Source organism: Haliotis asinina, chromosome 7 (assembly GCF_037392515.1).
Source record: "Haliotis asinina isolate JCU_RB_2024 chromosome 7, JCU_Hal_asi_v2, whole genome shotgun sequence".
NCBI lineage: Eukaryota > Metazoa > Mollusca > Gastropoda > Lepetellida > Haliotidae > Haliotis > Haliotis asinina.
The window spans coordinates 39,970,442-40,114,620 of NC_090286.1; the positions used below are offsets into that span (position 1 = coordinate 39,970,442).

General features: G+C 40.5%; 7 protein-coding genes across 10 annotated transcripts in view; 2 read left to right on the top strand and 5 right to left on the bottom strand.

Moving 5' to 3' along the window:
• Positions 1–2,107: 2,107 nt before the first annotated feature.
• LOC137291676 (transcription elongation factor 1 homolog) lies at positions 2,108–7,682 on the bottom strand. The gene is made up of 4 exons (XM_067823105.1): positions 7,637–7,682; positions 6,879–7,024; positions 6,180–6,250; positions 2,108–5,736 (listed from the first exon to the last, which is right to left on the bottom strand). The coding sequence occupies exons 2-4, from the start codon at positions 6,992–6,994 to the stop codon at positions 5,672–5,674; spliced, it is 252 nt and encodes an 83-aa protein (XP_067679206.1). The 5' UTR covers positions 6,995–7,024; positions 7,637–7,682; the 3' UTR covers positions 2,108–5,671.
• Positions 7,683–7,824: 142 nt separating this feature from the next.
• Positions 7,825–28,393, top strand: LOC137291751 (DNA repair endonuclease XPF-like). The gene is made up of 22 exons (XM_067823255.1): positions 7,825–8,313; positions 9,923–10,019; positions 10,448–10,530; positions 11,302–11,424; positions 12,779–12,836; positions 13,453–13,605; positions 14,856–14,969; positions 15,684–15,832; positions 16,221–16,274; positions 17,559–17,628; positions 19,396–19,480; positions 19,797–19,948; positions 20,070–20,159; positions 20,303–20,419; positions 22,392–22,586; positions 23,344–23,481; positions 24,055–24,183; positions 24,481–24,567; positions 24,829–25,002; positions 25,546–25,686; positions 26,470–26,565; positions 27,703–28,393. Exons 1-22 carry the CDS (start codon positions 8,240–8,242, stop codon positions 27,943–27,945), a joined length of 2,622 nt encoding a protein of 873 aa, XP_067679356.1. The 5' UTR covers positions 7,825–8,239; the 3' UTR covers positions 27,946–28,393.
• On the bottom strand, positions 28,248–37,250 carry LOC137291753 (ras-related protein Rab-1A-like). Of its 2 annotated transcripts, none has more exons than XM_067823259.1 (7): positions 37,074–37,250; positions 35,590–35,662; positions 32,637–32,684; positions 32,177–32,224; positions 31,369–31,464; positions 30,364–30,495; positions 28,248–29,659 (listed from the first exon to the last, which is right to left on the bottom strand). In XM_067823259.1, exons 1-7 carry the CDS (start codon positions 37,094–37,096, stop codon positions 29,462–29,464), a joined length of 618 nt encoding a protein of 205 aa, XP_067679360.1. In that variant the 5' UTR covers positions 37,097–37,250; the 3' UTR covers positions 28,248–29,461. The 2 variants fall into 2 exon arrangements, with proteins under 2 accessions (XP_067679360.1, XP_067679361.1); XM_067823260.1 differs by having other exon boundaries at positions 29,523–29,659; positions 30,347–30,495; positions 37,074–37,152.
• Positions 37,251–40,520: 3,270 nt separating this feature from the next.
• On the bottom strand, positions 40,521–75,100 carry LOC137291752 (cystathionine gamma-lyase-like). Of its 3 annotated transcripts, none has more exons than XM_067823257.1 (12): positions 74,662–75,100; positions 73,680–73,761; positions 70,545–70,640; positions 69,576–69,685; positions 53,098–53,232; positions 47,877–47,934; positions 45,173–45,250; positions 44,447–44,599; positions 43,804–43,925; positions 42,974–43,026; positions 41,853–41,991; positions 40,521–41,502 (listed from the first exon to the last, which is right to left on the bottom strand). In XM_067823257.1, exons 1-12 carry the CDS (start codon positions 74,812–74,814, stop codon positions 41,494–41,496), a joined length of 1,188 nt encoding a protein of 395 aa, XP_067679358.1. In that variant the 5' UTR covers positions 74,815–75,100; the 3' UTR covers positions 40,521–41,493. The 3 variants fall into 3 exon arrangements, with proteins under 3 accessions (XP_067679358.1, XP_067679359.1, XP_067679357.1); XM_067823258.1 differs by having other exon boundaries at positions 47,877–47,938; positions 53,102–53,232; positions 74,662–74,844; XM_067823256.1 differs by lacking the exon at positions 40,521–41,502 and having other exon boundaries at positions 41,838–41,991; positions 74,662–74,844.
• A 26,754-nt stretch (positions 75,101–101,854) lies between these two features.
• On the bottom strand, positions 101,855–104,029 carry LOC137292165 (baculoviral IAP repeat-containing protein 7-like). Its single transcript, XM_067823718.1, has 2 exons — positions 103,992–104,029; positions 101,855–102,765 (listed from the first exon to the last, which is right to left on the bottom strand). The coding sequence occupies exons 1-2, from the start codon at positions 103,996–103,998 to the stop codon at positions 101,855–101,857; spliced, it is 918 nt and encodes a 305-aa protein (XP_067679819.1). The 5' UTR covers positions 103,999–104,029.
• A 4,939-nt stretch (positions 104,030–108,968) lies between these two features.
• Positions 108,969–136,987, bottom strand: LOC137290747 (ankyrin repeat domain-containing protein 36A-like). Its single transcript, XM_067821864.1, has 16 exons — positions 136,901–136,987; positions 122,598–123,020; positions 122,217–122,318; positions 121,140–121,238; positions 120,491–120,589; positions 119,717–119,808; positions 118,803–119,160; positions 117,874–118,062; positions 116,980–117,272; positions 114,311–116,574; positions 113,390–113,529; positions 112,666–112,793; positions 112,400–112,482; positions 111,055–111,215; positions 110,471–110,595; positions 108,969–109,677 (listed from the first exon to the last, which is right to left on the bottom strand). The coding sequence occupies exons 2-16, from the start codon at positions 122,973–122,975 to the stop codon at positions 109,509–109,511; spliced, it is 4,680 nt and encodes a 1,559-aa protein (XP_067677965.1). The 5' UTR covers positions 122,976–123,020; positions 136,901–136,987; the 3' UTR covers positions 108,969–109,508.
• Positions 136,988–137,107: 120 nt separating this feature from the next.
• Positions 137,108–144,179, top strand: part of LOC137291619 (uncharacterized) — a 22,392-nt gene continuing 15,320 nt past the window's right edge. The window contains exons 1-4 of the mRNA XM_067823013.1: positions 137,108–137,256; positions 142,090–142,435; positions 143,178–143,361; positions 143,505–144,179. The exon at positions 143,505–144,179 is cut by the window's right edge and continues 997 nt beyond it. Of these exons, the coding sequence (XP_067679114.1) occupies positions 137,252–137,256; positions 142,090–142,435; positions 143,178–143,361; positions 143,505–144,179 (1,210 nt within the window). The 5' untranslated portion in view covers positions 137,108–137,251. The remainder of the gene's footprint in view (positions 137,257–142,089; positions 142,436–143,177; positions 143,362–143,504) is intronic.

Consider the following 144,179-nt stretch of genomic DNA (forward strand, 5'->3'; position numbering starts at 1 on the left):
TTTGTCTAAGTCAACTACACGGATTGCCGAGCATGCGCATCATCTAAGCCTGTCATATAGCTCATATTCTTGCAGGAATCCACACGGGGTAAACGGTGTGCAGATAAATGTATTATATGAATTTTAATTAAATTATATGATATATAAAAATGTAACATGCGAGAAAGGCATGTAAATATTGAGTGCGCATTTTCAGTCTGGATTAAATCGTGTTTGTCCGTCTATATTTCCTTTGTGTTTTTTCTAAAAAATAATAAGTTTACATTTTCCATTACACCCAGAGACGATATCAAAATTTCACTTCCAATTAATATAGCCGTTACTGTGAGACATTTACCATGTATCCTCTAGTAAAGGCTCAGATATGTATTTTGGCCCAAGCCTTTGACATGACGGTAGTGGAATTAAACATTATTCGTGTGATAGGGATCATTATTCTAACGAAATGATGGATCAAACTGGTGGCCGGCGTGTTGTGGATTTGCTAGTTCCAAGAGGGTAAATTATGTGTGTATTTGGTCCATGGATTTAAGTCATCGGGCTCTTTCAGCTCACCAATTTCTGAATCTCACCAATTTCTTAATCTCACCCATTTCTGAATCTCACCCATGAGATCTTCAGATCCGCAACCCAAGAAAATATACCATAGAATGCGGTCAGAAACGTTGTCGTTCACTGTTGTTTTACTCAAGAATATTTCAGCTGTGTCGGGATCTGTGAATAATCGAGTCTGGACAAGACAATCCAGTGATCAACAGTATGAGCATCACATCTACGCAAATGGGATACGATGACGTCTCCACCGAGTCAGCGAGCCTGACCACACCACGTTAGTCGCCAAATGCGATAAGCATGGGTTAAAAACTGAAGGCCAGTTCTAACACGTAGTTTCACGGGTCACGATCAGAAGGTAGACTGACACATATGGCAGCGTCGTCAGGTTGGATTTGAATGTCTTCAGCGAGAAAACGCATGTGTTCCCTTCATTTTCACAACCTGTTTACTAGCCTGTTGGCCTTTGTGGAAGGTAGAGGATCCATGACAAGCAGTATTCCACTTTTATTGATCCATGTCATACTGTCTAAAGCCAAACATTCCTCTTGTTGTAAGGGACATAAAAGCTTTCATGCGGAACAGATTTATGAAGAAAGATTTGTTCGCTGTTATTTGTAACGAAATGTGGTTATCATTAATACTGTGATACATCAAGGAGAATACGTACTGAAATGGGTGAGTGAGTTGAATTTTACATCCAGCTATATGACGGCGGTCTGTAAATAATCGAGTGTGGTCCAGACAATCCAGTGATCGATGACACGGGAGTGAGTGAGTGAGTTTAGTTTTACACCGCTCTCAGCAATATTCCAGCTATATGGCGGTCTGTAAGTAATTGAGTCTGGACCAGACAATCCAGTGATCAACAGCATGAGAACTGACATTGGGAGCCGATGACGTATCAACCAAGTCAGCGAGCCTGACCACCATCCCGTCGCCTCTTACAAGCATAGTTTCCTTTTATGGCAAGAATGGGTTCCTGAAGACCTGTTCTACCCTGGACCGTCACAGTCACCTACTGAAATGGATATGTTACACATGCTTTAGGACACAAGCAATAACAACTACAAAGTACTTAAAGCATGACAGAAATTGTTCATACCTTTCCATGATACACACAACTGACCGAGCAAGTTAGGGGGCTGACTACTGGCGATTTGGTGCCTGAATCTTAGGATGTGGGTTTGAATCTTGGATGATTCTCAACCCCAAAAAGTATTACAATTTGTACTTTACAGTGAAAGTGTAATCCCAAACACATGATAACGCACGAAACACACAAATAACACATAAACACACAATAGTTTCTCATAATGTCAAGTGTATACCCCAGTGGAGCCCAGTGGTTAACCTGTTTGCTCATCAGGCTTAGATTTGTGCTCAATTCCTCGCTACAATGTGTGTAGTCTATTTCTTATGTCAACAACCAAGAATTTGCTGGAATAATCCGAACATTGCTAAAAAGTAGTAAAACTGAACTCACTCACCCACACTCAAAGACTCCAACACTCTAGTCCTTCCTTTGTTTTGACAGACAAACAAAAACAAGAGCTGAGTTCTGTACAGATCATATTTATTGAACATATTTATCAAACATGACCATGTACATCAAAAATCATTGTGAGCACACATGGCCGAAACATGAACAGCACTGGTGCCTTGCCATCTGCCTAACCGTCATATCTTGCCCTTGTACATGAACTCTCATGAAGTCATAACCAGACCAGAAAATACTTGTGGAACTTGCGGCCTTGGCAGATGCTGAAGGACGCATTGTTTCTATATTGTGCAGCATCACAAGCACTTCAGTTGTTGGATGTAGAACACACTGCGACAGGAGCCGCCAATGAAGCTGTATCACTTGCTGGAGTCTTAATCCAAGACAATATTGACAGTAACCTCATTAGAACCTACATCTTTGCCACATAGCATACAAACAACTATGTAGGTGCAAGCTAGAATCTTACATTGAATCAGGCCTTCTAAGTGTGAGCAATCAAACAATGTTGACATTCATTCTCTGAAACTCTTGAGATGTGTATTATCTGTTGCACACGTTTCCTGCATTTTCTTCTGATGATCATCCCAGTATAATAACCATCAAAATTTCAAAAAGTTTTTCACACAATTGAAGCACTCATTTGAAGAGTGAGTGAGTTTAGTTTTACGCTGCACTCAGCAATATACCAGCTATATGGTGGCGGTCTGTAAATAATTGAGTCTGGACCAGACAATCCAGTGATCAACATGAGCATTGATCTGCTCAATTGGGAACCGATGACATGTGTCAATCAAGTCAGCGAGCCAGACCATCCAATCCCATTAGTCACCTCTTATGACAAGCATAGTCTCCTTTTATGGGTTGCCGAAGACCTATTCTATCCTGGGTCCCTTCACAGATCTCATTTGAAGAAGATACTTTGTAATATATAGATGATCCTCACCACTATATACTAGTATTAATTTTTTATCTGACTGTCAACAAACATCTGAATGTATTCATGGAGATATGCAACCTTAACCACATTCTTGAGAGAAAAAGTCAGGGCCACTCCCCTTTCAAAGAACCAGTGGCAATGCAGTGGAGAGTTCATGCAACAGTTATAAATGGTAACAAAGAAAAATACTAAATAGCATTATTCATGAAGTTAAAGCAAACTCTTGAAACAGTTATGAACTTTGAATCATGTCACTCAAACATGCAGACTGAAAACATCATGCCAAAAATGCCAAATTTTGTAAAATACAGTACTATAGGATGTAAGCAGACATTTGTAACTCTATGTTTTAGTGACATACATTTTCAAAAACCATATCTATAGTTCAGTCAATCAGTGGATGAAATGCTGTAATCAATGGATTCATAGATGTGCATTACTAATCCAACTGTTAATCATAACGTTTTCAGTTAGTGATAATACTGACAGGAATACTAGCATCATATTGGTCCTCACCATGGAATATGTCTCAACCTCACCCCCAATGACTTAAAATGACTTAAGGATGTTTGCTGGTCTGAATTCAGGGTATCTCTCCAATAATACCACAATGCAGAGTCTAATCTAAAAACCTCCATCATCTTGAACAGGTGGGGAAGGGAGAGATCACTGTATTGCACTATGTACCTTTCATTACATCAAGTTAGGGGGTCAGTTTATCTATGGGGTTGGCTTATACACAGTACATATAGTGACACAGCATTACTTCATTATACCAGTGTTCAAAATACCTGCATGTACGACTGCCAGGGACAGTTATTTTCAACATGGATTGCCAGATTCTAAAGTTCACCTGCCAAACAGGTTAAAATTTGGTCATGTATATTTATCATATTTTAGGGTAACAAATCAATACGAATTCAATTGCACAAATAAATTATGGATTCTAACTGGATAATAAACTTTTGCTTGTCAAACTTTCATTATTTGCAGGCAAGTAAGTTTTGGTCAGGGCTGGAGGTATTAACAGAACCGCAGTATTTGCCTTCGAAAGAATTCAGTATTTTCGTTTTTTGCATTGTCATTTTATCAACCCGATAAAACAGTCTCCAAAACATCTAGAAATCAATTAATTTTGTTAAAATCTATACATTTCTTAGGTATGCCATTAAACATAATTAGTGAAATTTTACATTTAAAAATATTTTGAGCAAATCCATTAATATGCTGCCATACACATCTGTTTCTCAAGCAAGCTTAGATGCAATATATATGACACCCATTTAATGTTGTTTATCATTAGCAATATATGCGAATTTAGATCAGTTGATCTTTGTAATAATGCTTAATTGTAGTAGAGAAACAGTGCACACTGAGTTGCAGTATATGTGGTGATATAATACATGACATATTCTTTGTCTCTAGCAACACAAGTTGATACATTTACAAAATACAACTCATTTCATGACATAACCCTCCAAGCATTTTTATGAACCAAATATCACAAAATGTAATCGGCATTTCAAAGCCACAACAAAAATATCTCCAGCTTGATTTTCATTTGGAACCTGCTCTGAAACATTCATATCAAAGTCAAGCTGTGTCCATAGGATTTGACAATGATATGACCTTGCTGTATTGTTTCATTCCTAATAGTCTGTTTAAGTCACTAGAAGAGTGCAGAGTGGGCATACCAGTAGATGGGGCAATAGCTTTTTCCTCCTTAATTTGTCTCATTTGAAGTCAATTCCAAAATGAAAGTGTAGTTTATATGCTAACACCCCCCACCCCCCACCCTCAAAAGTAGTTTCAGTCTCTTTTATAACAGAAAAGAAACTTGAAACCCTGATAAAGTTTGTTTCAGAGGTAACAGAGTTGGACAATTCTAAGTCAAATGATCAAATCTGGTACTTCCTGTATTTTGTGCTGCATTTATCAACAGAAGTCGTTTCCTAAACTATTAACAGTCAAACATACTATTGATGCATTAATAGTTTTTAGTTTCTTTCATTGATTATTTACTATCAAAGACTCAACAATTGCAATACATGTACATTAAAAGTTTGATGCATTGTTACAGCCCTACCAGCAGACACCCTTATGAAGACAAGAGTCAAGCTAATGAAAGAGATCGATGTGTAACATATAAGGAATATTACGACTGTATCAAGTCAATTCACACTCTTGGTTTCAACAGTTCAGTCAAAATTGGAACCCTGACATTTTAAACGACAGACATGTGGAATTGTCTTATCTGAAAATATGTTTCATTCCAAACATGAAAGTACAAAGTACAAATTTACCTATATTTAGCCCTCTTCTCCATGTTGGCATGTGACACCAATTCCACAAAATAGCTGTGTGTATATGACATACATAATACATACCTACCCAACAGAATACAAAGAGATCATTTACAAACTTTGAAATGAAGGTGACATTGTTACTGAAGATGCATATATTTATACATATGCATTTTACATGTTTCAAACACTAGAAAGTATCAGGAAATTATATCCTGATATACACCATTGCACTAGCTTCTTCATAATGGCAGCTTTTTTTAAGTATCTCAGTGAGCTTAACTGTCACTTGCAACATGTCCATTTCACAAGTTTGGTAAACTTGTCTGGAGAGCTCCGGTTCCTGATGACACGCAGTGTCACCAGAACACAATGTTATTGATTGGCTGCCTCGCAAGCATCTATCCAATCACTGTACACATCAATAGCTTCTGACAGATCTGAGGAAAAGTTAAGGTATATAACCTGCATTTATTGTAAGAATCTACATGCTCTCTTCCAAAATACAATATTACTCAGGTATTTCAATATCTACATATATAAACACTGACATAAAATAACAGAATAGTTGCTATGCATCATGAAAAGATTAAACAATGTCCCTATCTAAAGTGAAGCCGCGTATTATGCCACATGTCACATAACTGTACATTTGATTATGCATATGATAATGATACTAAAAAGGTCATAGCCGATTAATCCAAAAACATTATTAAACACCTGGTATACAGGGTCATGAATATATTTGGTGTTGTTGTTTAATGCGGCACTCAGCAATACTCTAACTATATGGTGGAGGTCATAATTATGGTCCTGGGCTCTGAACTACAAGAGGAAAGACCATCTGACATAAAGAGTCTGAATAAATTTCGGATAAGGATACAGTTGATAGTTGACTGGTAATCTTCTAGACATACACCACACTTGATCACACCAGTATTCCTCTGCCGATCACTGGAGCAAAGCATACGACTAAAGTTTAAAACAGGTACATATGTGATGCTTTGTGTTTGTTGAATCAAACAATGGATAAATTATTCATTGCTCGTGTTTCTGACATCATCTGTCTGACAGTGGGAATTGTAAGATGTGTAAGTAAATCTTCAAACATTTCGTTTCTTATCATTTTTTGTCATATCTTCTTGACTGTTAACTGTGACTTAGAAATAGATTCAAAACATTGAAAATGTGGAAATAAACTTACACAATAGAAAAATTACAACTTTACGGATAGCAACTCCTTGTTTATTGCATAGAGTGACATTTCAGTGTAGACTCTGACACTGTTAAAAGTTTTAGATATATTTATATTGATATCAAGCTGTCCCCTTTAGCCATGTTAATACTAATAGTATAAGAATCTATATTGAAATATTGCTCTCTGCAATAAACAAGAATTTGACATCAAATATAGTTACAATCTCTGGAATGAAGATGCAACAAAAAAAAATGCACACAATGTTTAGTTTCAATGAAACAAAATCTTGATTCAGTGTTCTGCAAAATATAGACAAAAGACTGATGTAAAACACATAACTTTCACTGACAAATAAATGCAAAGAAGTTTACTTCTGTCACTCACAGTTTCACTTCACATGATTTCTCGTGGTTACAAAATGGACAGTTGAAGAGGGTGTCTAGAGGCTGTATAGCCTTCTTCTTTGGTGGAGGTTTGGATGCCTTCTTTCTTCTACCCATTTTCACAATTTGAATAGTTTTACTTCTGTGCTGGAAATGAAAACATTATCACTAATATCAGCTAGTTTATTGCACAACATGGTGCCAAATATGTGTAGGTAATAATTATACAACTGCATCACATTTCTGACTGAGTCAAAATATCATATACTATCAATTTCACTTCTCAGTCTGTGAAAAGCAAACGAAGGAAATGAATCCAAAGAGTTCTAATTGTACGGGTACTTAGTATTTGTCGTATCTATACTGCACTCCCATTACTGATCCAGTAGAGGCAATTTATCATCGTACTGCTTTTGTCATTTCACTTACACTTGACACGATAAATGCATGTCAACATGAGAATAACAAAAATTGTCAACTCGTGACATAATGGACCCTCTAGTGTTTACATGGGAAAACGTTAATATTCGGAATTTCCGCCAAAATAATTGCGATGTGTAGATCTAGCCAGCTTGAACTGAGCCTTTGGCCCGAATTTTGTCCAGACTTCGTGTAAAACCCGTGGATACATTTGCCCAGTTTGCGTGGAAAATATTTAATTAACACTTAAGCATGATGTTGTGTGTGTTTTCTCAGCAAAAACACAATTTTTACAATTTAAATGTTTATTTCCAAGGAAATCCACGATGATAAACAAACCTATCTTCCGGAAGTTGTTTCTACTAAGGATTGTGGGAATGTATACAAGGCAATACAACTGATAAACATTGGTGTAATTCGAACTGTCATTTCTGTTATGGTTCGAATGGATGTGTTTTTCACCATGCCATTGAATTTATATGTGCAAGTATGTTATAATCTATAATGATATATATGGTTCTGTTTGTGAAAATTATTGTGTACGGTATTATCCTTTAGTTAGTACTAACAAAATGTCTGCGCCCATGAAACAACTTGTGTTTGGCTGATACAAGCACTTTTCCACTGAGGACAGTGACTATAATAGACTCTACTGTATGATCTCTGCTGCCGACAGCAGTGAAGATGTCACAGTAACTGGGTCCATGTCACAGTTTCATGTCAAACTAGTCACTCATTTATCGGGTTGACGAGTGCTGGAACTTCAAATTGGAAGTTGAAGTTCAGTAAATTGAGAAATATAAAAAATCTATAATCAACGTCCCAGTAACAGGACAACTACAAAATGCTGCTGACATGTCATCTGTAACTGAACTGTCAACCGTTGGATAACACAATAATATATTTGGTGGGGGAAATTGGAATATACAATAAATCCTGAAAATGGCTCTGTTGGAATATGAAAACCAGATGTTTCTGGATTCATTCCATGAAGACGGATTGACACTTCTAGCAAAGTATGTTGTTTTTCTATGAAAATTATACCTATCAGTACAGTAGTTTTTATTCTGCCATTGTAACTCTAGTCTGTTTCTGTTTCATGGGTCAGTCTTGTTTGGTATAGTGGTATGCTAAGGGACCGTTCATAATTTATAACAGGGTGTTGATGATGATTGTTATGGAGTTGCATGTACAATGTGAATGACAACCACCCCCAGAAATTAATGTACAAAATCAATGGCCCCCTTTAACATGTGTACAAAATTGATGACAGAACAAAATATGTGACCCCCTCTTAAAATCATCAGAGTTTATTGTGTTTTGTAGACCAGTATTTATGTAGTATATATATATATTCCATAAGCATGACCTTTCCAGTGCTATGATATCATATGAACATCACGCTGTCAATGTGACATATAATGCATCCACTCCCTTTGAACAAAAACAATTACACAGTTGCACAGTTAGCATGGTTAACATGGTTAATGTTCTCTAATAAATAGAGAGTGGTGTTTTCATGTTATTGTAAGTATTGATGCAAGCCGCTTACATCACAGTGTGGGATCATAGCTAGGACATGTTGTTAGGTTACGACAAGTTGCTAAATATTGCTTTCTCTCCTTATTGTGTTAAGAGCATGGTTTATTTCTGTGTATTGGAAGTTTTCAGTCAGTAATAAAACCTGCCTGAACAATCGGAAAACAGTAGACTTGGTCATTGCAAAAATAGTGACAGTAGGAATAATATTCATGATCAGTAGACTCAGTTTTGACAGTTTCTGTAGGAAGAAAACCTGCATATTTTATGTGCAGATTATATTCAGTCTAAGTAGACTTAATCTCAGTGTATTTCGTTACACTCCACCACTGAGTCTAACAAAACCTAGTAGAAGGTCGCGTCAGGTAACCTTTGAGCGACAAATGGCCGTCCAATCAAATGCGAGACAGTTAAATAGATTTAGCCAATAGGACAACAGCTACTATTTAGGGATCGGAGAGATTTTCAAAATATTCAAGTCGCTGACACTGATCTCTCCACAAACAAAAATCCGCACATAACACAGTTATTTCACCTGCAGTAAATACGCGTTGGGGTTTCTGTTGACATGGTTACCATTAGCTAATATTTCTGCAAGATAACATCCTTAAATATTGCCAAAAACACTATTTTCAGCGACTGTTTACTCACCGTTCTCATGGTTGCACGTACGCCATGTGCATCACCCAGAAGCAAGCGTACACTAAATATCATCCGGAATCGTTCGGATATCTTTCCAGATAAAAAGATTTAGGGTTTGAATTGGTACCCAGCAAACACTAAGTTGCAAGAGGCAAGAAAATGGACCCGGTGGTCTGTATCTGTGACATGATTGCATGTCACCCCCTGCACCATGGATTGATGCTCACACTATCAGCCCTAGACTGTCTTGTACAGATTTGATTATGTTCATGCAGTGCTCTTGCAGCTAGAATATTGCTCCATGAGGTGTGAAACAAACAAAATCATATTCAATGATAATTTTTTCTAGTAGTTTACAGTGGAAATTGTATGCCAGATATATTCATATATCCTTCTAATATGACAGTTCACATATATTTAAGGTGTTTGTTTATTTGTTTTTAGGGGCCTTGGTATTGACAGAATCTTTGTGAACTTCTTGAAAGTATATTCTGACCCAGGCAGTTTAGTTTTGGTGTTAAACACATCTACTACTGAAGAGGTAAGTGAACCAGACAAAGTAAATGACCATTATGAATAAAAGCTACATCACTGGAGGAATATCATACATCTTGAAACTGTTTATGTTGCCTATTCTGGAAAACCCATCATTCCATTGTTAAGTGGTGAAGCAGTATGGTGTGGCATTAGTACAATGGCGATATTTTGCGTTAGGTTTGGTATACCATGGTACCATCCATCAAATGGGTATTTTCATGTTTTGTACCGTCATTGTATTCACTTTTTCAAACCTTATCTAAAATGTCTAGAAACTGAGTCATTTAGTCAAAATCTCTACATTTCTTTCTTGTCTACATTATGACGATATCTCATATACCAAACCAAAGGCCTTATGCTGCATTACGTACCATACAATGGTAAGACTAAGAGTGCATTGTTTCACCCCTACCATCTTTTGAATATTTGCAGGAATACTTCATTGAGCAATTGGAGTCCCAAGGAGTGAAACCGCTTCCAAAGGCAATTACGAATGAATTCAGCGCCAGTGATAGGTAATGAGAGAACTAAAAACAGTTAAGGTTGTAAAGTTTTAATGCATCTGACGTAGAATCAGCAGCCTCAACACACATAACTTTCAGAATCAGTACAATTTGAGTTTGTGGACTGGTTGCCTTAACATAACGTTATATATTTGAGATTACTTTCTCTTGCCATGGGAGCTGTGCCAGTTATCACTGGGTACCCAGAGTATGTGATTTAGGCTACCATATTTTTGTGGAAGCCTTGGTTGGGTAGGCCACTATATTTGTGTGGTGGTGGTTCACTCTGGGAAGGTTGGTTCAGCCCAGCTGAGCAATAGATGTTGTATTTTATTGAGACAGGGTAATCTCCGATATAACATGTATTGCATCTTATCACTTTTCAAAAGACACTTAGTGGCCTAGTGGTTAAACTTTTCACTTGTCAGGCCAAGTGGAATATTGCTAAATGTGACATGAAACGTAACTCACCCCCAAATGCATTAGAGTTTGTCTGTTCACAAGTTACAGTAAAATGTGAAAAGAATATAGATACACAGCACTGAGTAAATGTATGATCATGATGATGGTCTTGTTTGTCCAAGACATGTTGTTGTGTGGGTTTTGTGGGGTAGGAGTGCCAAGTGGTTAAAGAATGTGCTTATCATACCAAAGGGTTTGCACATGGGTATATTGTGTGTAGCTTATTGTGGTGTTCCCTGCCGTGATATTGCTGAAATGTTGTCAGACCCCTCTCTCACATTCACTGGAGGAAGTTAGGATTCTACTGTGTTTTGATTTCAGGTTAAACACATATGTTGAGGGTGGTGTGTTGTTTATTACCTCTCGGATCCTGGTTGTTGATCTGCTGACTGACAGAGTGCCCATCGATCATGTGACTGGCATCCTGGTTTACAAGGCTCACAAGTAAGTGATTTGGGTAGGGTACCCAGGTTGAATGGGATGTTAGTACAGTGAGGATTAAAACAGTGTATGAAATAAGGCCTGTCCAAAATGCCTGAGAATGTTAGATTTCTGACAGAGGGTCTTGATTTACAGCTAACCAGTCCGATGACCTGGTAAAAAATATTAGATGTGCCATACATCTGAGGAAATTCACAATATCATGGTGTCTAGTCTGGTTAAATCCATTTCAGGATGGTAACATTTTAAAGTTACCATCCCTGATGTCTGGCTGGGTTTTTGGCTGATTGAGGTGGAGATCTGTGATGTATGTTATATCCCATTTTGCCTACAGTCCCAAGTTACCTACATCCCAGTTTGCCTTACTGTTGATAGTATTTGACTTTTGGCCTATAAAATAGTGGAACAACACATTTACCCATCACTGAAGTGTATGTTGTTGAGTTTGGAGAAAGGATAATTATATAATTTCACTTAAATTAAATGACATTGTGATACTGGTGATTAAGAATGGTAAGTTAAAGTTTCAAATCTGGTTGTTCCTTATAATGCAACAGAGATAAAGACATCTGCTCAGCTTATCAAATACAGTGGAATCTGTCACATCTGGACTCTCTGCTATCCGTTTTTCTTCACAATGCTGACTACTCTCTGAGTCTTGGTAAAATTGTTCTTTAATCATTAAACCTTGCTTTATGAACCAGAGTCTCTCAATTAAGGATTGTAATCTGGTCTTAGCTGACTAAAATAACAGTCAGTTGAATAAACATCTTCATTACTTCTGTTTGGGTCTAGATTGTGGCCAACTCACACAAAGTCATTTTGTGCCGTTTGCTCACATAAAGCAATATGTTGTTTTCTTGCCCTGAAAAAAAGTTTGATGAACATGTAACCTATAGATATGCTGACCAGTGTCTGTGGTAAAGGACAAATATTGTCTGTTCCTGACTGCTTTACAATCTGGACAAATGAGTCAGTCCCAGACAAGTCCATAATAGACAGATTCCACTGTAGACAAAACCCTTTTCCCATTCATATGAAATCTCGAGTCAGGTGTCCAGTTCTAATGAATAAAAATGCATTCAGAAAAAATAAGGATATCTTATACCTGGAAACACTATGTTGTTGTCATTTTCCCCATATTGCCTACAATATACTTTTTGTCAAGTCTATTTTGGTAATGATAGAACAGGTGAGCTTATTTATTTTACTTCCTGATCACTGGAAGATACCATGTTGTTTTAATGCAGATCTTTACGGGTGAACAAATGAACAAAATGTGTGAAACACAAGCAGTGGATGTAATCTTGAAAAGCACAAGTCCGAAAGTTTGGTTATATATGTTGTTTATTTACAGAATCATTGAGTCATGTCAAGAGGCCTTCATTTTGCGCCTATATAGGTCAAAGAACAAGGTAAGTCTTAAAACATGATGAAAGAAGAAATTGCTAAATGATATTGGCAGTAACACAATATCTTCATCTTAAACCATGAAATCACAGACATGCTATTTAATAATAAACAATAGTTTATGCCGAATTGTTCTTTTTATAATGACACGTGAAGATCAGGGGTAGAATAGGCCTTCAGCAACCTATGCTTGCCATAAAAGGCGACTATATGCTTGTCGTAAAAGGCGACTACGGGAACGGGTGGTCGTATTCGCTGACTTGGTTGACACCTGACATCAGTTCCCCATTGCATAGATTGATGCTCATGCTGTTGATCACTGGATTGTCTGGTCCAGACTTGATTATTTACAGACTGCCGCCATATGGCTGGAATATTGCTGAGTGCAGCGTAAAACTATACTCACTCACTTGCTCTTTTTGTAATACAAATTAGCATAAAAGTAGAATATAACTGATATAACTCATGTATAATTTCAACTGATACCAAATTTCTAAAATGTATGCTGATGAATGATAAATCTAACATGCTGATGATCATGCGTCAAGACAGTACAGATTAATTCTCATAAACAGTCTGTTTAAAGTATTCATACTGTTAAATAAACTTCAACTTTTGCAGACAGGATTCATCAAGGCTTTCTCTGCCAGCCCAGAGTCATTCACCTCAGGGTTCTGTCAGGTGGAGAGGGTAATGAAGAACTTGTTTGTCAAGAAGCTGTTCTTATGGCCCCGCTTCCATGCCAGTGTCGTGTCATGTATGGAGAAACACAAGGTCAGTCAACATAGTGAGGGCAGAATATCTCCTGGTACTTTAAGGTTACATGTGTCACTGGTGAATGACCGTTTTCATGGTGTGCTGGTTAGAGTGTCCTCCCAGAGAGTGGAAGGTTTTGGGTTGGATCTCCGGCCGCGTCATACCAAAAGACGTTTTAGTACTTGCTAGTCCCTGCATACGGCATTAATGGGTACAATGAGGATTTTTTGGCCTGGAATCAGTATGATGTGTCTGCATGAGGTATTCATGTTTAACTGCTGCATGGAATCTCTGTGAGCTAGCACTATTAAACCAGCTTAAGTCTGGGCTAGTTCAGCAGCCACACACATGCATATATGTCATCATATGAGTGACATATTTGTAAGAGTTACGTTGAACCCCATTTCAGCTCACCTCACTGTTGAGTCATTTAGACCATCAGACTCTGAGTCAAGGGATGCTTACGAATGTACTGCAAGTAAATCTCTTACACCTTACCAGAACTGTTATCATGATAAGTTGTGAATGTTGAAGAGACTTGTTCCAAATGTGGATAATATAGTGGCCATTTACATTAGGTTAGGTGATCAGGTCTTGTAGTAGTTTCTTCTCCATTTTCAAATCATATTTATCAGGGTTACAAAATGGTAGGTGAACTCTTTTGTTGATTTTGATCCTGATCTGAAGACTCAGAGAAGGCTGCCACGATATTACTGTCCATCATTATTGCTCAGTCACTCACGTCTGTGGTAGATCTCAAACATACCTTGTCATTTGCTGTTGGAATTCCATCCTGACTTCGTTGACACATCATCATATCCCAACTGCATAGATCAATGTTCATGATGGTCTCTGCATGGTCCAGACGGGCTTATTTACAGACTGTAACCATATGGCTTGAATATTAATATTCATTAATATCCACAAATGTGTCTCACCAACAGACAAATTTGCAGGCTGACCTGCATAGTATGACAGAACTGTTGATTTCTGTGGTATTAAACACCAAACTAGTGAGTGTGTGAGTTTACTTTTACACTCATCAATATCTCAGCTACTAGTATATGGCATCTGTCTTAAAATAATCAAGACTGGACCAGACAACCGAGTGATTAACAGCTTGAGCATCGATCTGCACAACTGGGAACCAATGACGTGTATCAACCAAGTCAGCCAGCCTGACCACTCAATCCTGTTAGTCACCTCTTACGACAAGCATGGGTTACTGAAGGCCAGTATTCTAACCTTTACTGGTGTGTTTGTTTCAGGTGGATGTGATTGAACTGCAGGTGCAGATGACGTCCACCATGACGGCTTGTCAGACAGCCCTGCTGGACCTCATCAATGCCTGTGTCAATGAGCTGAAGAGGTGCACACCCAGTGTAAGTATCCCACATCTTTTAGGTGTACTTACACTAGAAACAAGTGCTTACCTTTCTATGTAAAGTAAGTGTGAATGGCAGGTAAAGCACAACATACTTACCCATGAACACCTTGTGCCATCACTGGCTTTCAGCTATGACTCTCATAAGTCTACCGTGTATATGATGTGTTTGGTTCCAAATGAAATTTGGAGACTACCAATTCTGCATAACATTCATCTAATTTGCCAATACAGTACCCTTAGTATAGGAGGTACAACAGTCATAGTGCTATGATTGCTTTGTGACAGTGGGCCCCGTGTTTCTGTTTTATTGTGTGTTTGTGACTGATTATTCTGTGACTTTGACCTTGTCTTTGTGAATTGTGATTTTTGACTTCTTTGTGTGTCACATGTTTTAGTCGCCAATACACTTTCTCAATAGAGTACAGATTCTAGTACTTTTCTGTGATCTAGACTACCAGTTGTCCAACTTTCATGTTTGTTGAAGTACTGGTGACTGAGTGGATGGCTCACTTTGTGTACTGGCGATTACTGGTAGGTGCCTCTGAGTATGGGTTCAAATCCTGGATGGGACATAACCCAACAATAAATACTAGAGTCTGTACTTTGAGAAAGTGTTGCCTCAAATATGACATGTGCTGCATTTGAGTACTTTCTTAAAAGCACTGTAGAATCATTCTTTGTGCATATTTAATACTTTTGTACCTTTCAGATTGATACAGATGAAATCACAGTGGAGAATGCTTTAGCCAAATCTTTTGACCGGGCTATTCGACAACAGCTGGACCCAATATGGCACCAACTAGGTGCTAAAGCAAGACAGCTTGTCTCCGATCTGAAAACTCTCCGTCTCATTCTCAAGTTTGTAACACTCTCACATATTTCCCAGAATGATACATTATAATTAATAGTAAAGAATCTTACTGATTGGCCAATCAGCTGTGTGAAAACTCATGTGTTTGTGACATCACATCTGACCCTGTTTTCACTTTGAATTACAAATGATTACAGTTTACTGTGATAATTGGACAGGGGTGATAATTATAGTATTAATAATTTGGATGATAGTTATAGTATCCCACAGTTCATGAATTGGATACTGGTGAAATATGTGATCTCATCATTTGATAGGATGATTTGGTAGGAACACAAGGCTCGAGACGAAAATGATGGAATATGAGTCATTTTTAACACTCTCTTATTTTGAATACATCCTCTGAATATTTTACCCCATGTTTTCTCCTTTTAGACATCTTACCCAGTATGACTGTGTGACCTTCTACAGCCTGGTGCATTCAGTGAGGTGGGTTGATGGTGTTTGTATGTCCGTTCTTACTCACTTGTTAACGCAATATCTCATGAACTGTTTTACCCATTGTGTTAAGATTTGGTGGCAGCCTACATTTGGGGATTTTTTGGATTATGCAGACCCCACTTTTCAAACTCTTATTAACATGACAATTAAAGAACTGTTTTAACCAATGACTTTGGGTTTGGGTGACCTTTACCTTATCTTCAAGGTCATAATGACACATTGAACACATTGTAAATTTTTTTTTTTTTGATGCTATATCTCATGGACTTCAAATTTAGTGACAGCCTGTATTGGTGGATTACACAGACACCAGTTGATTTGGTTGACTGTGACCTTATTTTCAAGGTTGACATGAAACTTTGACTGTTTTTCAAACTTATGTTCACATGATATCTCATGAACTGTTGTACCCAATGTCTTCAAATTTGGTGACAGTTTACATTGGGGGATTATGCAGACACAAGTTGACTTGGATGACTTTGACCTTATCTTCAAGGTCACCACGACACTTTGACCACTTTCCAAATTTATGTAAATGCATACTTTCATAAAAAATGGTACCCAATGTCTTCAATATTTTGACAGTCTGCAGTGTGTGATTATGCAGGGACCAGTTCTTTCAGGCATCTTGTATGTGGTTGTATGTCACCAAAAAATAAAAAGTAGGAAATATGTTATAAATATTTCATTATTCTTTAGTAGCAAGGGACATTACCATATTAATGGCAAACACATGTTTGTATGTGGATGTCCTGGAAAGACATGTTAATAGCAAACACTTGTTTATAACTGGATGTCCTTTAAAAACATGGAGGTATTGGAAATTGACTCAGAGTGAAATATGATAAATAACATTGCAACAACAGCATTCACGGCACAATCTGACCTATACATCCAAAAATAATTCAGTTATAAGCCATAGAGGGACCCTGAAGAACCCACCCTACCATCTGCTTGTGTGATTGAGGAGAGAGTGAGGACGGGCAAGCAGAGGTTACGTGGGTGCATTTGGCGGGAAGTAAGGGAGGTAACTCGAGAGTGAGTGACTGTATGTTCGCTTCATGGGAATTGTAGGGATTGAAGTTTCCACTTAACCATTTGGAAGAGGGGAGAGAGAAACCAAATAGACATGTGTCAGGATAAGTATAGAATATCAAGTTTATGATAAAAATTGCACTCATGCCATTATTACTTACGACTTGTGGAAGACAACAATGGATGGTAGTTAATGTTGTGTAATTTCAAGAGTTGTGTTTGTTTTTGTCTTTGCAGGACAAACGAAAAGACGTTTGGTCAGAACACTGGTTGGTTGTTTCTTGATGCTGCTGACAGTCTGTTCGTGGTGAGTTTGATGGTCTGTCATTGACGGAGGGGAGAGTGAGTGGAAGTGATCCCTTGATCCCTCCATATCACACATTTTATGGATTGGCTTCTTTAACATAATAGATGCAATGTTTTGGTGTAGATGCTAACATTGTTATCAATAAGACCATTTACAGACTGCCACGATATAGCTGGAAAAATCTGAGTGCAGCTTAAAACTAAACTCACTCACTCACTCACTCTGAATGCCGCTTAGAAAAAAAATGGTCAGGTGAGTCCATTAATGGAGCAACTGACGAGCGATCAAAATGGAAGCGTGCAGTGATAAATGACTAACAGTGGGTGAAAACGGGGGTGAAAGTGGAGTCAGTTGGTAGTTAAGAATATATACTACCGACAGAAAATAAGGGAACCAAGAAATTGAATGTAGATGACTTTGACTGTGACAGGGTCCGTTATCGTGGCGTATCTCCCAATGACAATGGAATTTCGCATAATGCATGCCCAGCACGTGCTACACGTGCATACAGAAGTTAACTCCTGCAAATGTACTGTAGAAGTCGCAATCACTAATGCAATAGAGATTGACACTTACTGACAGAAATGCCTCCGAGGCAGTATCTTGGTGAAGCAACAAAATGGAGAATTGTGGGGATGATAGAGAGGGGGACATCATTATGTGAAGTTGTCCGGCAGATGGGTAAATCAAAAAGTGTAATTTCACGCCTGTGGGATAAGTACCATCAAACGGGTGGGGTTGCAACGAGACCTGGGCGTGGTAGACCAAAATCAACGACACCACGACAGGATCGTCTCATTACGTTGATTGCTCTACGCGATAGGTTTAAATCGGCCCCTGCCATCAATCGAGAATTCCGTACACTCACTGGAAGACGCTTTTCAATCTCAACCGTTAAAAACCGACACTATCAAGCTCGTCTGAAAGCAAGACAGCCTTTTAAGGGTGTCACCCTTTCAGCTCACCATAAGGGCCAAAGATTGGCATGGGCTAGGCAGCATCAGGGATGGGCTATGCACCACTGGCGTTACACCATGTTCTCTGATGAGTCAAGGTTTTGCCTATGATTCACAGATGGCAGAAAACGTTGTTGGCGTCGGAGCGGGGAGCGATATGCCAGAGCAGCAATTCTTGACCATGATCGATATGGAGGTAGTAGTGTCATGGTTTGGGGTGGGATTACACATGACAGACGATCAGATTTGGTCATCATTAACGGAGCCATGACTGGTCAGCGATACGTTGACCAAATATTGCGTCCTGTTGTGGCTCCATTGGCTAGAGTTATCGGCCGAAATTTTGTATTCCAAGATGATAATGCCAGACCACATGGGGCCGGAATTGTCTCCGTTTATCTCCGACAAGAAGGTATCCAGACATTGGACTGGCCCTATAAGTCCCCAGACCTGTCCCTAATTGAACATCTCTGGGACGTTCTTGGTCGAAGGGTGTACGCCAGGGACCCAGGACCCGCCAACCTGGCCCAGCTTGGTGCAGCTCTCCAAGAGGAATGGCGGGCAATACCACGGGCAACCATCCGGAAATTGATTAACAGCATGCCATCAAGGTGCCGTGAATGTGTTGAAAACATGGTGGACAGACCAGATATTGAACTTGACATCTAAAATGGATTTAGTGGATATTTAAAGTAGTTTCAAATTCGCTATTATTTCATTAGTTCCCTTATTTCTTGTCTGTAGTATAGTTGGCTTTATAGGAGACAGGACGTAGACAAACTCTCTTGACTTTGATGTGTTTATTCTCCAGCATGCTAAAGACAGAGTCTGGAAATCTGCACCGAAGAAGAAGAAAACTGGAACTGAAGATGACGACAAGGTGAAGGAGGAACCAAGTATGTCCTCAATCAGTTCTTGACAGATTATATATATGTGGCTCAGATTCACAAATGACAGATTCAGTGAAGAACAGATGGAGGCGTAGCAGTAAAGGTTCTTGCTTGTCACGTCAAAGACCTTGATTTATTTCCTCAGATGGATACAGCGTGCAAAACAATTTGATGGTGTTACCCACTTTGATATTGCTGAAATATTGCAAAAAGTGATGAAGTAAACATACTTGCCTGCATGCCCACCCGTTTGCACAAATCCCTGCCTTCCTCTTCTAGATTTAATGGATGGTCTATAATGTGAACTGTGTTCTCGCTGTAGTCCCTGTGCTGGAGGAGTGCCCCAAGTGGAAGGTGTTGAAGGAGGTGTTGCGAGAAATTGAAGAGGAAAACAAAAAGTGTGACTCTGACCTTGGCCCTGGTAGAGTCCTTATCTGTGCTGAGGATGACCGCACATGCAGCCAGTTGAAGGAGGTAAGACACAGATCTTCATAAAATATTCAGGCAAGTAACAAGTTCAAGCCAATGTCAAGGTCTTTGCAAACATAGCTACAAGTACATGTACCAGAGATCCTGCACTCTTCCTTTGTTTCAGTTCCTATGTGATGGTGGCAAGTCTATGTTAGCCCGACTGTACAACAAGTTCTTAGCTGTGAAAGGTGGCCATGTAGAAGGGGAGAAAGATGTAAGTGAAGGGAGGTTACACTATTTGTTTTTCAAAAGTTGAGTTAATTCATTTGATTCACTTCAACAGCATAGACAGATATTCAGTTCTCATTAAATTCACTTACCTTTAGGATAGTTACCATTGAGTCATTGTGCTTTCAGAGAAAACAGTTTTCAAGGAAAAGAAAGGGTCATGGCAAGGGTGAAAAGTCAGCCCCTGAAGTGTTGACCTTGACCCAGATGATTGATGCAAACAAAGAGTTAGCTGAAGGAGACCAGGTGACAAGATTCATTTCTAAATTACGTATAATTTACGTATTTTTTGCATGTTTAGGACTCTAACAACCTAGTTTGTTCTAAGTCTGCCTGAAGGTGAGACTAGAAAGCATATATCCCCTGAAACCACTGCATCACACAACAGACATTTCATCCGATTGATCACTGGATTGTCTTGTCCAGACTTACTTACAGACCGTCGAGATATAGCTGGAATATTGCTGAGTGGGATGTAAAACTAAACTCACTCACTCACTCACTCACTCACTCACTCCATAGCAGCTTGGTTGAGAACTCTGTATAAGACCTATTGTTTGCCACTAGACTTGTCAGTAGTGCTGCCATGTTGCAATTGGTTAAAGGTCACATGCAACCAAAAAATCAAACATAATTAAAACACATTTATCACTTATTCATGACATATAATATACATTGCTGCTTTTAAAAAAAACAATAAACAAAATTATAAGCGTACAATCGCGATTCAAAAGTGCAATATTTTGTGCTTGGGCTTACTTCCCCCGAAACGAAGCCCTAGGGAGACCGAACCCAGTCATAGCGGGTGGATATGCACTCAAGTGTAACGATGGCTTCCGATTGGCTGTTTCATTTGCTGATATGCTGAGGGTTCATTGTGTGTACAGAAAGATGATCTGTTTGATGGGCATTTTAGAAGTATAGCCAGTCACAAGAAAGTAAGATTCTTTATGGATAACAACTTACTTTTTGTGTACTTGATACGTCGTTTCAGTATGGATTCATATACTGTTGTCAAACAAAATCATATATACTAAAAGAAGTCGTTATCCATGAAGAATGTATGTAGAGATGTTGGGTTTGGAAAATACATGTTCTCTGAATTTGCCCTCGATCCAATCAAAAATCATGTCAGTAGAGATGGTAAACTAGTGCGTGGCTGGAATCTGTCATTCGTCCAAGTACAAAGCAGGACTTGAAACTGACAAGAGTTTGCACCAGTTTCCGTCAGATCCAGTCATCCGAAAAAAATGAATGTAGTTTGTTTGCAACCCACAGACATAAAACATGTCATGTGTATCACACGTGCCTAATTACATAATGTGGCAGACACGGGACTCGGGTGCACGAGTCATAAATCAACTTATTTTCTTTATGTCGTATAGTCTGATGGGTGTTAAGTTCAAATTGCACGTGGTCAGTGATTGAAGCTGTGTATTGCATGTTGTCTTTAGCAGACAGGCAGACAGACATATAGGTGTGAATAAATCAGGCACTGAGCTTTCCCTGTGACAGAGACTGCTTACCACAATCAACAAGTTGTTTTACGTAATGAGTAGATTATTTACTTGTTTGTGTACACAACCAAGATTAAACTACTGCTCACGATCTTAGACGCTGGGCATGCATACTGTTTCAAGCTCCGGGAGCCTATTCACTGCGCATGCGTTATGGAGGCAGCGCAGCACAGCTGTTGAAACCAGTTTTCCCCCCAGCGCTGGGGGGAATTTAGTGAAACGTTTGAACTCCGATTTCGCGGGCTTTTTTTTCATCGCGGTTTTTTTCAACTTTATAGGTTGAATTGGCATTTTTTATGATTCGTTTCGGCAAGTGCATACCTAAAGGTACCAGAATCTGCAAAGTTGTGTTTTACGTTGCATGTGACCTTTAACACTGTCTTTGTTCCCTAGGAACTGTCTTTGCTTATGCTGTCAACCACTGGGCTGCTTGGCCCTCATTGGATTGTTACACCCAGGCATGAAATCTTATTCTGATGTATGACATCTCTGTGAAGTGTTTACTGGAGGACTGGATACATTTGGTTTGATGTTTGTATTTGTTCTGACAGGTGTGATGTTTACCATCATACCTAACAGAACCACATGGAATCTGAATTCTGCACATGTTTTACCCAGGCTGTTGTCACATTTACTCATACTATTGGTCACTAGGTGACATTGTGTTGATTTCTTTTTTATTAAGAGCATTTTTTCTGCAGCATTCTGATACCTCTGACGACACCCCCCTGTCATCTCAAGATGCCTACTATGGTGTTCTCCCAGAGCCGTTGACCATTCTGCACCCCCTCCACGGCTGCACTGATCCTCATGGACTGACCCGCACCCTCAGGGAGGTGGAACCCAGATATGTCGTGTTGTACGATGCCGACATGCAGTTTGTACGACAAATAGAGGTGGGCATGCAGGACCTTTTTTGTAACCAAAATACACCTTAGCTCTTGGTAGATAAAACTATCAGTGTTGAATTTCTCAGTACCCAAGATGAAAACTTCCCTGTGGTATATGAAAATAATTGCTCTGTACCAATATTAATGAAATAGATCTACTTCTTATTTCATAAGTCTATTTTGATGCAACATTTTGATATACAGTCAGACTGCATTAGTTTCGGCCCTGATAAACCAATTCTCATTATATATGAACAGTAGCTAGCTAATTGATAAGTGAGGTGACCCTTATTAGTTGAAGATGTCGTTACTGCCATGACTGCCATTGGTGATTTCTTTGAACTCAAGGGCCTGTGAAGGTCTGGGGTAGAATAGACCTTCAGCAAACCATGCTTGCCATAAAAGGCAACTATTCTTGTTGTAAGAGGCGACTAATGGGATTGGGTGGTCAGACACGCTGACTTGGTTAACTCCCATCATCGGTTCCCAATTGCGCAGATTGATGCTCATGCTGTTGATCACTGGGTTGTCTGGTCCAGACACAATTATTTACAGACCACCGCCATATAGCTGGAATATTGCTGAGTGTGACGTAAAACTAAACTCACTCACACACTTGTTTCAGTAGTCTTCGGATTAACACAGCTTCACCATAAATCATTATACAGTGGCCAAGCAGGATGCTGTAGTATATATGTTGATGGCCCAGGTGCAACACGTGTCCAGTGCATACCTGGTAATATATTCAGGTAAAACTTGACAGGTGTATCGTGCCACACGTCCTGGCATCCCGCTGAGAGTGTACTTCCTGTTGTATGGCAGCTCAGTAGAAGAGCAGAGATATCTGACCACACTCAGACGGGAGAAGGATGCCTTTGAACATCTCATCAAACAAAAAGCTGTGAGTGTCAATAACAAGGGTGGAACCCTGCCATTTAAAACAGGGGTGGTAATTTATGATGGGTGTTTATTTTGGTAGTGTTACTGATCTCATTATTTCACTGAGCAGCCATTATAGCCAATAAGTTCATGGTCCCGAAATAATGCCACTGTTTTTTGTAACCACCATCGCCAGAGGGGCAGTTGGGTAGCCTAGTGGTTGAAGCGTTCACCCATCATGCCAAAGTCCTGGGTGCTATTCCCTACATGGGAACAATCTATGGAACCCATTTCTGGTGTCCCCTGCCATGACATTGCTGGAATATTGCATTAAAATAAATCTAACCAACTCACTCAAATGACAGGATTTCCAAAACTCATTAGCTTCTACTGAAACACAGGGTCCCTGTTTAATGTTTCCAAAAGGCTTTTATACCGAGGGCTTTCTCCTGTTGGACCTCACATGGGTACTATGTGTGAGGCCCATTTTCTGGTGTCCCCGGCCGTGATATAACTGGAATATTGCTAAAAGTGGCATAAAACCAAACTCACTCACTCACTCACTCACTCACTCACTCATGTTTCTTGAAAACAGACAATGGTGATCCCAGAGGAGAGGGATGGTAAACTGGATGACGACCCTAACCTAGCACGAGGGACCACTCCAGCAAATGAAACTGTCAGCTCTCGGAAAGGGGGCACAGTCAAGGAAGTTCAGCAGAGAGTAGGTTCAGATACGTGTTTAGATATAGATTTTTAGGATTTGAAATGGATGAAAATTTGTTATTGATGACAAGTGGTCAGTATCGCTGATTGTATATTGTTGGATAACTTGAAATATACAAATAAATTGCTTTGCAACTTCTTTGGCACATATTTGTACCTTGCTTTTCATAATGAATTCATTATTCAGTATAATTGTAAATGTGGTAATTTTGAAAAAATATAAAGTACTCTAATTGTCTGTTATTGGAATAGCTCTATGTTTTCTTCTGATCGTGGATGATAATTATGGTTCTAGGTGATAGTGGACATGAGGGAATTTCGCAGCGAATTACCGTCTCTTATTCATCGGAAAGGAATTGACATTGAACCAGTTACAATAGAGGTGAGTGGGATTGTTTAAGAAATCTTTTCTATTTAAGCTATTTAAAGCTAAATAATTGTCTTTATTATTGCCAAATAGGTCTACACTGATCTGAGGTCTGTTATGACTTTGCCATAGTAAGCTATGTTCAGATGTCTGAAGACCTTGAGGCAGGCAATTTTAGACTTTCCTTTCACACTGTTGACTGACAGACATGATCTCGCTTTTGCTGTATCATCAGTTGCCATAGTTACCTGGTTTGTTTTTCAATTTTATGCACAGGTGGGCGATTACATCTTGACCCCTGACATTTGTGTTGAGAGGAAGAGTGTGAGTGATCTGATTGGTTCACTCAACAATGGCCGACTCTACAACCAGTGTGTCTCCATGTGTAGATTTTACAAGAGGCCCGTGCTGTTGATTGAATTTGATGCCAACAAGTCCTTTGCTCTCCAGGTGGGTAAAACTGACATATTAGGCCTATGTTCATGACATTAGCTAATAAAAGTGTTGCTAATTGAGCTGTCAATAAGGGTGGTATTTAATTTTGTTTATTTAATCATTGTTAACAAGCTGGCAAAGGTGTCTGGTGTGTAGGAACTTCAGAGTTACATCCCTTTGTGTCAGGGGATCTGATGTTTTGGGTTCGAAACCCATGTTTGCCAAAGTTATAAGACTAGATCTTTGACCACTGTACACAGAGTCATGCCACATTGGAAGAGAGAACAATTTACAGCCTGCATCACTTTTGTCAGGGGATGATTGGGTAGTCCAGTGGTAAATCTTTCGCTCATCACACGAAAGACCGAGTTTGGCGCCATCATATTGCTTGAATATGTCTAAAAGCAGAATATAACTATATTCACTTGCTCACTTTAGCAGGCATGACATAACATGACTGAAATACTAAACTAAACAGAAGACGATATGTGCCATGACATACATTCTTTACATATGATAAATGTTGACAATGTGTTCAAATTATGTTGTTGCTTGTAGGGCAAGTATCCTATGTCAAATGATATTTCCATCCAAGATGTATCATCCAGACTGTCCATCTTGACCTTGCACTTCCCCAAACTGAGAATCTTGTGGTGCCAGAGTCCCTATGCAACTGCAGAATTGTTTGAGGAACTGAAGGTTAGTCTAACAATATACACACTTTGAACTGATGGAGAGACTCCATATTATTGATAGTACCACTCATAGCGTCTTATGTTTTAATAACTTGAAATAACTCTAATTAACTTAACATACAGTCTATGTTTAGGGAAAGGAAACATTGTTGATTTCTTTTCTTTTGAAATATTAAGTTTTTAATTAAGATTTGATGTATAACAGTTTGATACAAAATGAAACAAATACATGTCATGACAGGTCATCTTTTATGGAAGTAAATGCTGTTTTGCTGGGATGCTGAAGACGTTTAAAGATGTTTAATGTTTCATTAATAAACTCATGCTACTTCTGCACATTCCCATTACATCCCTTTTGATGGTGGAATACAGTTTCATCACTGTTGGTTTGGTCATGTAATGAGGTGAGGTTGTATGGTGCGTCAATAAAAAAGTCTTTGATTGAGCCCTAGGAGCACATGATCAAATCATAATATGAGAAGAGAACTGTTTCTCACTGATTATGAGTAATATCCTGTTCTGGACAACCTTTCACAAATCACGAAGATAATCAAAGTCACTGAGGTAACAATAGTGCAGTGTTAAAGAATACGAGTTAAAGTTACCCTTAGTTGAGGTTGGTTTGTGAAAGGAGCCCTTGGCCAATTTGAAATTCAAAGATTCTTTAAATCTTTTTCTTCTTGTGGGAACTTTGTTTACAGTGGTAATTTTTGGTTCAGTTTGTATGGACAGGATATATTGGCTTTGCCAGTTTTCAATATGTAGATGCACTGAACATATTTTACAGAAAGGGCGTCCTCAGCCTGATGCTGCGGCTGCAATGACTGTGACGACTGGGGAGGGAACAGTGGAGTGGACAGACAAGTACAACCACAGTCCTCAGGTGAGTTGCTACTGAAGATATTGTTGTAATACAGTATAATACAGAGATGTGAGTTGTTAGTGAAACCCTTTGTGACAGGTAGTGATGCAGTGTTGTACAGGGAGACTGAAGAAGTCACCTCATTGACACTGAAGACGTGTTGAGCTTCTTGCAAAATATCTGATGAGAGCAAACACTTTGAGTTACCTCCCTTTGCTTATCAGTGAAATTAGTTTCAGTAGTTCATATTTGCTGTGCCTTGAATTCTTGATAATTGTCTACTTCACTGCATTTGTTCCATAGTTCTCACTGTGATGCATGGAAATGACACAACTTCTTGATGCTGATCAACTTCTTTATTCTAGCAATAAGAATAATATAAGCGGTATAGGTGCTTATACCGTTTTCATGCATGTGACAATGGCGATGTTTCAGTACAGGTTCTTATACCGTTTTCAAGCATATAATAATGGTGACATTTAGCAATAGGTTCTTATATCGTTTTCAGGCATATGACGATGGTGACATTTCAATATTGGTTCTTATACCGTTTTCAGGCATATGACAAAGGTGACGTTTTGGTATAGGTTCTTATACCATTTTCAGGCATATGACAAAGGGGAGGTTTCGATATAGGTTCTTATATCGTTTTCAAGCGTATGACAATGGTGATGTTTCGATATAGGTTCTTGTTTTCAAGCATATCATGACAATGTGCCTTTCCAAAATTGGACAAGAATGTCCCCCTGTTTGCACAGTATTAACTAGAGCTGTGGTATCATAGTATCGATAATCATGATATTTTATCAGATGATAAATATATCGATACTTTTTTTCGTATTGTGATATGTATCATAGGTCTTAAAATTGTTAATTTTCACTAGAAATTGACTTTTATGTCAAAATTTACACTGTTACTTGATATGCTTACACTTATTTAAAGAGAATAACTAAAGATAGTATATCGTGATGTGGATCGAATCGTATCATGTCGTTCCAAGATATCGCAATATGTATTGTATCGTGACTCAGTCTGTGATTATGTATCATCTCTTTAGGTCTTTACAAGACTCTATTCACCTGGATCTAATAATCTGTAATTCACATAGTTTCTAGATTCTTCTATAAATATGCAACACCTTGTTTTATTGGTCACAGGACTTCCTGTTGAGAATGCCAGGAGTAAACTCCAAGAACTACCGCTATATCATGAACAAAGTACAAGACTTGGCCGAGCTGAGTACGCTGTCAGAGGAGGAACTCTCAAGCATTATGGGTAATGCCCAACAAGCCAATCAGCTCTATACTTTCCTTCACACAGAACAGAAACAGATGGAGGCTGCAGCCACCTCAAGCAAATCACGATTTGAAAATAAGAAAGCTTTTAAACGAAAGAGGTGATATCGATTTGAAACTAATTGTGGAAAATACTGAAAAATGTGTTCACTGATGATATTCAGGGATGATGTTCCTTTTCTAAAATGATGACACAAGCTTTTGCCAACTGACTGATATCCAAAGCATTAACTCTTGGAAATTTGACAAACAGATAAAGAACAACACATGGTGCATATTGAACAGGCTTTTTACAGACTGTGAACATGTAATTGTGTCATGGAAATGGTTAGAGTGTCACAAGAACTACTTGAAGAATTAAATGGAGAGGATGAATTTGTTGTGATGGATACTGGAACCTATAAAGACACTCACATTTAATCTGTTATCAAGAAACTTGCTTGAAGTGCTAGAACTGACCAAATGAGGTGCCATTCCCAAATTGACATGGGACAGAAAATATTGTATTTATTAATAAACTTATGTTTAAAAAATGAAATTTTGAAATGATGCATATGCTTGTCTTGTTTTCTGTTTTCCATAAAATGTGATAGCCTCCACTGTCATCAATTACAGAAGTTGCAGAAATACATATTTAATCAGGGAAACATCAACACTAGGTTTCAAAGAATAGACACACATCAACATATTCAATGTGTCTGTTATGGCTACATGTTTAGAATATATCAATCACAGAAACTTGCAGCATCTTTGCAAATCTAAAACACAACCCATCTTCACAGTTCATTTTACAGGAGGGATATACCACTCAATATTTGCTAAGGTAAACAGTCATCTTTATTACAAAAAGTGGTGCTTGGCAAATAATCAGTGTTACTAGTATCCACACATCAATGCCTCATGCTTGCCGTAAGAGGCGAGAGACAGGATCGGGTGGTCAGACTTGCTGACATTGTATCCCAATTGCGTAGATCAATGCTCGAGCTGTTGATCACTAGCCTGTCAGGTCCACACTTGATTATTTACACACTGCCGCCATATTGCTGGAATATTGCCGGGTGCAGAATAAAAATAACCTCACTGACTCTCACAAACATCAGCAATTTGAGTCTATATTTCTAAGTCTATATATGACTGACATATATATGATATACAAATATATAATATCAATAAATTATATGTTATATACACTTGTCGTTTTAAGCCATTCTAGGCAATATGATTCAAAAGAAGTGAAATAACAATATAGCCAGTCTGCCATGTCTGGTGAGTATTGAAATGCATGGCCTCTCAATTGTATAGGTGTTCATTGTTTTTTGAGTAGAATATTTTATAGCTTTCTCACAGTACTGATTTACAAACTGCAAATCAAAGACTAACCAATTATGATATCTTCGCCATCAATACTGATCGCAGCCACTTGGCCACATTTTTATCCAGGAACGATTATATACACACAACGGCAACTCAAGACTCCTTATCAATATTCAAAATATCTTGTCAGATCTAACACACACAATTTGTTCCAGACTTCTCCATCATACAGTCGAACACACTTACCGTACAGAATATTCACCGGTGGGGTTTCAACCCCCGCATTCATACACATTCACAAGTTCAATCAAACGCGACAACAAGGCTTCCGGACTGGGCCGTTAGCAGATAACGTTATGTTTGGGTCACATGTTTCATCTATGTCGGTGACCATGTCCCAGCTGTTGATGATGTCCTCGGCTAGGATACAAAAGACCTCGTCCACCTGACTATTTTCCTTCACGCTGGTTTCCAGGTACGGCATGCCGCGACATTCTGCAAACTCCTGAAATAAGTAAACGTGGACTTTAGGGCACTGTAGCTCACCTTTACTCTAACACTCTCAAGTAGTATTTTAGAATGAGTGAGTGAGTTTAGGTTTAACCCGCTTTTAGCAATATCCCAGCAATATCACAAGAAATGGGCTTCACACATCGTACCTATGTGGAGAATCAAACACGGGTCTTCAGTGTGACGAGCGAGCACTTTAACCGATAGGCGCCCCCTACCGCCTCAGTAACCGTCGTATCTTTGAAGTCAGAGGTGCATTTGAATATCTGTGTTTGTTCGATGTAAAGTTTTGGTACAGATAGTTGTACTCATGTACACGATACTGCAGTCTAAGTGAACTTAGTCTCAGTGTATTTCGTTACACTCCACCACTCAGATTTTCGATTTTCTAATCTCTCTTAGATAGTCGTAAGCGCCATACATTAAAATTAACTTAGCGCTAAGATAGCTTCGAAAATCTAGGCCCAGTATGCCAACCCCACTTAAGTCAACAGGACAGAACGTTTCATTTATATGTACGACCTCGTAAAAAGCAAAAAGTATCCCAATAAATAGTTTGTTTGTTTGTATTTGTTCCACAAAGTCTGTGCCCATACAGCCATTGTCGGCCATCTTTGGAGCATTTTCTTTGACTAGGAAATCAAGCATGATCAGAAATACAATGAGCTAATACAATGTGAACCTGTACAAATGCCTGACCTTGGCTGTGCACTCAGGAACAACCCTGCTTTTGTCCAGGTCTGTCTTGTTCCCTACGATCATCTTGTTGACCCCTTCTGTGGAGTATTGGTCACACTGATGAATCCACCTCTCAATGTTGTCGAATGATGTCTGTTACCATATACAGCAATACAATTACAAACATTCTTACTGTGTCCATACAGTGTCTTAGCTTTACGCCGCTTTTAGCAATATTCCAGCAACATCACGACGAGGGACACCAGATATGGGCTTCGCACAATGTGTCCATGTGGGGTGTCCAACCCAGGTTTTAAGCGTTACCATATACAGCAATACAATTACAAACATTCTTACTGTGTCCATACAGTGTCTTAGCTTTACGCCGCTTTTAGCAATATTCCAGCAACATCCCGACGAGGGACACCAGATATGGGCTTCGCACAATGTGTCCATGTGGGGTGTCCAACCCAGGTTTTAAGCGTTTCGAAAGAACGCTTTAACCACTAGGCTACACTACCGCCCCCAAACATGCATACAGAGCAAAATATGTCTAAACTGAACTATATTATTCTATTACACTCACACACACACACACACAGAGAGAGAGAGAGAGAGAGAGAGAGAGAGAGAGAGAGAGAGAGAGAGAGAGAGCGACAAGGTAGCCTAGTGTCGTATATATACATACACACACACACACACACACACACACATACATACATACATACATACATACATACATACACACATATACATACATACACACACATACATACATACACACACACATACATACATACATACATACATACATACATACATACATACATACATACATACATACACACATATACATACATACACACACACATACATACATACACACACACACTCACACACACATACATACATACATACATACAAACATACATACATGCATGATTACAGCGAGTGCTAAGGATAAGGTTTCGTAAAAATGGACACTAGAACACAAAGAAAGGAACGCCAAGCGTGCAGGTGCTATACCTGACTCGTGATGTCGTACATGATGATGATGCCCTGGATGTTCCTGTAGTAACTGGATGTAATTGCACGGAACCGTTCTTGTCCACTTGTATCCCACTGAAACAATAACATCCACCAAGATGTACACATCACTTTGTGAACTGATTAGCACTGAACAGTTAGAGTGAGTGAGTGGGTGAGTTTAGTTTTACGCCGCACTCAGTAATATTCCAGCTATATGGCGGCGGTTTGTTAATAATCGAGTCTGGACCAGACAACCCAGTGATCAACAACATGAGCTCGATCTGCGCAATTGGGAACCGATGACATGTGTCAACCAAGTCAGCGAGTCTGACCTCCCGATCCCGTTAGTCGCCTCTTACAACAAGCATAGTCCCCTTTTATGGCAAGCATGGGTTGCTGAAGGCCTAGAACAGTTACAGAATATAACATGTCATCTTATAACTAGTCTTGGTTATCTGATGAAACACATTCCAGTATGGATAAATGGTACAATACATTATATGAATGGATCACTGAATACCGGCGATGACACCCTGTCAGGATAAACTGACGCCCCAAAGAAACTTTACAACTTTAAAAATGAAACTGCAAAATTCTAAATTACACAAGTTCAAACTAAACCAGTGCAAGACACATCTTAGGTTGGTGGCGTTAAACAACTAATCAGCTGTACTAGATTGGCGTCGTTAAGTAACCAACCAACTATATTGTTTTAAATGTATGGTGACTTTTTTAAAGTATTCAGTTTACTTGCAGTCCGAGTGTCATTTCTATCAAACAGTGTATTCTGATATGCTATACTTACGATCTGAAGTTTGACCGCTTTGTCTTCCACAAATATCGTTCTGAATTTCTGTAAGAATATGTACATGGAGAGAAATGCATACCGGTATCTCAACGGTATTTCTTTGAAAATAACTGCAAGAATCCATCCTATCACTTTTTTAATCAAAGACATTTTCTTGTTTGTTTTGACTGCTTGTAATGTTAATAATTAACATCGTTTCGGTAGATACGACCCCATGTATAGATAACATTGACAATGACATACTAAAGTTATATCATGATGTATCGTAATTGTACTGGAACGGTGGGTTAGCCTAGTGCCTAAAGCGTTAGCTCATGCCGTGGCCTGTGTTCGATTCCCCTCTTCGGTACAATGTGTGGAGCCCATTTCAGATGCCCCTGCTGTGATATTGCTGGAATATTGCTAAAAGTAGCGTTGAGCCATACTCTCTCACAAAGGCAACTCTATTCATACTTACAAAATCCACTCCAATGGTGGTGTTGAATCTCTCTAGGTACGTGTTCTCCTGAAAAGTATCGAAGCAAGATTATTATGAATATTTGTCGTTGGATTAAACATGGACCCTAATTCTGTTACAGGAATTCGCAGACATCTTGCATCAATGTTCGGATCCGTTAAGATAATGCATAATTGTTTTTCAGCTACCCATGTTTTTTGTAGGAGGCGACTAACGGGGTCGGGTGGGCAGGTTCACTGACGTGGATTACGCACATCGTATCCCAGTTGCGTTGTTCGATGCTCATGATGTCAATCACGGGATTAGCTGGTCCAGACTCAATTTTCATAAACCCTGTGATACTGCCGGATTATAGCTGAGTGTGGCGTGCAGCCAGTAATACAGCTGGGTTGAGAATTGAAGATCCGTCTGAACCAGTTAGTAAAATCAACGGATCACTGATCTAAGCATGTGACAATGAACTGAGACCATCTGGATCCATTTAACATTAAAGTTTAACATATAGTGCATCGTATCTTAACATCTTCGTCATGCACTACCCTACTTAAGAAAAGCTAGTCCTTGTTTTGTTTAGGCTTTAGTCATTGTAGAAAGGCTTGGGAAAATAATGTGATTCGGGGACTGTGAGACAAACTTGGTCCAGGATGGTTATCATAACAGAACGGATATTTAACACCTAGGATAACTGAAATTCCTTTGGACCCACGAGGTCGTTATCTTCCAAATGACACGTGAGTGTCCCAACAAATGTTTGCGTGGGACGTTCAACCTAACATGCAGCAACAATCAACCACGCGCCAATATTTCACAACAGTTCCCGTCTTGAAACACTCTCATCGTGCATGCTCTTTGCACTTTAGCATTTGAACCCTGTTCCACTGAAGCCTGTGATTTCAATAACTGCGATCGCTTTCATTCTCTTTTCACACAGCCAAAGAAGGAAGTACAATGAATCACTTATTCATTAATGTTGTTAATGCTAGTAAGGGGAACATAACCTTTACATATGTTTCTAGATGCAGCTAATACTGCGTCACGTGGACCTGAGGCTATGAGTGAGTGAGTTTAGTTTTTATGCCGCACTCAGCAATATTCCAGCTATATGGCGGTGGTCTGTAAATAATCGAGTCTGAACCAGACAATCCAGTGAACAACAACATGACCATCGATCTGCTCAATTGGGAACCGATGACATGTGTCAACCATGTCAGCGAGCCTGACCACCCGATCGCGTTAGTCGCCTCTTACGACAAGCATAGTCACCTTTTATTGCAAGCATGGGTTGCTGAAGGCCTATTCTATACCGGGACCTTCACAGGTCCTGAGGCTATGAAAGATGATGTTGTAGCCTCAAGCCGCTCCCGTGATGTACACTACTAGAATACCCAGTTTATCTCTGATTCAAGACATTACCTCATCTTTGTTTTTAAAGACAAAAACTGAGACCAGCGACCATGTTACTCGCTTGTTTTATGAACTGACTCGGATATGCATGTATTTAAGTTACTCAACAGTTTACGATTTATCCAAAAAGCATTCGTACCTTTCATTCTTCATGATCCGTTAAATATGTCACTTGTCGTTGAGTTTTATTATACACATGTATACGTTTGGTTTAACGCCATGTTATTGATAGCCTTCGTCAACACTTGTTGTGTAGGTGTACCATTTCTGTGAAACCAACCAGAAGACGCTGACTGGTTAGAATTGATCTGCAGTAGCCCATGCTTGTTGTAAGAGCCGTCTAACGGGATCATATGGTCAGGCTTGCTGACTTGGTTGACCTACATGTCATCGAACCCCAAATGTATAGATTGATACTTATGATGTTGATCAATTCCTGGAATATTGCTAAATGTGACGTAAAACTAAACTAGCAACTACATATGGCGCTGACAGAAAAGGGCCCTGCATTTGTTGAATCCACGACCAATAAATCTATTCACATTATGGCTACTGCTGGCTCCATGTACCAGTGGCTGCAAAAGCTGACTGTAGATGAAACAAAATGTTTTACATGTTATGCAAATAATTTGCATTTTACTGTATACCTCCTTGAAGAACAAACTTAGTTTGTTATTTTTTCAAGTTGAATCATGTCCAATGCGACCATCACTTGATACGTAGAATATAGAAAGTCATTTTAAGCGCCATCATAGAGAGTGGGAACGTCATGCCAGACACGTTGGCCATCAGAACTGACCAGACTCTCCGACACTCTTACGTCAACAGATGACACGTTCTACAAGACCCGTGAAGGTCCCGGGGTAGAATAGGCCTTCAGCAAACAATGCTTGCAATAAAAGGTGACTAAGCTTGTCGTAAGAGGCGACTAACGGGATCGGGTGGTCAGTTTCGCTGACTTGGTTGACACATGTCATCGGTTCCCAATTGCGCAGATCGATGGTCATGTTGTTGATCACTGGATTGTCTGGTCTAGACTCGATTATTTACAGACCACCGCCATATAGCTGGAATATTGCTGAGTGCGGCATAAAACTAAACTCACTCACTCACGTTTTACAAGACACACCTTCTATTTCCAAAACCTGGGGAACACCTATAACGCTCGGACATACTTCTGAGTAGCCTTCAAACGATGTCCTCAAGGAGTCTGAACCCGAGCCATATATACTATCAGCAAGTTTCAAACGAGCAGACTCTGGTTGTTTGTATGTACCTTTGTATTACCTTGAAGGGCGGAGATTTCAGTCCGAAATCCGAGTTACATGAAGTCCGAATTAGTTAGCCTATATGTAATGATAACTTAGTTAACTTCTGCCGGAACCAACAATTCGGTCCGAATTATATAGAAATCCGAGTTACTTAGGGTCCGAGTAAGACAGCTTCCACTGTATGTACATTCATCTACAAAGGTCCAGAGACAACTACATGGGATAATGTGTTGTTAATACAGCCGTGACGGTTGGAAGCATATTGTACATTTACTTACCGTGAACCGGAGAAGAAGGGCCGACTTCCCAACCCCGGAGTCTCCTATAATAAGTATCTTGAAGGTATACTCTCTGGAAATAGAAAATAAAATATTTCCGGAGAAAAAATACAAGTGCAAGTAGTTTTCCATCGTGACCTTTATTTAAACTGGAAAAAGGCATAGATTGTTGGTCGAAATAGGCATACTAAACTGATGAGGTGGTGAACGGGTGAGCGAGATGTGGTCCAAGACGATTTGAGCCGTTTCCAGTTATATCTTGGCACGTGACATTGGTGTGGAAGGGAAGGTATACAAGCTCTGAAGGTCACCATTGCCACGAACGAGAGAGAGAGAGAGAGAGAGAGAGAGAGAGAGAGACAGCGAGAGAGACACACACAGAGAGAGAGAGGGTTTCCACTCACTCTTATGCTTTCTCTTCAATCGTGGCGATGGGGTAGTCTAGTGGGTAAAAAGCGTTTGCTCGTCACACCAGAGGGCCGGGTTCAGTTTCCATTTCTGGTGAACCTCGCCATGACGATGGTAAGATCATACTAAATGTGTAAACTAAACCCATCCTCCCTCATTATTGCAACACAGAAAGTTGTGAATGAATGACCATACCAAATACTAAATGAATACACTTGTCAAAGATTAATTAACACTCTTAATTAGCGGATTGATATGTCGACTCTTTACATGTTATCTTGCGGTTATGGCGGCATGTTTCCTTGCCTTGATATGACATACTAAGAGTCGACCTGTGTGGACGTGGTGTAAAGATAACTAGGTCACGCGTTTTGTCATGAGATAATCTTGTAAACAGAAACACAGAAATACTTTCCGCAGGGAAACATTCATCAATATATCACACATCTGTACGTCAATATTATCTCCCTCCACACAACAAACTCTTTGTAAACATAGGCTGCAATAAACTAGCGTAATAATAACTTTGGAATGTCGCTCTCTTTGTACATCGTGCATATATATTGACTAGGACAAGACCATTCACCCTACTGAGAGCTCACACCAGATAGCCGGTGTGCGTGTACTGCTGAGAGTAAAAAAAATACGCATGACGTGTGGAGACGATCGACAACTATGTCAAAATGATGGGAAATAACCAGACATTAACACAGCATGTTCACTATGAGGACTTGACTTGACATCTCCTGTGAAAAATTTTGAACGAGGTTATCGCTATATTCTTATTACCAGCATCAGAGCGGAATGTCACCTGACCCTCGGAGGAACGCAGTGATGATGTCGCACGCTTACCACCTTGATGGAAACGTCGAATTTCAAACAGGTGTCGACATGACAAGGACCGTTATCTAGGATTCGAACCCAAGACCCATCATACTACCACATGGTAACCTGTTTCACTACCCCCACCAGAACTATGAAAATACTCAAAACTGTATTGCAGAGTGATTTGGTTACATTCAAAGTGTTCATTCGTGATGGCATCATTCAGTTCCAAATACGGAAGACAGACTTACGGTTCCGGCAACTGAGAACTCATCCCAAGTTTCTTCCACCTTTGCTTCTTAGTGAGACACACACCACAGCGTAAATAAATTATCCTTCCATATAAAGTGACTTTGATAGCATCGACATGAGAGCGCTGTGTGCCTAACAGTAAACTTGTACAACTACAAGCTATGAATTCATCGGTCCTATTAATAGCTCCCTGTGACGACCGGCCCACTGAAATAGACTGCGGTTACTGATACACCTCTATATTGTGATTACACGAAGGTTAAAGGCCACGCATGATACTCCGTGATGACACTGTCCCACTTTCCCATTGTTTGAATGAACACATTCACTGCGAAGTTTTGTACGACTATCAGTTGTTGGGCTTAAAACGCCATGACTGGATACATGTGTCGTATTATGGGACTTGAGATATAGAAGATTCTTGCTAATGGTATCGATAGGTTGTAACAGGTGCGTCCCTCCATCCGAACTGTGTGGGTTAAGGCGTAAGGTGCGGGTTGTTGCTGTAAATAGATCAATCGCTGATCGAAAGATAGTGGAGTTTTATAGATATGTTGGAACATTTATAGTATGCCCATAGGCCTGGATGGGAAAGGAAGATGAAAATATGGGTGCCTTCTGGCGCCATGTGTCTTAAATTTTGTCGATAACGCGGTACAAACTGAGATGGGAAAGGGGAGATATTGACCAAAACAGGTATGAAAACAGCTCGTTCACCAAGTGAGATGAAAACCAGCATGGTTACAAAGTGAGCATGGTGTGTGACAACAGCATGTACGGTATGAAAACCAGCTTTGCTCACAGAGAGAGGTATAGAAAAATTTGTTCACAAATTCAGATGTGAAAACAGCTTGTTCACTAACTGAGATATGAAAACAGGTTGTTCCAAAGTGAAGTATGAAAAAGAGAGAGCTCTTTCACAGACTGATACATGATAAACAACTTGAAAAAATGAAGCCTGAAGAACAGCTCGTCCACAGAGTAAGCAGGGAAACCAGAACGACGTGTGAAAGTGTTTTTTCACAAAGTATGACATGAAAAGAGCTTGTTCACAAGGTGAGATATAAGAGAAAAAAACCCACTTGCTCATAAGGTGAGGTATGGAATCCAGAAAGTTCACAAAGCGAGGTGTCAAAAACTAGTTCACAGTGTCATGAAAACCAAAATGTTCACAAAGCCAGGTGCGAAAAACGAATTCACAGTGACATGAAAAGCAGCTTGTTCTTTCAGTAACGTGCAAGAAAAGGTTCATTAGAAAAGTGAGGTATTGAAACCACACAGATATTAACACACATAATATCATGAAAACTTTAAGACGACTAAATAGTTCTTTACTTAATGTATATTGTTACAGTTAGTGGGTTGGTGTGAGATTTCTTCACTAAGTTGGTAAGTAGGCGGGCGATTTTACTCCTAAATCACTATGCATATAATTAGACTGAGACGCACATTGCTTGGACGGCACGGCAACGACTACGTTTGCGACACATACCATAGAAACGTCTTTGTCTACATCTGCCTGATCTGTCGATCCCGATGGAAGCCGTTGTGCTGCAGAATATATTGACAACCATCAGTCATTGTCGCAAATTCTCATGTACATCTGGAGGAAGTTTAAACACACATCTTGTATTTGTTTAACGATTGAATGATTGACTGTTACTTGTCGCTCTCAACAATATTCCAACCATATGGCGGCAGTCTGTAAATACTCAATATAGACCAGGCAATCCAGTGATCAGCGGCATAAGCATCAATCTATCCAACTGGAATGCGATCATAAGTGTCAGCCAAGTCAGCGAGTCCGACCACCAGATCTCGTAAATAGCCTCTTCCAAGCACGGGTTGCTGAAGATCATTTGCTCGACAACGGTGTTAAAATCTACACCGAAACGCCGCCTCCACTGCAAGAAAGAAGTTGTCTAAAAAGTCTTCATCGTCATCACACTTCTAAAATGCCACTCAAGTTAAAACGGATCGTCAGGGTTCTTGTAAGAGTCAGAGTAAATATGTTTATAAATTAACATGGATTAAAGTACAAAAGGTGAAATCGATTATTCATTATTCATTAAGTTGCCCTTGGCATTAGGTAATTTGACGACCACTTAACCTGGAATGGGCTTTGTACATTCCATGTGGCGAATCGAAAACGATCCTGCGAAAAGAGTGAACGCTTTCACTACGAGGTTTCCACTGCGAACCAAGTTTCTCCGAGGCAACTGGCGGTAAAGAACAACATCGGAATATTAATATCTATTCTCAACATTTCACATCTTCCTATTTGCGGAACCGATGTTAGAACAGCGATTGGACGACTGTCTTTGTTCCTACTACATTGCGCTCTAGGTTTGTCACTGAAACTTAAAGTTGATATCATCATACAAGTGAAAAATTATATGATGGCCTATTCCATTAAGCACTTTCCACATACACTGGACAAGAATACTTATAGTTATATTCAAACTTTATAAATTTTGAATAATGATCTATCTATTCATTTGACACAATGCGATTGGTCGTTTCTGAACAACACGAGTTTGACAACACGTCAAACGTCAAACTTCACAACACCGAAAGTTTGATGGAAAGGTTGGTGAAAATAGAGACCGATCCTATTTCTAAACAACAATTTGACAACTCTGAAACTGGTGTTGGTGACGAGTTGTTGAAATGTTCACACTCTCAAAGTTTAGATTGTCGTGTAAAGGTCGCTTGATATGTCATAGGTAAAATAACCATTAAAAACTTTCCTCATGTTTATTAAATAATATGCAACTTGCACAAATTAGATTTTATCTGATTACACGGACTGCCTGTAAACTTAGTTTCATAAAAAGTGTGTTGCCTTGGAAACACTATAAATACCATTATGTGCTATCTATTGCCTGTGGAACAAATTTTTAAGCAGAGTGGTATCCACTGGATATATTTTCTTGTTTCATTTCATTTAGTTTCGAACCAGTTTTTCTTTGGATGTTGTCTTTTAATTACCAGTTTTTGGTTCTTGGAAACCCTTTGAAGTTCCTCCAGAGTTTAGTTCCCCGCATGGGTAGAGTGTGTGAAGTCCCTTTGCTGGGATATTGCTAATAGAGGTTTAAAACCATGCCCTCTCACTCACTCATTCATTCAAGAGTGTCGTGTTATGCAAAGGTAGGTCCACATTATGTGACAGAAATACTTAGATTCAGTTTATTATTTGTTGTCTGAAGGGCAATTGGAAGTGATGAGCAAAGCAAATGTGAACAATATATTGGGATTCTTTCTGAAGGAGTAAAAACTCCCTAACCGACAACCAACTACAGCTGATATACATATAACTTGTTGACTCAATATGTTATTATTGTTCATTACGATCCTAACAGAGCACATCGAAGTGACCACATAACACAGGTATACTGGCTGCTAATATACTGAGCATCTGAAAACATTAAAATGAATGGGAAAACAAGAATTCATAGGCTTTATTAGGATATATTGCACCCCTGGGATATAAACATTACAACAGCATTCAATCCATACATCAGCACCCCCATCACTATACAACATATTTCTGCATTATTAGTTTAATAAAAAGATAACAGTGATAACATAACATACATCAAAATATATGTGTACCTTACAGAGGTAATAATAAGATCAAGACATTTCCTGCTGACCCAGCTGATACTGCGAGTCTTCGAGATTCAAACCATGAAGTTTCATTAATTCAATAAAAGTATAGAAAAACTGCAGACAAAATACTTTAAGCACCTTCTGTATATATTATAATGGGCAGATATTTTCTTATCAACTAAAGAAAGTTACATAAAGATATTTTGTTGATTTATAAACTTCCAAAATAAAACATCATGACAACAAGGACTTTCAACAGATTGTAAAGGTTCATAAATTGGAACATAAACAATACAATTAACGAACAAACAGAAAAAAACTTAATAAAAAATCCTACCTAAATATAGGAATGGTTAGCGACCGCATTAATATGAAGTGAAACGTGATTCTGCCCTGGACTTGGAATGTTTCATGAGGTTGATTTAAGTTGTGCCCGATCAAAAAACTACAAGCTACTGCAATCATCTCGATTACCATCACCTCATCACCAGACTAAGTACTGGAAATAAACAGAAATCTAAGTAATAGCTCTGATATGTAAAATATTCGTTGTTAAGCACATAAGGATCACTCCCCACCAAAAGCTGCAAAATAGCTGATACACAGTTTAGCAATATTCACCTAATCTCCCAAAGGATCACAAATAATCATACCCTGTAATTTCCTATACACCTGTACAAATTGCTTTTCATCTTAAAATTATTTCTATGGTGCAATTAACCTGGTTAAACACGAAAATAAAATCTGAGGACTATTGCAGTTATGTGAAAACTTTAGGTGTGTCTGTCATCCCAATCACTCCTCTGTTCAAGGAACCTGCAAATAAAGACAAACAATGAAATACAGCGGTTCAGTCAGTGAGATGGATCACACACAGAGTATATGCACCTGTAGTGTGACAAGATGAACAAACCATTCAGGAGACACGTTTTAGTCTTGTTAACAAATGCTCTGGAAAACCCAGGTGAGTGAGTATAGTTTTACAATGTTTTTTGCAATATTCCAGCAATAACACAGCAGGGGATATCAGAAGTGGGCTTCACACATTGTATCCATGTGGGGAACTGGCCTTTCAGTCTGATCAGCAAATGCTTTAACCACTAGGCTACCCAATCGCCAATCTTAATGTTCCATATTCTGTCAGCCAACCATCACATTTTACTCACAGCAATCTTCAGAGCCTGGTCAATATCAGCTATGATATCCTCCAAGTCCTCTATACCAACAGAGAGTCTGATCAGGCTGTCTGAAATACCCAGCTCAACACGCTGTTCAGGTGGGACTGAGGCATGCGTTTGAAGAGATCTGGAACACAAATATTGACATTCAGACATTTTTTGTCAACAGTGCATATATGAACACAACAAACTGTAACAAAAGTAGAATCTTGTCACTGAATACTGCTGAGATACTCTAGTAAGTGATATATGATTTCATACCACTTTGAATAGTATGCAGGATATATCATGGTGTGTACGGCTGGCTCCAGATTAAAGCCCCAAATAATACAGGAGTTTGATGTTTATGACAATGGTGAAACAGACAAGCATTGTAAAACCTGGAACCATGTTTTGGGTGAATCTGAGCTTCAACCCCTATCATAGGTTTTTGACATGCAAAGGGACGTAAGTCTAGTTAGCAATTTGTAGTGCATAAGACAACTGGATAATGATATTTTTTAACAGCAACTGAGGCTTTTCATAACATTCTGTGTACTTTTCAAGGGACATAACTCTACTTTCTGGGACGTGTATGTGCAAATACTAGTGGAAAAACACTTTTCAAATCGTGAGTAAGTGAGTTTAGTTTTATGCCGCACTCAGCAATATTCCACTGTAAGGCATCAGTCTGTAAATAATCGAGTCTAGACCAGACAATCCAGTGGCGAATATCATGACCTCCGCAATTGGGAACCAATGCTGTGTGTCACCCAAATGAGAGTGCCTGACCACCAGATCCCGTTAGTTGCCTTTTACAACAAGAAGAGTCACCTTTTGTGGCATGCATGGGTTGCTGAAGACTTATTCTACCCCAGATTTTCACAGTTTTTTTTTTCAAAAGTGACAGGGAATTAGCTATAACTGTATTATATGATAGATTATATATTTTGTCACATTCTAATGATAGTGATAAAAGTCAGTAATATTCAGTTAATATGATAATATGTTTCCCTCTCAATATCGGAGATATTCTAAGAGTGAGCGAGTTTCGCTTTGCTTTTATTAGCAATATTCCAGCAATATCATACACCTGAAATGGGCTTCACTCATTTGAAAAGAACACTTACGGTAATTCACATAGACTTTCAAACCCTCCAAGACTCTCTGCCAGTGTAAAGATCTGTGAGAAAAAGGATCACACTTTCATAGATCATATGTCATATTGAACTCTACACGAATTCTTATTTCCTTAGCAATAAAAGCCGATGAAAGAAATCACAATGTAAAATTAGTAGAATTTTCTTGTTGATATCAACAGCCAAAGCTAACTAGCAGAAAAGATATACACACTAGGTTCAAAGCTTTAAACAGGAAAGCATTTTCTCAAAAACACTCTTAAAACATGACTACTCAATGCCATTTAGAAAGTGGTCAGTGTAACATATGTCATATTTGGGATTACACTTTCTTAGTAAAGCACAAATTCTAGTACTATTTTTTGGGGGGTTGAGTCTCATTTGGGATTCAAACCTGCACCCTCAGAGTCAGGCACCTAATCGCCAGCACACAAAGTCAGACGCCTAACCCTGCTCCACCATCGCGACTTCCACAAAAATGGTTTGAATCCTGGATGGGACTCAACCCTAAAAGTACTAAGTACTAGAATTTGTACTTTACTAAGAAAGTGTAATCCAGAACATGACATATGTTACATCTGACCACTTTCTAAATGGCATCGAGTAATCATAACTTTCTGCCGTGGGAACCATGCCAATTTCCACTTATCAGAGGTGCCTGACTCTGTGGGTGCGGGTTCGAATCCCGGACGGGAGTAAAAAAAGTACTAGAATTTGCACTTTACTAAGAAAGTGTAATCCCAAATATTAGTTAAACATAATATACAATTTTTTCATGAATAATGCATTCATAGTTATCATTACATCTAAATTCTCACTACCTTGAGACTTTGAAGAAATGTCCTTGATTGTTCCAGTCCTCCCTTGATGAAGAAAGTGACCATACCGCTGTATCCCTTCATCTGTCGCTTGCCCAGGTCAAACTGGGGATGTGATGGCAGACCTGGAACACCACCATGCACTACATTACCAACACACAACATTGCATACATATAAAGAGTCAGGGAGGGAGGGAGAGACAAGAAAAATCCCCATTTCTACAAACCTATAACTACAAGAATATGACAGGAGTAAGTGAGTTTATTTTACACTGCACTCAGCAATATTCCAGCTATATGACAGCGGTCTGGGCCAGACAATCCAGTGACCAACAGCATAAACTGCGCAATTGGGAACTGTTGACAAGTGCCAATCAAGTCAGCGAGTCCGACCCCCCGATCCTGTTAGTCGCCTAATATGACAAGCAGAGTCACCTTTTATGGCAAGCATGGGTTACTGAATGCCTATTCTACCCCAGACCTTCATGGGTCAGTATGATAGGAAGATACCCACTACAAGCAAAGGACAATGTATTTGGGAATCACGCTCACTTACAGAGACAGGAACATAAGCATAGCACGATAATATTTACAACAGGGCTTCATTGAATTGTAAATACACCATGAGGAAAGGGAGACAACTTACCTGGATGGTTAACTTTAACTACTCTTGGACTAGCTTCCAGGAACTTGGCTACTGCCAAACCATTCTTCATGTGTTCCTTCATGCGGACGTGCAATGTCTTCAGGCCTCGGTTCACCAAGTAGCAGTCAAATGGGGAGGGCACCGAACCAATGGCTGAATGAAGAGATACACAAGAAGGTCATGATGGATACTCAGCTCTGACCTCTTAGAGCATATACTCAGATAACAGTGACCATACAATTTCACATGTGCAACTCGCACTCCTGACTGATCTACCATCCAGTGGTCCCCCCTCATAAAAAATAGTGAAAGTGACAACAAAATAATAATCATTTCTTAACTGTTTTTATTCGGGCATCCAAAATTATGAGACAAATCATCAGAATTGGTCTGTCATGTGACTGCGCAAAATTATTGAAATAGTTAGATTTTGTGTTAGTGAGAAATTCATGAGTCTCAGATGGAATCAAATTGACTTGTAGGTGGGGAACATTTGTTGGGCATCTATCTTGCAATACATATCATTGTGACACTTGTCATTTTCAATTCTCAAAAGAGACACTGTGGTCAATGTTATTACAACAGTAACCTTTAAAGTTTGGGGGTCTCAAATTAGAATGAGAATACAAATACAATCTTAAATTCTTTTTGACATTTGTGACAGGATCAGGTAGGACGTAAATACAGAGCAAACATGCTTTCAACAGCTGCTCACTGTACACTCACCATTCTGTAAGAACCTCATTTTGTTTGCAAGTTCATCATCGCTGACAACAGCAGCGCCCATGATAACATCAGAGTGACCTGTCAACACATGATGAATCTGAAAATTGCGGACACAGACACCTTGTTGCCATAGAAACCTTGCATCACTGACAAGTACAGTCACGTGACAGTAATGAGATTTTCATACATGTGTAATGACACGCATGCAGGGGTGTGTGGATGTTTGAATGATGCTTGACCAATGCTGGTTTTATTGCACCAGCTTACTGAGATACCATACTACTGTTAAATGTCAATAGCCACCACCAACCCACTACAATGACTCATAGATGACTGGTCCTTGTTTTATTCATTTAATGCTGAATGAGTCAGTTTAGTTTTACACCGCTTTCAACGTCACAGAGAGGGGGGGAGGGGGGGGGAGCAACAGAAATGTGCTTCACACATTGTACTCATATGGGGAATAAAAACCTTTCCTTCAACATGACAAGTGAACACACTAAGCACTAGGATACCCTACCACCCTGAAAGCTGAGCATTAGGCAGGGCAAATGCAAGTACCAACACTAGACAGTCACAAAGTGAACTGCTCTCTAAGCAGAAATAGAAACAGACAACAGAGTCAGTTCCTGCTTTGGGAAAAATAATGTAAAACAAAAACAGACAATTACCCATACGTGTTTCTGTATCATAAATATCTAAAGGAAGAAACTTCAATGGGAGTTGCACTTTGTTTGCACAGAGGGAGAAAATAAGCATAATGCATGAGTCAGGATAATGAAAAAAAAAATTATTTCATGTAATCCTATAGCTAGCACAATATATAGATCTTATTTCCTAAATCTGATATTTGTAACATTTCTTACCACACATATTTAATTATTTTTGCTTAATGAAGTACCTGTAACTTTAGAAACTATTTATGAATACAGTCTACATCAGTGTACTGCCTGTTTGAGCAAAGAGTCACAGCCTATAACTGCAGCCTTGTTTTTCAGACATATCAGCATACCAATATCCAAACCACAGTAAATGTTAGAGCTGGGACGATATATCGTACTATCGATAGCTGTGATACTTTATTGGACGATACATATATTGATATCGTCAACTTAATTTTCACTAGAAATTGATGGTTATGTCCAAATTTACACTGTTATTTCATATCAATATATATGTTTGTAAAGAAAATAACTAAAGATAGCATATCATGATGTGCATCGAATCGTATCGTTCCAAGATATTGTGATATCTATCACATCGTGTATATTCTGCATCGTCACACCACTAGCAAATGCCAGTTGGTTGACTGGTTGGTTTTTGCTTAACAAGGCACTCAGCAATAGTCCAGTTATATGGTGGTGGCATGTGACTAGTCTAGACCAGACAATCCACTCATCAACAGCATGAGCATTGATCTGTGCAATTGGGAACTGATGTATCAACGATTCAGCGATTCTGACCACCTGATCCCATTACTCGCCTCTTATGACAAGCATGGGTTACTGAAGACCAACTCTAACCCAGATCTTCGCGGGCCAGGCAATATCAGATGACAACATGCTGATGATATACAGCATCCAACCATCAGAAACGACAATCAGGCACATATTTATTGCAGCATGATTTATTTGTGATACAAGTTAATTCATTTATCTCATAAAAAATACTGTTCATTATTCCCAAGGAAAGGACTCTATTGCATGCCATCAATTTATTAGTGAGTGAGTGAGTGAGCTTAGTTTTACGCCGCACTCAGCAATATTACAGCTATATGGTGGCGGTCTGTAAATAATCGAGTCTGGACCAGACAATCCAGTGATCAACAACATGAGCATCGATCTGCGCAATTGGGAACCGATGACATGCGTCAACCAAGTCAGCGAGCCTGACCACCCGATCCCGTTAGTCGCCTCTTACAACAAGCTGAGTTGCCTTTTATGGCAAGCCCATCAATTTATTACTCGCCCATGGAAGATACTGCAGTGTAATATTATAATGGCAATATAATGCATGACGACAAAATGCTTCACAGTTATGATGTCAAAATGGTACTGATGCTGTCGCAATGGTGCTAGACCTTGCTAGACTCGCAAAAGCTGGGAGTCTTCACCCTGTAGGCAATTTTGATGCACTTTGAATCAATTTATGTTGGCCAGTAATAAACAGAATACTTAACTCGCTTCTGTGAAATACCATTTTATTAAACTCGTGAAAGATTTAGTATCAAACACGCTTGTGCTCATTTGATACTAAGTCAGTAACTCGTTTAATAATAATGGTATTCACAGAACGTTGTTTAGTATCCTCTATATATTCATAGGCTTGTTCTCTATCTATTGCATAAATAAATTGAGTCTGATTTATATCTGGTTTTTTTTACTTATCGGCTTATATTCACATATAAAGAGTCCACGTTAATGACTGTACATAATAATTTACCATATGTTCCAAGACAATGCAGTTAAAACAAATCTTCTATCTATATTTTTCATACATACATACATACATACATACATACATACATACATACATACATACATACATACATACATACATACATACATACATACATACATACATACATACATACATACATACATACAATCTTAAAGACATTCCATTATGTTTATCAAGTTTAGCTGAACAGTTAATCAGTCAATATTGAATAGGAATGTTGATGTGGTTAATCAACTTCACCTACCATTCATATACTTGGAGAGGGAATGCATGGACATGTCCGCCCCTAGCTCCAGGGGTCTCTGAGAAGACAAACATAATTTGCATGATAAAATTAATATTTTATACTTTTCCTGACTCTTACTATATTCTGTGTAGAACATAGTTTTGAAATTGTCCAAGGACTGGCAGTCCAAAAACGTGACCTGTCCTGAAGAAACACAGCCAGTCCCCAAAACAAAGACTAAAAATCAAGTCACATAAAGCGGTTTTTGTGTGACTCCTCATGGCTGAGCAAAGTTTGACTGTTCTAGGGAACAAAAGGACTCATGTTTCCATATAAAGGGGAAAAGAGACAAGCAATATAGCAAGACTCAGGATAAGGACAAAATTATGAATTATAACTTTGTAACAGTAAAGGAAAGTATTGTTCAGCTGGTAACTGAAATAAAGCATCAAGAAAAGGAATCAGAAAAAAAGAATCAGTTTTTGCTAGGAAAAAAGAAACAGGAAAAAAAGAATCAGTTCACACATTTATTAGTGGAATAATGAACCAATATCAAACCAATGTAATCTATATATATATATATCATAATACGTGTATAATCATATATCATTTTGCATAATGTGTTCAAGGAATATTTGTAATAGCACATAGTTACTTTAGTCTACAAAGACTTATATTCTGTCAAACAGCAGTTAAAAAGTGTTCCATTGTAATGTCATTGTTTGCCAAATGGCAGCACAAGGTCTGGAGGCGTTGTTGACTGTGATGATCTTAGACTTGACCCGGCTGGGTTCCAATAGATAACTGGTTCACATACATGTAACAAAGGCTTAATCTTTCTGGAATCATTGTACAGCTTTCCACACAGATGGATGGTGGTGACCAGTTTGCAGATTTATTATTCCATGCTTCACTGCCATTGTGTGTACGCGCATCTCCATTGAGTGTATTCAAATGAATATTCATGGTGGCTAGTAGATAGTGGGGAGGGGAATATGGTAGTTGCAGTTGAAGGATGTCATTTCTCTTTTCTGGTCTCTGTTGATAGGTGCCAGTGATGTAATTTTCATCAAAATATATGAGAAGATCATGGGCTTCATTGGGTACAATGTCTTTCATATGTTCCATTTCAGCTGGAACATCTTCAAAAGGTATCTTTTTGCCACAGGTCTAAAATCATCATCTTCCATATACAACTGCGTTAATCAACTGAGTCAGCGACAACTGTCAAATATAAGAAATGGTTGTGAGTTTGGGCTTGTTGTGGTTTTAAACTCCTCTGGAATGGTCAAGTCTTTGATGTCAGATGGAATTGTTGGGCAACAGCGGTGGTATCATAGACTTCTTTTGGTGTTGTCAAGAATGGGCAATTGCATCTGGACCTCTCTCTCAGCATATGCCACAACAGTCTGAGAGGGTTTATCATGTGAAGAGGTGGCTGTTTTCTCACCTCCTGTCCTCAATTGGCATACTTGATCTTCGACTCTTTAGGTGCATGGTTGAGATCTTTCTAGAAAGTTGGAATTTCCATGCCCAGAGTGATGTGCTATGATGCACAGCAGTTAAGACTAGACTTCTTTGAGCACGTCCACCAGATCTCGTTCTTTCTTGTACAGTCTCTCATGTTCATGTAACCATTCAAACCATGTTTCTTGCAACCCTTGTTGGTCTCTATTAACTCCATAATGTCATATCTCAAACAGACATGCGTTACTCTTAGATAGATCTAATCAGTGCCACTACCAAAACTATGTAACCATATACCAATTATACATGATTGTAAGCCAGTTAATCCCTTAATAACATTTCTTTTGTTTTTTCAGGGGATGATACACAGACATTATCAAAACTAAAGTACGCTTATACCAATTATACATGATTGAAGATTCTGAGGTGTACATATTTTTCCCTCCAGACCCTGTGCAATCAGCTATTGCTCTCAAGGGTCTTGGTCAGTGTTGTGATGAGGTGAGGAAAATGGATGTTCAGCAATAAGTTAAAACTCAACAGTGCTAAAACCGAGTGTATTCTTGTTGAAAAAGCCAAACACAGAAGTCAGTGTGAGGTCAGTTCTTTCCAGTTTCATGGATCGTCTATCAGTTTCTCTGAGAAAGTCAGAGACCTTGGTGTCATCACAGATGCAGATTTGTCACTCAGTGATCACATCTCTCACACTGTGCAGACCTCCTTCACCTCTCCCAGGAACACTGGAAATATCAGCCAGGTAATCCCTTAACTGACTGTACGCTTTTGTATAAGCTGATTCTTATTTTCCTGATTCGTTTTTCCCTTTAATCACTCAGCTGCCTCATTCGTTTGTTTGCATGGGGTTTAATGCTACTTTGAACAGTACTGCTGCTGTATCAGTTTCAGATGGGAGAAAATTTTATTCATCTTGGATAAAAATTGTTTAAAAGATCATCATAGTTTCAAATCCTGTTACTGGTTTGCATTTCAAGGGGGTATGTAAAATAAACAAGTAGGTTTGGTCGAAGTTAACGCTCATCAAGCACCACTCGTTGATTGAAATCCTGCATCTGGATGGACAACTTAAGCACCAATTGCTTTGAGGACTGTAGCAACTCAATTCATGTATGCAACCTCAGCATCAAAAGCATTATCTGACAGCCGAAAAATTGAATTTTCTACACAGGCATGCATGTAACTGTGTAAATACGTCAGATTGTACAGGTCTTCAGTGCCAGCCTAAGTGTGATCAGCAGGGTATGGGATGGAATAGCTGCTTAGTGACAAACATGCATGTGGTCAACAGTGTTTGGACACACAGTGATAAAACGTTTCTCATGATCACCACAAGACATCAAAACGCCAGGAATGCCAGTGGTAGTAATGTTTCTACCAAGTGCTTAATATCTCTGTATGGCTGTATCAAGTCAGAGAGGCTGTGCACTCATATCTCAGTGTCTGACATCACAAGCAGGTATGTTTAGATTTGGATCATGATCAGGACTGGGTCCCTATTCTTGAAATGTTCATAGCCCTAAGAATTCTTAACTTTGATCATAGCCAGTGGGTTAAAAAAGGACTTAAAAAGTTCATACGGCCCCAAACATTTCAAGAATATCTGGCCAGGGTTCCACTGATGTATCAAGAAACTGTCTGAGTCAGATTGATTGTTGTGTAAAGGCTACAAGAAGACAGAGTCATCAATATCCCATGCAATGGCAAAATACTCTTTATGAATATGTAAAATGTTTTGATGTGTACAAGGTGGAAGGAGAGTATTGAACGGTTTTATGGTTCTGCTCTGGGAAAATAGCACAAACACTAATATCAGTCAAACTTCTTGCCATGGAAACACAAGAAAATACTTTACTCTGAAATCTAAAACAACCAACAGGCACCAGTACACCGCCCTAACTATCAATGTGCCAAAGTTTGGTGAGAAATATTGAGCGGTTTTAAAGTTCTGCTCCGGAATATATACTGAACATCATTGAAAACGCACCACCTGTAAATTTTGAAATAAGGCAATAGAATCTTTTGGAAATGGAAAATTAATGGTGGGAATTTTGATAATAACACACAAGATCGTAAATAACGCTCTACAGTAAAAAACGGATCGTTCGAACACATCATCGAACACATCACATGAAAACAACAAAATTCATGCACATCACACACGAAGGGCACAAATTGCATGCAGAAAGCATGCTGTTCAGGGGTATAAATGACCTTCGGCACAAAACCGTTCTCATTTTCGCAGTACTTTCGTAAGTAAAGTTTTTTCGAAATGCCAAGATTGTCACCAGAGGAACGAGAACAGGCCTTGGGTATGTTGCAGGTTGGCGCTTCAAGCAGAAACATTGCACGATGATTTGGGTGTCATCATTCGACCATTCTGAGGCTTGCTAACAGATACCAACAAACAGGAACCAGCAGGGACCAGCAACGCCCAGGTCAGGCACGTGTTACCACCCCTCGTGAGGATCGAGACATTGTACGGCGCCATATTCGGGATCGAACCTTGCCCGCTGCCAGAACCGCCAACGCTGTCCAGGGTCGACGTGGTTTGATCAGCGCTTCCACCGTCCGACACCGTCTCCGTGCGGCCGGGTTACGTTGTCGACGCCCTTACATTGGACCCATCCTGACTGACAGGCATCGCCGTGAACGCCAACAATGGGCTGAACAGCATCGTGTGTGGTTGTTACGACGTTGGCATGGTGTGGTGTTCTCCGATGAGTCGCGTTTTCACTTGCGAAATGCTGACGGGCGTCTACGGGTATGGCGTCGACGGGGTGAACGTTATCATCAGGATTGTGTTGTGCAAACCGATCGGTGGGGTGGAGGAAGCATTATGGTGTGGGGAGGGATAAGTTATCACCACAGAACCGCTCTGATTGTTTGTCGTGGCAGAGTGAATGCCGTTTACTACCGTGACAACATTCTTCAGAACAACGTCGTTCCCTTCTTTCACCAGCATCAAGATCTGCACACATTTCAACATGACAATGCACGAGCCCACACTGCACGTGTTTCGATACAGTATCTGGCTAACAACAACATTCCTCTACTTCATTGGCCTGCATTGTCACCAGATTTGTCACCCATCGAACACTTGTGGGATTACATCGGCCAACGCCTCGCACGTCGTCCGCAGATCAACAACCTTGGGGAACTCGACAATGCCTTGCAGCAAGAGTGGAATGCAGTGCCTCAGGACTTTATTCAGAGACTTATCCGTTCAATGAGGAGACGTTGCACAGCTTGTGTTGCTGCTAACGGGGGTCATACACGCTACTGACTTTCCATTTTGACCCCATCTTTATTTCATTGTCAGCTGCATTAAATCTTCACTGTTTTGCTTGATTGTTTTTTGCTTCTTTTCTTTATCAAACATTGGTCTACACAAATATGTAAAATTTACATAGATTGCTCACTTCTGCTCTTAGAAATCCACAATTTTAGGGGTGGTGCGTTTTCAATGATGTTCAGTATATGTATGTGCACTGATGGATGGCAGTGAAGATGGAGTCCATTTTAATGACCATAGCAAAAAGTGTTGGGGTGGATATAGTTATTAAGCATTAATGTGCGCCATGATGACTAGTGTCCATAACACTGATGACATTCTGGATGTGTACATAGATGAGTATGAAACTGAGATTGAATTAGTCCATGTCAACAGATGCACACAGTTTGAAGTATTGCCTTCTAAAACGGTGAAGCCTAGCATATTCTGATTAGTATGTTATGAATCTTCCAAACAACTTACTTGGAAGTAGGAAGACATGAATGTGTTGTCAACAACAACAATTATCTTGCTCTCGGCAGCCCTTGCTACCTTGACTACAGCTGCAATGTCCACTAGCTTCATGGTGGGGTTTGTAGGTGTCTCCAGCCATATCATCTGAAAGAGTTATAACTGAAGTGGTTGGTGTGCTTGGGCATTATGAAAGTTACAGCATGGCATCACCTTAATGTATGGGGTATACAACATGGGTCATACACATCATTCACAAGTGAGCATGAGCACTCGTGTGACAAAACATAGAACCATATAAGGATTGTTTGTAATAAGGGGGTAGGAGGGAAGAGGGCAGGTTGGTCAGACAGAATCAGACACGGGTTGTAAAAATATTACACATATTTGGGAAGGTTCGTGATATACAAGGAGATGGCAGGGAGTAGTATAGGGAATGGGGGTTCTGGCTCACTTTCAAGAAATGTCTCTACAAAGCCTTATTTACTAAATAAGGCTTTGGTTGGGTCATTAGCTCTTGCTACTATTACCCCTACTACAAAAAAGTTGGCGGTAATTACTGTGCCTTGGTAGGAGGTAACACTGTGCCGTACGGTACGATCAATAATTCTTCTCTTACAAACCCCCTACCCGGCCCATCCCTCAAGTAGTACAAGTTAGGTTCGTCGGCTTTCATATCCACTTTATCTATGTTGTAAGTTTTGACTGACCATATAGGATCGGTGGCTCGCTTACGGCTATCGCCCCTATGTCATGTTTATATCGATGAAACAGTTTAACGTGAACCGCCTACGATCTCTTTGGTGTTCATAATAAAGGCTTGCTGGGCTTTTTGTATTCCCTGTGCTATGTACTTTTTTTTCTCGTCCTCGCTGATAGCAGACTTACGAGACTTGGATCGAATATCTTGTTTCATTCCGTTATATTTTGTGAGTTCAGAGAGGATTGAACGAAACTCCTCTTCTGAGATCTTACTGTCAGAGAGTGCCGTGGAAATACGCTCACTCACTGTGTTGAGCTTTGCTTCGGCCAGAACCCTGATCTCGTCGTGTTTCAATGCCTTACGATGCAGTCTGCGTGATACTAACTTAAGCGCCAACCCTACCAACCCTGTCACCCCAGCTGTTATTTCAAAACCTAGCACTATAGGTGCAGCCACGATGGTAGCCAACAACCCAACGCCTGCTGCCCCTAGTCCCATGCTGGTTGCAATAAGGGTAGTGTCAGCCCCGTCCACGATATTGAAAGCTCTATTATACTTTTTACATAGTGCTTTCCGCGTGTCACGGTCTTGTTCTAGTTGACGTTTCACATCACATAACTGCCTCAAGCGGAATCCATCTACGGTTTCCAGCGTCTTCGCTACTTCCTCTACGACTGGGTACAGACCCATCCTATAATGTATATTTTGAAAAATATTTTAATTGGGTTTCAGTTAATATTTCACGAATGAATTTGAAGCCTACAAGGGATAGATTATAACTAATGCTAAGAGGTGAGAGGTCAATAGACTTTTCTGTTGTAATAAAAACCCCAGGGAGGCTTATTAAGCGGTTTATAGGACCCGTGGTATCCCGTTGTATAACAATACGGCAATATTGACCTACGTGTTCGTCAAACCAGTGTACTACCACCCCGGGTAAAATTTGTTGTCCTTTCGAGGAGTTTTCATTGTCAAAATACATAAAGAAGACTTCTATGATGATTGTGAAGGAGTAGGATGTTCTATCAAGAACACTCTGGATATAAAGATTACTGTTAAATGTTAATTTATGATCTGTTGTTCTAGTACTTAACAAAATTTTTTCTTCCCTAAAATCTATTATAGCTACTTTAGTCACGTTATTCTCCGTAATGAAATCCCCGGGCCAGATACCGTTATTCCTAATCTTAGAGATGTACCCCCACGTTTCGTCTTTTAATGTGATATAAGGTGAGGCGATTGTTAAGTTGAGCAGCCATTCAGGCTCTTTTAAATCTGATAACAACACCCGTCTGTACACGTTGTCTTTGAAGTGCAGGATGTATAATTCATCTTCCTCACCAGGCTGATCGAATCCCTCCGTATCTCCCAGGTCGTTAAGTGTAGTGTTGGGATGATGACTGGTCATTATTATATTATTACGATATAATTTCCAACTGGTTTTCTGATAATAATTCAGGGGTTAACTTCATACCCATGAAGTGTATGTTGTCAGGCAGGAAGATATTGATTAGTGATATCTTGTTTTCCACGATCACGTTGACCCCCTGTAGACTGGTGTTGGAGCCGACACCCACCCGCACGTAAACGTTGCAAACTTGAAACTGGTGTCGTTTCACCCACCCGAGTTTGATCCCCTTCACGATCTCGACATCATTCCCCGATGGTTCCCCTAGGTAGACTTTGATGAACAATGTTGAGTTTGCCGGTAGATCCTCTAGTATCTTGACCACACCTTCGAATTCAGACACCAACTGCAATTTCACGTTTTGCATGGCTGGTTTACTCGATAGCATGTGGGCTGCTATAGTGTTGACTGGGCTGACGACTATACTACGTCTCTGAGTTGGGACGTAAGCCACGAGCAGGGTTCCATTGTTCACGACTTTGTTTAGGTGGTTGTCTTTGTTATCCGTGAACACGTAAGGGGAGACGAGTTTAATATTGAGAAACCATTTGTTATCGGGTAACAACACCCACTTGTCATCTTCGGTGAAGACGAGCATATATGGTTTGTTTTTGACGACGGTAGTGCTCTCAACATCGTCTAAGTCGAACAGTTTACCACCGAACGATGGGTATATTACCCAATTATTATCACCGGTGTTGACAAGGGAGTACTTAGTGTTGACTGTTGCTCTTGTGGTATCTATCATATCACTTAGGGTTCCACCGGAGGGGATTTCAACGCGTTTGTAAATGTTGTTTTTCAGTTGCAAGGCATACGATTTACCATCTACTCCGGGAGCGTCGAAACCGCGTGTGTCTCCGAGGTCGGAGATCCCGATATTGACGCATTTTTTCACTCCGGGCCCTTGTGCGCTGGTCATGTTACGTGAAGCGTTAAGCTGAGGTATCCTATATTTACAGGATTATGATTTATATCTAACACCGATATTGTCAGCTCAGGTATGTTGCCCTGGGTTAATCTCTTATACTGCCGTGGTGAAAACGACTCGGTTCTACCGTCGTTGAATTTCTCAGTTTTCACCGGCACTGCTCTCAGTATAGTGGAAGGGTGACCTCCTTGAATGTTGTACGTTGTGCTCACCTGACTGAGATGAATGTACAGCTCTCGGTACGGTACTAGGTCGGGTAACTTCGTGCCTGTGACGGTTGTTGTTGGTTTTATCTCGTCAGGAGACATACCGAGCATCCTTGCTAATGGTCGGCCGAGCCTCAAAGGGTTTCTTCCATTGTTGATTAACACCACTGTACCGTTTGAGTCGTTCATCTTGAGTTCGGCTCCCAGGGGTTTGAAGACCTCGTCGTTTAGAGAGCACACGCTGTAGTAGCCGTCAGTTATCTGACTGCGAGTTCCACTGACGAACAGCTTATTGTTGCTGATATTGATGTTAGTCCATTGCGGTAGGTAGGTGATATCGCAGAGTGCGACTTCGAGTTGACCTGACGTGTTATCGATCGCGTGCGTCAGCTGAACGGCCTCACCGCTCGTTATTCCTGGAAGTGTTATGTACATATTATAATATATGAATTATATATTATAATATGGATTTAGCACACTTGAAAATCGTGGTGAATGCAGATGGTACGGGGTTTAAAACAACTTTTATTGATATCTTTGAAAAGTATGTCGTGTCCGTTAATAACGCGCAGGCGGTGGTAAACTGGAATCAAAACCCAATGCAGTTTTGGCAGAACCAACTCAACTTTGCTGTGTGGTGTGCGACGACAGGGTCGGGTGTGACACCAGACTACGGTATAGACGAACTGAGTAAGGCGGTTATTTTGTTTCATATTTATTATCAAACGAGACGAATATTGAAGGAAATAAGTGCTCCTCTTCCCCAAGATAAAGCGTGGAGTATGACGAATAACCCCTATGATAGACGCGCTTATGAACGTATTTGTGGGGAGTTTGAGATTCCAATGAATAAAGACTTTCGCCTTCCTGGTGTGAACCATGGTCTCGGTATAGTTCTCGTGTACTTCTACAGGTCCGGAACATATTATGCCGGTTCTAAAGATGGTTCATACAACCCAAACCGTCATACATTTACAGGCCCCACAACGAATGAAAAGATCCATGTCAGCTGTATAAAGCAAACCAGTCCTGATGCAGCCACAGCCTGGACTAAAATGATCTCAAAAACATCGAAAGAATTCACTCGTGCTGGTACAATACGCTTGAACGACTCGATTCGAACGTACGTGTGGGCGCTGTTGGGTGCGCAGTCGATGACGCGTTCCAACATCCTCGGTAAGGGAACTGCTTACGACGCTCAGACACAATTCGTTTCCAACGTTGAGGATGCTATCAATTCTCCAGTTGATCTCCCGAGGGCCATCGAACGCTACCAAAACGTGTTAGAATACGCCAGATCGAAAGTCAATTACGTATTCGGCGTGGGGTTGTACATGGCTCCGAGTGATATGCAACTGAGAATAAAAAAAGTGGTGGGTTATAACAACGAAATAGTCATAGCCACGAAGGATCAAAAGTTGGGTATCAACCCCGATATTAACACCCCACATATCCCACACACCCAACCACGTGAAACGGGTATAGTTGCGCCACCCCCGGAGTCTAAAGTTCATGTGCCCCCCACACACCCCCACATGTATATGGGGGTACCCCCCTATCAGCAGCATATTGATAATAAAACAGCCTTAGTGGTTGGTGGGGTAACTTTGGGACTTATTTGGTTAAAGATTTCTTAGCCGCTACGTACACCAGGCCCGCCACGGCGACGATGGCTGCCCACAGGTTTTGACTGAGCCACATGGCAGTTTTAGACAGAGCGCCCAACAACCACGAGACGATGCTACCCAGGATGCCGGGAAGGGCTTCGGCGGCTTTACCAGCCAGTTTAGCTAGGCCTTCCCCGAGTTTTTTGATCCAGTCTTTAACACCCCCACCGCCACTTGGAGTTCCGCCGCCTCCTGTAGACCCAACAGGGGTACCCCCTGTTAGTGACACCACCAGGGTTGATATAATGAAACCCAATGCAGTCAGAATGCTGGCGATGGTGATCCCTTGCTCCCGGAACAATATCCGAATCCTGTCTGCTAACGTGGTGTCTCGGTGGAGGACTTGATTGATGGTTTCCCGTATACGTCTGACCTGGGATCTAAGCTTTTCTTTGTAGCCGGACGCTGTCTCCAACCAGGTCTGCCTTTCATCTTCCAAATTACGTATTCGTTCCTCAATGGTGGCTTTCATAGACTCGTCCTCAGTTTCACCGAGTTTTTTCTTTTCATAGGCGATGTGGTCGTCTATCTCACTCATTTTGGCTGTGCTTTTCCAGAGCTGACCACGAATGGTTTGCATCAACAGGTCCAACCCCCTCAGTTCCCGAACGGTAAATTTGAGCCCCGGGAAGGGTTCGTTCTCGTAGTCGGCCAACATCTTTTTAATATCATAAGTCATGTTTTGATCTGATGTGGCGTCCCTGATGCCTTCCAGACCTTGAACTAACTTCGGAGGATACTGCTTAGGTCGCGCGCCACCGTAATCTATGAAACCTAGTTCATCTTGGACCAACTGACTTCCATGTTTACCGGCTAATGTTGATAAAGCAAGCGGTTCTCTAGTGCGTTTATTCATGAGATCGATCTCCGGGCGAGACTTCAAACGCAGCGTGCCATTGCTGAGGGTAAAATCGGAATAGTTCCTTCCCAACGGCTTGAGTTTGGATTTATTTTCAACTGTGTTGTAATAATCGTCGACGGCGCCTTTAAGGAGCTCGTCACCTTGCGAGAATGAGGTCTCCTGGTCATCATTGAATGCCTGGGCACTATCGTCCCACATATCATCCATAGGTATGTCTTTATCCATTAGTATTAAAAATATATTTCATTTATATAACAATGTACGGCAGAAAATTAGATCCTTTCAGAAGATTGAGAGAGCCATTAGGAGCCAGAGCCGTGCGACAGTCGGTGACTATCACCAACAATCCCAGCAAGATAGACCAGAATCAAACTCTGCTGGTTAGATTTCCAAACCTTGGTGAGAATGACCTCATTGTACCAGGCACTGTTCGACTGGCGTTCAATATCACGTTGACCTCCGTCAACGATAAACGCGAGCTAGTGCGGAACGTGGGGCGAGCTATCATCAAGAAAACGACCGTCAAGATCAGCGGTAACGAGGTGCTGAGCATCGACGACAGCGACGTGTTTCACTGCTACAAGGATCTCTGGAAAAGCGATGGAGAACGAGTCAATGATGTGTACCAGGGCATCAGCAAATCAACCCGGGCGCGCATAGGGTATGTCTTCACGCAAGACCAGCAAGACAAGCTATCGGCCGGTGAAAAGGCCATCGCTCTAGCATACGGGAATCGATTCTGCGTGCCGCTCGACTTCGAGTTGCTCACGGGACACGCGCCGTTTTACCAGGCCGCGCTGGGTGATAGGCTCGAATACGAGCTCACGTTTAACGACTATAGCAAAGTAGTGCGTACACCGAACGGTGATGAGGCCAGTTATGCCATAGACAACATCTCTCTGGAGTTCGACATGGTCACTAGCCCGGAGCTGGCCAGGCAGGTTCGAAGTCAGTACTCTGGGAAGATGGCTATCCTATACGATCGCGTACTGAGACATAGATCAGTCGTGCGAGATAAGAGCGACACTGTGTGGAATATCAACCTGAACGTGCCGGCGAGATCGATGAAAGGTATCCTGGTCGTCCCCGTGGAGGATTACGAGCCATTCCAGAGGGACAGCGAGAAGTTTTTCAACCCCGAGATTGAAAAGGTGGAAGTGACCATCGAGGGCGTGCCCAACCAGCTGTTCAGTCATGGTATGAGGCCACACCAGCAGTGGGATGAGATAAAAAAGCTACCAGTGGGGGATTACATAACAAAGGACCTGGACCTAAGCTCCGTGCAGATCGGTGAATACCTGACCACCAAGTACGCCCTATGGTTGGACATGCGATCCACGGATGATGATAAACTGCACGGTAGCGGGCGCCGTATAGATAACGGCAGCGAAGGGATAACCATCCAGATTACTAAGAAGGCTCAAACCGCTGGTAAGTTGAAATTATATCTGTACGTAATTATGGACGCGCAACTTAATATAGACAATGGGAGATTCGTGCAAGCCATCTACTAGTGGGGGAGACCCCCACACCCCCCAGGGGTACCCCCACCTCCCCACTGACCCACACTGCGCCATAGTGTGCGGGCAGACTGGCTGTGGGAAGACCGTTTTCGTGTTGGATATGTTGGAGGGTTACTACAAGGATGTGTTCGATAACATCGTTATCATATGCCCTACTCTGAGCATGAATAAATCGTACGCGCGACCTTGGGTGATGACGGACCCGGACGTACACAAAATCGACCCTGGAACACGCCTGCAGGACTGGTTGAAAGCTCTTCACGAGAAATTTAAAGGGGAACCGACGCTGTTCATACTGGACGACTGCAGCGCTAATCGCGAGATAACAAAAAAGAGAGACATGCTATCGTACCTGGCCTTCTCCGGCCGGCATGCAAATCACAGCGTCTGGGTGCTAACGCAGAAGTTCAACTCGGTGTTGAAAGACCTCAGGGAGCAGACGCGATGGGTGGCCTTATTTCACTGCAAGGACAGGGATTCGTTCGAGGAGTGTTTGAGAGAGAACGATGTGATGAGTAAATTAGAACGGGAACGGGTGAAGAAACAGCTCGCTGAAACTAAACACGCTAAGCTCGTACTAAAAACCGACCAACCCGTGGCTTATATAGTATGCTAAGCAAAGCTAAGCAAAGCTAAGCTAAAGCTAAGCAAAGCTAAGCTAAAGCTAAGCAAAGCTAAGCATATAGCTATGATATTCGAAGTGTTTGTCGTGTGCAACTTAACCTTCATTTCTCTGTGTTTTGTCTGTATCGGGTATTATATAGTTAAAACTAAATCTTACTTGTTATATTATAAGATGGAGTGTGAGGAATTGCTCGAACAATTGTCGCCCGCAGGCCCCACTGATGACAAGCGAGAGAAACTGGTGGCGTTGGCTGTTGGCGGCAAAGCCAAACATTACTTTGGAGACTACACTCCGGATAAAATTCACAAAATGTCAGCCGAAGAAATCGATAAGCTGTACGCTAGATACGAGTCCCGGCTCGGAGCAGAAATGACAAAGACAATAGGATCGGCTATGACCCAGATATACACCGGTATTGTGTCACATTTCCTTCCCATTCCACCAGAGCGCCGACTTTACCTGTGGGAGGACCTCGAGAAAGACCCTTTTATCGAACACGCCGTGAGCTCTATCAGCTGCGGGCTGTACCACAAATATGGTATGTTGTTGGCTCCAGTGACGGCGGCGATTATCACGGCAAAACATTGCCAATTTGAGAGAAAGAATAATAATAATAGTATAGATGGATGCTGCACAGGAAACCCCAGTGGAGGAGACCCCAGTGGTGGTACCCCCCACACCCCAAACAGTGAGTTCACAGGAACCAGTGACGGTGGAGACCACTGCAACAGTAACCAGGCAGAAGAATCCTAAGAGAGTAGCTGCCGGTAAAAAACGGTGGTGTAACCAACATAAAGTGACCAACCCAACCCGACTGTTGTTGGCTGTAGGTGTAACTGCTGCCTTGGCTATCTCGTGGTTATACGTGGGGGTACCCTCCCACAGTGAGCCACCACCCACCCACAACAGTGGGGGTATGGGGGTATCCCCCATGGTAGACCCGCATATCATGTTATAATTTTAATATTTTATATCATATACATAATGTCTGAGGGGAAAACGTTCGTCAACGACGCATACCACGCCACAGTGGTCGCTAGTCTAGCCGTAGGGTACGCTCGGTTGACTAAAATGGTGCTTAAACAACCAACTATCAAGCTAGATTTCAACCTGCAGGATATGGGTATGCTCATAATGAACCTTGGTATGGCGATGGCCACAAAAGACATCCTAGTAAAACAAGGAATAATACCTGATAATATAATGAAATAAATATAGGGATGGCCACGATAGCTATGATGGTCGGTGGGGCGTTAGTGAATGCCCTGGCATTTTCCGGGAGTAATTTCCTCTTCTCGAAACTACGAGATGATCACGCGGCTGAAATACAGGAAGAAAGGAAGCGACACGATCTCGCTACTGAGAAATTACAAAGGGCACAGGCTGACTACGCTAAAAAACGTCTCCAGAGGATCGATTTTATTAACGAACAACTCCAGCGTGAAAACCATGCCGTTCAAACATTCAACGATGTCGATGAAGCAATGAAAGAATACTATCTACTAACTGGTAAACAATTGGAACCGCTCAATAAACCCACACTCGCTCAGTACTACACACCATCCAAGGGACAAATGAATCGTGAACTGGGCTTCATAGTGTTGGGTATAGCAGCTACTGCGTTGGTTGCTAAGCAATTAAACTAAAATACCTATATAAGTAAACATGAGACCCGCTCCATACCGATGCGAATACATACTTATGGGGAAGACCGAGGCCTGTGGTAGGAAATGTAGGAATCAGGGGTTCTGTTGTTTCCATATGGGAAGTCCTAACTACACGTGTTCTGTGTGTGGTATCGGGGTTAAAGGGCACTACTGTTTATGTAAAGCTCACGGAGCGAACGTAGTCAGACATCAACTCATCTACGAGAATAAAAAAGGCTACATAAAAGAACGTAGGCGACTGCTCAAGATAGCCACTTAAGGGTTACCTCCCCTTACTGTGAACCAATTAGAGATTATACACACCTACGTATAGCTATGTCTGCGGAAAGTGTGATCGCATCTCTAGTTAAAAACATATTCAAATATGAACTGGCTTTATGGGGAAGCTTCAGATTTAAGATAATATTGGACGTGGTATGGATTAAAGAGGGTTTTAAGTATACTCACCCCTTCGAATGGGAGCGGGATATCGCGACTCAATACCATATAGAACGTTTTTCAAGTCTAAGTGAATACTATAACCAAGGCGAGTGCTGGATTGAAACAGCCACACTATATATTTTACCAGGTACGTGGGACGATTTGACAGAATTACTAGAATTGGACCCGGCTGCCCGAGTTTGGCCTCTTCTGGATTGAAATATTTTTTAATAAGGTTACTGTGAACCAATTAGACATTAGTTCTCTTAGGTGTAAACACGATGTCTACTGTAAGCGAGCTCAAGAGGGTCGCAAAACAGAGAGGTGTTATCGGGTATTCTAGAATGCGGAAGTCAGCATTGTTGAGATTACTAGGTTTAGAAGCCCCTCCTACGGTAAAACAATTAAAAGCTCAAGCAAAACAGCTTGGATACACGGGTTATTCAAACCTGGGGAGAGCCGGGTTAACCGCATTGTTATCACATGCCCCCGTAGCACGTCCCACTGTAAAACAACTGAAAGCCGAGGCACATGATTTGGGTTTAGGCGGGTATTCCCGTATGAGAAAACCACAGCTTATAGAATTATTACGACAGAATAGAGCTATTGACCTACAGTTCGTGAGCACTGAGCGCGCTGTAGGTAACTATTTGAGAGGTTGGCGCATGCACGTTGATAGAAACATAGACATTATAGATATCAAGCCTCTGATAGCTGATAAGGTCAACCAGGAACTAAATAACCTAGGAAGTATCAAGTTTCAGATCACAGTGAAAATGTCGCTCGATAAGCAGGTTGGGGGCCCCACAGGGGCCACTGAGTATGTTCAGCCTTACTTCCGAGGTCAACAAGAGGTCGTCACACATGCAGAGACCATTGACGCATCAATCGATACAAGTTTTCAGCAGATACGAGAATACCTAGAACGCTATACACACTTGGGGTTCGGGTGGGCTGTAGATAAAATCGATAATGTCTATCTAGACATAGCTAACTACGTGCCGTTCAGAGGCGGGTCATACCTAGCCTTGCCTCCCTACTATAGGAACAAACATGCCATAGTAAACGTTAAGAATAGAGGAAACGATTGCCTTAGGTTAGCTATCAGGTCAGCCTTATTTCCAGCTGGCAAGAATTCAGATAGGCTTTCTAGCTATCCCCAAGATGATGGGCTTAATTGGGATGGTATAGATGAACCCACCCCAATATCCCAGATCACTAAAGTAGAAAAACAGAATAATCTGGCTATAAATGTCTTTGGGCACGAAGGTAACACAACAATAGTACACAGGGTCAGCCCGGTGAAGGATCGTCAAGTTATCAATATATTCATGATCCAGCGAGGTGAAAAGTATCACTACACATGGATAAAACATCTCAGCCGGTTGTTGCACGACCAATCGGCACACAGAGAAAAGACCCACTTCTGTGAACGATGCCTACACGGTTTCAGTCGAGCTGATTTATTAGAATCCCACCGGGATGATTGTCAAGGTGTGGGGCAGACGGCCATACGAGTCGACATGCCTAAGGAAGGTGAAAATATCCTAAAATTCAGTAACCACAAGAACCAAATGTCTGTACCTTATATTATATACGCCGACTTCGAAGCCTTAGTTGTGGGTGGGGATTCCCCCACACCCCCTAGTGGGGGTAGCTTCACCCACAAGACACAAGAGCATAAAGCCTGTTCGTTTGGATACATTGTCGTCCGTTGTGACGGGGAAACGAAAGCTCCGGTAGTGTATAGGGGCCCTGACGCGGCTGAAAGGTTTCTAACGTGTTTGCAGGAGGAAGAAAAAATTATTAGGAATGCATTGTATAAAATCGCTCCCATGCGTATGACCCGAGCCGACAGGCTAGCTCACGCTAGTAGCACTAACTGTCACGTGTGCGACTCACCACTTAACGGTGATTCGGTGAGAGATCACTGTCACATAACTGGTAAGTATAGAGGCGCCGCTCACAACGCGTGCAACCTCAAGCTTAAAATCAACCCTAAGGCAATAAACATCCCCGTTGTCTTTCACAACTTGAGAGGGTACGACTCACACTTGATCATGCAGGCCATCGCGAAAATCGATGGTAATATAACGTGCATCCCCAACAACATGGAGAGATACATCTCCTTCAGCTTAAACGGACTTAGGTTCATTGACTCGTTTCAGTTCCTCCTGTCGTCACTCGACAGTCTGGTCAAGGCCAACAATACCTTCCCTATCACCGATCGATACACAGACGCCGAGACTCGACCCCTGCTTATGAGAAAGGGTGTGTACCCCTATGAGTACATAGATAGTTGGGCCAAGTTCACCGAGACCAGACTACCCCCTATTGACTGCTTTTATAGCAAGCTGAATGAGGCGTCCGTCTCACGAGATGATTACTCGCACGCGACTAACGTATGGAATAAACTGGGTTGTAAGAACCTGGGTGATTATCACGACCTATACTTGAGGACAGATGTACTGCTGTTAGCCGACGTGTTTGAAACGTTCAGGCGGACCTGTTTAAAGCAGTATAAACTCGACCCCGCATGGTATTACACCAGCCCAGGTCTGTCGTGGGACGCCTTGCTTAAAAAGACCGGAGTTAATTTGGAATTGCTCACAGATTACGACATGCACCTATTCATTGAGAAAGGCTTGCGAGGTGGGATTTCCATGGCATCCAAACGATACGCGAAAGCAAATAATCAATACGTGAAAGGTTACGATCCTAACAAACCAACCAATCACATTCTCTACCTCGACGCAAACAACCTGTACGGCTGGGCCATGAGTCAGTATCTACCTACAGGGGGATTCGAATGGGTACCCCACGTTGATGTTATAGAGGTTGCACCAGATTCGAACAAAGGGTATATCCTCGAAGTTGACTTAGAGTATCCCAAGGAATTACACACATCGCACAACAGCTATCCCCTTGCACCCGAACGTATGAGGGTTAACCCAGACTGGATGTCTGAGTACCAACATAACTTGTCAGGTGGGCGTGTGACAGACGTTGAAAAACTCGTGCCTAACTTAATGAATAAGACCAAGTACATCGTTCACTATCGCAACCTACAGCTGTACCTGTCGTTGGGTATGAGGCTGACCAAAATACACAGGGTGCTCATGTTCGACCAGAGTCCATGGATGGAGCCCTACATCAGAATGAACACAGACCTACGAAAAAAAGCCACCAGTGATTTTGAGAAAAATCTCTACAAGCTCATGAATAACTCGGTGTTTGGTAAGACTATGGAGAACCTGAGGAAACGCGTAACCGTGAAGCTGGTTAGATCTAGTGAGGAAGACAAGCTCAGGAAATTGATAGCCAGTCCGGCATTCAACCGTAGTAAGATATTCACAGACAACCTGGTTGCCCTACACATGAAGAAAAGCCACATAAAATTCAACCGGCCTGTTTACGTGGGGATGAGCATCCTCGATTTATCCAAACACCTGATGTACGACTTTTACTACAACAAGCTCAAGAAACAGTACGGCGACAGGTGTGAAGTGCTGTACACTGACACGGATTCCCTGCTGATGGAGATTCGAACCGAGGACGTGTACGAGGACATGAAAAAACACCTTGATTTATACGACACCAGCGATTACCCTAAGACCCATACCCTACACAGCACGGTAAATAAAAAGGTCCTAGGTAAGATGAAGGACGAGTGTGCTGGCACGCCCATAGCCGAGTACATAGGTTTGAGACCTAAGATGTACTCCATACTGAAAGCCGACAATAGTGAGATCCGGAAGGCTAAGGGGGTTAAGAAGTATGTGGTGAAACAACACATCAAACACGCCAGATTCAAGGAAGCCCTGTTCAAGACCCGTACCTTTAGACATAAAATGAACACACTTAGAAGTGATGGACATAAGATATACGGACTTACTATAAACAAGACGTCCCTATCGCCTATGGACACGAAACGTTGGATAGCTATTGATGGTATAAACACATACGCGTATGGACATGAAAAAATTTGAGGCTATTTACTACAGCCCGCGTGGGTACTGGAAAGGAGCTAGCGCAGTAGATAAGCTAGCTAAAATAGCGCGAGTACCCCCGGAGGAAGCCAAAGTGTGGCTTGAAAAACAAGCCCTGTGGCAGATCTATTTACCGGCACCACGCTACGTGCCTAGAAGGAGGTTCGGTATTAACATACCTAATAGCATTCACCAGGCAGACCTACTGTTCCTACCCCACGATAAGAGGTACAAGTATGCCTTAACCGTAGTGGACGTAGCCAGTCGTCACAAGGAAGCCGAACCCTTGACCACGAAAGATTCGGCCCAGGTAGCCAGAGGATTCGAACGCATATACAAACGCAGTCCGCTGACGTGGCCAACAGAGCTGCAAGTTGACCCCGGACGGGAGTTCATGGGTGCCGTGTCACAACTGCTAGCCAAACACGATACAAAGGTCAGGCGTGGCACGGCCGGAGCCCATCGCAGCCAAGCCATAGTTGAGAGATTTAATAGGACTTTGGCTGAGCGCTTGTTCGGCTATCAGTATGCTAGGGAGATGGCCACCCCTGGAAAACGATCGACTGAATGGGTCACGAGGTTACCCAAGGTGGTGTCGGCAATCAACCATGAAGTCACCCGTCTCACCGGTAAGAAACCGGCAGACGCTATCAAATTAAAATCAATAGTTGCAGAGTCGGCCGCTCCATTGCGTGGGAAGGAGAAACAAATACCAGATAGGGCCCTAGTGAGGTATCTATACCAGCCGGGGGAACTCGAGGGCGATAGCCGTAAGCGAGCCACCGATCCTATATGGTCAGTCAAAACTTACAACATAGATAAAGTGGATATGAAAGCCGACGAACCTAACTTGTACTACTTGAGGGATGGGCCGGGTAGGGGGTTTGTAAGAGAAGAATTATTGATCGTACCGTACGGCACAGTGTTACCTCCTACCAAGGCACAGTAATTACCGCCAACTTTTTTGTAGTAGGGGTAATAGTAGCAAGAGCTAATGACCCAACCAAAGCCTTATTTAGTAAATAAGGCTTTGTAGAGACATTTCTTGAAAGTGAGCCAGAACCCCCATTCCCTATACTACTCAGGGTCAGCCAGATCATGTACTATAATTATTTTCACTACATCAACGCTGTTGGCACATCCACTTTTGTATTAAATGACAGGTCCCCAATGGTGAAAATTCACACAGTGAGTGAGTGAGTGAGTGAGTGAGTGAGTGAGTGAGTGAGTGAGTGAGTGAGTGAGTGAGTGAGTGAGTGAGTGAGTGAGTGAGTGAGTGAGTGAGTGAGTGAGTGAGTGCGTGCGTGCGTGCGTGCTTAATGTCACATCAGCATTATTTCAGCCAGATTGTGATGAGTGGTAGAAATTGGCACTAGTCCAAAGTCCTTTGCCAAACTGTACATAAGATACTGCAAGAACAAGTAGAAATTTATTGTTACATGTTTTTGCTATATGTTATCATTGTATAAACTAGAAAATATAATAGAAGATATAATAATGCTCAGTTCATAATCATCATGGAGAGTCTGGTGTTTGACCTGGTAATAATGAAAGTTCAACGTGACATATAGTCTGTCTGGGTCCAAAGTGGACCGATGAATTGGAATGTGACTCAAGAATGAATACGCATAACATACTAAATGAAATACTGATCATAATCAAAACGTCACAACAACTCGGTGAAGTTTTTGCAGAATTTTTGTCCTAATGATAAGAATGTTGTTTAACAAACTATCATTAAAATATTTGCAGTTTATTACGAGGGAGGAGAGTAGATAAAGGCATGTGCACAAGTGCCGAGAAAGCTATTTATTCATTAACCTGTGCTGTGCAGTGTCCATGCTTTCTTGCACACCTGGCTGTCCCTTTCTCTGCACTCCTCCCTCGTAACAAATAGTGAACTGTGTCAATATTTTAATGATAGTTTGTAAAACAACTTTTTTTATCTTAAGGAAAGATATTCTGCAAAAACCTCACAGAGTTCGGATTATGATCAGCATTTCATTGACTATGTTATGTTTATTAGTTTTCGAGCTAGATTGCAATTCAGCGGTCCGCTTCTGAGCCAAACAAACAGTGTTGACATAACAGGTTCAAGAGTAAGATGACTTATGTATTCGTGAGTGAGTGAGTGAGTTTAGTTTTAGCACACAGCAATATTCCAGGTATATGGCGGCGGTCTGTAAATAATCGAGTCTGGACCAGACAATCCAGTGACCAACAACATGAGCATCGATCTGCGCAATTGGGAACAGATGACATGTGTCAACCAAGTCAGCGAGCCTGACCACCCAATCCCGTTAGTCGCCTCTTACGACAAGCATAGTCACCTTTTATGGCAAGCATGGGTTGCTGAAGGCCTATTCTACCCCGGGACCTTCACGGGTCTCTTATGTATTCAAACCATACGTGGGACAAAGGGATTAACTCTGTACAAGGGTCAGCCATAAGGCAACTGGGACAACTGTAAATATTTTGGTTAAACAGACCTTGGTCTTGGGTGTGACTGCTTTCTGGACACTGTCGATGTTGGTACAGTCAACAAAAGAGGTCTCAATGCCGAGCTTGCCTGCACACTTCCTGAAGTAACGGTTAGTTCCTGAAACAGATGTCAGCAGTGTAATACAGCATCTGGCAAAATATAGCAGTAACTATCGCCAAAACACATTTGAAACATGAACAATGCTCTCAATATTTTCTTGATAAAAAAATCAACAACTGTATGACTCTATGTTCCTCTGGTACCATTTTACAGAGCAACTTGATAAAATGTTCATGGATAAAATGTGAAAACATGTAAAGCATGTCATGTACAAATTCAGCATGTATACATTATTGATAATAACATATATCATATAGCCTGCATAATGAGACATACATACATAAATGCATGCATGCACACACTTTGGTTCTAAGATGGTATTGATATCACATAGAATTCAAATGCTTCAGTTAAGGCTAACTGACAAGTCTTTAAATTTGACTTACAAACAATTAAATCTGGTTGAGTACTGAGGTGAGATTGAAGATCACCTTTCACCATATGTTTTTGCCCTAGATGCAGGAAGTGTCATAAGATACTGGTTACTTGACAGGTGGGAATGTGCAGGAGTATAGCAGTGGAACAAACCACAGAGGTACTGAGGAGCTAGACCATGGATACTTTTGAAAACAAGGAGTTAAGTTTAATATTTTATGTAGTAATGCATTTCAAGTTGATTGAATTTCCTCACTACACCTGTGTTATTATACTGGGCGAAGTGTTACAGAATATGACTTCAATGGAGCATGATCGTCAGCAAGTTACCTGAGCTGAGTTAATATGATCTATGTTATTATATGTTTGGAAAGTAACTTATGAGTGTCTGCATATCAGTCAGTTAAATTACATGAAGGGTTATGACAGTAGTATTTATCAACTTTGTAAAGCTGTTTACAGAAGAAAAATGATTATTTACCCCCATAAAGATCATCCATGCTGATGATATGGTCCCCTGCAGTGAGGAGGCTGGTGATGGTGTTGGTGGCTGCCAGTCCAGATGAAAAACAGAAGCCTGCAACAACCAAAAATATAGTGTCATCACAACGAACATTTGGCATATATCAAATAGATAAGGACTAAAAGTGATCAAAATGAACCAAAGTGGCTGACTTCAACTTCTTCACTAAAATCATCCATACTGAGGATCACTAAAAATGTCGTCTGTTGGCAAGTAAACAAAGGGGGATAACTCTTCAGAAAACAATGAAAACGGATTAACAGAGTTGTCTCTCTTGAATGAAACTGTGCATATAATAGCTGCTCAAAGTTGTTTATACTAGAAATCTAATTAAAAATATTCCTAAAATTCTCTTTATTTTTTCTGGTCATACTATACATGTCTTTTAACATTCTGGGGGCAGCGGAGTAGCCTGGTGGTTAAAGCTTTAATCTGTCACACCAAAGACCCGGGTTCAATTCCCCACATGAGTTACAATGAGTGAAGCCCATTTCTGGTGTCCCCTGCCACAATATTGCTGGAATATTGACGACAAAAACAGCATAAACTAAACACACTTACTTTAACATGTTTAATAAACTACTGGCAGCTTTGTTTCATGTGGGTTGGTGCAGATGGTGCAAGATAAAATCAAATACCCAAGATTGAGCCATGGCCATGGAACCGTGAAGGTCTGGGGTGGAATATGCCTTTCAGCAACCCATGCTTGCCTTAAAAGGTGACTAGGCTTCTTGTAAGAGGCAACTAATGGGATCGGGAGTGAGGCTTGCCGATTTGGTTGACACATCATCAGTTCCAAATTACACAGATTTATGCTCATGCTGTTGATAACTTAAAAAACTGGCGTAAAACTAAACTCACTCACTCACTATGACAAACGACATATGCTCACTGACATTGCTGATTGTTTAATAACTGGTCCAGCACTAAACTAAGTCCACTTTCTCCATCCTCCTTATATAAAAACAATCCCCAGAAACAAGAAAGTTACATTAAACAGCCCCACATCTTTCACAATCTATCCAACATCGGGTGGCAACTGTGAAAACATGTTTGAACCTATATTAGATTTTCAAATGTTTAACACAGACAAAGACATGAATTAAGTCTTGATGTTGATGCATCACTGATTACCTCTAGCATCATAATTCAGTTTTAGACATCCATCCCAATGTTTTGTATACGGTTGGCATGTTGTTCACATCAGAAGTATTTGTAACCTCTTATTCACTACATGCATGTACACAGAAAAATATACCCATCCCACAAAGGTACTGCACAAACTAACTGGGTCAAGGTTGTACAAAAGCAAACACTGCTCATGTCTGATGCTGGCTTTCATATCACTCTCAAAATCAAGTTTTAAGACATGTCAGTTTATTGAATGTTTGTAACATTGTGCCAAAGTGACTGGTTCTCAGTTAAACATACATTTAATCTAAAATTTGACCATCTAACTTTCAAAGGCCAGGTTATTTTCCAACTGACAGATGACACCCAACATATCCTAAAGTTTTAAAACCTGATATGATATTTTATCTCATCCAAGGTTGACAAAATACATAGACATATCCTGAAACATTTTGTCTCTTACAAATGTCACCTCCAAATGGAGGAAAATACTACAGTCTTACTATATACATGTCATTGCAGGTCACATTGTACAAAGGGCTTCCAGATATTGCCTGAATACACACAGAAATAATGTTGTGTTTTGACAAGGCCACTGATTTTGTATGCATGACATAAATTACAGCTGTCAACATAATGAAGTAACACAAGTCAATAGAGCATCACATTTAATAATCTGCACTGCCACCTGAAATAACAAAGACAGGAAAGGCAAAATATTTGGGATGAAACTTCTACAAACATGTAGAATAATAAAATAATAACAGTAATAATAGAATAAAAACATAGCTGACTGCTGTAAAGCAAGAGTTCAAAATGTAGGTAAAATCCCGAAAAATATTCCTCTTTCAATGAATTTCCTTTGTTTAGTCCTCACTGCTAATGTTTATATATGTGATAACTGTAGTATAGTACTTAGCCAAATGTAGTACAATACCCGTAAAACTATAGCTTAATAATATACGAACTGAATACTGGATCAAATGTTTTGTCATACCAAGGCAACTATACCTTACGAATTTCAACAAAAATCTTTACCACCTGTATTAAAGGAGCAGTGTTTGCATTTACCAGCTGGCCATTTGGGCCTGCTGCTACATGCAGGCTTCAAAATCTACAGGCCCTGAATGAAATCTGCAGGCATTTGGTTAAAGTAAAAAAAAATACCCAAACAAAACATTACTACAATGTACACAGTTCCACAATGTTTCTACAAAATCAAGCAAAGCCTAAGGTGCATAGAGAAGTTAATATTTGTTTGACTAGTGTTGATATTCCAATGCCAAAGAGCTAAAATACCATGAAGTTAAACTGTAAGTTACTGCAACATGATGCATCGAGGATGATTCCCAAACATTAAAAAAGGAACAATTGGGAAACATTCCAGTTGAAAAATAATTGACAGATAACTTATTGACAGCCATAAGGGGACGCACATATTTGAAACTGCTTGCCCCATACAAAAACAACAAGCATTGGGCCTCTAGGCCCGCAGTTATTTCAAATGCTGTAAAGGAGCATAAGAACTGTACCATAACGCCATGCCAACGGTCATGAAACACCATGCCAACTGTCAGGTAATACCATGCCAACTGTAGTTTAATGCCATATCACTTTTGAAATAGTGAAATGATTATTGTAGCATAATGTCACGATTACTGTGGAATAATGCCAGGATTACTGTAGAATAATGCCATGTCTTTTGTGGTAAATTACATACAAGTTGTAGTGTAAGAACATACCAACGATGGCACAATATGATACTGCTGGTAGTAAAGTTCCGTAAAAACACCAGACCATCTGTGGTGTAATACCACAATAACTGGCATAATACAACAACTGTATACGTAGCATAATACAGTATCAGCTGTAGCATGACACCACAACTACTATACCACAAAACTTGCCATCTATGGTATAATACTACATAACCTGTATGTGATACGTAATACAACACTGTACCATGTTTTCCTCCCTCCAAGGCAGCTATACACTTCTCCAGACAATTCCTTGTTGGGTTGCCACTTCGTGAATATTCAAATCCCTGTGAAAAGAACATGTGTTAATGAAGTCAGTACCTCTGACCACCCAATCCCGTTACTTGCCTCTTATGACAACTATGGGTTGCTGAAGATGAATTCTTACCTTGATCTTTGCATGTGGAAATGAGAAACTGACTATCAATACTGAAAGGATATGTTTTCATAAATGGCTGCTGTCGAAAATGAACATGAATACAAAAATAGATTATTTTTACATTGGTGTTAATGATGTTCATGCAAATGTAAGTATAAAAAAACCCCACAAAATGTTTAATTAGACATAAAAAAAACCCCAACACAAATCAAAGTAATACACATTTAGATATTTTTTAACTGTCCCAAGTAATTGTGTTAGGTGTGTGAAACACTTGTTTGTGACCATGATGTCAGCAGATAATAATGTCTATGTAGGTCAAATAGTCCTATCAATAGTTTAGTGTGGACAAATATTTGGATCCTTTACTAAGGCTAAAAATGCAAAGTCATTGACCACATCTTAACAGCTGATGACCTAAATATCAATGTCTTAAAGGATATTCATCAATGGTGAAACTTATAGATACATGTTCCATATTTTGTACGGATATATCATACACAATCGATACAACTACAACTAGACCATGGCTTACGCATATTGTGTACATATAGCTAGATCTGACAAACGATACAGACTGGAGAAAGTTGATACCACAAATAATAAAAATATATCAAAATCGCACCAAGACACATAATACACATTCAAGTAATTCATATACTTATTATGCGATTTGGGGCTGCACGTTTAACAGGTTTCTTGTTTATCCATACGCTCAAGATGATGAAACTTCTGAACCTGATGAAGCAAGCGGAGTTGACAGAACTCAGAAAGGCCTCAGGTATGCTCTCTTGATTCTAACACTCACCGCGTGCTCGTTAGGTGCAAATTGCTTGTAGGTGGTGGCATTGGATATCGGAGGAATTACAGCCATGGACTTCCATTGTTCCGGCTCCTGGCCGACGTGAATGGCCTCAGTTGCGAAGTGGGGGAAAGTTGACTTGCTATCGTCGGCTGCCATGCTGGACAAGAAGGGTATGCTTGACCTTGCCCTTTGTCGGGTTAAGGTCACGCGGCACCGCACCTCCTCGTTAGTGTTATTTTGATTACTGGTGACTCTTTCCTTCAAAATACGCCGCCAGATCAATAGCTTATTTGTGTGGAATTACTTTCTCAAAGCTGACAGCCAAACAAACCAAACAAATATGGTGAATAACGAAATAGAACAGTTCATGGCGTTTGGAGGTGTGTCCTGCTGAATATTCACGAGAACCTTTCGCACACAAGTTCCGGTTAATCAATAGAGTCGTTCGCTGGTTACTGGGATAAACAAACAACATTGTGTATGTGTAAACATTTATCGTACTTATATCTGTACCATCACCTTACCACAGCCTTCACAGACAAGTATACCCATACCAGAACACTAGTCGAAAATACATAGCAATGCCAAGTGAAAGTATAGAGTGAGTGAGTTTAGTTTTATGCCATGCACATTCAGCAATATTCCAGCTGTTTGGCGGTAGTCTGTAAATAATTGAGCCCGGACCAGACTACATGTGGCAACCTTAGGTCAGCGAGCCTTAGCGCCCGATCCCATTAGTCGCCTCCTACGACAAGCATATACTTGTAATTATCTAGTCGCCTTTTGTGGCATGCATGGGTCACACTTTACGAATATGGTTGACTCAGTTTATTAAGAGTGAGTGAAGTTAGTTTTACACCGAACTCAGCAATATTCCAACTATGTGGCAGCGGTTTGTAAATAATCGTGTTGGGACCAAACAATCCAGTGATCAACAGCATGAGCGTTCTGTCAATCGAGTCAGCAAGTCTGACCACCCAATCCCGTCGGTTGCCTATTACGAAAAGCATTGGTTACTTAAGATCAATTCTAACATGGACTTCAAGGGTGTAGTTTAGCGAGTAAATACTGTTATGAATTAATATTTATATTGAAATGCAAAAAACTGAAGTCTATTATGTCTTTACCTGTCTTTGGCATATTTAAAAGGAATGAACTTCATACATTGTAGCAATGTGGGGAATCGAACGTGGATGGTTCTTCCGCGTGAGGAACGAACGATTCGAGTGACGATCCATCCCAGAGTAACAGTCATGCAATACCAACAGAGCGTATTAACATATATCCGAATTTACACGGTGTGGTTTAAGCGGTATATTTTTCCTGGCCAGTTAGAGCAAATATTGCTAGTGTTGTTTGCTGATGATCTTGCTTTGCTTGATGACTCGAAAAGAATGAGATTTTTTAAAAAAAACCCCAATTAGTGCTGCAAATGAAAATTTGGACTAGATAAATGTCTTGGTTTTTAGAAATGGCGGAAAAGGAATGGGACGGGTCCAGTTTTCCTACCCGGGTCCCTACCCTCTAATTACCTTACCTTACCTTACACGGATACCCGGTATGTTAATTCCTGTCATCAAATTTGTAAGTAATGGCAATATATTCTTCAGCTCGGAGACTGAACTTTCGTGTTTTTAAACATCTTAATCGTGTTTTATATTCAAAACAGGTGACTAAATAATGCCTGCCTGCATCAGACCCTGGGAACCAGGCTTGTTAGTCGTAAGCGGAACATCAAGCGCGTTCTTAAAAAACGTGTGGTTAATGCATACCGAGCGATTAAAAGTTGCCAAAAAGCCGTCAGTTTGAGTCTCGCAAGCCAACGAAACCACAGACAGCTTACTCTGTCGCCAGAGCCCTACAGTAACGTCATAGAAGGAATGATTTTCAGTTAGTTGTATTTCGTCATTTTGCTGATTTCTCGACGTCAACAAAGACATGCCGAATTGTTGTGTTGCCGTCAGTTGCTCTTGGGTCGGGTGATGGTTTCACTATGCATTTATTTCCACAGATCCCGTAGTTTGTTCTAAATGGGTTGTTTGTGTGTGCGAAGCGAGCGTTTTGGAAGCCTGCATGTGGTATATACCAATACTAAATCGGATCGTTCGCCCCCTATCTCGCTTCCAGGATAGAAAATGCTTTTGAGATTTGTTTTCATCGAGTTATAAAATCAAGACTACTTATTACAAATTGCTGATCAAAAGGATTTTGCACGAACATAACGATTTTTTTTCTCGGAAGCGAGGTTGCGGCAGAGGTGACAATATTATTGTAAGTAATATTAAATTGACTTAATGAGATTATGGTTTGTTTTCATCAAGTTAGAAAATGAAACCTACTTTCTGCTAGTACTTAAATGTGTATTGGAATCATGACCAAAAGAATTTTTCATGACACAACTTGTAACATAGCGACATCTTCCACGGAAGCGAGGTGGGGGTCGAAGTGAAAATACTTCGCGATAAATGTCTTCACTTGCTAATTTCACATGGTTTGTGAGTGTTCACATGTAGACACTTGTCAATGTACGTCTTTATATTTGGTATTATAATCCTAATTACTTTATAATCATACGTGTATGCATTTTGAAACTTAATAAGTATAACAGGAATGTAATATCATAGTTTGCCTATGTAAATCATTATTCGCACGCATGTCCTAATGTATGTTGTCTGTATCATTACACTTTACGACGAAAACAATGATTCTGTTGAATGCTACGACAACTTAGTAAAAGCAAAATGCAAATATTAAAATTAAAACAAAATTAAGGCAATATCAGGCTATTGCCCATCCTCGATACCTCCAGGGTATACGTTCCGAAAAGTCTCCACCATACCCTGGACGCATCTACGGGTCGGCCCGATTATTTTATTTTATTTTATTTTATTTTAATTTTATTTTCAAAGGGTATACAAGAACAAAGAACCAAAAACTAGTAATTAAAAAACAACACCCTAAGAAAAACTGGTTCCAAACTAAATGAACTGAAACAAGAAAATATATCCAGTGGATACCACTCTGCTTAAAAATTTGTCCCACAGACAATTGGTAACACACAATGGTATTTATAATGTTTCCAAGCCAACCCACTATTTATGAAACTAAGTTTACACACAGTCCGTGTAATCAGATAAAAATCCTATTTGTGCAAGTTGCATATTATTTAAATAACATGAAAAAGATCTGAGTGGATGTTTAACGGCTATTTTAACTCTTGCCAAAGTGAATTTATTCATTGACATATGAGACCATGTTAATCATTAAGGTTACCCATGTTATGGAGACCCGTGAAGGTCACAGGCTAGCATAGGCCTCTTTTAGTCTCTGAAAACGAGAATAAAGGTCACGATAAACTCGTTTTCTGCCATTCGGTTTACCACCATGATCCAGTTTCTGTCTGTTGATTTAATGTCCTTCAACTTGCTGATAAACTCGAAAATGTTTGGGTGGGACTTGCCAAGGGACCTGATCAATCTAGAGTGCCAGTCAGTGCCAGTGAGAGGACACCCAGCAACCCATGCTTGCCATAAAAGGGGACTATGCTTGTCGTATGAGGCGTCTAACGGGATCCGGTGGTCAGGCTCGCTGACTTGGTTGACACATGTCATCGGTGCCCAATTGCGCAGATCGATGCTCATATTGTTGATCACTGGATTGTCTGGTCCAGACTCGATTATTCACAGACAGCCGCCATATAGCTGGAATATTGCGACTTAAAACTAAATTCACTCACCCCCATGCTATGGCCAGTGAGAGGGGGGATATGGATCGACATTGAGGCTCCTGACTTGGTTGACGAAGAAGAATCGCTGGGTTATCTGGTTCAAACTCGATTACTTATAGAAAAGAGCAATACACATAAAGTATTGCTGGTCGCCACAATAAAATGTTCAACAAACCCACCAGATATCCAGGCTTGCGTAAATATATACTGGACAAAATATGTTTGGGATATTGGTGTTTATATGATTGATATGTATTATCATTGTGTCAGTGAATAGATAGATCATTATTCAAAATTATTTGATTTGAATATTACTATAAATATTTTTGTCCACTACAGGTGGACAGTACTTGATAGAATAGATCGTCATATAAATCTTCACTTGCATGATGATATCAACTATCGGTATCAGTGACAAACCTAGAGCGCACTGTAGTAGGAACAAAGACACTCGTTAATCGCTGTTCTAGCATCGGTTCCGCAAATAGGAAGATGTGAAATACTGAAACTAGATATTAATATTCCGATGTTGTTCTTTACTGCCAGTTAAGAAAAGCTGGGATCGCAAGGGAAGCCAGGTGGTGAAGGCGTTCACTCTTTACGCTGAAGGACCATTTTCGATTCCCCACATGGAATGTACAAAGCCCATTCCAGGTTAAGTGGTCGTCAAATTACCTAATGCCAAGGGCAAGTTAATGAATAATCGATGCCAGCTTTTGTACTTTAATTTAAATGTTAATTCATAAACATATTTACTCGTTAAATTACAACTCTTACGATCCAGCCGGTTTAAATTTGATCTTCAGCAACCAGTGCTTGTAAGAGACGACTAACGAGATCTGGTGGTCAGCCTCGCTGACTTGGCTGACACATATGATCGCATTCCAATTGGATGGATTGATGCTGACCACTGGATTGCCTGGTCCATACTTGATTATTTACAGACTGCCGCCATATGTTTGGAATATTGTTGAGTGCCGGAAGTAACAATCAATCATTTAAACTTCCTGCAGATGTACATGAGAATTTGCTACAATGTGTCAGTTTGTGTTTCAATACCTCACTTTCCTAATGAACCTTTTTTGCACGTTACTGAAAGAAGAAGCTGCGTTTCATGTCACTCTGCATCCTCGATATCTCCAGGGTCTACGTTCCGAAAAGTCTCCACTATACCCTGGATGCATCTACAGCTCATCCCGATAAATTTATTACCTCCCTTGGCTGGCTTTTTATCCAATCAGGTGTCTACGCTGGGAAGTTAAGCGAACCAATCACAACTCACTTTCGCTTTTTAAATTCTCTAACCGATTAAACTTGGCAAACAAACCATACGTAGGTTCTCTGAAAGTATTAGATGGATTTCTTGCATATGTTTTAAAAACGGGTTTCGGACCAATAAAGTTGCATGTATGATTTCCCCAAATTGTGAGCAAACCTTCGCAGTTGCAACTGCTACCTTTGTTGACACTGGCAAGTTCGGTTATAACGGCGACCACTCTGATTGGCTACTGTGAGAAAGCGGAATCAGCAAAGGGAGGGAATAAAATTATCGGGCCGACCCGTAGATGCGTCCAGGGTATAGTGGAGACTTTTCGGAACGTATACTCTGGAGACGGTCACTCTGTGAACAATCCGTTTTTCGCACATGGCTTTGTGAACGTTTTGGTTTTCATGACACTGTGAACTAGTTGTTTTTGACACCTCGCTTTGTGAACTTTCTGGATTCCATACCTCACCTTATAAGCAAGTTTTTTTTCTTCTTATATCTCACCTTGTGAACAAGCTCATGTCATACTTTGTGAAAAACCTCTTTCACACGTCGTTCTGGTTTCCCTGCTTACTCTGTGGACGAGCTGTTTTTCAGGCTTCATTCTTTTCAAGTTGTTTTTCATGTATGTGTGAAAGAGCTCTCTCTTTTTCATACTTCACTTTGGAACAACCTGTTTTCATATCTCAGTTAGTGAACAAGCTGTTTTCACATCTGAATTTGTGAACAAGTTGTTTTTATACCTCTCTTTATGGGCAAAGCTGGTTGTCATACCTCACCTGCCAAACATGCTGTTGTCATACTCCATGCTCACTTTTTAACCATGCTGGTTTTCATCTCACTTGGTGAACAGGCTGTTTTCATACCTCTTTTGGTCAACATGTTCCCTTTTCCCATCTCAGTTTGTACCGCGTTATCGACAAAGATTAAGGCACATGGCGCCAGAAGGCCCCCATATCTTCCTTTCCCATCCAGGCCTATAGGCATACTATAAATGTTCCAACATATCTATAAAACTCCACTATCTATTTACAGCAACAACTCGCTCCTTACGCCTTAACCCACACAGTTCGGATGGAGGGACGCACCTGTTACAAACTATCGATACCATTAGCAAGAATCTTCTATATCTCAAGTCCCATAATACGACACATGTATCCAGTCATGGCGTTTTAAGCCCAACAACTGATACAAGTCGTACAAAACTCCGCAGTAAATATGTTCATTCAAACAATGGGAAAGTGGGACAGTGTTTGTCATCACGGAGTATCATGCGTGGCCTTTAACCTTTGTGTATTCACAATATAGAGGTGTATCAGTAACCGCAGTCTATTTCAGTGGGCCGGTCGTCACAGGGAGCTATTAATAGGACCGATGAATTCATAGCTTGTAGTTGTACAAGTTTACTGTTAGGCACACAGCGCTCTCATGTCGATGCTATCAAAGTCACTTTATATGGAAGGATAATTTATTTACACTGTGGTGTGTGTCTCACTAAGAAGCAAAGGTGGAAGAAACTTGGGATGAGTTCTCAGTTGCCGGAACCGTAAGTCTGTCTTCTGTATATGGAACTGAATGATGCCATCACGAAATTAACCGAATCACTCTGCAATACAGTTTTGAGTATTTTCATAGTTCTTGTTGGGGTAGTGAAACATGTTACCATGTGGTTGTATGATGGGTCTTGGGTTCAAATCCCAGATAACGGTCCTTGTCATGTCGGCACCAGTTTGATGTTCGATGTTTCCGTCAAATTGGTAACGTGAGACATCGCCACCGCTTTCTTCCGAGGGTCAGGTGACATTCCGTTCTGTTGCTGGTGGTTAGAATATAGCGATAACCTCATTCAAAAATTTTCACAGAGATGCCAAGTCAGGTCCTCAGAGTGAACATGCAGCGTCAATGTCTGGTTAGCCCATCACAGGCAAACTGTAGCGCAAATGGGTTGCGCAGGATAGAGAAAATGACCAGTCTTCTGACATGCGTGCAAAGCGAGCAATGGTTGGCAACGTACTTTCCTCGTTTCGGTTCGAAAAATATTTTTCATGTCACAATAAAATATCGCCATCATCAAAGGTATATACCTAGTTCTTCATTGGGTTGTACTCTCACATTCCCAGTCCCACGTAGAACAATTACTCACGTTAAATATGATTTATTCAACATTTTAAGCTCAACTCGTGGTATATCAGACCGTACTTCGACTCCATTCCCCCTTCCAACTTCCGGTTCAACGGAGTGAAGGTTCCACTACACTATATCAATATCACATGCTGCCCGAGGTAGGCAACTGAACGGACAAAGGCCTGTGACAGCTGTGATTGGATGAAATAGTGCAAGATGTGTACGTGTTTTAAAAGCACATCCACTCTGTTATTAAAACTGACCACAATGTTAAGCATTTAGTGCTGTCATTTTTATCAGCATGGTTTATGCTTATGTGTGTACATATATTTTGAAGTAGGTGACATTCAGTACGGAGCTAGGGGTTGATGTGTTCCGCTTCCTGTGCCTTGCAAATGTGCCGTACAAGTTGGCCACAACTTGTGTTTTATTGTAGCTTAGAGGCCAGACTGTGCCCATGTGTAACCTGTAGGAACAGGAGGGTATTGTATTATTCCATCGTGGAATACTTACAGTTGCCTTCCCGGCTTCATTCGCCCATGACGCCAGAAGTGTTTTTGTGTAGAATAAATGTTACGAAAATTCTAACAAGAGTGACGACAGATAAGACAAATGAAGTACATCAGGTTAATGGAAAAATTAAGCACTGTGGTATTTCTCCTTAATTTATGCTTATTCTTGTTACGTCACTTCGTTCAACCGGAAGCTGGCAGGGGTAATGGAGGCGAAGAACCATCTGAGTACCACGAGCGCTTGAAATGTTATATAAAACATATTTCAGGTGAGTAATTATTAAACATGAAGCAGGAAATTTGAGAGCACAACCAAATGAGGAAATGGGAGTGTGCATTTGATGGTGTCGCTAATTTATTTTGACATGAAAAATATTTTTTGATCCGAAGCGTGGGAAGTACGTTGCCAACCTTTGTTCGCTTCGCTCGCATATAAGTAGACTTGTCATATTCTCTATGCTGAGCAACCCCATCGGCGCTACAGTTTGCCTGTGCGCTAAATAAGTGTGTTGATTGATCTTTGATAAGTGTATTCATTTAGTATTTGGTATGGTCATTCATTCATTCATTCTATCTTCCAATAATGAGAGAAGGAATGGGTTTAGTTTACACATTTAGTACTATTTCATCAACATCACCAGAAATGGCAATATCGATGTAATTTCTGTATGACTGTTCTGGCGTGCTATGGAGTGACTTCACATTTGATGTGTTGTTGACTTTACGCTCTGGAAGAAGCCACATTCAGAGTTGATATTCTATTACCTTTTCATTAAATGCATGCATTTCACACACGTCATCCTATTGTCCTGTATATGAAACTATTTTTGATTATTACTGATACTTGTTTCATTGACCGCTTTCAAAGTTTTGTTAGCAAAGGTATCAGAGAACGTAACACATTTTGTTGTGTGTGAGTTTAGGTTTAAGCCGCCTTTTAGCAATATTCCAGCAATATCACGAAATGAGACAAAAACAACAACAACAACAACAAAAAACAAACCAACAACAACAAAAAAAACCCAAACAAACCGGGCTTCACACGCTGTACCCATGGGGGGAATCAAAGTCAGGTCACTAGCGTGACGAGAGGACGCTTTAACCTCAGAGCTACCATCACAGCCCCCATCACATTTGTGAAACCTGGACTTTGAATGAACTTACACATGCTTGGAAGCAGTTTCTGGTACACTGCACTCTGTCTCATTCGGACCGGCTTGGGACAGACTAAAAATCCGAATTAGACAGCAGTCCGAGTTACAACTTTCCTGTATGGATTTGTATTGTGATTGATAAAAGAATACAACACTCTGGCATGACTAGTATAATTCTGTATTGTCTTTCACAGTCAATAACATCACATTAAAGCATGAGATCATTGCACACATAGGATCATTTTCACAACTGACAACAGTTCTCAAGTATACAATATGGCACAGAAGATATCTTGGATTGGACGACAAATAAATTTCAGTCATAATCATGAACCTGTGATCTCTCAGACCTAAAATCGTCAGAGAAAATGTTGTTTTCATTTACTTGGAAACACAAACCTGATAAAGTTAATACTTGATTCTGACATATGTGTGATACGAATATGAATACGTAAATAATTTGTTGCATGACAATTATGACTGAAAATATAACTGTTACTCCTCACGGGCATCCCAAAACAGACGGTTTTATAAAAGACTTAACATTCTTGGTAATAAAATGACCACATTAAAAATTAAACTATATCTATCATAAACATAAATGCAACCCAAATTTGTATGCAAAAATAACACTTTTATGACTTTCTTTGCACAATTATAATGCTTTATGTAAAATGATGTAACATGGAAATAAAGTGTTGGATAAAATACACTGCATCATAATAGTACCAGATCTTTTTATGTCACGTTTGACATTTTGCCGAAAAATTCTAAGTTGAAAGTCTCATCAGAGAAATCTCATTTTCAGGGGTTCATTTTTGTTTTGAAACGCCACTTGTCCTGACTAATTTTTCACTTGCCCTGATTTTTATTACATAGTCATGCGATTGTAATCATGAAAGAACAAATCAGCATGGTGCTTGATATTAATGTTTACTGACCTGTCTATCGAGAAGTGACAAATAGCAAAGAAAGATAACTCTACTTGGTTATCGTTGCGAAATTTGATAGCTGATATGAAATGAAATCCAAATTGAAGAAAATGAGTTTCCTTCCAAATCTGCTGTTGATTAGAAAAACAATGCCCACATATATTTTTAATATAAACACGGATATAACTGAGTTACTACGGTACCCAGACATGTTCAAACCAAAGAACATCATACACTTTACAAAACATAAATCATTTACTGATAACTACCAATCAATAATTAACAAGTGAAAAGAAAATGTAATTTCAGTTATCACGGATTATAATCCTATGAAATACACACAACAACAATATATTCTATTGTGTATTTAAATAGAAAATGGGAATAAAGAGGTGGATGGAATATTAGTACACTGTAACTTGACACTTAGCACCAGATTGTTTCTATTAGACATTTTGTCGAAGAATTCTAAGTTGAAATTCATATCAGTAGATATAAATTTCATTCTACAGCACAGACAATAGAAACTATGTCAAAACAATGGTAAAACAATGCGGTAATTAGCTAAAACAATAGCCCATGACCCACATCCCTCATCCCTCATCCCTCATTTCGTGCTCCAATTAGCAAAGACAATGAAACCAGTGACCGTAAATCCCCCATCCCTCATTTATCCCTCATCCCTCATCCCTCATCCCTCATTTGTCCCACATTTCATCCAAAAAATAGCTACACGTGACAGTCATTATCTAATCATATCAATTTCATTAAGCCTAGTGATACATAATATCACCATGATGAAAAGAAGTTAATGATGTTTAAGGAGAAATTATCAATGGATGTTTCACGCTATAGTTGATGGTTATTTGTTACAAAACGATTGGAATGCTGTCTATTCAAATAAGTTGTTTATACAGAACAGTCACGACAGGGTGGCATGACCGGTTGATACCCAGTGCACGGTGTACTCTATATATAGAATCAACAAACCAGGGGTAGCATGACTGGATGATGAAACTTAAACCTTTGAATAGTGCCATGTCATGATTAGTCATCCCTTTCACATTCTTTTTTTTAAAAAACACACGTTCCACTACGTCTATAAATCTACCAATGAGCGATGGTGATTATTGTGTGTTGTCCAATGACATACAGTAGTTTGAATTCACCAATAGATGTGCGCATGCTCGCATCCATCACTGCTTACAGCAATGTTATTCCAACTGAGTACAAGGAACAGACAATGTGTGTCTTTGCTGAACAGACATCATGGGAACAAGAGTTACAGATCGGTTCGTATTCTTTTATACAAAATCTTCACCATTTAGCCAGCACTATCCTGTTAGGATTGAAGTTGATGGTAAAATCTTCAACTGTGCTGAGCAGTATTATATGTACATGAAGGCAATGACGTTTGGCGATGTGGTTACAGCTGAACACATTTTAAGAGCCTCTTCTGCTGTTATGCAGAAGAGATTAAGAAGATGTGTGAAAAACTTTATTCAACACAAATGGGATGTTGTGAGTTACCATGTTGTGAAGAAAGTTACCCTGGCTAAGTTTACTCAGTCGTCCACTCTTCGACATGCATTAATGAACACCTCCACAAAAATATTAGCTGAAGCCAGTCCATATGATAGACGGTGGGGTGTTGGACTCTCTCTTCACGGTCCCAAGCTATTAAATCCATCTAACTGGAAGGGACAAAACTGGTTGGGGAAAGCTTTGATGGAGGTCAGACAAGAGCTTATGGACAAAGTTGTTGAGAGTGAAAAGTGTTAAATTCTTGTTTACAGTCAACTGAATGGTAAAGCAGCTTTCTATTCCTGGAAGCAAGTTCTACAATCATCACACACCTTGCACGAAACAGTTGTCATGCAATCTAACGAATGGTTTCAAGATCGCAGTGAATCTGTCAAGGATGCTAAGAGAAAGTTTCAAGATGATTCTAGGTCAACGAAAAGAATCATCATCAAGAAGACAAGAAAACTGTTCTTGTGTGTCGACGAAGTTGATAGTGGAAATCACATAAAGCATGCGGAAAATCTTCTCACTTTGTGTTACACTTTGGAACTGGCTAAGATTCTTAGACGGTTATCCTGTGATTTGTGTTTTGGATGTATGTTTGAACCTGAAGGAGAACTGGTGCACACGTGTAAGCACATGCTAGAACAGGATCACGTTGATGGTCTTTTCATGACGGCCATGAGTGAAATAAATGATGAACACGTGATTGATAAATGGTTGGAAGTATTTAGTGATGACACATCTCTGAATTACGTGAACATACTTTCATACCGCTGCAAAGACTTTCGGGACACTCATTTTAAAACATCAGAGTGGCTTCATGATCTGAAGCAACGTGTGGTTAAGATGCTGTTGTTAGAAAATCGCTTTCAATAATTGTGAATGTATACATGAATGAATTCTATTAATTAAAGCATATGTTCCTTCCTATTCGTACCTTCATGTTATATATTGCCTGTTACAACTGGTTTCATTCAGTACGTGTGTGAGTTCACAAAAGATGAACAGGGTATTGTTAGAGAGGCACGAAAAAGCATTAGAAAAGTATTATTATGACCCTCACAATCCAGGAGCCTACTATGGTCCGTCCAAACTCCGACGGGTATTGAAGACAACACCTCAACCTGATGTTAAGCTCAGGAAGGTGAAATGGTTTGTCAACAACCAAGATCCTTACAGTTTACACAAACCAGTCAAGCATAGATTTAAAAGGATGAAAGTCAGAGTGAATTCCATGGACGAAATGTGGGATGTGGACCTTGCTGATCTTTCACGCTACAGCAAAGAAAATGAGGGTATCCGGTATTTGCTTGTCGTGATTGACATACTGAGTAGGTTTACTTTTGTCCTTCCTTTGGAAAATAAAAGGCCAGAGTCCGTGTTGAAAGCCTTTAAAAAAATACTTCAAGAAAGAAAACCAAGAAAAGTACGCGTAGATGGTGGTAGTGAGTTTAAGGGAGTGTTCAAATCTTTTTTGGAAAAACAAAATATTACCATTACTATTGCACGCAACGAAAACATTAAAAGTAATTATGTGGAACGCTTCAATAGAACACTGAAGTCGTTGATCACACGTTACATGACACGTAAGAACAGGAAGCATTATCTCAGTGTTCTACCTGATTTGGTGTACAACTACAATAACACCCCACATTCGTCTTTACCCCTTCTATCACCTGCTCAAGTCAATAAAAGCAATGAATAGAAAGTTTGGCAACACTTGTATGTCAAACCCTTGTTGAAGTCAAAGGAAAAAAAAGGTCAAGTGATAAAGAAATACAGATATAAAGTTGGTGATCTTGTTCGCATCCCATACCTGAGGAAACCGTTCAGCAAAGAACTTGATCTGAAGTGGACGGAAGAACTTTTCAAAGTAACAGAACGTTTCAAGAAACAAGACATACCTCTGTACAGAATTAAAGATTTTCATGGTGAACTTATTAAAGGGAGTTTTTACACTGCCGAACTGCAAAAGGTTAACAAAGGAGACGATATTGAGTGGCAAGTGGAAAAGATCTTAAAGAAGAAACGCATGAGAGGAAAAACGTATGTTTTGGTTCGTTGGTTAGGTTGGCCTAGTTCTCTTGATTCATATGTGGAAGAAAGTCAACTGAAAAACCTATGATGGAGAAATATGTGTTTCTCAAGAGTTCTGACACAAAAAATTCTTATTTCAAGGATAACAGCCCTTATCATTTTCGCATTAAGCTCAATCAAAGACTGCTGTTTGATGGATTTTGGGTCGTGTCTTTACCCGAGTTAAACTTTGGAAAGATAGACCTCACTCATGTGAACGATCCTTATGTAGATATACTGTGTAACCTGTGCGATAGTTCACTGGTGGGTAATACCCAGTTACCACTGTTAAGACGCATTTATCGGAGGAATGGACCCAACTTTTCCTTTGCTAATGAATACAATATCCATGTGATGGTCAAAGAGTCACCTGACATTGAAATCTGTATAAAAGCGAGCAGTGGAACACCACTGTCATTCTTGAAAGAGCAGACTTATGCAACACTTCACTTGAGACGTTATCCCTTTGCTGACTGAACATGGATTCCCTCCCTCTGTATATCCCAGATTATAGCAAATGGCAGAAATACTTCAAGAAACAAATGACAAGTACTTCTCGTGTTGTGAATGGAAAAGCTCCCCCTAAAGTTACTCCATCTCACCGATCTGTTTCTCAACCGGAAGAACCTAAAATCGAACTGCAGATGACTTCAGAACAACAAAGTGTTGTGGAGAGAGCGGATGCTAAAGAAAAGCGTCATAGGTCTTTAAAAAGAGCTGCAGGTGAACAGATTGCCACAACCAAGAAGATACGTCAGACAAGTAACATCGCCTCCAAGACAGCTAAAGTGCTCAAGTGTACTCCTGTGAAAGAAAACGACATCTTCAGTTGAGCATCATGTCTTTATTGAATAGCAAAACTTTTGAAGAGTTGGTACCGGATTCGCTCAACCTATTTACCTTACCTCCATATCAGACCAGTATCCAGCAACACTATTTTGTAGATGTACGCCCACTCAGTCAAATTAATGACTCTTCTCCACTGGAATTTCACATATCCAATTCGGGTAGTGATTACATTGATTTGAAGCGAACAAAACTGCATGTAAAACTCAAAGTCACCCATGCGGATGGATCGGTATTGGATGCAGACGAACACGTGGCACCTGTCAATTTGCTTTTGCAGGCACTGTTTTCTCAAATTTCAGTGTATATGCAGAACCAGTTGGTGTCTTCGACCAACAATCATTATGCTTACAAGAGCATGATGAAGACCTTGCTAAACTATGGAGCTGATGCGAAAAGCTCTCAAATGACATCGCAGCTGTTTTACAAAGATGAGGGTGAAGATAATGATGCCATTGAAACAACTGATTGTGTCACTGGAACCAATTACGGTTTGATTGCACGTGGTACCTACATCAAGAAGAGCAATGAACTGACCATGTCTGGACCTTTGTATGAAGATGTGTTTAGCATGAAAAGACATTTAATCAATGGAGTAGATTTGACTTTGAAATTGTACAGATCATCACCTACTTTCTGTTTGATGAGCGGTAAAGCCAACCAAGAGTATACCATTGAGCTACTCGATGCTTATCTTCAAGTATGCAAACTCAAAGTCAACCCGGCGCTGATTCTAGCTCACAACACCCTGTTCGAAAATAACTCCAATGCACTCTACCCTTTCACCAAGTCTGAGGTCAAGGTCAACAGCATCCCTGTTTCTCAACTGACGCATACCATTGATAATGTGTCCAACCCCATTGCTAATCGTTACATCATCGCCTTTGTGGAAAGCAAGAGTTTGAATGGGTCATATGACAAGAATCTTTTCAACTTTCAATCCAGCATGCTCAAAACTGTCAGTCTCTATGTGAATGGTGTCAGTGTACCTGGACGTCCAACTCGAGCTGATGATGTGAACAGCTACGTAAACATGTTTGATGGCATGGGGTTTTGGAGAGAAAATCGAGGAAATTTCATATCCAGGGAAGAAGTTTTGTTAGGAAATGCACTGTTTGTCTTTGAACTGGAAGAGTTGTGTGGAGAATCCGAGTACCTCAATCTGGTGAAGACTGGAAATGTGCGGTTGGAAATCGAGTTCAAAGCTGCACTAACCAAAACGCTGAGCTGCATCATTCTCAGTGAAAGAAACTCCATCATCGAAATCGATCAAGCGCGAAACGTCTTCATCAAGTAAATACAGAGATGAAAGCTTCACAGTTGATGTGCGCCCTTCAGTGTGATTCAACCTTACAGACTCACGTCTTGGGGGTGTATGCCAGAGATACGCTTCCTATAATCGCACCTTTCATGCAAAGACAAGGTGTAGGATGTATTGTGAATACTGAGTCCAGTCAGAACAGTGGTCGCCACTGGGTTGCTATGTACTTTAAAAACAATACAGCAGAATTCTTCGATAGTTTAGCAGATCCTGTTGATGTTACATTTGATCGCTATTTAAAGACTTATGCTGGTTCTTACTTACGCAGTAATCACCGGTTACAATCTGTGAATTCAAATGTGTGTGGGTTCTATTGTTTGTACTATGTATTATGTAAATTTAAAGCATGCCAGAGTCTAAACCATATACTTCATCAGTTTGATGTACACAACTTCATGTGGAATGACGCCTTTGTATCTGAATATGTTTGTAATTATTTCAAATACTGCTCTGCTTCTTGTCTAGATTGTAACTGATGTTATATCTATGTATGAAAAAAAATATCAATAAAATTAGTGTAGATGAGATTAGGTTTGTGTTGTGTATAAATACCACGGTATCAAGCCTAGTATTGCAGTTCTGTGCTAAAGAGCGATCTGAATACATCATGGGAGAATGTGTGTTACCATTTCAAACTCCTACTACAATATCGGTTGTGGGAGGATCTTCAAGTGGGAAAACCTTTTGGGTTGCACAGCTCTTAAAACAAGCTAGCTGCATGTTCGATCCACCACCCAACCTGATTGTGTATTGCTATGCCGTGTGGCAGGATGCCTACAGCGAACTTGAGAGGACGATTCCCAACATTCGATTTAAAGATGCACTACCTACAGAAGAGGAGTTAAAATCATATTCTTCGGAATCCGATAAACGGTGTGTACTGGTAGTAGATGACTTCATGCAAGACATTTGTAAGAACCCTCTGTTTTTACATCTTTATACCACACTATCTCATCATCTGGGAATTACTGTCATTAACATTCAACAGTCAGCCTTTCCTAAAGGCGAATGTAACAGAACCATGTCTCTAAACACCCATTACTTTGTTCTGTTGTCTAACCCGCGTTCAGCACATGAATACAGAATTTTGGCATCGCAAATATTTCGCAAATTAAATATTTTATGGAATCCTTCCAAGATGCAGTTGGGAGAAAACAATATGGGTATCTTGTTTTGGATGCTTCACCCCATGCTGATGAACGCTATGGACGTTTACGCACAAACATATTTCCTGATGATGAAGTATGTACAGTCTACTTACAACAGTCCCAGAAGTAGGACTGAAATGATATATTCGTCTCTCTACAAGTGTTTTCATCATTTCACACTCACCGCTGAAGTTGAACAGAACCATGGATGTGTGCGGACGGTTCAATGATGTGCTCGCAGACTGTGTTGAAGCAGAGCGTTACACTGAGGAGTATGGCTATAAGTTTAGTGACAGATTGAAGTCGTTCAACAACTGGCCTGTTCAAATGAAACAGTCGCCAAAAGCCATGGCTGAAGCAGGATTTATTTACACAGGACAGTCTGATAAAGTCTACTGCTTCAAATGTAGGCTTCGTGTACATCAATGGATACCCGATGATGATCCCATGACTGAACACTTCAGACTGTCTCCACACTGTAACTATATACACATGGTGTCTGAACCCATGGATACCAAGAAAGGTTAGACGTGAGCAACTTTGAATAAATATTAATCACCGTAGTTTTTCAAACTGACAACCTTCCATATAACAACCAATTCACGTCACTTCAGCCATAGTACAGTCAGCCCTCGGTCAGAATGTATGCAGTGAAAGAAAGGAATTGTCTGATCAACATTATCGAAAAACACAGAAAGGATGATGCAACATTGAAAGAAACAGCTTCTCGAATGTTGTTTACAGTGTCAGTGTGGGGAGACGATTAAGCTGCTTTACAAACAGAACATCACTATGACTCATGGACTGAAGTCATTAAAGACTTCTTGTGGAATAACAGACTGTGTCCCAACATATTACATGAAGACATATGGATAGATGGAAGGGTAGACTACGAATGTTTCTGTAGTGAAAACGAGCGAGTGGTTGCTAATAATATTTTTCGAAAGGCTATGTCTTTACAAGATTACGAAGACTCAAAACACAGTACCACTGTGTCTGTTAAGGGTGAAGATTTGTTGGAAAGTTGGCAAAGAGATCCTCCTCATGATTGTAGTCAGTGCAAAGACGATGACAACAAAGAAGATGCGATTTTGGGTTTCTAGATAAATAACACTAACCAAAGATGTGTGTCTTCATTTGAGAGTGGAACAGCTACCCTACAGCATCAACATGAGTGGTCTGCTCCAAAAACATTCAGCTTTTCTTATGATGTTGGAACAAGCTAGTGTCAGGCAAAGAAAGGCTTTGTTAATACATGTCTCACGTGAACAGCTTATGTCAGTGATTACTCTTATATTTAACATTTTGAGAGGAATCATACCCTTACCACACAGTGATAAAATGCGTCTCTCACGCTACAAGAAGTGCATTCGATCTTTAGCCAGCAAGACAGTTAGTAGTCGCGAGAAACGTGAGCTGATTCTGACACATCATTCGGTTCTACCCATTTGCATAAAATCCTTTCAAGTATACCTCTCATCGATTCACAATGAGCAAGCCTATGGTTCTTCTGACAAGAGAGACCTACCAGAGGTTGATGAACAATCAAGAAGAACAGATTCTTCCTCAGACAGCGAATCAGATACTGAATCAGAATCCTCTGACGAGACAAGATCTGAAGATGATGAATCATAATAAGGGTTCTAGTGATGAAACGGTTGCATCTGTCATGGAACATAACATGGACTTTATGCTTCGTGTCCCCGAGCAGATCATTCGAGGGGTTTCGTCTACAAAGACCATTGGGAAGTTAATGAGCTTGTGGATATTTGTGAAAGAAAATATTCTGAATGGTCAAATAGGACTAACAGGAGATCTAAGACTTGTGTTACCTAATGGTGAGGTATTACATGGTTCAAATATAGTGGCCTTGCTCCGCTTTCTCATCATGAAAGCAGGTGCTGAGAGTCACCGACCAGTGGGATATAGAGAGTTTTATAAACTTTTGAGACATTTACACGTTCCTAAACATCTCATGAAAAGCAGGCAAAATAAAGACAAAAAGAAGAAGACTGTAAATACTTTATATATAAAACGCAAAGCGTCTCATGGTGTGCCTGGTGTGACAAACGTAAGGAAAACAATCGAACCATTTTAATGTACATCCATTCTTCTATACATATTGTGTACAAGGAAGTAAAAAAATGGATTACTAAATGACTAGTTGGTCTTGTTGTTTATCGTAAATGCATGTTGAGTTTGGTCAGCATCAGCAGTTTCTCTTTTCCTGTGTTGGAAAGCAAACCAGCGTTCAAACTGTTAATGTTGTCATACCAGTCGGTGTATCTATCATGGAAGTTTAGTCTGAGTTGTGTACGTTGATGACGTGCACTTTCTAACATGTTTTGATGAGATATTCCACTCAGAGCTTCTTCAAAATAGCGCTCCACCTTTTCATCACTATTCAGCATCACACACTGGTGATTGATTTGAAACGGATGACCAATTTCACATCCATAGCAATCGTCTTCACACAATTTGGTGATTTTTGTCTGGAGTTCATTCAGGTAGAGCGTTTTGAGAATAGACTCGAACATTTGACGATGGTGTCTCAAGTCACATGCACGCTCAAGAGACCGCCTTGTGGTGTTAATTTCACGCACTTCCACAGGATATACAGTGTTAGCAGGGATCACACCCTGTTCCATGAGCCGCTGCAGAACCCTCTGTGCTGCTTGATAAGCAGCCATTCGTGTTCTTCTTAAGGTTTGTCCTTCACGCAGCGTTTCACCATTGGCACCGATCAGTCTGTACACATATCTCTGAACATTCATTTTGACGCTGAAAATAAATTAATGATTAGATAAATAGTTAGATAAAAGGAGCAATATATATATAATTAGATAAATTATATATAATGAATGAGTAAAGGAAGCAATATATGGTGAATGAGTAAAGGACTCCATACATGGCAAATGCGTAAAGGAAGCACATACCTGTTGAGCACTGTTTTCTTGTGGAAAGATGTCTTCACATACATAGTGAATGTATACAATTTTTTTTAGATTGGTGAATATCCATATGGAACGCTGTGAACAGCATCATCTAACAGATACCTCTTGTCGTCAACAGGTGTCAATGCCACTTTGTTTTGTCTCTCAGTGTACAAAGTGTTATTGTATGATCGAATCAAGTGAAAGGAACAACTGAACCTCTTCTGTTCAAATAATGATTGTTTATACATATCATGTCTGAGAAATTTCTTGATGACAGATTTCTTAATGCCTTTAGCTGTCTTTTTTTCGATGACGTTTTTAGATTTTTGCATCAGAAAAGAGTACATTTTGCTTTTTAGTCCCACAAACTCTAATATGATGCTCCCGCCTGCTTCATCCTTCATTTTACCAGTTACCTTGCGATTTTCATCCGAGTATAACCCTTTTGGATCATCAGGTGCATAGTTGGAAGTGTCAAACAAATGTTGATTGTATTTCATGAACACATAAGGATCCAAAAGGGGTTCATGTGAAGGTGCATGTACATGCATAAACAAACTGTCCGTGTCCGTCATCAAAAGGTCAAGTCTTTCTGGCCCATACTGCATTTGCATGACATCATAATAGAAAGTGTAAATTTCATATTTGGCTAAATCCAAGATGGTGAAGCCAACAGCAATGGGTTGATCTAAATGTACAGATAATTTCTCCAACTCTACTGCAGTCACGTCTTCTGAAAAAATTTTGACCTGTTTGAAGTTACTTTTAGCTGCACATTTTCGAAGTTTAGATCTCTGTGTTACCAACTGAACTGTTTTATGCTTTCGTTTATTCATGCAGAACCGTCCAAACACACAGTTGTTCATGAGTTTATAACGATCTTTATCACAGTCATCCTTGGCATTTTTGCGGTTACTCAAATTAAGATCGATGTAAGGTTTCAACCATGCTCATTGTCTAAAAGTTAACACTCTGTGTATTTTTGTACATATCAATCCATGTCTCAGGTACAGCTGTAACGTTTTGAAGTGAACCACGTAGTGGGAACGATCTTTTAGAGTAGTGAACAGTTTTTTACCGGATGATTTCTTTGAACCTTTACGCAACGATTTTTTGAGTGGGTTGAAATGAGTTAACAGTTTCTGGTGAGCAGGTGAAAACTCATCATAGGGAATGTCATCATGTGTAGGAGCCATGGGAAAAGCAGCATGAGCTTTGTGTAAGTGTTTGGGATACAACAAATCGACTTCAAGGATGTAACCTGTATCTCCTTCTGTATCGACAGTTGTCCAGTCAATGCTGTCATACTCTTCAGAACTGATGAAGCGATAGTTTCCAATGGGGAGCGGTTGTAGCATGACTGTTGCATATAGAGAGTTAACATCAAAGTAGAGAAGAAAGGAGGTGTCTTTCAGTGGATCAAAACCCGATAGGTGATAATTGTTAGCAACTGCATATTTCTTACTAATCATAGACACCCCACCACGAATGGAATTTTCAATGAAATTGTAAGTGTCGACATCAGTGAACAGATCAAGTTTGGCATCTGTGATTTTCATAGCAGCATCCAGACAAAAACCTGGCATGGAGTAATAATGACAAATGTCAAGACCATAGTCAGTCAAACACCCTGTTCTGAAGGTCTCTGTGATGTCGGTTAATAGCAGCACATCAACACTCACATACAACCGGACAAAGTCGCTCATGGTTTCACAGTCAAACTCCTTCCATAATTCATGAACAAATGTATAGTCTTCCTGACTAATATTTTCATCAGACAAAGAACTGAAAAAGGATGCTTGAGAAGGTAAACAGGTCTCATTCAGTTTTCCCCAGTCATCCATGTATTCATAAGGAAAGGGAACTTTCCTTGTTAACATTTTTCCATGATAGGGGAAGTGTTCTTTCAAATAGACAAATGAATCCACGCCTTTGTTCAGTTGGTTTTGTGTCAGTGCATCTAAGGAACTTTGCAGAAATTTGTAACTATCCAAAAAGACCAAATTGTTATCCACTGTAAACGATAGAAACTGTTCTGAGTTGTGAGGGATGACTGTAATGTCTCTGTCACCAAAGTGTTGTGCTACTTCCAGTATCAAGTGAGAATCATAACGTTCAGAGTTATGAAGCATGACAACCACTTTCTTGCGTAACTGAAAATTCAGGTTACATCGATTATGCAAAACTTGTCGAAAACGTCCTGTCAGGTGATCGTGGTCTAACACTCGATCAGTACCTAACAGTTCACTATACAAACCACAATGAGTAGCATTGGCGATGGTTATCTTATCTTGGACAGTGAGCTGCATGGGTTTGATAGAATCCAACAATGTCTGGATGCTGTCATATTCCCTTAAAATACTTTCAATAAAATGCTCAGCTGCCTGTTCTCCTACATAGGTTTGTACAGGTTTCGAATACCGTTCCTCCGTGCACACCACTTTGTAAGCATAAGCACAAGGTACATGTTTATTCAGTCGTGAACTACCCGGGTTGCTTTCTGGAATGTGCAAGGACTCAAAATCAGCCACGATAACAAACTTGGCTCGTTCTGTTTTGCTTTGAGAACGTAATCTAAACTGATACACCGCATCCTCTGGACTAGGCATAACGACTCTTTGTGCTTTGTCATAACAGTAGTCTTTATGCTTATCCAGACATTGTTGTGATGTATAACACCAAAGACATTTGCGACAGATGAACTGAGTGCGGTTATTACGTTGCTTGTTTCTGACTAACCCACTTAAACTGGTAATGAGACAGTAATGTGTATTTGGTTTAACGTCTACGTCCATGCGTTCATGTTCTTCTAACCCTAGGATGCCTTCAAAATCATCCGACTCACTTTCTTGTGCAAGCAACAACAAATCAATCTTCCTGTTTTCATCTGCATCCAGCCTATTACTGATGTACATGGGATACAAAGTATTATCTTCAAACCCATACACGTTGATACTCAACTCATTGGCTTCTTCAAATCGAGGAATTTGTTTTAAAGTCATGGGAAAGGTGAATCCTTCTAAATTCAAACGGTTTAAATAAGGACGATAATTTCCCTCGCGTTCTTTGTTATGAGAAGCCGGAAACAGTTGTGCTAAAATGCTGTAAGCAAAACAAAGATTATCGCCATTTTTTATGTTGATAATACTTTTGGATTTCTTGACAAGAGTTTGTGGTAGTGGAATATAACTACCACCTTTGAAAGGTTCAAACTTTACCACAGTGAGTTTCAAAAGTACAACGGCGGAGATATTCAAACCAGAATGAACCCCCTCATAATCATCCAGCGTCTGAAGCATCTTGTGTACGGCTTCAAGATACTGTTCATTTAAGTCACTACCCTCTGTAGCTATAGTCATGACACTTCTGAAATAAGCCTCATGGTAACTTGTGCTCTCATCTTCCCGACTAGGTTTGGCCATTCTAATATGGAGACACAACCCCCATTTTACGGCTTTTTTCTCACGAATTTCATCCTCAATTGTATCAATAACCTGACTTTGTTCACTAATCATGAAATTCAGTGGGTCCGTGCTATTCCGTCCGTCAAAGTCATAGTCTCTAACATCTCCCTGTAGGGAGTGGCTTGAACATGGACGTGAGGCGATATTGGTGGCGGGAGGGGCGTTAGGTGGGGGAGGAGGAGGGACAGATAGCGTAGCCGTTTTAGCCTGGATGCTGTCATACGTTTTATGTGTGTGCATTCTTAATGCTTTAGAGGTTGGGAAAGATTGATGATACGTTTGACAAATATGTTCATCAGGAGCAGATGTTTTACAGTTACATGAATGTCGTTGATAACCGAATTTGCTGTTAAACCTTTCAAAGCAATGTGGACATTGACGACAATAAACAACATTTTCGGAACAACTTTTGACATGACGTTTTAAATTGTCTTCCCGATTAAACGATCGATGGCAATGGTTGCAGGTAAACAATATGCCCACTCGTTCACAATGTCTCTGATGTCTTAACAAATGACATTTCTGTTTGAAACAATGTCTGCAAATTTCACATTGGAAGACAGGACATGTAGTTTGCTCAGACATTTTGTTATTTGTTGTTATTCACCTACTATAAAATTTGAATACGATTCACTATTGCATGCTTTTTTCTGCGCCAACTTCTTTGTTTATCTGAAATAATTAAAGTTATGATAAAACGTTTCGAACAATGTTTTAAAAAATGATGCACAAAAAAGGCCGAAGACTAAGTATTCTGATTGTTACTCACTTCTCTGTTGCTTGTACGTTCGCTTGAAGAAGTCGAGTCTTGACTGTCTCTAGTCTTTGACGGACTGTTGAAGTGTGTTTCCGGTCGTGCATAACCTTATCCTTTTTATACCGTGTAAGTGCGCTATGATGCTTGCTATTTCTCATGTCTTGTATCGGAAGAGGGATGCGACTGGGGTCGCCACGTTTTGAAAAAGTGTCACGATTACTTCGCTTCTGTTTTTCAACAGTACAACGTGGTTGCTCGGTACATGCAGGGACGTTGATACAACGTGTTTTGGAAATGATAGAGGGGTGTGTCGCTCATATATACTGCTCACCATCACTCATGATGTTGTCTTGACTGATATTCTTGTATATGCGCGGATTCACATGGACACTCACGCGCGCACACACACACACACACACACAGACACACACACACAGACACACACACACACACACACACACACACACACACAAGCCATCGAACCACATGCGCGCACACAGAGTGAGAAGTCGACACTGCTAGACTATGGGTGAAAGTCCAACAAAGAATAAGAACAAGACTTTTCAAAGTAATTATTCGTTTTATTTAATTAATAATTCCTTTTCATTCCTGACGACCAAACCTCACCCCGCGTTCAGTGTGGTACGTGTCTTATTACAAGGACGTTGTTTGCTGGTGTTGTGGGGAAAGCGTAGGGGACCCGTGCCTGACACTGTGTCACTGCATCAAGAGGATCCCTTGATACCTTCTGACAGCAACAGGAAATGTAGACTAACGCTTAGTTTCTGAATACATATCATTTTGATAGTAACACACAAACACATTCAAATTCAAAAGGAGCATCAGGGAGACCAGAGCTTATAGGGCTTGAGCGCTGCAGCTAGGGCTATGGTGTTTGGGAAATAATATGGTTCGGGGGCTGTGAGACAGACTACAAGGGATCTTATCATCTCGGATGGTACGGATCAAGACAGCCACATCGATTGCGAATACACTCAGCACAATCATACATTCAGCACAATCAGCGACAACGTGGTTGTGCAGACTCGTACCACTTCTGAAATAATAAAATTTGTAAGAAGAACTCATGTGTGTAACGGTTTTTAACAGAATTAATGTTAAGTAACTTTACGGTAGGAGTACTACATCATTACATGAGAAGGGGCGTGATTGGACGAGTGGTAGTGACGTCGCACTGTATGTATATCAGTGTGTTCTAAATCGGATTTGCAAATAATTTGAAAAAAAAACCCTTCTTGCTATAATTAGACTTTACACACACAATTATATGAACTGTTTAAGACAAAAAATGTGACTTACTCAAGACAGTAATCTATATAAATTTATTAGACACCGCATTGTGAGAAGCTGGTTTTGGTGAACATATGAGTAAATTCATTCATAACTAACGAAGCCGGAGGAACGTTTCAGATCACTATCACCAGCTCGCCGCTTTAACCGGAATGAACCCGGTTGTCGAGCGAACAATATGATTAAAGTCAGGCCATAGCTACAGGTTTAACCTAACCTATCACCCGTCGTCTACCTTCACCGCTTTTCATTCAAGACGATATGCTTACTAGAATGAACTCGCCTCACGCATATATTCAAGACTAACTAAACAAACTCAGTGAGCGGGTAAGCACGTGTTCCCGTTGGTGAGAAACATTGTGCAAGCACCGCCATTCATGTGTCCATTTAGATTGCCTCGCAGAATATCTACCACCCATCATGATACTAACAGCGCAGTGATAATAACGTATTTTAAAACTTGTACTTCTCACATCTTAGTAATAATTTATCCAACACTATGATGTAGGTAAGAACACTTTTTGTGAATTTCTGGTTCTCATAAAATTCGTAGTCGCCTACAATAGGATACAAGGTCATTATCAGTACACCTATCAACATGTATCATTTTGTGAATACCGTCTTTAATCAAGGCGATCGCACGAACAGAATTATAAACCACTTATCAATCAGATAAAGTAATCACATGACAGTTAATACGTGATTGTGGTAACATAGATGATGATCAAAGTTACAAAGTACCTGCGCGTTAGGTTCTGCAACTTTTCAACAGAACACTAATCACATGGTTTAACATGTAATGTTTGCATCACAATCTCTCCCACTTTGCTAGTGAATTCACTCTCACGTTTGTGTAAAGTCGAGGTACGTTCTAACGATTCTATCTAACGATCTATCACTTGTTACAGCATGATTATCATAACGAATTTCATTAAGAGTGGAAACATTGAGGATACACATCACATAACAGACATTTTAGATTCGGTAAAGTGTTACAAAGTAATTGAATCAGAAGCGTTAGTACTCTTTATAATTTTAAGTTCGTACTCTGTTCTTTGAGCATTAAATGAAACGCGAACAGGCATTACGTGAAATATTCCAACTAAAGCTGTTGCGAGCGGTGGTGCGTTTTAAGACGTAAACGAATTAGCAGACTCTTAAATGTGGAAAACGAGCTGTCTGCTGCTAACAATTTTCTTTTCATCACTAATTCTACTGAATTTGAAAACATAGCAGGGAGGGTCTTGCACATCTCAGTTAAATAAACAGTAATTTAAAGCAAACCCATCTTGACCTACAGATCAAACCATCTTGACCTACAAATCAAACCTACTTGTCAGCACTTTTTTACACAATGGGCAATGGCGGAAAAAGTGGTGCATGAGCATGACACAGCGTTTCTCTTGCTGCTGATTAAGTTTCATTACAACGCATGAAATGGGATCGCGATGGGTTAGGGTTTGTATGTGACTTGATTAAAAAACGCTAGATCATAAAGACACTGCCGAGACGTCGCCAAGATAACCAGTCACATGACACCTTTCATGGTTGTTCTATATTACAGAGTACACCGTGCACTGGGTATCAACCGGTCATTCCACCCTGTCGTGACGGTTCTGTATAAACAACTTATTTGAATAGACAGCATTCCAATCGTTTTGTAACAAATAACCATCAACTATAGCGTGAAACATCCATTGATAATTTCTCCATAAACGTCATTAACTTCTTTTCACCATGGTGATATTATGTATCACTAGGCTTAATGAAATTGATATGTTTAGATAATGACTGTCACGTGTAGCTATTTTTGGGATGAAATGTGGGCCAAATGAGGGATGAGGGATGAGGGATGAGGGATAAATGAGGGATGGGGGATTTACGGTCACTGGTTTCATTGTCTTTGCTAATTGGAGCACGAAATGAGGGATGAGGGATGAGGGATGAGGGATGTGGGTCATGGGCTATTGTTTTAGCTAATTACCGCATTGTTTTACCATTGTTTTGACATAGTTTCTATTGTCTGTGCTGTAGAATGAAATTTATATCTACTCATATCGGAGAAGACTCACTGATTTGAATAACATTAACAGCTTATGACAGATATGTTTTCACAGTGCCGAGAATGCTCCGTCCACACACTACGCAGTCATGCACAGTGTCTGCACATCCGGGACACGTGGCAAGATGCCCACAAGGTAGGAACAAGATGGTGGCATCCTTGGTTCTGCACACCCTGCACATGCGCATTTCTTTCAGACGCTTGTTCTCCGCCAGAAGTGGATGAAGTTCAGACGTGTTAGGTGTTCCTTGAGCTGTAGTGACGACTTGGTCCGACATTACAGTCTTCGTAGCAGATGTACCTGAGACAGGATCTGTGTTCCTTCCTCCTGTAGGAAGAGGACGATTACCACAGGAGTGGCCATTTATGGTCAGATTGTTTAACGGAGCCTCGGCACTGTTGACTACGATTACACTTCTTTTAACGTCGGTGAGCATGGTTGATGCCACTGATTGCGTATTGCCAGTGCTGAAACATTCGAAGCTCCCAGTATTGCTTTGTCTTACAGCAGACCTTTCCACGCCGCCAACAGTCACTGAAGCACCCAATGGTAAATGGCCGCTCACCGTGTTCCTTTCAGAAACCCCGAGATTTGGCATATGTGTTCTGTTGATGAACTCACATTCGGCAGAATAACGCCTGTGTTCTTCGACAGGGTTGTGGTCTGCTTCCCAGTCTCGCAGAGTTATCCCGCACTGGAAGCACGTGACCCTGTCAGCTGACCCGATATAGAAAAACCCGGCTGTTGCAAGCTCTTCCGGAGTTTTGGGGACGTACTTGATGGGCCAGGCGACGAAAGATCCTAGGCGGTCGAGGTATTCCTTGTACTTGACATGTTTTGGGGGTCTCCCTCTGTGTGCCATGTTCCCCTGTTTGGGACTGCTTTTCACCGTGCTTCTTGACATGGAACTGTGAAGAAGATTCGTAATTGGTTGCTGGATATCTGTAAAGAAAAAATAACAGAAGTATTTTAGTGTTCAAAATCTACTGTCATAAAGGATACTAAAAGACCTTCCGTGTATTGCCAATTATATTAAACGAGTTAATGATTTGTTATTTAAACGAGCGAAAGCTTTCGATTCACTTAAGCGAGAGAAGTATTCTTTTTATAACTCTAAAAACATTAATTGATAGAAACTGCCAACAGTGTGAGGACTCTCTTATTCAACTTTCCTCGAATCAAGCAAGTTTTAATACCACTGCGACAGAGGTATTAACATTATGACGTCATAACTTTAACCATTATGACGTCACATGTCTAGCGCTATTACATTAATGTAATCTTGCCGTAAAATATTACACTTTAGTATCTTCTACTTGGGAGTAATAAATAACGATCTCTTAGGAGATATCGTATGATTTCACACAAGCAATATCTCCTATAGGTGTGGATGATAATATGGATTCTGCGCTTATTTAACCCAGAGTCCTACTTACTGAAATCAGGTGGCATTTTAAATATACAAACAAGGCAAATATCAAGTGTTATCATGCCTAATGTGTACTGCAAGTTTCTGGACGTAATATTGTAAAGTCTGTGAGCTACCTCAGCTAAGTACAATGTGTAAAAATCAAAATGACACAGGCCACCTGTATAGATCATAACGCGTATGCTGCAGTATAGCCTGTATAACCCTATATTGTTATGTGATGTGATATCCTGCATGGATCAAACAGTACTGCCGACGTTAAACGTACGTTAATTGTAACCACGACAAATTTGTGAATACAAATTGGTTATGAAACAAGGAACTGGAATTCAGTGTAACCACGGTTGTTGGACGAGTCTCTTTTCACTTTCACACGAGAAAATTCGGATCATGGGCTGAAAAGTTGATTATTGTGTTTGCCTCAGATTGAAAATAAGACAAAATAGAAACAATCTAAAAACAACAATAACACACAAAACATGCCACAAAAATAAATTAAAAAAGGGAAAATACAGCAAACAAGCAATAACCCTGAAATGTAAAACGAGAACACACACACAACACAATAAAAGTATGATATCAACAAAATGATTATAGTGAGAAATACGTCTTGTAACATAAAATCGTAATTCGTATGCAAAAGAAGTGCTTTATGAAACTAGTAATATTTCTATACAGAGGTACATCTTCATATATTGACAATGAAGTAGAAATATGAAATAACACCTATCGTATTTACCTGTCATTGTCAGTCGACGCAAGACCTGTCGCTGATTTCTCTCTTGTTACCAGAAATGGCACATACAGACGTCAGGGTACATTTATTACTTGTCAGCGGGCATTACACGTAATGACGCAATGCGTAAATAGATATGTCATTGTAAACACCACCTACGAATCCCATATGATTACGTACAACAGCTAAATTTGACTGGGAATCGTCATGTCTATTTTGGGAATGGGGAAATCCCACAGTCAACTCAACTACAACTCACTAAACATATAGTTATACCTTAGGAAATTTGTAAAATGACGACAGTAGTTTTCTACAGAACTCCCCGAATTTGGTTAAGTGACGTGGTTTACCGATAACAATAGTGTAGCACAGCGGTATAAACACGTGTCCTAAGAATAGTATAAGTATTTATAGCCGAGGCGAACAGGGCTTGGCTGGACACTCGATAATACAGCATTAAACATGTGGCTTGCACATATTTACAGAATTATCGCTGATATTTTGTTAATCAACTTTTTTTCTGTGATGCATGATAAATGCATATTCTAATAGATGAAAAGCTGTTTCGGTATAGGTTATTCATGCATATCTAACCCTGTAATATTTATTCCCTACATTTCGAAAGTGATATATTTAGCAATTCATGGGGGCAGTTTCTAGTCCAACAGAATGTACGTTGGACGATTCAAATCCACACACGCTCGTTTGTCGTTTCTAATGACAATTGCATATTTTCTTTGTCGATCTATTTGGCTTTCCAGATATATTTCAGTCTTATATCCGTTTTGATAATACGAATTGATAAATATACCAAATCTAGTTCCAAATCATAAATATTCGTAATACATTTATTTCACTTTAAATCTTACTCTAACATCACACTTCAATAGAGATATTATAGACGTTTTATATTCAATTCTAATTTACAAACTGATCATTACGAGCCGAAGATGCATATACAAACTTTCGACAGACAACTTATGAACTCAATTGTATCATAGTGTTAACATCAAGAGCTATACATTGTCATCAAGAGCTAATATATTAAAGCACTAGTAATTCCATATTGTTTCTATTTCGTTACATATGTACAGTGGATGCTGTTATAACCGAACGTTGTCTAAACCGGAATTAAGAAATACAGTTCGTTATACCACCATGTATAGTGTAATAAAGCACACTTTCGCCCTGAACTATTGCAGTTAAATTACGAGGACGCTCGCGTCCGAGACCTGAATGGCGCAGCGACGTCAACACATTGTGATGTAATGCAAAAGTGCACATTATCGTCTGATAAAGTATTGTCGGCGCCTTTGATCTTTCACCGAAGCATCTTAGAATGTTTCTTCCGTCAGGACGAGTGCCGGTTTAAACTGCTTCCACTGTCCACTGCTGCTCTCGGCTTGAAAAGAAAATCCCATAAGACCCTGAGAATTCTTATTCTAATTTTGTACCACTACATGTAGCTCTGCTAATTTCGATATAACAATTACTGCTGGCAACATTTGTTAATGGAAAACAAATGCAATACATCTTAAAAGACACACATTTATTCTAATATTGACACATGTATATCCGCAAACTATTATCAAAACCGTAACTTTTCACCAAAAAAACCTGTTCTTTTTAAACTTTAGAACCATATTTATAAATATACATTTGGAAATAACACATGATCAGTTGTAAACAAATACGCTAAAACATGTTTTAGACAAATTTGTCTCCCCCTTCTTATTATTAACGATAATATTCTATCAAAGAGGTTCAATTCTGTTCAAAGCTGACGTTATTCAGCTTAACACAGAATAACAGAGTGGGTCATAGATGATGTGCTTAAAGATCCTGTCACAGTAGTTGGTTGAGCTTGAACCTCACTCCATACCGTTACTGATCCACCCACCCATGAGGATCCTACACCGCCAATGCAGATCACAGTGGGCACGATCTGTACGTCGGAAGCACCTGACGTAACTGATATAGAGTACTTTTTACAGATAAAAGTCGATTCAGAAACGATGACAGAATTTGAGTTTTCGACTTAAACGAGAACGACTGGCGCCCAACTGAATTCAAGAAACTCATCCGTTCGATGGCGGAGACGTTATGGTATTGGGTGGCATTTGTTCTCAGCTAACAAGACTGGTTATCAACTGAGGTAATTTGAAATTCCAGCCATACTGGGATGAAGTGGTGAGACCTTTGTGGTGCAAGAGAGTCATTTTGTAGCAAGGCCTCCACTAGAACTGCTGGAGAACACCTACGCAACGTGAAAGGTCACATGCAACAAAAAAGCAAACATAATTAAAACACAATTATCACTTATTCATGACATATAATACACAAAACTGCTTGTAAAAAAAAAATAAACAAAATTTATAAGCGCACAATCGCGATTCAAAGGTGCAATATTTTGCACTTGGGCTTATTTCCCTCGAGATAGGGGCCCTAGGGAGACCGAACCAAGTCATAGCGGGTGGATGTGCACTCAAGTGTAACGACGGCTTCCTGTTACCTGGTTCATTTGCTGAAACGAGGGCTAATTATGTGTACAGGAAGATGGTCTGTTTTATGGACATTTTAGAAGTATGGCGAGTCTCAAGAAAGTAACATTCTTTATGGATAACAACTTCTTTTATTATACTTGCTGCGTCGTTTCAGTATGGATTCATATACCGTTGTCAAACAAAATCATAGAATTTACACTAGAAGAAGTTGTTATCCATAATGTATGTATATAGAGATGTTGGGTTTTGTAAATACATGTCGATCAACTAAAAAATCATCTTAGCAGAGATGGTGAACTACTGCGTGGCAGGAAACTGTCATTCGTCCAAGTACAAAGCAGGACTTGAAACTGACAAGAGTTTGCACCAGTTTCCGTCAAATCCAGTCATCCAAGAAAAATGGATGTAGTTTGTTTGCAACCCACGGACATAAAACATGTCATGTGTACAAGTATCACACCTGACTAATTACATGTGGTGGTGTGCGTGCGTGCGTGCGTGCGTGCGTGCGTGCGTGCGTGTGTTTCATCGCGTGTTTTTCAACTTTATTGGTTGAATTGTCATTTTTGATGATTTGTTTCGGTAAGTGCATACCGAAAGGTATCAGAATGTGCAAAGTTGTGTTTTACGTTGGATGTGGCCTTTACGTCAACGTATTTCTCCTACTCGCCCACATTCGCATCTACATGAAACACAACAAACATACACTTGAACAATGAGAACAGACGTACGTCCACCGACCCAGAATAGCAGAGAAGGTTAACGGCTCTGGGATACAGAGACTTTCATTCTCCTTTCAATGCTGTCTTTGATGCAGCCATCACTAGTAATTTCACGCACGTGGCGTTTAAACATATTGTATGGAATACTGTTATTTGCAGCTGCCGAAGCACCGCCACCGTGCAGACCATAGCTTTTGATATTAACCACGAAAGGTGCCAGAGCCTTCAAAGAAGTCTCGCATAAGATAACGGAAAATTAATTTTTCTTAATTTACAACCATTAGAAGTCTTAATCAAACTTCTGTATTCTTGAAACTCTTGACGAATCTCCGCTGCTTGCAGGTATCTGTCGAGACATTCCACTGGACACAACTTTGAATGGGTCCCACCTACAATAAGCCATGTACCATCTCCATATACATCTGTCTTCGGTTTCTCTATAAAAACACGCACATGAGAATGAAAAATGACAATATCTGATCTTGTTATATTTAAAAGTTCTGATATACATTCCAAGCCACTCTGACAACTGAGAGAGATTTTTCCACCTTAGGAACAAAACCTGAACTGATAAATCTAGCTTTACTGGTGATCCAAAATTGAACTGAATGTTATTACCTTCACGTCGTCAAGTGTATTTTTTTCTGGTTTTAGTCTGTTAATGACTCTAGATGTCTGAGCAATTTTTTCCCCTCAAAACTCCAATTCGCTGGCCTAGGGCCGATTCAAACATGGCTTTATGTGTCTCTACTTGTGACAAAACGTCGTACAAGTTTTCGTAAGAATTCACGTTAAATGCAGAAAAGCCCCGAGTGCACTAACCGAGAATACCAAATTCAATATCTACACCCTAATGTACCCCTATAACACACCACCTACTGGACAGATAACCAATGTACGCGCTACATACTGCTAAGTCTTTGAAGGGCATTTAGAAGTGAAATGCATAAGAATGAAGATTTTATGGATATCAACTTCTTTATATGAGAACACAACGTTTCGGAGTTAATGCTGATGAAGGAGTAAGCATTAACTCCGAAACGTTGTGTTCTCATATAAAGAAGTTGATATCCATAATATCTTCATTCTTATACATACCACTAGGAGAAAATATTTCCTGTAATTCATACCTCAAACGATCGAAATAATATTGCCTTGGCCAGCGCGTTCTCCAGACATGAGCCTCATTCACCATCTCTGAGATCGCCCTGAACCATCAGCTGAGACATCGTGTTCCACCTCCAGCGAACCGACGGGAACTTTTCCCTCTTGGCCTTATGGAACAGGATCCCTGCTGACGTCAATGAGGTGTCGTGTGTTGGCGTGCATGGATGCCCAGGGTGGTGACACTCGCTACTGATGACTCGTGTCTCACTATATTTATGCATTTTTAAAATAATTTTCAATTTTGACCCCTGACTAATCCAACACAAGCATTAAAATGTATTTTCAGTCAAATTATTGGAAAATCCCTTCTGTTTGTAAAATAAAATACCATAAATATGTTTCTATTTTTTTTGTCAAGTGAAGTCGGTGATGAATGTCTTTGCCCGGTAGTTTATATCTTGCATCCATACTACTGTAAACCGACCCCTACCCCACCCTCCCCCAACTCACACATTATCAAATAGTCTCTCCTGAAGACGGATCTGGTGCTTCACGTCTCCAATAAGTTACATTTCCTAGAGATGTCCTTAAAGTAAGACGTGTATAGCGGCAGCGCAGATGCATCGTAAAATAAAGTAAGTACTAACTTTTTGATAATATGTCTTTATTGTATCAAGAAATCTTCATGAAGAAACATATGCATACAGATATTTATATTATGAATTAAAACTGGAATAGCCGACACGATATATTTAACACCTACGATGTACTACACATACAGATCCAACACACTGAAACTCGTTAATCCGGCCGCATCGACTTTACGTTATTTCGTATATATTTACTATTCTGGATATGAGCTACGGTGGACAGCTTCACTCTATCCAGATCGTAAGTACATATTTGTCAGCATAGAGAATGTAATATACAGTAGCACCCTGTACGTGTATGAGAGGTGACTCTGCACAACGACTTGCAGGGCCTCAGATGTTTAGTACAGCATTGCTCCGATAAGGTGTTATACATCTACATGGATAGTGCAAACAGAGCGAATGGACCAGTATCACGTTTTAACGCAGCAATGAACCATATTTAAACGGGAAAAGAATCCAGATCTTGATTGCACTGAGGACAGCCGAACACCTCTTGACATATATCTCATTATTCTTTGATGGCATTGTCATTCTTCACTGTGCCATCTGTTCTTCAGCTACTGATGATGCATCTGTGGCAGCAGCATCAGCCGCAAGGTCGACTGGGTCCTCTTCAGGGGGGTATTTATGGCCAACCTCGTCCAGGTGACTCCTCAGTTGTTCTACAAACGCTACGTCCCCGTTGTCTCCGTTCATCCAGCACCTGTGAGCGAGACATACGGGAATTGATATTCAGCAGAAAACTCTGTAAAAGAGAGAGTCTATTGTCTTCCATCTGCAGGTGATGAAACACACTGTAATAATATTGATGCCAAGCGTTCGTGTTGAGGTGAACGTATCCACCCCCAACATGTCACAGAAACATACACAGCCATGTAGTATCTAAAACTTTATTACATTCTTTACTCCAGTTCCTGTATGTCTACAGCGGCTTGTGATCGAGGAGGTATCTCCATGTAATAAAAGACTCATTCAAAGAGATGGGAACCAAATGCAAGTTAAGCTTCTCAAAAATATTGTACAATTTCATCTGAGAACTTCGACTTCGAGTTTCTAATAGAAATAACAAACGAACGTGTAAAAAGTCCAGGATGGAAGTAATAATAACATGTGCATTTCTGCATGCGTATCTATTCACACAGCAATATCTCAGACAATGTCAGTGTTAGAGAAATGTCTTGTGAAAGAGTTCTAAAGGAAGTCACAGTTTCAGATATTTTGAGGGATGCTCATTCCATAAGGTTGAGGCAGAGTAGGAAAAGGTTTTTTGTGATTGTCTTATACTTTGGAACTGTAAAGATTGAAGAGATCTAAATGGAGAGTATGTGTGCATAAGTTCGTGCAGGTAAAATGGAGCCACACCATGGATGCACTTGAAGGCAGTCAGAAGAATTTAGAAGTCTCTGCGAGGAGCTACAGGGACGGGTTACAAGTAAACATCACATCGCCTGCCTTTTACATTGATATGCTCCAGCTGATCAGCATGTTCAACATACCATTCGGCTGCAGTATTTCTACACCACTCCTGTGCCTCAGTGAGTTCACGCTCCCCTAGACTGCTGTCCAGTTCCTTGAAGAACTCTATATCTGTCTGGTACCTTGTTTTGGCTTGCAGTAACATCTGTACATACAGAGCAGCAAGTGTCCATGTGATATACAGCGACATATCTCATATATGCTTGAGAAAGCCTACAGAATTTGTACGTTATCTGAATTTGGGTATTCACAGGTTATTGCAAAATCAACTGATGTCATCAGCTTTACTGTTACAGAACCTATTATGTATGCCTTCTATACGAGAATACAACGAAATCTCAGAGGCTGTGTATAAATAATGTCTCTCTTTTAGTCTGTCCATATATATTGAGAACTGTAACCTGATTAATGAATAACACCCTCAAAAGAAAACGTAGGAACACATACTTTAACGTCTATTTCCTTCCTGAAGATTACCACTAGATAAAATGTGTGAACCTGTGATATTGCCGGAATATTTCTGAAAGCGGCGTAAAACTAAACTCACTCGTATTAGATAAAGTTCAGGAGAAAACTGCATCGCTGACCAGTAATTTTGTCTCACCTCCAGCATTTTGCGTTCCGAGTTTGGGAAAAAACGTTTGTCCTCTTCAATATCGTTGATCTGAGGTGTAGGAAGGTTGAGCAGATGGATAAGGGCTATCTCCATGCCGACCTGCTCTACCAGACTCATCATGAAGGCAACGGACAACGGCTCCAGATCACCTTGGTAACACAATACTGAATGTCATTAGCTCGAATACATTTTAACCTTCCTTAAAGCATATCAACCTCTTTGATCTTCTAGGCCAAGTTGTAAGCTTGTATTGAGCGAGGCCTCAAAGTTTCTTCCAAACTCCAATCATATTACCATGTGTAAACCCGCAATCTCTGTTTGGACAATATCCTTTTAATAAAAACCTAATTTTTTTGCAGTCGTATATTATTTCTGCATGTAGTGATTAATATATATTTCAAATTTGAACAAAATCGGCGAGGAAATGAAATTTAGAAAATTCTATCTCAACACTGATTACATAAAACAAACTGACCGGCAAATGAAACCGTACCAAAATTAAACATATCACCCCAACGTAGCAATGTCACACCTGCAGTGAGAAATACACATGCAGTTTGAAAAATCACCACAGATATGCCATGACTATATTGTCAATTGAACGTGAGAAGGCCATAGGTGTGCCCCAGATGGGGTTGACACACGCAGCGTTGCAAGAACCTTCGGCTGTAGTCGTGTAGCTGTCTCTAGACTGCTGCAACATTACAGGCAGAGGGACCGGATTCAATACAGACCAAGATGTGGGAGAATGCGATTAACAACACCAGCTGAAGACCGGCATTTGACAACGTTACACCTATAGAAAGTGTTTCCGGACGGTAACGTCATCAACGGCAAATTCCATTCCCTTGATCGCTCTGCCAGTCGATGCCCGAACCCACAACTCCTTCAAAGGACAGGTGACACGCAACTTGCACATAATCTCCAGGACGGATGATGTCTTCTTATTATGATATTTATGTACAGGTGAATAAAAGTAAAATAACTGCAGTTTTCTGTTTTATAGAATGGCCGTTTTCTCTAGCAGTCTCTTTTGCCGGTAAGTTTATATTGTAATGTATGTAATGAGTGTAAAATATATTGTTTTTATGCAATGGCTGTAGCAGTAGCTGTTTTATGTAATGTGCATTAAAGCGCCAAAGAGCTTTGTTAATAATCACATGCAGGATGATCAAATACAAAGGAACGCAGCCATTGCAACGGATCCAATTTCTACCAAGGGACACATTTCGACCATTCCGTAAATATTTCGGGTGTAGTTTCGTTTTCTGTCACTTGACCTTGACATGGATATGAAAAGCGACATTAAATATCAATACGAAGTTCATCAGACCTTTAGGGATTATCCAGTCCTCGTTCAGTGCTGCTCTCAGCCAGGTGCAAAAACTGTCATCTCTGGTCTTGTTGGTTTCCATCCTGAAATATGACTGCACGTTTCTTGAAATATGTCCACCAGTTTTAATTCAATTGGAATACCTCTTATCATTTGTATACGACATTTGTGGTCCAACATCTAAGAGGTTTCAAGAAAGCTGGTGTTGTACATTTACGATCAAGAATATTGTTTAGTGTACCATATTAATATTGTTTACACGATACCATGTTTTCAGCTCTTGCATGACGAGTTCCTCGATATCGTTTCGTCCAACCCGCCTCAGTGCGATGGTGAGATTCCTCATGCCCATGTCTCGCCTGTATCTGCAGTTGTCTCGCCACAGTATCAACATCTGACAAACAAAGTATACCATTGGTACAATATATGTAGCCAGAATGTATCGCTAATACGTTATCACAACACGCTGGACACCAACATTCGAATGTTTCTTGTCTAATCAACACATAACTGTCGCTGATCTAAGAAGCATAAATGATGTATGTAAGACTAAATTTGTTTACTATACAGAGACGTCCCGTGACTATTGTGAAAAGAATTGGTCTTCAGCATCTCATGCTTGACGCCACAGGCGACCAACGGGATCGGGTGGTCAAGATCGCTTATCTAACTGATGCATGCATCGTATCATTTTCGTAGAGGAGCGGTGGGGTAGCCTAGCCGTCAAAGCGTTTACTCGTCACGCCGAAGACCCGGGTTCGATTCTCCACATGGGTACAATGTGTGAACCCCATTTCTGGGTGTTCACTGCCGAGATATCGCTAGAATATTGCTAACCGCGACGTAAAACGCAATACACTCACTCATTCATTTGCGTCGATCAAAGCTTATGATGTCAGTCATTGGACTGTCTTGCCAAGCTAGATTATTTCCTGATCGTGACATATGGCTGGAAACTCTGTTGAACATACATCCGGCGAAAATATTTACCATCAGTTTCTTGTTGTCTCCCTTGACCTCGTCCGAGTTATCCAGCATACTCTTCGCCAAGCCGAGGTGAATTCCGAGTTTGTACCATTCACTAGAAAGTTCTTTTGCTATTTTCTCCAGGAAGTTATCACTGGTGAAACCTTTTAAGATAATCAAGCACATTTTATGTAACAGTTTCAGCGTCTTAACGTCGAGTGATAGCAACATACAAGTAAATATTCCGAAACACACTTATCGATGCAAGGAGGACCGTCGGTGATAATATGTCGAGATTCCAAGTGGAAAATCATAGAACTGCATCTGCCTATGGAAAATTCCTCACAGGAACATATAGTGAACAGCAAAAGAACGGCATGTTTTTAAATAGAAGAAATGGTGAAAACACCTCTTCTTTTTACTTTTTTTTTCCGTTTCATTTGCTGTTCAGTATAATTAAGCAAAGCATCAGTCAGCACAAAAATGCAAGACACGTTATGTTTCTAACAGACTTACTTAATTTTGAAAAAAAATCAAAAACCAATTAGGAATTCATTTGGCAATGTCATTCAGACAACCAACCCGTTACTGATATACTGGCAGGCATCTATGTCTAAAACCCATCTTCACAGCTCATTGTGAAAGAGGGATATACATTAATCAGTTTGCTCAGGTAAATAGTCATCTTAGTCAAACGAGTGTTATTCATACATCAACAACCCATTCTTGTCGTTAGAGGCGATTAACGGAATCGGGTGGTCAGAATCGGGTGCATGACATGTCATCGTATTCCAGTTGCGTAGATCGACGCTCATGATGCTGACTGTCTGGCCCGCCCCATATACATACTACACACACACCGTTGTCATGTAGCTGGAATATTGCTGAGCGCGACGTTAAACAACCAACCAAACAAGCAACCAATCACTGAAACAGTGGCATTACCCTTGAAATTGCTATCACGTTTGGCATCTTTCAGAGTCTTCTTTTTCTTGCCGTCATACCCATCTAAATAAACAGTAACTTCTCCAATAGTTTTTTCTTGGGCATTGTCAATACTCTTATCCTTCATCTTCCTAATACCCACGGAGGCCTGGCTCTTGTCAGGATTAATTCTACGTATTGAGAATATGAGAAAATTGTCATCTTTTCTTTTGGGGTGAAATTCCAGTTTTGGTTTCGTCAAACAGTCTGCTGCTCCGGATACAGGAAAAGTGAAAAGAGTCTTTGGGATAATGTTATACTCATTTCCTTTTGCTGGGTAACTTGGCTTCTGATCATCAAATCCTTCTGTTTTCCAGAACGTGACACGTTTTTCAGGATCCTTCATTGAACATTCAACAAGAGTTTCATAGCTGTCCGTTTCATTTGCTCTCAGCATTACCACAAACGAGACTTTAGATTGTCTTTTCTTCGCCTTTTCATACAATTTAGATGCTGCCTTTTTAACCTCTGTGTCCTGTATTCGTCTATGCTTCTGTTGCTTTTTACTTTCTTTAGTTTTGAGTCCACTGCCTTGAACCGAACTGCGCCCGGATGAGGTTTTGGACACATGATCTAGATTGCTTCTAGATATTATATGTTGTTCTTTTCTAGATATTGTTCTCTGTGAATGTATTGACTGTTTCGACTTTACACTGTCCACCGATTGGTCACTTCTAGCTATGGACCGCTGGCTGCCCTTAAATGATGACTCACTGGCGTGTTTTTTGGAAGTTACATTTTTGTTTGAAAAGTCAAACTGTTTTTCTGTTCCAGACCTAGCACTGCTCAGACTTTCCCTACGAGAATCGACTGGCTTGCTGTCGCCAGAATGTTCTGGCTTTCCTACCTGCTTTTCTTGAAAACCTGACCTTTCTTTGTGTAGTGATGTTGTGCTTCCTGCCTTTGAATGGTGAATGACGGTGTCGTCATTCAGAATCTCCTCTTCTACGGACGTTTGCTCTTTCTCATCTGAAGCAGCTTTTTGATTCGGCCCCACATGATGTGATGTTTCCACAAGATATTTCTCTTGATCATCTGAAGCAACCTTTCCAACAGACCCTTCAGGGTATGCTGTTTCCACAGGAAGTTCTTCTGGATCGTCCAAAGCAGTCATTCCAACAGACCGTCCAGGGTGGGTTGTTTCCGCAGGAAGTTCCTTTTGATCATCTAAAGCAGATTTTTCAACAGATCCTCCCGGATGGGCTGTGTCCACAGGTAGTTTCTTTTGATCATCTGAAGCACTCTTTCCATCAGTCCCTCCTGTGTGGGCTGTTTCCACTTGGGTTTTCTCGTGATCATCTGAAGCAGTCTTTCCCACAGACGCTGCAGGGTGGGTGGTTTCCACGGGGATTTTCTCTTGACCATCTGAAGCAGTCTTAACACCAGACTCTCCTGGGTGGGTCGTTTCCACTGGGGGTTTCTCTTGATTATCTGAAACAGTCTCTACAATAGATCCTCCTGCGGGGGTTGTTCCAGCAGGAATTTTCTCTTCCTCATCTGAAGCAACCTTTACAACAGATCCTCCAGGGTGAGTTGTTTCCACAGAAATTTTCTTTTCCTCGTCATAAACAGCTTTAGATAGCTGTTCCTGATCAACGGCAACTGACTTAATGCTTTTGTTATCAGTATCTTTCTCTGTAGATGTGGTCAATCCTGCATCTTCAGATCTTGAAGGTTCTTTCATATCTGTATTATTCTTATCAAGATCGCTCGTTTGCCTGTTGATATCACCCGCATCCTTCTCTTGTTCCTTGGTATCCATCTTGATCTGTGGCTTTCCGGTGCTCGACGCCTCACTAGAAAGAACATCCACGGAAGTCTGAACAACTTCATCCAGGATATTGTGGTCAGCTGAAGGGTTATCATCTTTCTTCATGTTTTCTTCATCTTTCAAAGCATCAACTAAACTAGCGTTTCTTTCCTCTCGCTCATTGTTCTGGGATGTGGCTGATGGTGTGTCCTGTTTTGATGCATCCTGGCACTCAGTAGGTGTACCACTTAGATCATCTTCTTTGAGTATTCCACTCTCGGTCTGTATCTTAGCGATATCTGACTGTTTTCCACCTCCGCTACTCGTGTCTTGAGGCTTATCTTCTGGTTCGTGTTGTGTTCCTGGGCTTTTATCAATAATATTCTTCGGAACATCTGGTCCAGCAGCAGAGTTCATAGGGCGATAGCTTACACCAGTGTCACATCTCGGTTCTCTTGTGGACACCATTCCATAACTGTTGAAAAAGAAAATTAGCAATTTAAAGTTACAAAAACGTGTGCGAACACTTATGTAATTCTGTCTTCAATGCCACCATCTGTCCTGGCTGATGAAGTAGGAACCGTATGCAATTTCTAGGAATCATCATAGGAATACCATGAGACTGTGTTCCATTAACCTTGGCCATAGGTACATGGTCATATTATGTGTGAAAAAATAACCCCAAAACATTCTGGCAGGTTCACCTTCTTCAGGCGAGTTATATACAAGCACAAACAATCAAAAAGAAACTACACCATTCTTGTGCCCAATGGATAAAAGCTCGGGTACCTCCTATATAATAGTGCCCTTACTTCTGACAAAATATCGTCAATGACCTTTATTCTACTCACTTACTGTAGTATGAGCTTTATTGACTTACCTACAAAAATGAGTAGCCTTGAACGTAATCTTTCCCTGGGTCACTTTAGGATTGACGCAAATAATTTCCCAGAGTGACAGTTCTGACTCGTCTTCTTCCTTGTCTCGTCTGTTGAGTATGTAGAGGTCGCCGCGGTCTCCTGAGTAGTCACGAGGTACTGGTAACGTGACTGTGACGTCATTCTGAGGCTGTTCCTTGCGTGTGTGACTAACGTCATAGAAGTTGGACACAGAGTCGACCTCAATAGTTTCCACTTCAAGGTCTTTGTTGTCATAGGCAGGTCTTGGGATAAGCTACACAGAACCATCATTTATGACAAAGCCAGCAGTCTAAGTAAACTTAAGCGCATTACTTTTCGTTTACTTTGGTAAACTAAGTCTAACAAACCCTTCTCTTCAGCTAACCTTTTGAATTGACCAATCAGAACACAATCAGAAAGCTGACATTTGCTCCTCATATCTTATCAACTTTTCTGTTAGACTCGGTATATCAGTATAACGAATAATACTGTGCATACGTTTGCTTAGACTGACAAAGCCAGATACTATGTATACAAATTTGTTTAGATATTATGGTTACAACCTGGCATCTTTTGGTCATCTGAAATGTAATTCATCATCACTTCTTTTTTAATAATCATTTAGGCAAATAATAATACTGATACAAGACTGATGAGACAATTACGACTGGTTTCTTAATAGATTATTATTTTTAATGTTTTGTTATTCATTGGACCCCGAATTTTTTTGTTCAATTCCAGATGGAATAATCTTGTTATTACACCCTTACATAGACGTACACACAGTATACTGCTTTATAGCAGAAACAATCTTGAACGTGACGTTCAGCCCGATTTCATCTCACATCGTCTTTATTTCTTCCATGGCAACTTACCTCCAGTGATAATCTCCCTTTGTCTGAGAAGGATTTGGCGGGAATATCAAATTTGATGAAGTCGTCGACTTCAGAAACGAACTGTCCTCCCCTGGAGCCCACGTTGAAGTATTCCACTCTGGGCCTGGTCACCAGCACAAAGGCGTTCATTTCCTTCAGGTCAATGTCTACACTGCACATCCATTGGTTCTGATAATCACATTACAATATCAACAGTTACTTCTACGTGATCAAAGTTTTAACAGCCGTAGTACTTGTATCACAGGGGCTTCTAGTGCTGAAAATAATATGTCCAACAAGCCTACAGTGATATCCTTATGCATACACGCATGTTGGACTCTTGTATTGCTGAAAATGTCCATGTATATCGATATCAGGGAACCCAGGACGTATTAGCTTCAGCAATACAAGCCCCTGTCGTTTGGCAGGAGTACCGTTGGTTGGTTCATGTGTTGTTTTACAACAAATATAGAGCAATGCTCCAGCTGTATGGCAGCGGTCTGTAAATTATCGAGTCTTGACTAGACAATCCTGAGCATCAGCCTACGTTAATGGGATACGATAACATGTGTCAACCAAGTCGGAATGCCTGACCACCCAATCCTGATAATCGCAGGATTACCGAACACCAATTCTATCCCGGATCTTCAATGGGTAGGCAGGATGAACGCTATGCGATGTCTGGACAAAAAATCCACTGAAATCAGTGATAACACCCGTTGTTTGCGCAAAGAGATGAAACACATCGAATGTCTGGTAGAAGATAATATCTCTTCAAGTAATTTTGTTTTCTTTCCATCAATGATATTTACAAATTTAGCTTTCACAGAGAGCAGTCTGTGAAAAAGCTAAAAACATCTTGATTAGAAGTTCAAAGTCATTACGGATGGATAATAATTAAAATGGCATATTATGCCGAAAACACGTACCGAATTCTCCAGACGCTCATAGTCAGTAAGCTCCACACTGTCTTCTCGGAGAGTATGTGCAATGTTCGTTTTGATGTGTACTTCTTCGTATGGCTCCGGTTTATCATACATTGGGATGTAAACTTTGACCTTGCCGTTGAACTGTGACCCGGAAATCCGGAATTCGAATGTGTCACTGATGAGAAGCTCTGAGTTTATGGGCCCCAGACAGGTGAGGCTGTATTCCGGCCGAACCCTTCTACATAGAAAGCAGACGGGTGATTTGGAAAACATCTCCGGAGTTTGCACTTTGAGACCAATGCTTTCAAGTTCCACGAGATGGTTACCCAACAATGCTTTGCGTTCAATGGTGATGTACCTGCGAAATGAATAATTTCATAACCCGTTCAATAATCAAGGGAAATACCTACTAAAATATATACTGCAATTCCGGCTATATAATGAGCACGTGTCTATGAATCGTAATCAGGTAGTGAGGACACCGGAGTGTCCCGACTCCCGTCTGTCACTCATCACAAACACATGCAAAGGAACATCAAGCTTAAGTGAAAGTCATAGAATAATGTATAGTAAGACCATTAACAGAACAAAGCTCAATGTATTTGTCAGGGTTGCCCAAAATAATGGATAATCGGAAATATCGTCGATAGAGAAAAATATTAATGATTACCGATATGAAAACTGTATTATCGATGAATTCGTATATTACATGTAGGAGCGGATACAGTTTGTTGAGAAAGTGAGGCGTGTGCACAATATTGAGAAAAGGGTTCGTGGGTGGTATACAAATTTCATTTTCAGCCGAGATTCAGTGATCATTTAGCAGAATTTCAGGTCAAACGAGTGGTGCACCAGTACAGCTGGGTGTATTTGTGGGGCGGTTGTGGTTGTCTCAGCATGTGAGGCTAACTTACTCATGTTTTATGCCTGCAGTTATCTCCCTTGATCTTTTCATGAGCTCACTCATCATTGCTGTCTTGCTGAGGGACTCCGGAGATACACGTTCCTGTCATGAAATGAAAAAAAACGTACTTTGATGAGTCAAAAGAGGATTATTGTTTTACTTCCAAGGACATTTTTATCCGTCATAGCCAAATCGTAAGGTTCTAAGGTTCGCAATCTACGAACAGCGTGCACACGTCGAAATTATTGATGTTCCATCTTGAGATATACTGGACAAAATAAGTTAGGGATATTGGTATTTTTATGACTGTTATTTTGGGCAGTATGTCAGTGAATAAATACATCATTACTCATGATTTCAAAATTTAGAAGATATCCCTAACTATTTTTGTCCAGTAGGCATGACACGTTCAGCTAGACTATTCGGGAGGGTCGACTGACTCATTGTCGTAAGGTAATGTTCAAACAGACACAAAGTAGAGACAGCAATACGTTTGAAGGGCTGACAAAGGCTCATAATTACATGTTAAATATATCTTAGACATAAAAAAACATCAAACGACCAGGCCTCACAGCATTGCGTGCAGGAAATGCTTGAATGCTAAGACATTTTCCTCGGACACCGATCATTACCTGTGGGATTCAGTCTCATGATCAAAGTCTGCCTCGCGAAATGAAGCGTCTTGACTTGACTTGACTAAATAAACCTTTAACGTTTATCCAAGTAATATGAACTAGAGGCATGACTAAGGTCAAGCAAATTTCGTTTTGCAAATTTAGAATACCTTATCCTTCAAGGTACCGTCCGCTCCACAAAACACCAGTATGTCTGCTGTTGCAAAATGGTTTCCGTTGACAGCAAAATGCAAGGGTGTTCTCCCTGCCTGAAATGCATAAAAGCCAGTGAGTGATTGAGTTTAGTTTTACGCTACCTTAAACAATATGACAGCAGGGCCATCAAAGCGTTGTACCAATGTGGGAATTGAACCGGGATCTTCGACGTGACCACCCAACACGTTCCCCATAAGACTACTTTTGTAATTACCAACTTTATTACGAACTATCGCATATGATTTTAAATAGTTTATATCACAGATACTGCATTATCTTAACCGACTGTTAGTCTAAACCGGCTGTTGTGAAAATGTTCACAATAGTTTGAAACCCGTGATGTTACGGATTAGAATTGGTCTTCAGCAACCCATGCTTGTCACAAGAGACGACTAACGGGACCGGGTGGTCAGGATCGCTGATTTGGTTGACACATGTATTCGTATCTCAGTTGCGTAGGTCGATGTTCATGGTATTGACCACTGTTTTGCCTGGTCCAGATTCGATTATCTACAGATTGCCGCCATACAGCTGGAACATTGCTGTGTGCGGCGTTAAACAATTCTTTAACTTAACTCTCTCACAACAGTTCGGAGTTCCTACCACATCTCTGGTGTCTATGCTTGTTCCGTGGGCCAACAGTTGTTTAACGTTGTCAGTGTCACCATGGGCGGATTCGTAATGCAGGGCAGTTCTCTTATGCTGAAAAACAATTCAAGGTTTTGGTTAGAATGTCTTAACACAGTGATACAAATTGGCGAACACAAAAAAAGCATTAAAAGTCTTTCCACTCTCGCATGAGGTCTATCCTAGAAGCTGAATCTGTTTTATCAAGACGATATCAAGAAATGATGTTCGCGGAAAGGTCGCCGTCATTACAAACACATGCAAAGGAAGGTCAATTATTTACCGCAGAAAAGAATCATACGGTGCATATGAAAAGGAGGGACTGCATCTGACATAGCGTTTGATCCGTGAATATCCGGGTTAGAATTGGTCTTCAGCAACCCATACTTGTCGTAAAAGGTGACTAACTGGATCGGACGGTCAGCCTCGTTGACTTGGTTGAAACATGTCATCTTATACCAGTTGTGTAGATCCATGCTCACACTGTTGATCACTGGAATATCTGGTCCAGATTCGATTATTTACAGACCACCGCCATATAGCTGGAATATTGCTGCGTGCGGCGTTAGACAACCAACCAACCAATACATAGGGTTTTTTTTTATCACTGATGCATCTCATGTATAAATATCATAAATGTTACTTGTAACCATGTTCGAACAACTTTCAGATTCCCTTGCAGACAGCCGCTATAAACCCGTATTTCTTGTAATAAGCGCCTGGCCTCTAGAAAACCGCGGGGTAAGCTGCGGTTCAAGAAATAAGTGCTGGACCTCTAATACGCACCGGATACGTTATACTATAATTTTCCTTGATCCAAGAAATAATTTATTAAGGAATGGTCCCTAACTTTGTCGAAACCTTCACTAACAGATAATAACGGTACACCAAGTAAGCGCCATTTTGGCGCCGGGCCTCTCATAAACCCCGTGTCTGGAAGTCCATTGTAAAAAAAATACGGTAATCACCACGTTAATATAAGCTAGAGAGAGCTGCCAGTTCCATGTATGACGTACCGCGGAAATTAGTGACAAACAGACATCCAGGATTTACCTTGTCTGACGCATTTACGTCAACGGCGTGCCTGGCAAACAGCAACGTCTGTACCGTGTTGTTCCGGAGTTCTGCTGCCAGGATTATAGGAGTCCTTCCTTCCTGTAAGTAAAATGATACCGCCTAGTGTTTGCGACGCGGTTTGGGTGAGGTGTATGTTTATGCACATTTCCAGAACATACAGTCCACACTTTCCTTGTTCTCTGTATTCTGTTACTATTCATCCTTTTTTTAGAGAAGTCTAGTGGCTCCTCGACTCGCCTAAGGCTCGGGTTCTATTTGTGGAGCTGATTTTTTGTGATGGTAATATAAAAAATAAAATAATGCAAAATAGAAACTGAAAAAAGTAGACATTTCAGACACTTCTATGCGTATACTCACCTCATCCCTCCCGTTGACATTGGCGCCAAGTCTGATGAACTCCTCCATGTTATGCGTCTGTGCACGTTTTATGGCCTGAAACAACTTGGTTGTGTTTCTCTCCACCACATCCCTAGATGGCTTCTCTCCATCGCCTTTCTTGCCACCAGGGCCAGCATTCCCCCCTTTCTGCACACCGTCTGCCCCAGCCAGTTTGACTTCCGGTTTCCTCTTTTCACTGCCAGTCTTCCTCGTAGTGTCTGCCTTCTTCTCTGCCGATGTCTTCCCCTTTGCCCCTATCGTCTTTTCACTGCCAGTCTTCCTCGGAGTGTCTGTCTTCTTCTCTGTCGATGTCTTCCCCTTTGCCCCCAGTGGGGGAGGGTTTTTGGAACCCGGCATACTGACCGCTTATGTCGAAGTGGATACCTTCTTCAGAAGAAGAACCTGCATGAGATGGCAAGCGTCAATACACTGTTAACGACAACAGTCTGAGAGCAACGCATACCGTTGTGATGGACATTCAAATACATCACCGTGAGATATTACTAGTGAGAAGATTCTTCTCCTGACCAAGGGTATCAGATCAAGGATAAAGTAGATACCTATGTATTCTCTCAAACGTCTTTGATCCGGGCCGCCAAGCTCAGAGTAAACAGGCCTCACCGTTCTGAGTGATAGTGACAAGCAATTTATCCGGAATGACCGTTCCTGCATAACATGGACGTCCCTTAGAGTTGTCTCAATAGCGGGATGTCCGTAATCGGGAGGTCCCGAATAACTAGGTTTCCATATCCAAATGTTCCAAAGGTTGCCATAATTAGTGGCACGTAGTTCTTTTCTTTCTGACTACAGTTTAACAATTGCACCTTTGACTTGATTTTACAAACAGCTGTCTAATTAATCAACCCTACATAATTTTGATGTGCTCCCCAACCGCTTGCAGACATTTTTCAGCTTGTTAATATACATATCAATACCTTCAGAAGTTCGTTTCAAGTATGTATTAATGCAAATAATTTTAAGAGTACATGTAGTTTTTCCCTTTCTGCATCCAACTGAAATAAATCATACACATTAATTCAACCGTTTTCCATCAAATGAGTATTGAATCTACAGTCACCTACGACGGATACCACGTAGCATGTGCAGTAAGTGTGCCCTCTTCCTTCTGCGGTTATGCATCCATCCTGTAAAGATGTCAACCTGTACCCATAGTAACGAGGTATTTCGCAAACGTTTTGTTCCAGATATTGTTAGGCACAGGGCAGTCATTTACGTGTACCCTACTGACATAATAACGTATTGACATTTGACTATTCCCGATTTTGAGATATTTTACCATACATCGTTTGACAAAATAACTGTAATTGAAGACTGACTGCTATGTTAAAGCACAGGAAAACTGTAGGTCAAATAGGACTGTGCACCATAGAGAATGTGACCAGTCTTCCCTCCCTTCGGTTCGAAAAATATTTTTCCTGTCAAAATAAAATATCGCCACCATCAAAGATACACGCCCATTTCCTCACTTGGATGTGCTCTCATATTTCCAGCTCCGTATTTAATAATTATTCACGTGAAATATATTTTATTCAACATTTTAACGCCACTCGCGGATCGTTCTTCGCTTCCATTCCCCCTACCAGCTTCCGGTTCAACGGAGTGAAGGAACAAGAATACGCAGAAATTAAAATGAAATACCATATTGGCTAATTTTATCATGAACCTGTTGGAGTTTATTTTTCTTATCTGTCGTCGTTATTGTTTAGAGTTTTCGTAACATTTATTCTACAGACAAAGAAATCCAGCGAGTGTTATCACAAAATATATATCATGCAATTACCTCTCACAAGTTGGTTGCTGTCACTCCAGTTTCTAAAAGAATATACAGCACTTCACCAGAAGTTGTCCGTGCCGTTGTATGTTTTCTCAATTGGTCGTCAACTGTTGAAACCACTTAGGCTGCATAAAAAAATGTTTCTAGAGCACATTTTTTTAAAACTGACGAGGACGGTAGGACTATATTTTTCGTTTTTGACAGAAAAAAAGTGACGAGGGAGGAACACGTTTTTATTTTTTCTCTCTCAGAAATACAGTTTGGGAAGTTTAGCACGTGTTAATAAGTTTACAGACGGTCATTCTTATAGTGGACAGATGGATGATCGAGACGCTGACAAGTCAAAATTATTTTGTTCAATGGCAATAAAATAATGTTACGAACACAAAGAAAAGTGACGTGCCGATGCCCGAGAAAGATTTCACTTGTATATTTAGCCTTCCATTGCCTGTAGACATTGCTACAACTCTTATCCCCGCAACGATTTCATGAAAAAATGGACAAGCGGGCACTGTGACTTATGGTGATTTATTGTTTTGTCATATGTTAAGTATATATTATTGTGCTGAATTGCACACTACGGGGGTATGTACATAGGTAATTTAATACTGATTGAACAACGTTCCTGTAGGTCTGTTCCACAGGCCTTCATATGCAATGGATGGGGATTTGGGCTGTGCGAATTAGATTACAGCGCGATATGCCAGATCGCAGGTTACCGAATACATTGGCGGGTGCAGGCGCTTGTTGGCTACTTAAATATCGGTTAATGTTAGTGCAACAGCTGATTAATGTAGCATATACAACTGTCAGACCCTGATAGTAGATCACAAGGGACTTACTTAGCATTTCCGATACAGCCAAAATGGCAAGTAACATTGCAAATGATACGCTGTAACTACTGCTTGCTCTAGACTATATCCATTGAAAACATGCATGGCAACTAACGCTGGCAACTTTAATTTTGTTTGTTTGTTGTTTAACACCGCTCTCTGAAATGTTCAAAATCGCCCAAACAATGTTCAAAGTGATTGATATTGATATTGAGGGATTAAATGACATTCGTCAGCAAGCCTTACCACCTGATACGGCTAGGCACATCTTTCAAAAGACAACCCGTGAAGGTCTGGGGTAGAATAGGTCTTCAGCAACCCATGCTTGCCATAACAGGCAACTATGCTTGTCGTAAGAGGCGACAAACGGGATCGGGTGGTCAGGCTCGTTGAGTTGGTTGACACATGTCATCGCTTCCCAATTGCGCGGATCGATGCTCATGTTATTGATCACTGTATTGTCTGGTTCAGACTCGATTATTTACAGACCGCCACCATATAGCTGGAATATTGCTGAATGCGGCGTAAAACCCAAATCACCCACTTACAAAAGGCATGGGTTACTGTATCTTCACGGGTAAACAAATGCTGTCAGCCAACAACTTGTGGCAATTACGGCTGCTAGTCATTGCCTTTACTGCAAAGCAGCAACAAGATATGCCATTTATGCTCTTGTAACTCTAAATACCTCTCACCAAAGCCCCAGTTGCAACTATATTGGGTTCGTTCTAGTTGAAGTTTGGTTAGGTTCACTCATGCATTAATTGTCCTATCTTATATTCCATAGTTCACCCCAACCTTATAACTGGTGCACTGGCTTTGCTTTCTTGTGATCGTGACTGGAGAAATTTGTGAATGCCGTCAACCCACAACTGAGTTACTTCAAAAACGATCTCGCTGGAAAGCCGACACTGTGTTATGGCGATCGTTGTCAGTTTATCGTGAGACGTCCTCACTCGTGCCATCACGAGCACCTCTACTGTCACTAGAGCAGGAAATAGGCACGCCCTCATTTGGAAAATATGCACATTGGAAGTCATTGTACATATTCAACAACGCCATATGTGTTGCTAATCCATAACTTTTCCTAATATTATGTGTATCACTTATACTTGTCATTCAGGGGTTTCATGAAAGTTTATAGTTAGTCCATTTATCATGCGCATTGCTCCATACGCATGTTCGAATCACTTACGCAATGCGATTCTTTTTACCTCGGTTAACCCAAGCTGCATGTGAGGCGCTAGAAAGTTCATGGTTACATGACTTATCCCACCGGGTACCCATTGCTTGGTGAACAGTGGAACACACTCACTTGCCTGAGGTGAAACCACATGTCCCATGTGTTTTTATGAGACAGGAATGGAATCCTAGAAACGTTCGAGTCAAACTGCCTAGAACGGTCCCCTATCCAAGGCCTCTCTGAGCCCAACGTTGCTTAACTTCACCTCACTGAGATCTGAGCTCTATGCACAAGACCATCACAAAGGTTTTATAAGCTTTGTAATTTACAGATAGATGAACAATGAAAGGGAATGAGTTAGTACGTGCGTGTGAATTTGACTCTGGATTAGCTGAGCGAGTACATATTCTACCAATTCAGCGCGTCACGTGGAAGACCAATGTTCGAATCCCTACATGGGTACAGTGTGTGAAGCCCATGTCTGGTGTTCCCCGACGTGATATTGTGGGAATATTGCTAAAAGCGGCCAAAAATCATTCCCACTCAGTCATGCCCGATATCTAATGTCTTGTGAATAATATAACATGAGTAGGAGTTACATACATGCTCAGTTAAACAATTCATGTATGTTTAGACCTGCATCAGAGTCGATATATAATTTACTCAGTAGATTTGAAACACGACATAAAGAGAACGTGACATTGCTTAAAATCTGACTGCCATACAATTTCATGAATATCATCTTATCTGGATATTCGTTGTGATTTGTTTGTGGTGATTTGATGGCGCAGTCTACCGTGGCGTCATGTTTCGTGTATACACACAATTAAGTGCGTTAAAGTTTCAGGCCCCTGCCACGAACTAATCCGTGGAATCTAAGACGATGTGTAATGATGTGAACAGACAATGTTCAACTTCTAGACAGTGTGACAGCGTTGATACACCAAACAATAGTTTTGTGTCCCTTTGTATGTGTCCCTGGCCTACAGTTCAAATATAAAAAAGCAGAACATGTATCCAAAGATAATGAAAGGGTATATTAGCTGCGAGATGTGAACTGAAGTATAAAGCGGCAGAATTGGTTTTGCGGCAGTTTGCACGGCAGTTTGCACGGCAGTGGCAGTTTGCACGGCAGTTTGCACGGCAGTTTGCACGACAGTTTGCAGTGACATTAACATTGTTGTGTCGGTTTGTTTGTTTGTTTTTCAACTCCGCGCTCAGAGACAATCCAGCTATATGACGGCTGTCTTTAAATAATGTGCCACATATACTTGTCGTAAGAAGCGACTAACGGGATCGTGTGGTCAGACTCGCTGACTTTATCCCGGGCTTTTCACCGGGAGCACAGCCCCTCTGACACGCTGCAGTGTTGGGGAGCCTTCATATTGATATTCTCGGGAAGGTTCTTGGTGGGTTGGACTAGGCAGCGTTTCCTGGGAGAAATCCCATTCGCTGTCTGGGCTGCGTGTAGACGGGGCAAGAACCCTGAGCTGATGATGAGCCTTACCAGCCTGACTGCTGGAATCACCCGAACCCTCTCTGCTGCAGGTTTATTCGTATCCTATAAAATAATCAGTATTTACAAGCACTGTACCCATTCACTAGGCACATACTTCGAGAATTATGTTCGGAAAAATGTACAAAGCCTTCAAAGGGGTGGGGGTGGGGGAGTCATTTTACGGTGTGGATGGGGGGTCATTTTACAGGAGACGCGAGAACCCTGCTCAGTAGGGATGAACAGGTATTCCCTGATCACACTGGTAACCCATTTTGACTCCTGTGACCCTAGACCTTCTACTCCAAAACCTGTAATTCCAGGTAAGGAGGGTTCAAGAGACCACTCAGGATCCCGGAGACTCTGTATTTGTTTGCGTGTCATAAACACACCACAAAAGCAGTGTATAACGTATCTGTGTCGTGTTGGTTGTGGGTTTATGAACAATATATTATCACTCTTCCAAGAACTCTCTTCACATTCTAGGTACGTATCAAATTCGAACGCAGTAAACGACAAATTCCTTGTCAACTCTCAACAAAACACTCTTCAAATGGCATTATATTATGAAGGTATCCACAGCTGGTGTAGGTAGGTCATGATTTACACAAAGCAAAGATCTTCCTGGTTCACGAGGACCAATCAGATTGTCTGAATTCGTCGGTCGTACGAACCAGCGCACTGAAAAGATAGCATGTTAAATGGAAAGTGGGTTTTAGGTGAAGACATATAGACGGGATTCATATGAATAGACGGACACACGCCTGACGTATGAAAAATATACGTATACACTCTGGTTCAAAAACCCATAGTTTTCATCGCATTAAAATGTTACTGGTAACCACAACACAGGAACTCACCTAGGCCTTAATTTAGTGACTGAGCTAGACGAATTACTAAAATTTAAGCTTGCTTAATAGCGGATACAAGCCATGTTCGCTGCTGATCGAGACACGTGCCTATATAAACTGAATGCATGATGCACCCGATGCACTTATACAAACAAACACACGTTTTACATGGAAATGTTTGGCAAATCACATGCGTTGTATACTAATTAAATAATGTATATTAATTAATTAATAGGATGGGCTATAGAAATAGGGGTTAGAGGCTCTGTGAATGCGTGAGTGAATGAATGAATGAGTGAGTTTAGTTTTACGCCGCACTCAGCAATATTCCAGCTATATGGCGGCGGTCTGTAAATAATCGAGTCTGGACCAGACAATCCAGTGATCAGCAACATGAGCATCGATCTGCGCAACTGGGAACCGATGACATGTGTCAACCAAATCAGTGAGCCTGACCACCCGATCCCGTTAGTCGCCTTTTATGGCAAGCATGGGTTGCTGAAGGCCTATTCTACCCCCGGGACCTTCACGGGTTATGAATGAATGAATGAATGAATGAATGAATGAATGAATGAATTTGGTTTCTAATGCGCACAGCAGTGAAAAATGATATAAATGGTGAACTGAAAATCAGTGATGATACTAAGTGTCCCGCCACAACCGGTAGTCAGTGTTTGTTCTCATTGCTCCATACAGGATTACGACAGACTAACGTTTAGTCTCTGAAGGTAAATAGTTTTGATAAAAACAAGCAGCTCCATCTCAACAATGCCAAACTCCAATAAGGTTGGTTGGTTATTGTTTTACGGTACTTTCTAGCTGTGGAACGGCGGTCTGTAAAATCAGGTCATTGACATCATGAGGGTCGATCAACGCAATTGACATGTTTCAACCATGTCAGTGACGCTGTCAACCCGATCCAGTTACTAGCCTCTAACCCAAACATGGGTTACTGAAGACCGCCATCGTCACGAGTCTAGCTCCACTCACGGTAACGGCAAGTACCGTGTTTTAATGTCATTTGGTAGGTCGTGGTCAGGAATTTAAACCCCAGACTTTCCGCCCACCGAACAAGCGCTCCAGAAGCAGCTGATGACACTTATGGTTTGTCCCAGCAAGTTTCAATCGAATTTGTTTCTTATCGATGCAGAAGGTAGAGTAAATATCAAATATCAACAGATGGTCGTGGATAACTCATAGGTATATAAGTGAAAACATCCAAAGGAGCACGTATCGATTAAAAGGGACTAGGGAGTAAGGTGTTGGGGGTCGGTTTCCTGATTATATCGGCCATGCTATAGTGGATCGCTGATAGCAGAAGGTCGTCTTTCCAACATACCAAGCGTCAGGGTCACCAGGTTGAGCATACCTGCGTCTTGAACAAATACATTCTATCAACTAGAGTGGTTTTTGTCTTCACAACAACACACTGCATTTGTGTAATCTGTTGTTCATGATAAACTCAAAGGCTATTAAAAACTACATTGCCACATAAATCGTCTTCCTTTTTGTGATATGGGTTGCATAACGACATTTCGACAAAAGCCAAACAGCGTGTCGTTGACAACGTTGAACCGCAGCACACTCCAGAATCAATAAACAGAAAACAAATTACAAAACATACTCATAGGTATATCAGTGAAAAAATTCAAAGGTATCGATTAAAAGGGATTAGGGGGTAAGGTGTTGGGGGTCGGTTCCCTCATCATATCGGCGTAGTTTATGTTTGATAACGATGTAAGAGAAAACGTCGCTCTGTGCAATAAACAGTTGTCACCCTTATATCTTAAAATTGTATGTATCAGTATTGACTCTACAACTTTTGGAATGACGGTCAAACAGTTAGGATACATGTACCTTCAAGCAGCAGTACCGGGGCGTTGGCAAAAACATTCACTCGTTAGGCCGAATACCCAGGTTTGATTCCCGATATGGGTTTCTGGTGTCCCCCGCCGTGACGTTGCTGGAACATTGTTAACATCGACCTAAACCATACTCACCTACAAACATACTTACAAAGAGAGTATGATGTACAACGTGAGAGAATGTCCCGCCTTAACATTTGCCGACCCGTGAAGGTCCCGGGGTAGACTAGGTCTTCAGCTACCCATGCTTGCCATAAAAGGCGACTATGTGTGTCGTAAGAGGCGACTAACGGGATCGGGTGGTCAGACTAGCTGACTTGGTTGACACATGTCATCGGTTCCCAATTGTGCGGATCGATGCTCATGTTGTTGATCACTGGATTGTCTGGTCCAGACTCGATTATTTACAGACCGCCACCATATAGCTGAATACTGCTGAGTGCGGCGTAAAACTAAACTCACTCACCCACTCACTCACTTAACAACAGCCCCTTACAGTCACATGATGTCGCGGCGCAAAACCCAACTCACTCATCGCCTGATTGGTATATGCTAACCTGTTGTAGCTACTCGAACAAGCCATCGCGACATCAGCGAAGAGAGTGTTACTCATACAGGGGATAAAGAGACCAAATACTTATTGTGTTTATGTATTTCCTTTTAAGAACCTGGGCCATTCCACATCTAGGTCTTATCAACAATAAATGACCCTGTGCATGGCAACGCACGACACACGAGTTTCAAACCGTATGTTGCAGTCAGATGCCATACCTGGGAACAAGTTTATCACACAGGAGTACTTCCTGGTTGAAATTGATCACTCGGAGCAGGGTGGGTTCGTGCGGATCACGTTAAATGGACACATTGTGCAAGACAGAGCTTAAGTTGCCGAACTGGCCTAAAATATTATTTATATACTAACATAGTAAATCAGAACTTAGGTTTCTGTACGCGTAACTCACGCACCATTAACATGTAATGCACGTGCTTCCGTGGGGTGGGGTATACTTAAGGTCAGACTACCTGTGAAAGTTCCCTAACCGACAAGATGTATTCATTCTTTTACCTAACCCAATTCATCAGCAGGGATTGGGATACACAACTTTGACAATGGGCCATTTTCAGGATTACACTCCATTTTCTGAATTTAAAATGGGCCACTGCCTTTGTATCAATAGTGAACTTCAAAAATATAATAGGCCATTTTTTATTCTAATGTGCAAAATAGCCCGTGGCCCCTGCCTTTCCCAATCCCTGCATTAGTAATTTATATTCCCTCGAATTCAATAAACGAGTATCACTTGGCAAGTCTTACGGATGGTACTTAGTTGTTAGGTACAATGGGGTGTAACGTCATGGTATATTGCTGGCTAGAAAGCCAATCTCTGTATGCAACTTCATACCGTTCTAGCACATTTCAAATGGTCTTTAGTGAATATGAAATGAAAATTTATATTCCGCGTTCACAGCGTCAATTCCATTGAAACTCGTGTCTGTCGACCTAGTTTTGGAACCTTTATTCATCACCCGTCGACTGCATGTGGAAAACACATATTTCAAATGCAAATGAGGACTCAATGCGTGAACTTTATTACTACCCAGGTGATCTAAAGCCATTGTGTTGAAACCATGCGACCAAAATGGCTGATCTAATGACAGGATTATGATGGATCTTTCAGACGTCATATTCAGGTGATTTCTTTTCACTAGCCTCGACAGAGACATGGGTTTGATTCCCAGAATAGGAAAATATCTGCTCCCCATTTTCCCTGTCATTCGGTGATAATGAGAACGTTACTCATAGAGGGATATACCCCGGATTACATACTGGTTAATTAGCGAAAACAAGAGAGAAAACAATAACACCTGGATAAATGTACAAAATTCAACTGATTTTACATTTTTTCCGATTTGACTATCTTTCTGTTCGTGTATCTGTCCGTAGGGCGATAGTATGGAGCATTCTCTACAGGCATTTACCCTGTCTTGCTTTATTGTGTGGTTGTTGTTTATACCAGCATTCCAAGTTTATGATGGCAGCTGCATGTCACAAACCTTGTTTGATTCTTCAGTCAAAGGGGCAGAAGGATGGCTTGCCATAAGTAACCCTTGTTTGATTCAGCAATTGACTGTTAGGTACACTGATACGCTGATTGATACTGGGAACAGCATAAGACTACTAGGTACACTGGTACGCTGATTGATACTGGGAACAGCGCACCGGACCGTTAGGCACTCTGATAGCTGATACCATGAATATATCCCGGCCATGCAGTCTCACCAAGATCCATGGTCGATGTCAGTGGCGTGAAATATAGATTCTATATTTACAACGACAGTGAGATTATTGTGATATTCAGTCAGCTCGTATGGATTTTCTTTAAAACACCTTACCAGTTAATGTAACGTCTTAATGATTTGTGTAAACAAATATTCATCCAGTGAAGTTAATATCCACTGCGATACAAAACAGAAGTACTTAACGTAGGTCACAACCTCGATATCAATCAAAAGAAAAACAGTCAATACAACGTTAATGCGTATTAGGGATATAAACAGGGGATGTTTTGAGTTGAGCGTGAAGTTGCTGTAACCAAAAACAAAAACAAAACAAAAACAATCCACAAAAAACAAAGGCAAAAACAATATAAAAAAACAAACAAACAAAAAACAAACAAAAAACAAAACAAAACAAAAAAAACAACAAAAAAAACACAACAAAAAACAAAAAACAACAATAGGCGCTAGTTCCATAACACTGGGTTTGATCAAATATTGACTGTGTCTTTTTGAGTCCTGATGTGTCCAGGGTGAGATGATCTGTTTCTTATGTGTAGTTTTTATTTGCACTCACTCATTCACTAAGTCTCTTCCTTTCCCCCAACCCTTATACCAAAACCCACTCACTCATTCATTCACTGAGTCTCTCATATCCTACAACCCTTGTGCCCAAACCCACTCATCCACTCACTCATTCGCTGATTCACTGAGTCTCTCACTCCTGTCCTGTGCTACAACCCTTATACCCAAACCCCCTCATCCACTCATTCATTCACTAAGTCTCCTCCTTTCCCCCAACCCTTATACCCAAACCCTCGCTTGTATCATCGCTACCTACACGGGTGACATGCTCACATATCAAACGGGTTCGGGCATAGCGAAGCTTCTTGTTTTTCATGAGGATCAAGTTTAATATGGTGTTGTGCTCCTGTTGATTCGTTGCCAGAGATACGGTTGGCCTCGAGTGACATGGTCGATTACATAAACGACAAGCCTAGTAAATGTATTATTTAAGATGAAATTGTATCACTGGCAAAAATAAACTTGTTGAAACTAAATATGACCTCTATATTTGAGTACTTAATTTCAAGAATCGTTCTAACGTATACTGGCTTATTATGGAAAATATTTCAACTGACACAGTTCGCTGATGCAAAGTCTAGGACATATGTAGGTGGATGAAAAAAACGTGGACATTATTAGCAAAGGCAGAAGTGTCAATTTTTCTTTCCCATGGGAGAATCCCCCTGACACAAGCCACCATCCTAACTGCTTATCCACTGCATCCGTGCTGTAATGGACAGGGTGTCTGTCCCGAGGGTGCAAGGTCAGTGGTTGGACCCCAGTCTGAATACGTCACGGTTGAAAGGAGACACAGAGTCTGTATACTAAGGGTACCCATATCAAACTATATATTTCGTTGGGATAGTATGACACGGCAGGCATTGCACCGGATATGTACACAAACTGAGACTATGCCGCTCCACCACTGGCACCCGCGCCATTACAAACGCACAAAAACACACAAGAGAAAAGGCACAGGAATATATTTTGTTTTGTTTGTTGTTTAAATGCTACAATCTGTATAGCAGCGGTCTATAATATTAGTACCAGACAATCAACATCAAGAAGACCAGTCAAGTAACTGGGATACGATGTGTGAACCACGTCAGCGAGCCTAACCATGCCTCTTTCAAGCATGGGTTACTGTAGATCGGGATCTTTAAGGGTATGGGAATATATGGATCAAGTCAAAATAAGCAATTGCGAAAGATAAAACTTCAAATTTGGAACTGTCCTTTACATAAAGCCTTTCAAACCTGTCGGAAACCTTGGATATAATAGTCCTAATGAAACAAATTGTAGGGTTGTATAGCCCTTTTGAAATCTTTGTAAAAAGTGCATTCTCCATTATCTCAAGTGCTCTGAAATGAAGACTTAAACGGCTGGAGCTTCTGATATGGGGCATGCAGAACCAGTGCAGAGCAGAGCTAGTTGATCGGAATGACTCTGCTCTAGTCGGAGTCTTGTGGGGGTGGGGGACTTTTCTGACACTTCTGGCACTCAATTTAAGCATAGGTCTAAATATGGAACAGACAAGACGGTCTCAGTGCTCTGCTCTATTTATGCTTCAGTGGAAGGAAAGTGTCACCTGTTAATCAATCTCAAGCTTAAACATCTTGGGCAAACATCTTTTCACGTTGCTAAATGCACCGGTTTACCTTCAAGAGTGAATCATTTATGTTCCCCCTCGTTCCCAGCCCTTGCATATCTACATTAAGATCAGTGATCATGGATGATTCTGTAAAATATGATAGAACACATTCAGCAATACTTTTGCAGCATCATGGCGGAGGACTCCAGAAATGGGCTTCACACATTCTACCCATTTGAGGAATCGAACCCGGGTCTTCGACGCGACGAGCCAACACTTTCAACCACTTGGTTACCCCAACCGTCCCGATTCTTTTATGAGTGTGCAGTGGTTGGAGTATTACATCAGGACAAAATTACCCAAACTCTAAGAATAACGAAATGAAAACTTTTTGATTAATCTGTTTTAATCAGAATCATGTATATTTAAGGGGGGTGGACTATGTCAAACAGAAAAACACTGACAGCCTCAGGTGATCAGTGTCTGTCAGGATACAGTGTCTGTAAGGAAACCACAAGAAGACGCGACCCTTGTCAACCTAGGTATTGTGTGTCCGCTGTCAAACCGCGGTACACCGCATGTACACAGTTCCATTACAAGGCTATTGAGAGAAAGACCAGATAGTCGCCTCCATGATTTTGCTCGTGTGTTTGGTGTTGTTCAGGTAGTGTGTCTAATGAGGATAATGATCTAAAAAGGATTAATTAATTAATCTAATTGTTAATGAAATAATAACACCCCAATCTAATTAAATTCTATAAATAAAATAACATCCATATGTTATAGAACAATTTTGTCTCTAAAACCGAAACTCTCTAAAATTATGTGATATAAATCTGTGCAGTAACAATTGAGTAATAACTACATTTTTCGTTAAAAATCTATGACTGTTCAGAACGAATAAGTTTTTTATATAAAATTTCAAATCGGGAGAACAACCTGGTTCTTCGCAATGTGAAGCGTCAGCGCATCAGACACCGAGAACCAGGCCGACAACCACTCTCATTTACCCACATGATCAAATGGTTCGTAGAAGGCAAAGCTGCACGTTATGCGAAGGTATCACTGAAGATCAGAGATGTGAGCGAGTGTTCCACGTTTGGGACTAAGACCGAAACCTGTCCTTAAACACTAAATATGATTGTAAATTCTACGGAGGTCATTCACATATCATCCTTAGTTTGGCAGACACTAACTAGTAAAAAAGAACAACTGTTCATTTAACAACATGTTAGCTAGCGAGTAACTGTCTGAAAAGTATTTTAAGACGCAATATATTTTGTCACGTTATAGTAACAAATAAATACTATTTGTATTTACCAAGGAATCAGCTGAGCAAACGTTCATTTCTTAATGAAAAGAAAAATAAAAAAAATAGAAAAGAGAAATTTGTCTTGTGTAAATGTAAAGTATATATATCTGGCTAGGTAAGGATGAAAAAACATGATGTGAAAAAATATAACAATCAAAAGGGATATAAGTTGCGAAGAGGTAACTAAAACTGAACTTTTACCCCGAATTTCACACGGTACAAAAAATTGCTCTGTTACCACATTGACAATCGTAATCTTGACTTCATGCAAAGATTTCACACATTGACCTATGCAGGGAAAAACTTCATATCTGTGAATGCACCGTCTATTCGTGCCGATAGCCGACAGGTAAGGAATGTTTGTTGTCATCTGTCATAACAAGTAAATATCACTTATTTGTTCTTCACTGTGACAGGCATTCACGATCTGAGACAAGAGATGCATGAATGGATCAGGGACTACAACAGATTGAAATAGCATAAACATCAGCCTTGTAAGAAGACATTACCTACCTCAACATGCCTTGTTAACACGGTGAACCAATTCTCCCTCTCTGCTTTCCCACACAACGATATTGCCCCTGCACACGGTTATACACTAAACAACACTACGAGATATTGAACTATTTGAGGTCACCGTGTTACGTTAGACGTTTTTGCTCAGTGGGGGATCATTCAGACCCGGGCATTGATAACATACGGGCAATGCGTTGTTTGTTTACTGGCAGTGATTACGACGGGTGCGACAGCGACCAGCCAGTCTACCCCGGGTGTTCGGTCAGGACTGACTGTAACCAAGAAGTCTCGAGGTGGATGAATAGCCATTGCGAACTTTGTTTGGTACTGATGGACGGGTAGTCAGTAATGGGGTAGGTAAAATGTTTTTCATCTCAACAATCGTTTTCAGATCTGACTGCACATGTATATCTTATATTCAAGTCTGTGTATTACGTATTTGCGTTGAAACGTTTGGGTTAAATGAAAAGTATTAGGATACTGTGTCATTAATTATTTTTTTCTTGAACAGAATGGTTTTAATTGTCTTACATATTAGTGATGCCAGTGAAGGAACGCGTTACAATTCGGTTCAGAAACCCATGTGTGTCATAAGGGGCGACTGATGGCTTAGGGTCGAGAACTCGGGTTAAACCCGGGTTAAAATTCATATTCAGTAACCCATGCTTGTCCTAGGATTGACTAACGGGTTCGGGAGGTCAGGCTAGCTGACATGGATGACATATGTCATCGGTTGCCCATTGCGTAGATCGATGCCCATGGTCCTGACTCGACTATTACTTACAGACCGCCGTCATACAGCTGGAATATTGCTGAGTGCAGTATGGAATTCTAGAAGGAACATTGTCGCATTGTTGCGTTGTCGCCCCCTCACAAACAAGTAAAAAGAGGCAAAATTAACCGTAGCACAAAAATCCGACAATGCGACAAAGCGACATTTCATAAAAATGTCACAGTGTCACATCTGTAGTCTATAGGTTGTAATGCATGCTATTCTCAATATTTAACAAAGCGCTAAACGCAACCGCGCGTCATTTCATCAAAATGTCGCGTTTTGCAGGGTCGCACTGTCGTGTTTTGGTTAGTTACTGTTGAATTTCAACATAATGACTAACATGACCAATTATTTTCGATGCTATTGGCACGACAGAGATGCCGGGGTCGTAATCAGAACGCTAATAACTGCGCATGCATATGCATGGGCCGTGAAGGAGGAAAAAGTTTGATGGTTAAGAGTCGATGGTAATTAGTTCCACCACGGCCTCATGCCGATATCTATTTCATAATGCTCATTTAATCGCAATTTTTTCTGAAAATAAATATGAACGAAAAGGTCTCCGAAACGAAACGGGATTAAAATATCAGTCGATATCTGCACACGAATATCGCGTATGATATCGTCCGGGAAAATCGTAGCTGAGATACATAGCGTTCAGTATCTTAGCTAGGTCAATCCATGCCCCCATGTATTGTGAATCACGGCACGTCCACAATGGAGTAGATTTGAGCAGTAGACATCACAACCAGCGTTCGAAATGACCGCCGGTCTGGAGGCCTCAGCGCCGGTTTTTATTGTATCGGGCCGACAGTTTCAATGTGCGGGCCCTTGTGGTCGTGAGTAAATAATCTGTCAGTTATTTTTTCCGTTGACTTTAACCAAATGGGCCTGCAGATTTCATTCATTGCCTGTAGATGTTGAAGCCTTTTAGTAGCAGCAGGCCCTGATGGCCGGCTGGTAAATTAAACTATTGTGAACACTGTTCACAACACGTTACTGTGATGAAATACCTTGCTAATTTGCAAAGTTCAGTAAGCCATGAGTGAGTGAGTATTTCGTTTCTGGCACACCAAGGGTACGCCACTCTGCCAAGCGAATTCTTCGTTTCATATATATAATATCATTATAACAATCCTATTTCCTGAGCTTTTCCAAGCAGAATATCACGTTCAAAGCCTTTATGACATCGGCAACTTTTAGTCCAAATCGGAGAATGCGACCTTAGCTGTCCTCGAGGTGCCGGAGGGTTAAGTCATGTTACCATCTCATTCCACCTGGTATCCATCCACTGCTGGCTGAACAGAGGCACATTTCGGACACATTCGTCAGCCTATGGCAGAAACTCTCTTAGGAGAGAAACTGTTGAACATTGTTACTCATTCGAGGACTTGTGACCGGTGAAGTTCACGGGGTAGAATAGGTCTTCAGCAACCCATGCTTGCCATAACAGGCGACTATGCTTGTCGTAAGAAGCGACTAACGGGATCGGGTGGTCAGGCTCGCTGACTTGGTTGACATTTCAAATAAAGTAGAAAACGTTTCTACAAATATTTTTCAACAGATCCAAATGTTTTTGAACATCTTTGAAAATCTTCGGCCTATAAAACTTGTGGATAGTTCTCCTGTAAGGTAATATGTCCAGAAGATTCTCTACAAGGCAACTAAGCATTTGATATCTATAGAACTAGAATGTTTCGCACCATTACCACAATCACAGAGAACGAAGACAATGGACGTTCGTATGAAGACACATTATCATTGATGTTGTGAGTCTATCACAATGGGCTCTTGCATGCACCCGACACAGTGACATACATGTGAAGATCCATGTGCAATATTTTATTACCAGCAGGGGTAAACCAGTAGGCGCTCGTTTCAAACCACACATAATCCGTTACATGTGTGTGCATGTGAACGTACAAGCACATAGATAAGAATGCAGGCTTATCAAGTTCACTTACTTGCACCACAAACAAAGACGAACAAAACGCTTAAGGTTTTTACTCGTAAAATATTTTTCATTCAAACAGATGTTTTCCTTCTCCTTGACTTACTGTCTTCTTTTTACACCTAATACCTTCTATTGTATAATACGTCCCATGCTTCTAACATACACTCTATGTGAATACCGGGTAAGACACTATGCCGCGGTCCATACATCACGTACATGACTTCTAAATAAGCAAAATAGATTAAGTTCACAGATATACATCTATGCATGCTTTGAGTCGGGGACGTATATCAAAGAGGGTTTGGCGTAGCAAATATATAAGCTATAACCTTTGTTTTCTATACCTCTCTTGGACGGTACGTAACTCCAATCGTCGTAATTCCATGGTATATATTTTGATATCATGTGGTTTTTTTTTAGGTTAAGTCATTGTTCATTGAAACAGAATTTCTGTACGGATAGTAGACACCTGGGTTTCAAGGTGGATTAGAAATAAACAAATAACAAATATTTTTTCAATAGAGATTTGCTTCATACAACTAGATCTTCAGTGATTGCAGATTTGGTTTAAGCTTAGTTCCGCACGCTGATGGCCCAGGTACGCCTGCGAACATGATTTGGAGTACGTGATGCCCATTTCTGGTGCTCCACGGTCGTAATGGTCGGTCATATTGCTGAAAGCGACCACAGTCACTCAGATTCTTGCAAACATTATACAATAGACATTGTATGCAGTCACCATACTGCATCAAACCCGCCAATCAGCTCAACAGACACGCGCAAATACTTGGAAATAGAAGCACATGTTTTTTCATAACGTATTAGCAGGAAACAACAGTGTGTTCAAGCTTGAGTCGAGTGTGATGACAATACAGATAACGTACTGAGCCGCCAATGTGATTCATAACTATCTGAGTTGAATACATCTTGTATGTGACTTTGGTGACCTGCCCAGTCTGATAACCAGGATTCTTTATTCTTTTCATTACATCGTTGATAAATACTTTTAGAATTTACACCAGAAATGCTGTCAAACCGATCTTCCCATATCCTTAATACCTAAGTTAAGAGATATGTAAACAGTATGGCAACGCATGCTAGTTCCCTTGGATGACTTAATTCATAAAATATCGAATCTCTTACCTACTTTGTTATGTAAACTGTGGCGGGTGAAGGGTTCGATATTTTAAGCCTTTGGCATTTTTTTTCTTAAACACCAGTGGTGTGAAAAACAGTTGAGATAACTGCTATCAAATATATACTCTAGACCGGTTTACAGGCCTGTGATTGACTACTCCTCAATATTGAAATAAGGTCAGATTTCGGCGAACTACTTTTCCGGGTAGTCTTTGATGCGTTTTTCGTAGTTGAGTTGAGTTCAGCAGAGGTTTCGTCGCAATCCTAGGGTTTTTGAGAGTATGGTCTAAATCATCATCTAATCTGTACTATCAATATCACATTGACAATCTACGGGTATGGCTGTTTTTTCCTTGTTATAAGTAGTCGCTCATTGCTTCTGATCTTTATGCCGCGCAAGAAAACAGACACAATATGCATTTAATTCGAAAATGGTGCGAGTTTATGGTCTATACGAAACAACAATAAACTCCTACAATATACCATACTGCATTTATAATTAGATATTGATATAGATAATTACAGTCAGTAAGATTTATTCAGTAATTTATGTTTTCTCGATGACGAGCTCTCCTTCCACAAAAAATAATACTGAGTCTAAAATTCTAAACTCCTCTCCAAGGAGCGTTGGGTTAGCTTAGTGGTTAAGGCGTTTGCTCGTCACGCCGAAGATCCGGGTTCAGTTCCCCATATGGGTACAATGTGTGAAGCCCATTTCTGGTGTCCCGCGCCGTGATGTTGCTGGAATATTGCTAAAAGCGGCGTAAACCCATACTCCCTCACTCACAAAGTGAAAATACTTTATTCCGTTTTGTCAAAATATTTTAAGAGTGAGTGAAATTGGTTTGACGAACCTTTAAAAGGTAATTGAGTTATGTCACGTGTCAGCATGAGGTGGGGGTAATGTCGACTTTTAGAGAGTGAGTGAGTGAGTGAGTGAGTGCGTGAGTGAGTGTGGTTTTGATAACATTCCAGCAATATCACGGCGGGGAACACCACTAATGGGCTTAAAGCACCGATCCCGAATTCTAGCAAGTACATAGTGTGAGTGTCTTAAACGTGTACCACTATGTTGTAACTCACAGGCAACACACTGGTGGGGACAAACCTAGAAACACCTGTGAACATAGAATATCTTCGCCTTAGACTACCGAACCGCACTTGTTGTATGATTCGATTCACCAAAAGATCGTACTAATGTTTCGTTTGTACCCAGAGCGAGGAGATGGTTTCTATTGTGAAGATATAAAAACAACTCATCATGCTTCTTTCAGTTAAACATTTCATACTGAGGCACTGATTTCTGTCGTCTGTTTCCAGGGACGGAACTGAGGTTCCCTTTGTGTTTTCCTCCCCTCCATCAGTGCCAAGGGAGAGAGGGGGAGACATTCTGGTAAAGATCCAAGCGGTGAGCTCCACCAACCCATGTCTGCTTGTCAAGTCTTACAGGCTTTATTCAAAGTCATCGGTTCTTGATGTCAGGAAGAAGATCGAGACCGAGTTTAACCAGGTGTTTGAGAATGGTTTCGTCTTCCTTTGCAAGAACAGAGAGATTCTTACTTCAAGAGAAAAGGTTTTAAGTTTGAGCGACGTCCTACCAAAAGCTGGACTTGGAAAACCCACCAACCAGAGTTTCCAGTATCCAGCAGATGTGTCGTACAAAGACGTAAGTTGAGACCATTATCATCTTAGCCCCAAATCTATCACTCCCGAGTACTACCATTGACATTAGCGAAGGGGATACACATTCAAGAAACGGAGAGACGTGTGCTGTAGACATTTCAAAATGTCCACAAAAGGACAGGTCATCTGGCAAATCATTTTACAATATTTTCAGTTCCTCTACAGAATGCATATGATCCTGATCACAAACTCGATATAAGTGGATTGCAATTGAAATTTGACCATCAGATTGAATCTTGATTCTTAAGCTGGAGTGGGGAGGGGGATGGAGTGGTTGGGGGGCTTCGCGCGCGCGCGCGCGCGTGCGTGCGTGCGTGAGTGTGTGTATGTATGTGTGTTTTGTTAATTATCCGTTGTGTCACACTTATCGTAAAAGGCAACTAACGGGACGAGTGGTGAGGCTGGCTGACTTGGTTGACACATGTCATCGGTTCCCAGGTGCGCAGATCGATGCTCATGCTGGTGGTCAGTGGATTGTCTGATCAAGACTCGATTATTTAGAGACCGCCGCCATATAGCTGGAATATTACTGAGTGCAGCATAAAACTAAACTCACCCACTCACTTGACACGATCGTGAATACTGGCATCCGGCGACCTGTTTTCCCACAGTTGAGGGGTAGCCAGTGAACCAGAAGGAGATATTAACGTAGAGCTGCTCTGCCTGTTTGGAACTTGCTGAATACATCCTCGCGTAGTGCTAACGACATCATCTTTACCTAACAGATAGCGTTTGAAAGGGACGGGCGTCGTTACCTGGTGACGTGTGTTGGACTGCTGTTCCTGTTTGATGCCAGTGGAGTGAGTCACTGGAACCTTGATGGCCTCCGACAGAAGTTGGACGCACGGAGTATGTTTGGCTTCTCATTCATACCAACAGATATCACATCAGCTCGTCCTGACGGCAATGGTAAGTTGTTGAAAACTAATGCCGGATCCACAGGCAACTTAAGCAATATTCATATATTCCTCATTTGCACATCCAAAAAAGGTCCAACTGCCAAAATGGTTTCGATTCGTTGAACTTAGTTTAAACATCAAATGTTGTTTCAGGATCCATTGTTGACGAACTCAGCCAGTTTGCTGCGGTCGCAAAGTTGGAGGTTAAGGAAGCACCAATAGATCCCAAAGCTGAAGCCAACGCTGCACTGATTGATTATGCTATCTACAAAGAAAAGATAGAGAGGTTACTGCAAAACAAAGGGAGAATATTGACAGAGGAGATGCTGATAGATAAACGTATGGCGACACCCCTTCACTATGCAGCACAAGGGGGACATCTTAACATGTGCCAGTTTCTCTGCATGCGTTTGGATAAGTATAAACTAATGTATGAAAAGGACATTAATGGACGAACACCACTCCACTGTGCTCTCACTCAACATGGAGTCACCTCCAACAAGGGACATCTGAAAGTTGCTGCATATCTTCTGTCATTCCAACCGGATCTCGACTCCCCTGACGTGAATGGGATGAGTTGCTACTGCATGATCCTTAGTCTGAAGAAGGAAGACACCGTCTACTTAATGAAACAGCTTGATCCAGACATCCTTGATGAGAAATTGGTGCTCCATTTCACATGCTGTGCTCTACAGTATCGGGAGCTAAACCATGCTCTCAGATTTTCCAAGGTGGTGAGGACGGTTGAACCAACGTTCTTGCGACCACCTCTTCATCTTGCTGCAGAGTTTGGCAACCTCGAAATTGTCAAGCGGCTTATAAATGGTG

Coding starts and splice junctions, on each gene's coding strand:
- LOC137291676 (XM_067823105.1), bottom strand. CDS start 6,994: ATGGGTAGAAGAAAGAAGGCATCCAAACCTCCACCAAAGAAGAAGGCT. Junction 6,251..6,878: donor AAATCATGTGAAGTGAAACT/GTGAGTGACAGA, acceptor GCTTTGCTCCAG/TGATCGGCAGAGGAATACTG. Junction 5,737..6,179: donor TTACCAGTCAACTATCAACT/GTATCCTTATCC, acceptor ACTTTTCCTCAG/ATCTGTCAGAAGCTATTGAT.
- LOC137291751 (XM_067823255.1), top strand. CDS start 8,240: ATGGCTCTGTTGGAATATGAAAACCAGATGTTTCTGGATTCATTCCAT. Junction 22,587..23,343: donor AGTTTGTACGACAAATAGAG/GTGGGCATGCAG, acceptor AAAACTTGACAG/GTGTATCGTGCCACACGTCC. Junction 23,482..24,054: donor ATCTCATCAAACAAAAAGCT/GTGAGTGTCAAT, acceptor TCTTGAAAACAG/ACAATGGTGATCCCAGAGGA.
- LOC137291753 (XM_067823259.1), bottom strand. CDS start 37,096: ATGAGTTCTCAGTTGCCGGAACC. Junction 32,685..35,589: donor CCCTTCTTCTCCGGTTCACG/GTAAGTAAATGT, acceptor GATACTTTTCAG/GAGAACACGTACCTAGAGAG. Junction 29,660..30,363: donor TTCCTGAGTGCACAGCCAAG/GTCAGGCATTTG, acceptor TACTTATTTCAG/GAGTTTGCAGAATGTCGCGG.
- LOC137291752 (XM_067823256.1), bottom strand. CDS start 74,814: ATGGCAGCCGACGATAGCAAGTCAACTTTCCCCCACTTCGCAACTGAG. Junction 69,686..70,544: donor CATGGATGATCTTTATGGGG/GTAAATAATCAT, acceptor CATCTGTTTCAG/GAACTAACCGTTACTTCAGG. Junction 47,935..53,097: donor TCATGTCTTCCTACTTCCAA/GTAAGTTGTTTG, acceptor TTGTCTTCTCAG/AGACCCCTGGAGCTAGGGGC.
- LOC137290747 (XM_067821864.1), bottom strand. CDS start 122,975: ATGCCGGGTTCCAAAAACCCTCCCCCACTGGGGGCAAAGGGGAAGACA. Junction 116,575..116,979: donor AAGGCTACTCATTTTTGTAG/GTAAGTCAATAA, acceptor CTTTTTCAACAG/TTATGGAATGGTGTCCACAA. Junction 109,678..110,470: donor AGAAATACTGCAGCCGAATG/GTATGTTGAACA, acceptor TCTCGCTCACAG/GTGCTGGATGAACGGAGACA.